Here is a 144,179-nt window from a genome sequence, read left to right on the forward strand (position 1 = left end):
TTTTACACACGTCCATGAATTGTACACATATTTGCTCCTCAATTTCTCGCTGACTATCTGGGGGTCTAATAATAAACACCTAGAATGTGGCTGCCTCTTTTTACGCCTAAACTCTACCCACATTCTACGCCCTCCCCCCTCCAAATATCATCTCTTCCCACTGCAGTAACAGACTCATTAATTAATAATGCAATGCCCCCTCCCCTGACGTGCCTGGAGATTCTATATCCCAGAATCTTGAGCTGCTAATCCTGTCCTTGCTTCCAACTACGTCTCTGTGATGGCTATTTCCACGTGTCAATCCTTGCCATTAAGGCGTCTGTAATGCTCCTGACATTAAAGGAAGGCCATCCAGCCTTGCCTTACTCCCCTGGAATTTAAACACCTGTCCTTCTTTGTGCAGTGTTTTCTTCTAGTCTAATTGTTTTTCATAAGTGTCAGTATGCTGGGGTTTTACAACCTGTTATTACTGCTTCTTACTTGGGGAAAGATTACAAACAGCTGCACAGAGCCTGCTATATACACACTGGATTGTTATCAGTGCTGTGATCCACCAGTTCTTCCCACATCCAGACACAGTAAAGAAAGTATGCAAAGTTTTCAAAATCAGTTCTAAGCTGCTAAATAACCTCAAGTGCAAACGGCAGAGAGTCAACCCACTTTTTTAAAAAAAGATAAATTATAATTTTAGAATAACTTTTAGCCAGAGGGGAGGATTAAATGGTCTGTCTGGCCACATTAGACGACCAGACACCAAGGACTAGATTTACACAATTGCACACAAATGTACAAACTAAATCTGTGCTGGGGTGCTGCAAAGTCTTGTTTTCGTTGTTAGTGACTACAATAAGCAATCGCTGCTCCACTTTAAATGAAGTCAGTACAAGACAAAAACCTGCCCCCAAGGGATATGCAGCTGGATGAGGTCCCTGAGGCCAAAAGAATCAGACTCAAAACATCAGCATCTAAGGCAAGAGAATAGTTTCTATTTAATTAGTCACAAGTAGGATTACATTAACACCACAATGAAGCTACTGTGAAATTCCCCTAGTTGTCACACTTGGGGTGCCTGTTTGGGTCAATGCACCTAACCAGCACGTCTTTTTGGACTGTGGGAGGAAACCGGAGCACCCGGAGGAAACCCACGCAGACATGGGGAGAATGTGCAGACTCCACTCAGGCAATGACCCAAACCAGGGATCGAACCCGGGTCCCTTGACGTTGCAAGGCAGCTATGCTAACCACTGTACCACCTCCAACATTACAGCCAATGTTTTGAGTCTGGATGATTCTTCATCAGAGCCCTGGGATCACAGAATCCTGCAGTACAGGAGGCTGCCATTCGGCCCATCAAATCTGCACTGACTCTGACAGAGCATCTTACCCACGCTCTCTCCGCTACCCCCATCCCTGTAACCCGGCACATTCACCACAGCCAAGCCATTGAACCTGCACATCTTTGGAGTGTGGGAGGAAACCAGAGCACCCTCACAGGGAGAATGTGCAAACTCCACACACAGTCACCCAAGGCTGGAATTGAACCTGGGTCCCTGGCACCGTGAGGCAGCAGTGCAAATCACTGTGCTGTCATTTATCTGTGAAATGAAGTTATTTTTGTTAAATCTACATACCGAAAACTAGCCACGGAGCTGGATGTATTAAAATGCAGCAAGGGATTAAAAGTTCAAACAGTGGGAGAGAATTTGCAGCTCACAGCCAGCTAACTCATCATGATTTAAGCTTTGGTGGTTAGAGACAAAGTTCTAATTAGTTGGACGGTATAAATTGACCAAAATGTCTAGACTAGAAATAATTGTTACTCTTGACAGCCAGCTGTTTCTAATCTGTTCTGCGGGGTAAAAGGTTAGATTGGACAGGTATAGAACTCGAAGTGTGCCCAGTTATTCAGATATACATATCTCAGGGTGGGAGTTGCAGATTTTCATTGCCTCTGGCTAAATGCAGCACAGAAACAGGCCATTCAGCCCAACAATTCTATCCCAGTGTTTGTACCACTCTGTATTTCACCTCATCAGTGTACAGAACACCATGAATGAGACGGCAATTGTCTATATCACGCTCAGGCTAATCTACACATGATGAGCATGCATTTAGCTACAGCTGGACTGAGCAGCACATGGTGTTTGCAATCAGACCAGAACTAACACTCCAGTCTCTCTCTCTGCCTGAAATATAGGAGTACCAATAAAGTATTTTTATTTGTGTCACAAGTAGGCTGACATTAACACTGCAATGAAGTTACTGTGTAAATCACCTAGTCGCCGCACTCCGGCACCTGTTTGGGTCAATGCCGCTAACCCACACATCTTTCAAACTGTGGGAGGGAACTGGAGCACACAGAGGAAACCCACGCAGACACAGGGAGAACATGCAGACTCCACACAGACAGTGACCCGAGCTGGGAATCGAATCCAGGCCCCTGGCGCTGTGAGGCAGGCGTGCTAACCCACTGTGCCATCACTGGCCATTCAGACCCGACTCCACCAGTCAATAAGCCCGTAGACAATCTCATGATGGCTTTAACTCCACTTTTTGGCCTCTGCTCTCTTGCTGATCAGAAACTCAACTTTGAAAAATCCACTACCCCACTGTTCCCGAGGGAAATAAATTCTGAGGACTTCTGCACTTGCAATTCTGAAGCAGACAGGGCTATGGGATAAGTGCTGGAAAGTGGGATTAGAATAATCAGGTGGTTTGTCGTTGCCCAGTACAGACAATGGGCCGAACAGCCTTTTTCTGTGCTCTACGATCCAGACAGGAAATCGTTCATTGCCATCTTGAAAAGGGAAACTCGTTTTAAGTGGTTAGCACAGCTGCCTCACAGCAGCAGGGACCCGGGTTTGATGTCTGTGTAGAGTCTGCACATTCTGTGTCTGCGTGGGTTCCCTCCCACAGTCCAAATATGCAGTTAGCTTGATTGGCCATGCTACGTTGTCCCTAAATTGTCCAGGGGGATTAGCAGGGTAAATATGTGGGGTTACTGGGATTGGGCCTGGGTTGGACTGTGGTCAGTGCAGACTCAATGGGCCAAATGGCCTCCATGTACTGCAGACATTCTATGGAACTGTGCCTAATTAAGATTCCCCCCCCCCCCTCAGCCATCTCAGTCTTATATATCTCAATAAGATCACCTCTCATTCTTCTAAACTCCAGTGAGTACAGATGGACCCAATCAGCTCAACCTCTCCGTCAGAGACAGCATGTTCATCCCAGATATCAGCTGAATGAATCGTCCCTGAACTGACTTCCAAAGCAGCCTCTGGACAGAGGCTAGAACCACGTGGTACTCCAGAGACGGCCTCACTAAGAGGCCTTGTACAGCTCGACCAACACCTTCCGATTATTATACTCCATTCACCTTGCAAGAAAGGCCAAACCAAAAGAAACAGGGTTGAGGGTATCCTGCAAAGATGAGATGAACGGGGATTAATTCACCCGAAGTTATTCAATCTAATTTACAAATCAGTAATGGGAGGCGGGGGGGGCAGTTGAAGCTCTATGTACCCAATTGTACTTTCCTCCTCCTCCTCCTCAATTTTTGTCTCTAGATGCAACCTTCCAGCTCCCAGCATTCCTTTAACTGGCCAAGACATCTTCTCTTTGCAACCACTGAGGGGGCCCAGATCTCTAAAGTTCCATCATCTTGCACCACGGCACTAAGAGCTGTTAAAACAGTTTGCCAATGGACGGGCCGTTTGGTACACTGGGAAGTTAAGAGACTGTTTCCGGTCAGTTGCAGCAAATAGTTTCACCACCACAAAGATGTGTGTGCACATGGGATCAGAAAGAGACAGCATTGCTGTGACTGGGATATGAAACATCAGTGTCACATGTAGGTTTACATTTACACTGCAATGAAGTTACTGTGAAAATCCTCCTAGTTGCCACATTCCTGTGCCTGTTTGGATACACCGAGGGAAAATTTAGCCCAGCCAATGCACCTAACCAGCACGTCTTTTGGATTGTGGGAGGAAACCAGATCATGGTTAAGATTCCATGCAGACTCCGTACAGTGACACAAGCTGGGAATCGAATCTGGGTCCCTGGTGCTGAGGCAGCTGTGCTAACCACCCTCGACAGTAATACCTCAAACCATCCTGCTGTTCAGACGTTACCTGTGACAAGTATCTTTCTCAAAAAGGATGAGTTAGTTCTCTGCCCTAATAAGTAACGGAGCCTTAACGATGTGTTAATAACCGGAAGTGTTTCTCAGGGTCTGCAAAGCGGGAATTAGAAATTGCTTCACTCAAACCATCAGCCAGCAATAAAGGGAATTCCTTTAGGTCGAGAAGTGATCAGGGAAAGTGGTGGAAATGTGCACATTTTCATTTATTTAGAAGAATTAATGTTACATCAGACATTACATTACTGCAAATAACAGAAACTCCTTCCCCTAGGCTGCCCGCCGATCAAAATGAGAAATGGCAGTGATTAGAATATGAACAGACACTGGGAATGGAATGGACACAGTCCAAAGTTACAACGCACTAAGAAATGAGCACACCCTTTATACTGACCAGGAGCTGATGAAGTTTCGCGATTTCAGACATTCCTGCGATTGCTGTAGTCCAATCCCTCCCCCCCTCAGTATCTTACATGTCTCAATAAGATCAGCTCTCATTCTTCTAAACTCCCAAGTACGGACGGACCCAGCCAACTCAACCTCTTCTTCAGAGACAGCACCTTCATAGGCATTGACACAAGCTGCTAAGAGATCCCAAAACAAACTGATGATTAAAAGCCCAAAGAACACTGACAATTTAATCTTCAAGCTCGATGCTTTTTAGTATTCACTGAGCATCTGACCCACAGTCAGCTCGATGCTCCAATCCCAAACAATTGGATGATGCTCAGTTGGAGAGCCAATGTAAACACAATGGGCCGAATGGCCTCCTGTAACAATTCGGATAGATCAGAAATAAGGTGTAGAGTTGATATATTAGCCTCTTTCTTTAGCTCCTGGTACCTCCCCACTTGATGGTCTAATTCCAAGGGGCAGCAATGGCGTAGTGGTGTTAGTATTCAACTATTAATCCAAAAATTCAGCTAAGGTTCTGGGGACCTGGGTTCGAATCCCACCACGGCAGATGGTGGAATTTGAATACAATAAAAAGAAATCTGGAATTGAGAATCTACTGATGACCATGAAACTATTGTTGATTGTCAGAAAAACCCATCTGGTTCACTAATCTCTTTTAGGGAAGGAAATCTAGTGTACATGTGACTCTGGTCAGTAACGTGGTCGACTCTCAACTGTTCTCTGAACAAGGGCAACTGGGGATGGGTAAGAAATGCTGGCCAGCCAGCGATGCCATCTCCCACAAATGAATTAAAAAAGTCACCCTGTTCAATGGAGATCATCTTGCAATGCTAGTCTTAAGACAACTCAAAGTAATCCCAGCCTAACACTCAAGGTCTCCCATCAGTCAAGCTCTCCCTGACCCAGAGGCCCCATCAACAAGGCTGCCATTGAGAAGCTGTTCAATCTCAAACTCTCATTGCTGAGTACTGTAGAGGTAACGAGGCCTTGGAAACGGTCCCAGCCAATTTCCCTTCCCCTCGGTCTTCTCCACCGCGGTCATCAGTTGGGAATGAGCCTGTTTTGGAACAGACACACCCAGTTTACTTGGTTTTCAACACGAAACAAGAATAATTTTTCTTCGCAAGGTCTGAAGGAGAAAGCCTCCCCTCCAGGCTCCTGCACTTGGCCCCCAAGAACCTCACAGAAGGAGTTACGATGCAGGAAGGCCCTTCAGCCCATCGTGTGTGTGCTGGGATCCCCGTTGAACATTATGGCTCATAGGTGCAATCTTATTGAACCCCAATTCTCCCCCATTTCTGAGGGGGGGGGGCAACAGAAGTAAAAGGACTCAATGACAATGACAGCCATTTTACACAAACCAGTCGCCACCTTTAATTATGTGTCTATAAATAATTACATTGCAGCTTTAACACTGATGCTTTCAAGAAATTACATGGTAATTTTGAGAAGACTAGGATTTCTTTTTACAAAAACAATTGCTTCCCCTCCACAGTCAGCCTCTGTTAAGTAGTGTGTCCTCCTTTTGCCTGTATGTAGGCTACACTGAACGCAATACAAAAACGCAGTCTCCCGGTTACCTGGAAAAGGACTTTCAGATCCCAGTGCAGACCTCGTTACGAGTCCCGCGCTCAGAGAGCCGACTTTCAAACTGACCCCTCAATTGAGGCTGACCCCCCACCCCCGTGCAAAGAGGATAAAGCTGAGTTCAAGTCACACCTTCAGTCTCTTCTAGCTTACACTGGCCTGGTTTGCTTTCCCCAACCCAGTTGGTGAACTTTGAGGAAGCCTCAATATACGGAGAAAGGTGGCCAGGGGACTGGTGAAAAACTACCCCAAAAAGGCTTTTTGCACGCTATACGATTTCAGCTAAATCCCCTGCTTCCTAAAGCACGAGATGAACTCTGTGTGGATCGACAACATTGCCAGCTGGGAAGACAAACCCCACGACGCCCACCGCTGACGACTGGTGACTAAGCTATGACAGAGAATAGCTGTGTTATTAAGCAGTAAGTCACAAGTCATGTAGCTGCTTATTTCAGAAACAGTGCACAACGTAAAGGGCATTGGAAATATTTTCCTAAGTAGTGTGTATATAGACCATTTTAACAGTCCGAGCGACTGGGGTCTGGACCAGTCCCCAAAGAACAGGGAAAAAAAAAATATTGTGAACTAACTCAAGAGTTAATGACAAATCTGGCCACCTACTGAACATTGAAGATTTCTCTGTGCCTCTTCAATTCATTTTACTGCCACAACGCACACGGGTGTCAAAAGTGGATATTTTCTATGCAGTTTTGGAGAGATCGATATCACAGAGTTACTGGGTGGTATAATACTTACCCCCTCAGCTAAAAAAAAATACACAAATGCAAGAGCCCCATATACTTCTAAATGTGTGTCTGTGCTGTCTTAACAGAGCACGATCACTCTCAATACAAAACATCTCTGCTAGTTTTCAATATCAAACAATGATAAGGGCTGTGTTTTGTAGGGTCCTTCAAGTCTCCTGTCCCCATTGTACATCCCAGAATTACAATACTGCACGTGTTACATGCAACGTTAGACTCGATACTACCTTGCGGTCAGAACAAAGGGAGAACATCCACTTGAATTTTCAGCTGCTGCTAAATTGTCAAAACAGAACTTGGATCCAAAAACGTGCTCCGTGCAATATCCAGTCTGCTTGGAGACCGCAACTCCCCAAGCAACGAGCAGGGATTCCTTAATACTCTGCAATTAGCTACGAGTGTGCACTGTCCGTCTAGTGCTCGCTCTCCCTCCCCCTGCCCTTCACCCACTGGCCCCAGGCTAACAATCCAGCAAGGGGCAGGCTCCATCCTCCTGCTCTGTCAGCCACAAGCTACAGCAGCTCCTTCTCCTGGTTAGGAAGGTTGTGTCCCAGCATCCTGCACTGTCCAATAAACACGTCATTCCTTGGTCATTCACAGAGGCGGCTACGAGTGGAAACATTACAACAGTGAAAGATGTGATGAAATGAGGAATGGGCTAATCGAAGACCGTTTGATGTCACAGCTACATTGAGGAAAAGTTTGGGCTGCTCCGTGCCTCTTCCATCCCCCCAATGTCAGAGGTCCAATTGCTTCAGTTTTCATGCTTAAGGTGCTGAGATGCTACAGAGAATGAGGTCTCCCCTCAGGACAGGGAGCCTCGAGGGTCTCCCCTCAGGACAGGGAGACTCGAGGGCCTCTGGCCGCTGCTGCCTGAAAAATATTCTGCAAGAGAGTTAAAAAAAACAAAAGGAGAATTCCTATTAATGGGGTGAATCAGAAACTCCAATACCCAGCATCACAGTGTTTGATTCTCTGCAGAATCGTTCAAGAATCAAGAACTCACGCAACACAACACAAAACAAACGAGGTCTTAAAAAGTCAACACTCAGCAACTCCTCCCCACACTCACCGCGGGAGAAGCCATCTCCTCGCGAGGGGCAGTTGGATGGGCAATGCGCCTCGAGGCGCCATGCCTGATAGGGAAGTTCCATTAGGCAGCCGGAACGGTCAAGTCATTTCACTGGAAGACGTTACAAACAAAACTGGATGTTTTGCAACCAATCCAAAAATCTGAACAACTCGCGTAACAGGAGGGAGATTGGGTTTGGATTAGTTGGTGCGTTCAAATCTGGACGGAACCGGGCGTTTTACCGATTGCAAAGCCTTCGACAAGCTAAACGCAGACCCTAAACCCAATCTCCTAAATGGAGACAATTACCGACTGAGTAATTTTCCAATGGCTGACAGGAGCACAGAGAAACGTCCCCTGTCGGATAGGGTGAAAAGATTTGATCCAGAGTGACCAGAATACTGATTAAATCAGTGTTAATGTTGGTGAGCAGTAGGGAGGAGTGACTGATCCAGCGACACCGAGGGTGATATTTGCTCTCCCGGAGAGCCTTAAGCAAGCCTGTTAAAGGACAAATCTGTAACTGGACAACTCTGGGACACACGCCAGCCTCACCAGCGATATCAAAGCATTTGTACGCGCTCCTCCATTCCCCATGTCCGTACCATGTGGCTGGTGCTATTCCTATTGCCTTCTTCATTGCCAACTTCTTCCATCTGTGGGAAGGACAGAAAGAGGGTGAGAGGCGAGGCAGGAAGACAGAGTGAGAGGTTGAACATCACATGTTGTTCAAAACCATCGAAAAGGAAAAACAACATCGTCAGTGATGGGGTAATTATACAACTCAGTCTGTTTAGAATCAGTTTACAGATGATACAAAGATATGTAAAGGGGCAGGTAGTATTGAGGAAGCAGGGAGGTGCATAAGGACTTGGACAGGTTAGGAGAGTGGGCAAAGTGGCAGATGGAATACAATGTGGAAAAGTGTGAGGTTATACATTTTGGAAGGAGGAATGGATGCATAGGCTATTTTCTAAATGGGGAAACGCTTAGGAAATCTGAAACACAAAGGGACTTGGAAGTCATTGTTCAAGATTCTCTTAAGGTCAATGTGCAGGTTAGGAAGGCAAATGCAGTGTTAGCGTTCATGTTGAGGGGGCTAGAATACAAGAGCAGGTATGCACTTCTGAAGCTGTACAAGGTCTGATCAGAGCCCATTTGGAGGATTGTGAACAATTTTGGGCCCCATATCTAAGGGGGGGACATGCTGGCCTTGGAAAAAGTCCAGAGGAGGCTCACAATAATGATCCCTGGAATGAGGAGCTTGTCTTATGAGGAACGGTTGAGGACTCTGGGCCTGTACTTTAAGTTTAGAAGGATGTGCAGGGATCTTATTGAAACTTACAGGATACTGCAAGGCCTGGATAGAGTGGACTTGAAGAGGATGTTTCCAATAGTAGGAAAAACTAGAACCAGAGGGCATAACCTCAGGCTAAAGGGATGATCCTTAAAAGAGAGATGAGGAAGAATTTTTTCAGCCAGAGAGTGGTGAATCTGTGAAACACTTTGCCGCAGAAGGCTGTGGAGGCCAGGTCATTGAGTGTCTTTGAGACAGAGACAGAGAGGTTCTTGATTAATAAGGGGATCAGGGGTTATGGGGAAAAAGCAGGAGAATGGGGCGAGAAAAATAGCAGCCATGATTGAATGGCAGAACAGACTCAGTGGGCCTAATTCTGCTCCCTATGTCTTGGGAAGGATATCGGTTGGAGAGGGGAGGGTCTGTCCCGAGCATGCAGGAGGGGACGGGAAGTTGGTCCCCCGGGTGGGAGGAGTTTAATGTCAGCAATGAGGAAGATTTTGACAATCAAACACCACCTGGGCAGAACAAGCGGGAGATTTGCGTTTCTTGATCGGAACAGGAGTAACAAACATGAGCAGGTGGGGAATGTGTAACATGGATTTTCCTAAAGGTATTTGTTAAGGTACCACATAACAGGCTGACAGCAAAGTGTCAGTGCCAGCATGGGTACAAAACTGGCAAAGGGGCAGGAATGAGTCTCCAGCTGTAGGTAGGTTTACAGTACTCTGTCCAGCTCAGTACCACAAACTCTGCTGCTTTTATTAACGCAATTTCAAATTGTACAGATGACACAAAACTTGCTGCTAACAGTGAGGAAGACAGTTACAGATTTAAACAGGACACAGGTGGCTGGAAAAGGAACATGACAGAAATTTCACAACGCAAAGCGTGATGTGATATATCGCGCAGAAGAGAATAAGGAGAGACAGTGCATAACGAACCGGGGTGGGGGGTGTGTGTCTATGTATATGTGTATATAGTGTGTGTGTGTGTGTGTGTGTGTGTATGTATATATATATAATATATATATATATATATATTGTGTGTGTGCGTATATATATTGTGTGTGTGTGTATATATATTGTGTGTGTGTATATATATATATATATAGTGTGTGTGTGTATGTATATATTGTGTGTGTGTGTGTATGTATATATTGTGTGTGTGTGTGTATATATTGTGTGTGTGTGTGTATATATATTGTGTGTGTGTGTGTATATATATTGTGTGTGTGTGTGTATATATATATTGTGTGTGTGTGTGTATATATATATTGTGTGTGTGTGTGTGTATATATATTGTGTGTGTGTATATATATTGTGTGTGTGTGTGTGTATATATATTGTGTGTGTGTGTATATATATTGTGTGTGTGTGTGTATATATATTGTGTGTGTGTGTGTATATATATTGTGTGTGTGTGTGTGTGTGTGTGTGTGTGTGTGTGTGTGTGTGTGTGTGTGTGTGTGTACTGGAGCAGTCTGTGCACGCAAATCATCACAGGTGTCTGACAGGTTAACACTGCAGGTAATCAGGAGGCTGGAATCCTGGGCCTGGCAAACAGACATGGCACAGAAGCCAGGAAGTTTGTCTAAAACTCTAGCTGAACCGTGGCTGCAGTCTGATTCTGGGCACTGCACTACAGGAAGGGCGGGACGGGTTTGGAGATGGAATGGACTGGATCAGCTCCAGGTTCCGAGGATTACATTTCACTCACCCGACTGGAGGAACTGTGCTGGTTTAGGAGCGAGTACAACCATAAGGAGTTGAGAGCAAATGAGGGGAAAATGTTTGCTGTAACTGAAATAGGGCTAGGGAGGAGAGAGGACAGGGCGGGGGGGGTGTGATTACAAAGGGTGCAGTAGAGATGGGGCAAAGTGGAGATAAGTTTGGTGGGAAGAGTCAAGCAGTATTTGTTAAGAGGGGTTGGACAAAGGGAGGCAGACAGACAGGACATCGATTGATGAACAAGTGACTGTTTGTTTCTAAAAAGTGCATCTCACTTTCCAGAGGAGTTTGTTAAACTGCACTTGTTATCACGCGCCAAATACAGATAGGATCAGGCAAAGAGATAGCCTTCTTTGTACTGGTGTCAAGTTAACGTTGACAGAGAGAGATCGCCTCCAAGAAAGCCCCATTACCAGGGGTGGTTCAGTGAGACAAAGGAATGGCACTCAGTACAAAGAATATCAAACTCGCAGCCAAGGCAGAAACAATATTTACTCTAGGACTTTGTCTCAGCCAGAATATCCAATCCCTCTGAGTGCAGATAAAGATCGTGGTTATACAGCTGTCTGCAGCCTGAGCGTCAACTGCTCTCCACAAGGCTGAGAAGTTTTCTTTCTGCGTTCTGACCACATGCTCAGAGAAGCCTCAGAGAGGAGGACATGCTGTTCAGACACACAGGTCCCCCCCACCCCGCTGATCCCCTTACCTCTTTCCTCCATCTCAGCTCACACAGAACACGCTCAAAACATTCATGCATGTAGTTAAACTGCAAGAGAAAAGAAAACACAACGCCACGTGAACAGCCCGTCCCAAAGCACTCGAGAAGCACTGACAGCTCTACATTGTTAATTGTGCGAATGCTGTGCCCTCAACGGGCAGTGAAGGGGATACATCCCAGGCCAGTCCCGAGCCACCCCTGGTCGCTGCCCTGAGGTCCACTGAAGTATAAGTGACTCCAATACTCCAACAGGTTAGCACCTGGGCTGCACGCCTGAGATTCCTGCTGGGATCCGGGTCTTTGTTGAGCAGCACTGCCTCAGCCGGTATCCTGCTGGAGCGTGGAGCACATCACCGGGACAGGGAAAACTATTTAATAGCAACCATCAAAAAGGGAAACATAACAATATAGAAAATAGGAGCAGGAGGCCAATTGGCCCTTCCAGCCTGCTCTGCCATTCTTTATGATCATGGCTGATCATCCAACTGAGCAGCCAGATCCCACCTTCCCTTCCATATCCTCCGTTTCCCCTTCGCTCCAAGAGCTCAACCTAACTCCTTTATTGGAAACATATAATGCTTTAGCTCCAACTACTTCCTGTGGTCACCACTCTGAGCTCCTCCCCTCACTCTTCTAAACTCCAGCAAATATGACCCTAACTGACTCAATCTCTCCTCATACGTCAGTCTCGCCATCCCCAGAATCAGTCTGGTAAACCTCCTCTACATTCCCTCTGACAGATAAGGAGACCAAAGAACATAAGAAATAGGAGCAGGAGTAGGCCATCTAGCCCTTCGAGCCTGCCCCGCCATTCAACAAGATCATGGCTGATCTGAAGTGGATCAGTTCCACTTTCCCGCTTTCTCCCCATAACCCTTAATTCCCTTGTCTATCAGAAACCTATCTACCCGTGACTTAAATATATTCAGCAAGGTAGCTTCCACCACTTCAACAGGCAGAGAATTCTAGAGATTCACCACCCTTTGAGTGAAGAAGTTCCTTCTCACCTCTGATCTAAACTGTGCCCCCCTTATTTTGAGGCTGTGCCCTCTAGTTCTGGTTTCCTTTCTAAGCAGGAAGAATCTCTCTACCTCTACCCTATCCATCCCCTTCATTACCTTATACGTCTCTATAAGATCCCCCCTCAGCCTTCTAAACTCCAACAAGTAGGCTGAGGGGGGGATCTTATAGAGACGTATAATGAAGGGTCTCTGCACACAATATTCCAGGTGTGGTCTGACCAAGGCCCTGTACAACTGCAGCAAGATATCCCTGCTCCTGTACTCAAATCCTCTCGTTATAAAGGCCAACATACCATTTACCTTCTTTGCCGCCTGCTGCACCTGCATACTTACCTTTAGCAACTGGTGTACAGGACACCCAGGTTTCATTGCACACTATACTCTCTCAAAATTTATGGCCAGATAACAATCTGCCTTCCTGTTTTTGCGATCAAAGTGGATAACCTCACATTTATCCACATTATATTGCATCTGCCACTCACTCAGCCTGTCCAAATCACACTGAAGCATCTCTGTATCACAGCTCACCCTCCCACCCAGCTTTGGGTCATCTGTAAATGTGGAGAAGTTACATTTAGTTCCCTCATCTAAATCATGAACATATTTTCTGAATAGCTGGTTCTAGCACCATTCCCTGCAGTACCCCACTAGTCACCGCCTGCCACTTGGAAAAAGATCCGCTTAGTCCAGTCTCCAACCAGTTTTCTAACCATCTCACCACACTAATCCCATGTGCTTTAATTTTACACTCTCATATGGAAGTCCAAATAAACCACACCCACTGGCTCCCCCTCATCAACTCGAGTTACATCCTGGGAGAATTCCAGTAGATTTGTATGGCATGGTTTCCTGTTTGTAAATCCATGCTGAGTCTATCTAGTTCAACAACTGTTTACCAGTTGAAGATCACTTGAAAAGGAAGAATTTCACAGAGCCACAGGGAAACTAACCGTGCGATGTAATGACCTGGCATTTATATAATTCTACACTTTAGAATCTGCCAGCGATAATAACCTATAGTTTTTTTGTGATGTCAGTCAAGGATAAATATTGGCCAGGACAAAGGGAGCTGCTTCTCTGAGAATAGTGTCACGGGATTTTTAATGGATATCTGAGAGGGTAGACAGGTTTGATATCACATCCAAACAGCTGTACCTCAGACAGTGCAGCACTCCCTCAGTACTGCAATGGAGCTTCAGCCTAGATTGTGTCCGAGCCTCCAAACTGGGGTTCAAACACATTCAGTCACTGAGCCGTGATGGACTCCGTGAGAACCATCCAGTGAGCAAACAGCTCTGTGTCTCACGAATGGCTAACGGGGCTGGCTTATCCCATTGGCAGGGAGACCCGAAGAAACGCAAGGCGCAGAGTTACTCACGTAAGGAGTGAAGATTTTCACCCAGCGCGGTTTTTTCTCCCCACGAACGTACTCGAAGCAGAACGCCATCCCCTCTTCATCCGTGTCCCACTGGTGCATCTCGTCCCACTCAAACATGATCACCTGGTTCTTTTGTTTTTGGACAGAAAAAGACAACAAATGGAGCAACTTTGACCACAATTTGAGAAAGGACATCGGGGGAAGCTCAGCAAGGTTCCAAACCATCTCTTTACAACCCAAATACCAACCGCTCATCAGCAGAACGGCCACTGGCACTCCCCAGTGACTGACAGCAAGAGGTTAGAGGTTGACCTAATGGAGGTTACTTAATGGATGGTGGTTTACAATAATGACGTGGAGATGGCAGCATTGGATTGGAGTGGGCACGATAAGAAGTCTCACAACACCAGATTAAAGTCATAGCGTAGAAATCATAGAAACCCTACAGTATAGAAAGAGGTCATTTGGCCCATCGGGTCCGCACCTACCACAATCCCACTCAGGCCCTACCTCCATATCCCTACATATTTACCCACTAATCCCTCTAACCTACCCATCTCAGGACACTAAGGGCAATTTTAGCATGGCCAATCAACCTAACCCGCACATCTTTGGACTGTGGGAGGAAACCAGAGCACCCGGAGGAAACCCACGCAGACACGAGGAGAATGTGCAAACTCCACACAGACAGTGACCCGAGCCGGGAATGGAACCCAGGTCCGTGGAGCTGGGAAGCAGCAGTACTAACCACCGTGCCGTCCAACAGATTTATCTGGAATCACAAGCTTTCGGAGCGAGCGGCACTCTGAAAGCTCGTGATTCCAAATAAACCTGTTGGGCTTGAACCTGGTGTTGTGAGAGTTCTCACTGGGTTACAATAAAGGCCAGTAATAAGCTGTTTCCCATAGTTAATGACTATCCTATGAAACAGCAGATCAGAAGAAGTTATTCAAAGAGAAGCCAAAAATCAAACTGGCTAATTGCACAGAGTGTGACTGGAATGCAGAATTCTGCACCACAAACCAGAGATCTCAAATAATTTCAAAAAGGATACAGGGAGCAAAATGATGGAATTAAGACTTAGTGGGGCTGCTGGGGAGAAGCATTTGTGCATACACTACGGTGGTGAGGAATGTTTGGTGCGATTTAGTTCCATGATAGTCAAGATCCGACCCATTCCTGATGCTTTGGGAACACAGAAACCAGTGAGATGCAACTCATATAGAAAGCAAATGTCAGTGCGTGTGCCAGAGAGGCGGGTTCAGTGCCCAATGCACTAGCAATCCAGAGGGCCAGGCTAACATTCTGGGGACGTGGGTTCAAATCCCACCACAGCTGCTGGTGGAATTCAAATTCAATTCATAAATCCTGAATTGAAAGCTAGTCTTGGTAACAGTGAAACCGCTGTCGACTGCTGTAAAAACCCAGCTGGTTCACTAACAGAAGGAAATCTGCCATCCTTACCCGTTCTGGCCTACATGCGGCTCCAGACCCACAGCAACATGGCTGACTCTTAACTACCCTCTGAAATAGCCTAGCAAGCCTTTCACTTCAAGGGTAATTAGGGATGGGCAACAAATGCTGGTGTTGCCAGCAATGCCAACATCCTTTTAATGAATAGTATGTTGACATTGCCGCATGGCAGCACAGTGGTTAGCACTGCTGCCTCACAGCGCCAGGGTCCCATGTGTAAGTCTGGCCATGGGTTACTGTCTGTGTGGAGTTTACACATTCCCCGTGTCTTGTCTGTTCCCTCCGGGTGCTCCAGTTTCCCCCCACGTTCCGAAGATGTGCAGGTTAGATGGATTGGCCATGCTAAATTGACCCTAGTGTCGGGCTGGGGGAGGAAAGAGGCGGGGTAAGAGTGTAAATGAGTGGAGTTACAATAATAAGACCTGGGTGGGATTGTGGTCAGTACATACTTGATGGGCCAAATGGCCTCCTTCTGCACTGTAGAGATTCGGTGAATAAAAAAGCAGGATGAGCTGAACTGTCTCCTCCTGTCCATTCTGCACTGGATCACAACCTAACTCCGGGGAACAGCAGGGTATTACTAAGCAGAACCAGCCCCAGTAGCGATGCCATTTGATCACACTTACCTCCAGCTGACCATCCTCTGTGCAAGCGTGGAGTTTAAAGTGCTGAATGCTAATGGCTGCCATCACATGCCCCTTCCTTCGAGAGTCGCACCGACAGTGTGGGAAAACTATCTGATTGTAACCTTCACAAGTCCGAATCATGTTGAGGTACTGCAATAACAGACAGCCAATTAGACAGAGAGAGAGAGAGAGAGAGAGAGAGAGAGAGAGAGCCTGTGAACTACCCAGAGAAATCCACCCCCCCCCGACCCCCACATCACTTACTGAAACTCAACAGTCCAAACATGTACCGGTTAGGTGGATTAAGGAAAATTTTAAACACTTATCTTTGAAATAAATAACTTTCACCAACTTTTACAGATGCACCATAGAAAGCATTCTTTCTGGTTGTATCACAGCTTGGTCTGGGCTCCTGCTCTGCCCAAGACCACAAGGAACTACAAAGAGTCGTGAATGAAGCCCAGTCCATCACACAAACCAGCCTCCCATCCATTGACTCTCTCTACGCTCCCCGCTGCCTCAGAAAAGCAGCCAGCATACCCACGCATCCCGGAGATTCTCGCTTCCGCCTCTTCTGTCGGGAAAAAATACAAAAGTCTGCAATCAAGTAACAACCAACTCAAGAGCAGTTTCTACCCTGCTGCTGTCAGACTTCTAAATGGAGCTACCTCGCATTAACTTAATCTTTCTCTACACCCTAGCTATGACTGTAACACTATATTCTGCACTCTCTCATTTCCTTCTCTATAAACGGTATGTTTTGTCTTTATAGCGCGCAAGAAACACAACTTTTCACTGCATCCTGTACACTTGACAATAATACATGAAATTAAAGATGAACCATAATAAATGCATTGGGTTACGGGGCTTGGGCAGAGGGGAGGGCCTGGATGGGATGGTCTTTCGGGGAGTCAATGCAGACTAAATGAGCTGGATGGCCTCTTTCTGCACTGTAGGGATTCTATGGTTCTGTGACCAGAACTAGCCAGTGTTAAATTCTGCTCTAATCTGTCAAGGACTTGCATTTATATGGCACCTTTCAGAACCTCAGGGCATCCCAAAATACATTACAGCCCAATTGAGAACTTTCAAAGCGTAGTGACTGTCACAACGCAGCACTGGCCATGTACTCAGCAAGCTCTCATCTTGTTTACTGACACTGGCTTGGAAATGTTTTAGGATCTGCAAAAATACAACATTGCTCATGCTTCACCCTGCACTCACTGCCCCACCACATCGGCCCCTGCCAACCCTCACTAGGTCTTCATCTATCAATGCATCAAATTCATATCCTGTCTACAAGATCCTCCATTGCCACACTCTTGCCAGCTCTCTAACCTCCTCCAACCATACTCTGCTATCCTTCTCTCCGTCCCATCTTCAGGCTCAACCCAACCTCTGGGCCAGATAACCCACCTTTGCCATCTTAAATCAGTGTTACTAAAAACAGGGTATCTGGTCACTTACCTCATCATGGTGGGAGCTTATCCTGCACAGCGTGACAGCTGTGACTCCCAAATTACAACACCACTAGATAGCCAATGTACTTCAGTGGCTGGAAAGCACTTTGGAGCACCTGAAACTCGCTCCTCTTTTACATACCCATCTCTGATTTGATTTATTGACACATGTATTAACATACAGTGGAAAGTATTGTTTCTTGCGTGCTATACAAAGCGTAACATACAACGAGAAGGAAAGAGAGGTGCAGAATGTAGTGTTACAGTCATAGCTAGGATGTAGAGAAAGATGAGCTTAACGCAAGGTAAACCCATTCAAAAGTCTGACAGCAGCAGGGAAGCAGCTGTTCTCAAGTTGGTTGATACGTGACCTCAAACTTTTGTATCTTTTTCTTGAAGGAAGAAGGTGGAAGAGAGAATGTCTGGGGTGTGTGGGGTCCTTGATTATGCTGGCTGCTTCCGAGGCAGCTGGAAGTGTAGACAGAGTCAATGGATGTGAGGCTTGTTTGCGTGATAGATTGGGCTACATTCATGACCTTTTGTAATTCATTGCAGTCTTGGGCACAGCAGGAGCCACACCAAGCTGTGATACATTGGGAAAGAATGCTTTCTATGGTACATCTGTAAAAGTTGCTGAGAGTCGTAGCTCTCTTTGATTAGACGTTCCACTAACTCTGCTACCACACCACTGTTCACCCATATACCTGCTATCTCAGCTGAGGAAGCTTGTCATGGGGAGCTATGTGCATCTGAGATAGCCGACACTTACTGTGAGCCAGCCAAAGGGTCGGAGGTGACCCCTGCCATGGCAAATACTGGTCAGCTGTCACTGGGCAGCCTGGTGCCCAGATGTTAATGCAACCATTGCAACTATTAAAACCAAGCGTACGATCCAATTAGCAGATTGGCGTCCAACTGTCTGAGACCGGTGTTATTTACCAGTCTACCGCTGTTGTCTCTGGAGGTGATCTGGCCCCACTCAGAGGCCTGTGTGTTTGCTGAGTAACATCATAGACACTGTTGTGCTTGGGCTCACCTGGACAAGTTTGACTTGATGCTCCCCTACCCATTGGGTATTATTGTGCCTCGAGGACTTTACAATGACCATGATTGCTTTCATTTGGTTCCATTCTCAGTTTTTGAGTATAGCTCGACGGGACGAATGGCCTCCTTGCTCGACTATTGTTAAACATTGGAATCAGATACTCTTGTACAATTTCTGCTAACTCGCGATCTCAGTGTGACCTAAAGCTGCAGGATATGACGCAGGTTAAGCTACTGTGGACACACCAATAAATAGGCAGAATCCTACCATGACTTTCTTGTGCTGCTCCGACAGTTTCTGAAGCTGGTACGACTTATCGCCAACTCGAATCCGCCCTTTCTTCACATCCTCCACAGCCTGCAATTTCAACACAGCTCGTGACTTGGGGCTGGGACACATTCCTTGCAGTTAACATCACAAACTCAGCTGGACTCACCACAGAAACACTGTGGCTAGAAGAGCAAGTCAGAGACTAGGAACACAACTGTGAGTAACTCACCTCTTGACTCCCCAGAGCCTGTCCACCATTGACAAGGCACAAGTCAGGAGTGTGATGGAATGCTCCCCACTAGATGGGTGCAGCTCTAACACTCAAGAAGCTCGACACCATCCAGGACAAAGCAACCGCTTGATTGGCACCACATCTACAAACATCTATTCCCTCTACCACCAACACTCAGTAGCAGCAGTGTATACTATCTACAAGATGTATTGCAGCAATTCAGCACTTTCCAAACTCACGGCTGCTTCTATCTGGAAGGACCAGGGCAGCAGATATATGGGAACACCACTACCTGCAAGTTCCCCTCCAAGCCACTCGCCATTCTGACTTGGAACTATATTGGCCTTCCTTCGCAGTCACTGGGTCAAAATCCTGGAATTCCCTCCCTAACGGCACTGTGGGTCTACCCACAGAACATGGACTGCAGCGATTCAACGCGGCAGCTCACCACCACCTTCTCAAGGGGCAACTAGGGATGGGCAATAGTGCTGGCCAGCCAATGATGCCCATATCCCACAAATGAATAAAAGAAACAAAGAGGACAGCACACCAATATTTTACAAGACTCTGCACCATTGTGGGATCACTCCATCACTACATCCCTCAGGAGGTACTGGCACTTGGCCACCTCTGGCCTCTCGAGCTTCTCCCACATGTTAAATTGCTCCATCACTGGCAGCCTTGCTTTCAGCTGCTGAAATGGGCAGAGGAAGGAGGGAGGTGGCTCAACCTTCCTTAAGGGGCAAGCATTGTTAAACTAATCTGCCCAAGAATAACATGTCCTGGGAGCCACAAGATGAGAATTTTGCGTTTTGAAACCAAATATTGGCCAAGTTGCCAAGTGTTTCGGGTGAAAGGACGTGCACAAATAACAAATCAGGTCAAAAGGAATCCCTGGGTCAATAAAAAATATTTAATTCAGATCCAACTCTGAATTGTTGCGTTTTAGACATTTGTACGTATGCTGTGATCAACTCTGAAACAAACTTCTACCCAAGGTGTGGAGAGTGAGGGGAGGTCCCTTCCGTTTCCATCTTTATGATTAAATGAAGTTTCTAAACAGGATGCAGCGTCTCAACCATGTTAGAAATAATATTGGGTGCAACTGCCCTCAAATCAGAAGCTTTTGGCAGAATGTTCCCATCCATGCCACAGGAATCATAGTGGGTGAGGGGCAGGTCATGCACAGGTATGTTGACCTTGGGTGGGATTTTTCGCTTTTGGGGCAAGCGTGTTTGGAACAACCCGTCCATTATTCGTAACCGCGGTGTCGCTATACCACTCACAGGTTTATTTACAGCATAAAATGATGATTATTGTTAAAATAAATCACTTGAATTTGCAAAGCGCAGCATAATGAAGTCTCTTAGCCTCACAACACAAACATGGCTCCGACTTTGAAACCAAAAGAGAAAATACTGGAAAATCTCAGCAGGTCTGACAACATCCGTAAGGAGAGGAAAGAGCTGACGTTGAGTCCAGATGACCTTGCTGGCCTTGAAACACGAACACACATTAACTGTGGTAACCGTGGACTTCACTTGTTCCGAGTCCAGATGACCCTTTGTCAAAGTCCAACTCTGACAAAGGGTCCATGGACTCCAAAGGTCAGCTCTTCTCTCTCCTTACAGATGCTGCCAGACCTGCTGAGATTTTCCAGCATTTTCGCTTTTGGTTTCAGATTCCAGCATCTGTAGTAATTTGCTTTTATTTTATGACTCCAACCGTCCTTGACTTTTTTCCCCCCCACATCATGCAACTGGGAAAAGTGGGGATGATAAGGTCCTCTTCAGTGTGCTCTCTACGTGACTCCTGTCCCGCTGTACCTACCTGATTCAACAGATGCTGCCCTACCAGACTCGCCAACCAAATTTCAAAAGTCATTGTAACAAGCGTGATTAACAAATATCCCTGTTCCAAAGTGCTTCGAATTCCCAGTTACCTCTACTGACTTTGTACTAATTTTTTGGTAAGGTGATTAATGTCACAAAACAATCCTTTGTTTCAGTTCTTTTACCACTGAACCTTTTTTTATAATCTTAACACTTGTCCAAAGCTAAAAACAGTAACAAAAGGGGCAGCACGGTAACATAGTGGTTAGCACTGCTGCTTCACAGCTCCAGGGTCCTGGGTTCGATTCCCAGCTTGGGTCACTGTCTGTGCGGAGTCTGCACATTCTCCCCATGTCTGCGTGGGTTTCCTCCGGGCGTTCCTGTTTCCTCCCACAGTCCAAAGATGTGCGGGTTAGGTTGATTGACCATGCTAAATTTGCCCTCAGTGTCCTGAGATGCGTAGGTTCGAGGGATTAGCGGGGAAAATAAGTAACAATATGGGAGTACAGCCTGGGTGGGATTGTGGTAGATGCAGACTCGATGGGCCAAAGGGCCTCTTTCTGCCGTGTGAGATTCTATAAAAGAACTGGCCTTGAGTGAGCACCACAGTTAACGGGCACATTCCTGCTTCAAGGCCAGATATCAAGAAGTCTAGGAATTGGTTTTGTTGCTGTTCTGCTGAGTTCTAATGCTCGGACCCATCTGTAACAATAACCTTCCTCTCTCTCACATGCTGACTGACCTGCATATTTACAGTGCTTCCTATTTTTATTACTGATTAGCACACAGTGACAAATGGGATCAATTTAGCTTCTAGCAGAATGCCCCAGTTTACAGATTGCAGCTGTAGCGAGCCAGGTGAAGCAATGATCATTGAAAGGAATGACTTTGCGCTTATTTGAATTGGGCAAACGCACACAATTTTACAGACACACAGGCATAGGTTCAAAGTTAGGATCTGGGAGGAAACAATGCAACAAGCAGGTGAGATGCTTCCCAACTACAATGGAAAAGCAGCCAGGCCAGTTCCGTACGCACCCCTTCGAATGAGTAATTACACAGCAAGGATTAGGATTTGGTAACTAGACACAGAGCTTTGCCTCAAGAAATTTAAGTAGGGTTAGAGTACGTTACAATTTCAGATCGCCAGTTAAGCGATGACATTGCTGAGCATTTGGTGCTTTTCTTCAATTCTCGTCTACATTCTGACACTGAGGCATTTGGCCACAAAGGCGACAAGTCTTAGACATACAAGGTGTAGCACTGTGGCGGACTATATTCTGTACCACAACAACTGTACAATGCACGGTCAACTGCTCACGTACCTGGTGGAAGAAGTAGGTTACTGCGAGGTCATTGTCATTCAGAAGTTCTTCCTGGGCCATGGTGAAGAGCCACTTCCTGATGACGAGACATGTCCCGGCTGCTGCTGACGTGTAGTTCTGTATGTACAGTTTGTGCGGGAACTCATTGGGGACCAGCTTCCGCTCTGTGAGTGCACAAATTGTTTTCTGCATCATTGAAGCATTTACCGATCGCTCAAATTGGCCATAAATTTCAAAAGCAGAAAAATGACTGGGAAATTCCTCTGACAAATCAATATTGCAGCTGAGGTCACAGCTAATGTGTAGTGCACAAGTGGCTACCCTCATTGTTGATTCATCGTATCCTGATGCTCAAATTATTTCATGGCCTCACTGCTCCTCACCTGTAACCAACCGCCGCTAGCCCTGCAGCCATCCGGGAACGCCCCATTTCTGTAATGGTCTTTAGCGGACTCTGTGTCTTTTGTCCACCAATTCTGTGCATTCAGCCTTCCACATCCAAAATTCCTGGATTTCTCTCTGTTCTACCCCTTCCTTTCCCCAACTCTCTCCGCCCGCCCCTTCCTTTCCCCAATTCTTTCCTTCTCTCCCCTTCCTTTCCCCAATTCTCTCAAACTCTCCCTTTCTCCTCATCCTTCAAGAAGACCCTTAATATCAACTTTTCTGACTGAGCAATCAGCAGTCTTACTATCTCAAGATCAAACAGAGGTGAGTGAGGCTAGACAATTCTAAATTAATCAAGAATGTAATTGATGAATCATGTCCAACTTTTAATCATTGGAAAAGCTTCCACAGAGTCAGGACAGTAACAAATGGCACCTAATTTTCAAGAAATGCCACAGAAGATCAACTGATTCTTCTAGGAAAGGAAAATGTCATCTGAGTCTTTTTAACTGATGAAGGATGCCTCCTGTATTAGTTTTTGGAAGATTCTACACAATGAATACCAACAGACAATACGGAAGAGCAGGAAAAGGCTAGATGGTCCACCAAGTCCGCCCCAAACATCATGGGGGCTCTAGCACTATCATGCTTGTAATCACCCTTATTTATTCTGCCATCAATTAGTCCTTCCGTGACATGTGTCCGAATGGGAGTTTATATTATTGTCCTGTTACCACAGCCTCCTGACATGCTTTGACACTATTATTCGTTCCCCCACCCCCAATAATTACAAAACAAATAAATCTCCCTTACCAAAGAAGTGATCCACGACCTCAAACAGTGTAAAGAAACTCGCTGTGATGCTATCCATTCGTAAGTGCTCTTGTACAGCCTGCAGGGGTAAAACAGTGTGACACTGGGGATCAGTCAAAAGATGGACATTATACAGGGCATGGACCGTAACATGGTAATCAGTGCCATCAAAGTTAACACCAGCTAATTTTCATTTATTGAACGTGGATTTAAATCTGGTCCAGAGAGTTGCCACTCCCAAGGGAATATAGTTGGTCAACACTGCTTTCTCATCTTATTTACCTTGGCTTCCTTCTGCACTATGAGATCACAGGATCCCTTGTGTCCATTACACCCAAAGGATTAACCTTTGAAGAGCAACAAAAGTATGGGTTTCTGACAGCCACTGAAACAATATAGTCAGGCTTTTGCTGAGCTGAGAGGGTGGGGAGAGCAGCAATGTATCAAACTAGCTGGAGACCAATTAATAGAATCAGAGAATCACTACAGCGCAGAGGCCATTCGGCCCATTGAGTCTGTACTGACACAATCCCATCCAGCCACTTTCTCTGTAAGCCCACATATTTACCCTGCTAATCCCCCTGACACGAGGGTCAATTTAGCATGGCCAATCAACCTAATGCACACATCTTTGGACACAGAGGGGAAACGGGAGGAAACTCACACAGACACTGGGGAGAACACGCAAACTCCACACAGACAGTGACCCAAGACCGGGATGGAATCTAGGGGTCCTTGGGCTGTGAAGTAACAGTTCTAACCACCGTGTCACCCATAATCAGAGTGCATCTTCGATGGGATATGGAATAATCCAGTCCGAGTGCCGACAGTAACAACAGAAAAATCAGACATTAACTTGAAACAGGACAGTGGAGCTCTTTAATCAACTGAGAAGCTGCTGCAGTTCAACTGTGCTCAATGCTTTCAGTCCAATAAGTCTCATCTTGATTGTAGTACTCAGGTTAAGGATAGTATAACACAGTGCTAGTCTTACTGAAATACTTATCCAGAGGTTACATGCTCAAACCCTACCAAGGAAAGAAACTTTAAAAATCCTGAAGTAACAAAGCTTGCAAAAGCAGCCATAGAAAGGCCATAGTGAATTCTCACCAAGACTTTTGCCTCGGAACACCATTATTCCCAGAATCATTTTACAAACAATAATTTCTTAAGAATGGTGTTGAACTTTAAAGTTTGGGTAAAGAAACTTCTGCACACATTCGTAGAACACAGATCTTTTAACAGTCCCCAAAGTATAACCACCACCAGTGCTTCTTAGTGTCTGAGTAAATCGTAGAACCCCAAAAGTGCAGAAGGTCATTCAGCCCATTGAACTTACACCGACAACAAGGCCCTATTCCCCCTAACTTCACGTATTTATCCTAGCTAGTCCCCATCATACTAAGGCAAATTAGCATGTCCAATCCACCTAACCTGCACATCTTTGGAGGGTGGGAGAAACCAGAGCACTTGGAGGAAATCCATACAGATACGGTGAGAATGTGCAAACTCCACAGCCAAGGCCTGAATTAATTCTGGGTTCCTCGTGCTGTGAGGCAGCAGTGCTAAACACTGTGCCACCCTAAGTTACACAACTGCCAACGAATCAATCTTATCCTGCAGTTCTCTTTACATTTAGTATTCTTGTGGGTTGCCCTGATGAGATGGAAAGCTTTGACACTGTGCCTCGTTCAGCAATTCTCAAGACCTGTGCTGCTAAACAGTTATTTGTTGGCTTCATTCTTATTGTGATTGGCCAGAATCTTAAGCGTTGACTCACTCACCCTGTAGACCTCCTCTGCAGTGCTGTTCTTTTTCACAGTGACTGTGATGATGTTTCTGTCAGGCAAGGCTATCCTCAAATCCACATCTGACAGCCCGTTTATGCTCTGCAAGCGTGCAACAGTAAACATACAGCTGTTAGAACATTCATTCACTGGAAACATCGAGTATAATTCCCTAGCCTGAGGAAAACGTGTGGGACCAGAACATTATTTCAACAACAACACTAAATATTACAAGATTGTTTGGATTCCCTTAGGCACACCATCAATTCTGGCTACACCTACTGGTATTTGTCCCCATTTTTGTAGCTTTTTAGGCCAGGTCAGGTAAGTGCATCGTAGCTATCATTCCAGGATATATGAACGGGTCCCTCTGCCCTCACCAGGTCCCATATCCAAAGGCAGCAGTGGTTTGTGAATTGATTATTACTGGCACTAATGCTTTGAATGCACGTTGACCTCCCCAGACTCGCTGCGCTATGGACTATCCAAACCATGGGGAGTTCTGTCATCAATAATACTGATTTAACCATCACCCTGGGACGGCACGGTGGCACAGTGGTTAGATGGTAACCCGGAGAGGACGCACAAGACGCTAACCCGGAGACAGCACACGAGATGGTACTGTCAGCCAGGCTGCCATTCAAACCCAATTTAATGTCCCATTATCTACACTGAACCATTAGGCACAAGGCTCGAAATAGTTTGACAGCCCTGAAATCAGGACAGCATCTCAGTTTTAAATGAGGATTTGATTTAGTTTTGGTCAGTTTTTGTGAGAGTACTGAGCACCAGGCTAAGAGAGCTTTGCTCCTGAAATATTTACAGGTGATTGGAAAATTGTACCCTTCACATGTCCCGAGTGAATAGACACACAACAGGTTTGCAGACTGAATGATAAAGCCATCTATTCAACGGAAAGGAAGGTAAACTAATGGAAGACTACCTACACTTGCTCTGTGGGTAATCTTAAGGCTCTCAGATAATCTTACTGTTGCCCTCCCCTACCTGTACCATGGAATTCAAGAGGTTAGGCCACCTGATCATGGGATTTCCTCACACCAGCCATCGGGATGAATGCAAACAACTGGGAATGATTCTCTCTTTGGTTGGATGCCACTCAATGCAGCACCACTCAGATTAGCACCATACCCAAGAGACAAAAGGGAAGACCACAAAACTGGCCTATTTACAAGGGACAACAGCAAACCTCTGCCAGACATACAATGGTCTATGGAGTTGGGTTCCAATCTGGATTGTGCACTCTGGATTAAAGAGCAACCAAACAAAGCACAGAATGTGCAAGACAGTCAGACAAATCAGAGCACTAAACACCCTGGAATCCTTAATAGAACCACACTGGTAGAGGGGTGGGAATAAATACAAGGTTGTAGAGGTTAAACAGACAGCAGGGAGCAGGACAGCAGAATAAGACCATGACGCAAAGTTACAAGGTTAGGGCCTTAACTGTGTATCAAAACGTCAAATCCATTGAAATATCCAGCTGAGAAGGTAATAATATTGTTAAATGCAAGTTACTACATTTGGAGCTCACCCACATCCATTCTAAATCAGCAGCAGAGGGAAGGTAAAAACACCTTCATTTTTAGACAATGTACAATTCTCCATTATACCTCCCAGCCCACCCCTCAAAACCTCCAAGTTTTCACTAAATGTCCAAAGTTCAAAGCACTTTCAAAATATTTGATTCAAAGTAAATCCAAACTTTCCCCGGGCAGAATTTAGTAAAACCATTCAGGGAGATATATTCTCTGTTCGACAGTACAATATACCTCGATGCCTTACAGGACCTTTACCCACATACTGTCAGCTGGTGAGATTTGACTTTTTGTATTATGCAAACATTTTCTTAGCCTCCACAAGTCTGAACCTCAACTTACCCACTCTGCCCCAGAAAGTCATACAGCACAGAAAGAGGCCCTTCGGCCCACCATGGTTATGCTGACCATCTATACTTTTCATCTGCTCGGCTTTCCCTTTCCTATTCTCTACCACCCCATTCCTCTTTTCTTGATGCCCTTGGTTGTATTTTGTTCCCAATCTCTCCTCTTCAAAGCCTATTGGTGTTTATCCATCTCCTTAGATGCTATTCAGTTCAGCTTCTCTCCCTTTGTCAGTCTCCAGCTTTGGTCAACTTGTGTCTCCCTCGTTGTCCAGCTCACTTAACTCGGTGCCTCAGTCCTTGTCATCTGAAGCAAACCTCTCACCAAATGGAGTCAATAAGACAACCTTTGACCCAGTACAGACTCCACACATTGAAGTGTAGTTTATTTATTAGTCACAAATCGGCTTACATTAACACTGCAATGAAGTTACTGTGAAAATCCCCTAGTCGCCACACTCCTGCACCTGTTTGGGTACACTGAGGGAGAACTTCACACAGCCAATGCACTTTACCAGTATGTCTTTTGGATTGAGGGGGGAAACCGGAGCATCCAAAGAAAACCCACACAGACACGGGGAAAATGTGCAAACTCCACAGAGACAGTGACCCAATCGAACCCGGGGCCCTGACGTCGTGAGGCAGTCGTGCTAACCACTGTGCCACCGGGATACGCAGATAGTCACTGGTAGCATTTATAATTCGAGGGGTCAGTGTTATACTGAAGCAGATTGCCCGTGACGTGGATTGTATTCAATAGTAATTGCAGTTTTATACCCAACGAATATCTGTATCAGGGAGCAAACACAAACAACAGCACGCTGCACACTGTACCGACAGATAGAGGCAGGGCATTACACCAGAGTGGCCAATCCCACTTTAAATAAAGAAGTGCCCTCAATTCCAATACCCTCTTTTCTTCAAAGTCACTGTCTGAGCAGTTATCCGCTAGTAAGAAAAATTCCTGTGGGCTTAAAATAGATTCCCACACTGTCCAAACCGAGAGCTCCAATACAATGCTGACATTTGCTCAACTAAGCAGTGCCAAACAAAGATGAGTACATCCCTTGGAGAGAAGGTTAATTAACCTGAAATATCTCCAGCACCACAGAGCTGATAGAAACGAACCCGCTATTCAGAGCTTCCAGTATTGCGAGGCCTGTATACAACTCAGTGCCAGCTAGTGCATGCTGATTAAACTCCAAACACAGTGAAGCAGAAAAACTCATTAAGCAAGGGACCAATTCACAGTGAAGGAGAGGCAATTAAGCAGTCATTCAGCATTCGGATGAAGCAGTCACACACTCGCTGTGTTACACAGGGAGCAGAGACATTAATGATTTGTATACCACACAGGGCAACAATAGGAGGAGAATATCACTGCTGGTCCAATTCATCAGGGCTGGCTCATTCCAGATCAGTGCTACAGGAGTACTGCACTGTCAGATGTACTGTCTTTCAGATAGGAATTTAACAGGTGGACGGAGATAGTGCCACGGAATCATAGAAACCTTACATTTGGCTCATCGAGTCTGCACCAACCACAATCCCACCCAGGCCTTATTCCTGTAACCCCATGTATTTACCCTGCTAGCCCCTGTCACTAAAGTGTCAATTTAGCACAGCCGATCAATCTAACCCACACATCTTTGGACTGAGGGGGGAAACTGGAGCACCCGGAGGAAACCCATGCAGACACAGGGAGAATGTGCAAACGCCACACAGACAGTGACCCGAGGCCGGAATTGAACCTGGGTACCTGGCGCTGTGAGGCAGCAGTGCTAACCAATGTGCCACCAAAGTTACACAATTGTCAACCTTCTAAAGAAGAGCATAAGCCATTAAATATTTATTATCACTTTGCTGTTTGAGAGATTTTGCTGTGTGCAATTTGGCTGCCGGGTTAACAACACTACTACAGAAACTGCATTCAGAAGTAATTCATTGGTTTCTGTGTTTTGTAAGAGATGGTAAACAGGCGAGCCTTCCTTCAAAAACAAAGTTAGACCATTTGCCTTGGGCACAGATATCTCCATCTTTTGATCACAGTTTACCTTTGCAAACAGGCTTATCTTTCCACAAACCCTTAACACGACGAATGTTTAAGGTATTTGAGGAGGTTCTGAAAGACTCACAAGGCTAGACCAATCAGATAAAACAGTGCTCAGATATCAGATGACTGAACACAATCGACCATTACATCCCACTGTATGGATGACAGATGAGCTTGTGTGAAACAATACTGCCTTGTGCTGAAGACACACCTTTTGGGCATTCGATACAATCTATATTCTAAAGGAATTTACTTAAGTTTATTTATTGTCACAAGTTGACTTACATTAACAATGCAATAAGTTGCTGTGAAAAATCCCCTAGTCGCCACACTCTGACACCTGTTCGGGTACACTGAGGGTGGCGAAGTGACACAGTGGATAGCACTGCTGCCTCACAGCTCCAGGGACCCGGGTTCAATTCCCGGCTTGGGTCACTATCTGTGTGGAGTTTGCACCTTTTCTCCACGTCTACGTGGGTTTTCCTCCACTATCCAAAGACGTGCAGGTTAGGTAATTGCACCTTAGTGTCCTGTATGTGTAGGTTAGAGGGATTAGTGGGTAAGTATATGAGGTTATGGCGATAGGGCCTAGGTGGGACTGTTGCAGACTCGATGGGCCAAATGGCCTCCTTCTGCACCGTAGGGCTTCTATGATTATACGAGGGAGAATTTAGCGTGGCCAATGCACCTAACCAGCACGTCTTTTGGACTGTGTAAGGAAACTGGCGCGTCTGGAAGAAATCCACGCAGAGAGGGAGAACGTGAAGAGTCCACACAGACAGTGACGCAAGCCAGGAATCGAACCCGAGTCTCTGGCACCAAGAGGCAGCAGTGCTGTCCTAGTACGATAGCGGGGATAAGGAGCTGGGATAGTTTTCTCTGGAACAATAACGGGAGATGTGGATACTCAGAATCATAAAGGATTTTGAAAACTATTGGCAGGAAGGACAGTAACTCGAGGACCCAGATGTAAAATAAGTGGCAAAGAGGGAGAAGTGAAAATTACGCAGCGTTTTACAGGCTGGAGCTCATCGACAGAAGAGCTCGTTGGAAGTAGATTGAGTAACTTTCAAAAACGGAACTGAATACGTGCAGGGCTAAAGGGAGGGGAAAGCGTAGAGAGTGACACTGATTCGATTAGTCTTTCCAATAGAATGATGCAGCAGTGAAGCTATGAATAAAAGAGATATCTTACAGCATGGGGAAGGCACATTTGTTGGCACAACAAGTAATCTATTACCCTTGACAAAAGTATTTTGTATTTCAGTCCCTGCTTCATATCTGAGAAAAGTGTTCAATGTTTCAGTGTTTAACAACAGTAATAGGTACATTTCCCGTTCCCAGGCACTGGCAGAGGTAATAATTCTGCACTTAGGTAATTGAGATGTTTATCTACCTATCAAACCCTTTAATCTTAGAGCGAAACCAATGGACCGTAACTTCCCTGGAATGGTCATCAGCATTAGATTGCCACTCTGCTCAATTACTGTGTAAAGTTTCTTCTATGCCCGTTTTACCTTTCGACTCAGGCTGGGCAGCCATCCTCGAGGCCCACTGCTGCAATCCAACAGTCAGATTGAAGGAGAACATGTCGCCTTCTTTACATCATGATCTGTTGTAAACCGGGTAAATTTAAATGTCCATTGAATTTGACAGGCCAAGAAGGTGGTAAGTGGATCCCTGAAGGTGCTGCAGTGTGGTGACTAAAGTTTTAAAGTTCATTTTAGTGTTACATTAACACTGCAGTGAAGTTACACCAGCATCTGTTCGGGTACACTGAGGGAGAATTTAGCATGGCCAATGCATCGAACCAGCACCCCTTTCAGACTGTGGGAGGAAACCCATGCAGACATGGGGAGAACGTGCAGTCTCCGCACAGACAGTGACCCAAGCCGGGAATCGAACCCAGTTTGCAGTATTAACCATTGTGCCACCTATGGGGATTTTCACAGTAACCTCGTTGCAGTGTTACTTGTGATACTATTAAACTTAAATGGATAGAATTTTGGGGGTGGGGTGGGGCTGCGACTTTGCAATGCAGAAGTTAGAAGCGGTTTCAATTCTAATACTTTCTGGGTAACTGGAACCCATCCAAGTTTGCAATTTAAAAGCCATTTTCGGATGGTCCCAGCGCACTGCAACTGCATAAATCTAACAGCGGGGAGCTCCAACTCATGGCCCAATATCTTTAGTGGGAGAGCACAAAACACGACAGCATTACAGCAAGGCTGTTCAGGAGTGATTATAGGAAGCATTCCTTTATACAAAGGGTATGGCAAACCAGGAACTCTTGCATGAAGCTTTAGTGACTGAGAGGTCAATAAATCACAAACCTGTGGTGTTTATATTTGCTCGGTAACAGAATTAATGGTAAAAGGAATTGCAGATCAGACACGATATGGGTGAGAGGAGCTGAGCGCGGGTTCGTTCCATTAAATATCCATCTCCGAATTTGGTGTAACACTAGTCCCTGCCAAGTCAGGCTTCCTTTTGGCTAGTCTTACCTCACTGGAATCAGCCAAGAACTCCTGCATCACATCGCTCTCTCCAAGGACACTAACCGAACACACTAGAAAAAAAAACAAAGCATGACATTACACAAAAAGCTCATTCAGTGCTGCCCCAAGGAGGCACTGTTAGAAATGCCCAACACTCCATTCCTTAGCTACTAAACGTCAGGCACCCTGACCCCAAACTTCTGGCTCCTGTAGGTCAGGAATCCTCCTTCCCTGCGAGTTCACTTCCCGCAAGAACATCTCCCTCCGACAGACACGAGATCAGATTACTCGGCACATTGGAATCATAGAATCCTACAGTACAGAAGGAGGCCATTCGGCCCATCGGGTCTGCACTGACCACAATCCCATCAGGCCCTATCTCTGTAACCCATACATTTACCCTAGCTAGTCCCCTTGTCACTGAGGGGCAATTTACCATGGCCAATCCACCTAACCTGCACATCTTTGGAGTGTGGGAGCAAAGCGGAGCACCTGGAGGAAACCCACGCAGACACATGGAGAACGTGCCAACTCTACACAGACGGTGGCTCAAGCCAGGAATCGAACCCAGGTCTCTGTTGCTGAGGCAACAGTGCTCACCACTGTGCTACCGTGCTGTCCCTAGGAGCTCAAGCTTTCTGACGACCGGGTACTCAAGTCGACCTGCTTTTGGGGAGAAGGGGAAGTGGAGCGTTTTCTAAAGCCTGTCTTTTCAGTATCAAGAAGTTGACTCAATCAAGCTCAGGGCTAACGTAAATGTGTAGCTACATACTTTACCCGCCAATCCCTCTAACTTACACATCCCGGGACACATGAAGGAGCTATTTTAGCATGGCCAATCAACCTAACCCGCACATCTTTGGACTGTGGGAGGAAACCTGAACACCTGGAGGAAACCCACGCAGACACGAGGAGAACGTGTAAACTTCACACAGACATTGACCCGAAGTGGAAATCGAACCCAGTCCCTGGAGCTGTGAAGCAGCAGTGCTAACCATTGTGTGACCATGCCGCCCCTGCTCTGGCAACCTCACTGAGATGGGAGAGGGGAATCAGCTACTTCACAGCACTCAACAGCAGGTCACCAACTCTGCCCAGCCTCAATACAGGAAGAAAAGTTGTATTTACGTAGCCCCTTTCACAACCTCAGGGTGTTCTGAAGCACTGGAAGGCCACTAAGGTATTTTACAGGTATAGTCACTGCTGTAGTTCAGGAAATGTAGTTGTGAAATTGGATAGGCCCCACAAACAGCAATGTGATATCAGAATAAGCCTCTTTAGCAATGCTATTTGAGACCAATATTGATCAGGGATAACTCCTTCGCTCCATTTTGAATAATACAATGCAATCTTTTCCATTCTTACAACAGGATGGAAAAATAAATCTCAGGCTGATGGGGCAATCTAGCATGGCCAGTGACAGGGAAACCAGCAGGGTTAACAGATTCTATCTGCCTCACCTCTGACACTGCTTTCTCCTGTTTTAGAATCCTAAAACTGCAGGAGGAGGCCATTTGGCCTATCAAGTCTGCACCGACCACAATTCCACCCAGGCCCTATCCCTTTAACCCCAGCGACTGACTTTGCTAATCCCTCTGTCACTAAGCGGCCACGCTAAATTGCCCATCAACCTCACCGGCTCATCTTTTGGACCGAGGGAGGAAACTGGAGCACCCGGAGGAAACCCACGCAGACACGGGCAGAACGTGCAAACTCTGCACAGACAGTGACCCAAGCCGGAATAAAACCGAGTCCCTGGCATCAGCATTCAGAGGCTGATTGTAAATAACTGGCAACATTGATCTGATCCGCGAGAGATGAGGAGAGAATGTTTCCACTCGGTTATCATTGAATAGATGAGAATAGAATTCCTACAGTGCAGAGGATGACATTCGGCCCATTGAGTATGCACTGACTCTGACAGAGTATCTTACACCAGGCTCTCTTCCACCACCCTACTTCTGTAATCCCATACATTTCCCATGGCTAATCCCTCTAATCTACGCATTTTGGGACTCTACGGGATAGACCAGCATGGCCAATCCACATTACCTGCATATTGTTGGAGTGTGGGAGGAAATTGGAGGGAAACCGAAACAGACATGGGGAGAAGGCGCAAACTCCACACAGACAGTGACCCAAGGCTGGAATTGAACCCAGGTCCCTGAGGCTGAGAGGCAACAGTGTTAACCAGTGTGCCATTCTCGAATGTGCTTCCTGATTGAATCTGCTCCCATTCAATGATAAATTTTCAAAGAGAGTTGAATAGTTGAACATGCACAATCTGAAGCACTGAGGAAAGGGAGAGTGGAGTAGGACTAACTGGACACTTCATTGTAAAGAGTCATAATAGTCATGATGGGCTGAATGGCCCCCTTCTGTGATGCACCTCTCTACAAGGCACTGGTCCAATATGTTATTGTGATGTTTCATTCAGGAAAAAAACTGTTTTTGAGCAGCAAGATCAGACAGACTCTCAGAGCAGCGAGAAGTGGAAGAGGCAAAGCCACTCTGTTCATTATAATATGCACCAGCAGTTATCTCCATTTCAAACAGAATAATCCTCTGCTTCTCCGGGGAGACAAAGCTTCTGAAGCTGCTTTTCCACTGGAGCTGGGTTGTGGGAGACCAACTGAACAGCCCTCCTATTTCAACAATGTGCAGTGTAGTTAGGCTGCTTCCAAACTGGCTGTATCATGGGGCTCTTTAATTCCTGAGTATAGACGGATAAGGAAACAGGAATAGGAGAAGGCCATTCAGCCCATCTGGCATTTAATACAATCAAGGCTGATTGGACACTTCAATGCCTTTGAGCCCCCCAGTATCCACACAACCCTTTATGTTATTGTTCAAGCAGCTATGCTTTAAACACACTCAGTGTCTGAACTTCCACAGCCCTCCAGGTCAGAAAGATTCACAACCCTCTTCCAATAAACATCTCCTCATCCCCGTCCTAAGTGGCATCCCTCTTTGAAACTGTGCCCCTAGTTCTAGATTCCCCAGCCAAGGGAAACCCACAGCTGCCCAGTGTATTTCTTTAAGTATTTTGTGGATTTCAACGAGATCACCTCTCATCCTTCCAAACTCTCGATAGAAAAATAGAGGCCCAGTTTGCTCAATCTCTCTTCATAAAATATTGCCAGAAAACACTAGCAAACTAGTGGTGCTCATGTCCCATAGATTAATAAAAACAAGGATGTTTTATTGCAGTGTGGTCAACAATAATGAGATTTACAAGGATGTTGCCTGGACTGGGAGGCATGCCTTATGAAGTTAGGTTGAGGGAACTGTGTCTCTTTTCCCTGGAGAGACGTAGGTTGAGAGGCGACCTGATAGAGGTTTATAAAATGTTGAGAGGAATAGATAGGGTGGATTCTCAGAGGCTATTTCCCCGGGTTGAAATGGTCGCTACGAGAGGACACAGGTTTAAGGTGCGGGGAGGAAAGTACAGAAGTGACGTTAGGGGTAAGTTTTTCACTCAGAGGGTGGTGAGTGAATGGAATCGGCTGCCGTCAGTGGTGGTGGAGGCAAACTCGCTGGGGTCTTTTAAAAGACTTCTGGATGAGTATATGGGGTTTTATGGGATTGGGGGTTATAGATAGGTGTTGATGTGATCGGCGCAACTCGTGGGCCGAAGGGCCTGTTTGTGCTGTAGTGTTCTACGTTCTATGTTATTAAGAAGGCATACGGTGTCTTGGCGTTTATTGGTAGGGGGATTGAATTTAGGAGTCGCAGCGTTATGTTGCAACTGTACACAACTCTGGTGCGGCCGCACTTGGGAGTACTGTGTGCAGTTCTGGTCCCCACATTACAGGAAGGATGTGGAGGCTTTGGAGAGGGTGCAGAGGAGGTTTACCAGGATGTTGCCTGGTATGGAGGGGAGGTCCTATGAGGAGAGGCTGAGGGATTTGGGGTTGTTTTCGCTGGAAAGAAGGCGGCTAAGAGGGGATCTTATTGAAACATATAAGATGATTAGAGGTTTAGATAGGGTGGATAGTGATAGCCTTTTTCCTCTGATGGAGAAATCTAGCACGAGGGGTCATGGCTTTAAATTAAGGGGGGGGTAGTTATAGGATGGATGTCAGGGGTAGGTTCTTTACCCAGAGAGTGGTGAGGGATTGGAATGCCCTGCCTGCTGCGGTTGTAAATGCGCCTAGTTTGGGGGCGTTTAAGAGATCCGTGGATAGGTTTATGGACGAAAAGGGATTGGTTTAGGTTAGTGGGTCATTGTTTTGTAACTGGTCGGCGCAACATCGTGGGCCGAAGGGCCTGTTCTGCGCTGTAACGTTCTATGTTCTAATGCCAAGAACGTCAGAATTGGTTGGAAAGTGGTAACATTAGTAATCGAGACACACAGGTTAATGTTCTAGGGTTCAAATCCCACCACAGAAGCTGGTGGAATTTAAATTCAATTAATTAAATCTGGAAGTGAAAGCTACTCTCAGTAACGGTGAATGTGAAACTATCATCGATTGTCGTGACAACCCATCTGGTTCACTAATGTCCTTTAGGGAAGGAAATCTGCCATCCTTACCTGGTCTGGCCTACACGTGACTCCAGAGCTACAGCAATGTGGTTGACTCTTAACTACCCCATTGAAATGGCCCAACATGCCCCTCAGCTCAAAGGTTTTAAACAAAAAGTTATTCATTTGTGTCACAAGTAGGCTTACATTAACACTACAGTGAAGTTACTGTGAAAATCCCCTAGTCACCACATTCCGGCACCTATTCAGGTATACTGAGGGAGAAATTAGCAAGGCCAATGCACCCAACTAGCACGTCTTCTCATACAGACTTATAAAATTCTAACCGAACTAGATAGGGTAGATGCAGGAAGGATATTCCTGATGATGCGGGAATCCAGAACCAGGGATCACAGTCTGAGGATTCAGGGTAGATCATTTAGGATGGAGATGAGGAGACATTTCTTCACCCAAAGAGTGGTGAGCCTGTGGAATTCATCACCACAGGAAGCAGCTGATGCCAAAACATTGAATGTCTTCAAGAGGCAGCCAGATATAGCACTTGGGGCAAATGGGATCAAAGGTTATGTGGAGTAAGCAGGATTAGACTACTGATTTGGACGATCAGTCATGATCGTAATGAATGGCAGAGCAGGCTTAAAGGGCCAAATGGCCTCCTCCTGCTCCTAGCCCCTTTGTTTCTGTGTCTTTTGGACTGTGGGAGGAAACTGGAGCACTCAGAGGAAATCCACACAGACAGTGACTCAAGCCAGGAATTCAACCCAGGTCTCAGGTGCCGTGAGGCAGCAGTGCTAACCAGCAATTAGGGATGAGCAATAAATGGTGGCTTTGCCAGCGATACCCACATCCCAAGAAAGAAAATAAAAGGAAATGGGAGGATTTGGTTCCATGTCCGCACAATCCTGTTTTGCCATTCAATAAGATAATGGCTACATTAACTTTACTGTCCTGCCCCATCCCCATATCTTGCCACTCCCTCAATGCTCACAAACCTCTCTCAGTCTTGGATATGTTCACAGCTCTCTAGGGAAGATAATTCCAAAAGGTTCACCACCCTCAGAGTGAACAGGTTTCTCAGCTCAGTCCCAAGTGTCTGACTCCTTATCCTGAGATCATCTTGGACTTAGAACTGCGGGTACACTGGCTCCCAGGAAAGGGGGAAAGAGATCAGGAAAACCCAAATGGAAAAAACAATGGCGCCTCAGACTCAGTGTTAAAAAAAACTGAACCATTTATCTTCATGTTACAGCTAACTGTGCAATATAAAAGGAGTGGTTAGCATTGCTTCCTCACAGCAGCAGCAAGCCGGGTTCGATTCCTGGTTTGGATCACAGTCTGTGCGGAGTCGGCACGTTCTCCCCGTGTCGGGTTTCCTCCCATATTCCCAAAGACGTGCTGGTTAGGTGCATTGGCCATGTTAAATTCTCTCTGTGTACCTGGACAGGTGTGGAGTGAGGCGCCTAGAGGGTTTTCACAGTTACTTCATTGCAGTGCCAATGTAAGCCTTATTTGTGACTAATAAATAAACTTTTCTTCAGCGGACATTCTGTGACTGAAAGATGCAGATGGTGACACAGAGAAGACTTGTATTTATGTAGTGTTTGTCACAACCCAAAGACATCCCAGTGTGCTTTAGAACAATTCAACTTCCTTTCAAGTGTAATCATATTGGAATGTAGATGTGGCAAACAAATTGCAACTAGCAAGATGCCCACAAACAGCAATGCCATAATGACTAGATAACGCGTAATGCTGGCTTAGGGATAAGTATGGGTTAGGATAATCTTCCCTCTCCACTGACAGCCCAGACAAGAAAACATTCTTAATCCATCCCTCAAAACCTCAATGCATAATGAGAGACTTCCCTCTCAGCAAAGGAAACTAATCATAGAAGGCCATTCAGCCCATCAAGTCTGCACTGTCTCTCTGATCTTAATGTGGAGATGCCGGCGTTGGACTGGGGTAAACACAGTAAGAAATCTCAACACCAGGTTAAAGTCCAACAGGTTTGTTTGGTAGCAAGCACCACGAGCTTTTGGAGCGCTGGTCCTTTGTCAGGTGAGTGAGGAGTTCTGATCACAGACAACTCACTGAGATCACAGATAGATCTTACCCAGGCCCTCTTCCTGCACTCTAACCCCCTAGTTTACCATGAAAACCTAGACATCGAATGACAAAGGGATAATTTAGCATGGCCAATCCCCCTAGCCCACTCATCTTTCAGTATGCGAGGAAACCAGAGCACCCAGAGGAAATCCACGCAGACACGGGGAGAACATGCCAACTACGCACAGTCACCAAGGTTGGAACTGAACCCGGGTCCTCGGTGCTGAGAGGCTAACCATTATGCCATCATGCCAGGTGACTGACACTGTGGACAGTAAGAAGTCTCACAACACCAGGTTAGAGTCCAACCTGGTGTTGTGAGACTTCTGTGTTTACCCCAGTCCAACGCCGGCATCTCTACACTGAGAACAGTAGCAGTGCTAGCTAATGGCACGTACTCCATTTCGCATTGACTATATAATCTAGTATATTTTTCAAAAGCAACCCTTTGCACAAAGGGTAACCCTCACTGCATTAACAGCTGTTCCGGCTGTAATTTTGAATTGTAACTATCTGATCCACAGTTTCACAAATGGTGGGGAGTGACAGGGGCCACTGCCTGTACGCTCCTTCCCTTTGCAGGCCAGACAATCTGGGAGCAGACTAATTACAGCTTTCTCCCGACTTGTCACACCGTTCATTCAGTTGTTCTGCACAAGCTTAGCCTTTCATTAACCGCGCAAGATCACTTTTTCCTCCCACCCCCAAGTGAAGAAAATGCCGACCTTTCGCACTTCCAGAAGAAGCTTCACAACTAATTAAAACAAAAATATATATCTCTTTTTCAGAGTTACAAAGTCAGTGTGCAGAGTGAATGGTACAAGCCCTCAATCCCATTTGCTTCACAAAAAAAATTCAAATTGAATCCAATTATCTTTGATCAACAGGGCGAGATGCAGAGCCATACTGCAGTTCAAGGTGCTGTACATTGCACAATGCCCCATCAGTGGTAATTACTGCCACTGCTACTTGCTTAGGAAACTAAAATACCTCATGAACATAGCAGCAATGACGCACTCCCAGCATTAACGCAGTGCATACCACAGATACCCAGAATAGAAGTGCAATTAGATAATGTACAGTTGCTGCTGAAATGTAGGAGGCACAGCAGTCACCTTTGCTATTGGCGGGAGCTTGCTGTGCCAATGTGATAAATTACCAGATAATCTGCTTAAGTGATGTTGAACGAGGGGTGCACACTGGCTGGCGGATCAATAAAAGCATGGCATAATTGGATCACTGACATCCTTGAATGGATTACATCAATGCAGCATTACATTCGCATCATCTCCACAGTCAGTGTGTGTAGTTAGTTTAGAAAACGGGCCCCAGAAAGCTGGGAGCCATTTGCAGACTTGACAATGCAAGCGAACGCTAATGCTAAGGAAATCACAAAGATAGAGAAAGTGAGGTTCTTTCATCAATAACCAAGCTCCAATAGGCTGAGATTTCCCCCCCTCTATCACAAATAATGGATCATCTGACAAGGTAATGTAATCCAGAGACAGGCGCACAAGTCTGCACAATATTTTGACTGGGAGGCCAAAGGCAGAAGAGATAATCCCCTTTGACTTGATTCAGATCCCACGGTCTGCTAAGCTGAAGCATTATTGCTTCAATTTGAATCTGCAGGCTAGTTTCCATTTATTTTGTCAATTTGTATTGTCAATGTCAACAAAACAAAGGAGATAGTCATCGATTTCAGGAAGTGTAGTATGGACATGCCCCTGTCTATATCAATGAGGACGAAGTAAAAACGGTCAACAGCTTCAAATTTTTAGATGTCCGGATCACCAACAACCTGTCCTGGCTCCCCCCAACATGCTGACGCTGTAGTTAAGAAAGCCCATCAATGCCTCTACTTTCTCAGAAGACTAAGGACTAGGAAATACTTCTCTGGTGGATTCTCCATGACAACACACCTTTCTCATGCAGTATAAACTTTTGCTCCCTTTGAAATTTGGTATTCCTGCTTCAGCCCTAATGAGTGCAGGAGCAGAAGCAGCTTTGGCACTTTTTTTAAAAAAAAGAGTGAACAGCTGTTCATGTTCACCAACTATACTGTAAATAGCTGATTATATAATTGACTAGGATAAGAGATGAACAAGGGTGACTGGTGAGCAATGCTGAAATGATAAAAATAAGTCCACGAAAAGCTACTGAAAAAGTCCTGCATGGTCAACAACTATTGGCAACCAGCAGGCTTGGGTTTGACTGACAGCTAGCACCTTGCTGAGATCGGATATGCAGGATATTAGGAGCTGTGGTGGAAGTTTGTGCCAGTGTCAGCTGAGAACGGAGCCTAAGCCCTCAAAGCTGAGTATTTAACCTCTATGGGCTGAGCACTTCTGTATGTTTCCAAATGTCCAGCCTGTCTTTTGCTGACCTTGCAAAATAAAGGAAGTGGGGCATCCATATCAACATGACAAAATGGAGTGCTCCAATCACGTGCAGCTTTAGTAACAGAAAGTTACAAATGATGGCCCACTGTAGGTGGACAGTAAGTTCAAACACTGAGAGGCAGCAGTGCCACCCTAGTATGGTAGCAGAGATAAGGAGCTGGGGTAGTTTTCTCTGGAGCAATAACGGGAGATGCGGATACTCAAAAGGATTTTGATAACTATTGGCAGGAAGGGAAAAAGAGGAGACAGTACGTGTACTAGAGGAGGACAGGCACACACTAGGCTGTGATACCCTTACTATCAAACAACCTCGCTACACCCTCATGGGCAGCACGGTGGCACAGGAGTTAGCACTGCTGCCTCAGTGCCAGGGACCCGGGTTTGATTCCTGGCTTGGGTCACTGTCTGTGCAGAATCTGCACGTTCTCCCCACGTCTGCTTGGTTCCCTCTAGGTGCTCTGGTTTTCTCCCACAGTCCGAAAGACACGTTTGCATTGGCCATGCCAAATTCTCCCTCAGTGCACCCAAACAGGCGCTGGAGGGGATTTTCACAGCAACTTCATTGCAGTGTTCATGTAAGCCTGCTTGTGACACTAATAAATAAAATTAAAAACTTTATGCCACCATTCTCTTCTGGGTCAAGAACAGGAGGATGAAAGAAGTCAGGAAAGTTGTATCATACCAAATAACGCATGGGAAGCAGAGAGTAGGAGCAGTGGAGGGAGAGATGAAAATTAGCAAGAAAAATGCCATATCCCATCACCAAAATTCTCAACTTCAATAGCTGCAAAGAGATCCCTCATTCCCCCAAAACATGGATAGAAAACACAAGGGTTTAACAAGATTTTACATTCAAAGTGGATGGCTTTTATCCTCCAAGGACACAAATGTCTTCTGTAAAAAGAAACAAAAATATATGGAAACTGTCTGACCTTGTAGTTGATTGTGTACATCTTTCAAGGTACATGAGAAAGTCCTCCAACCAATATTCAGAAACCTGCCAACTCAAGTCGTGCTCAACAACAACACATGGAAATTAACTTCAAATTTGCTTCGCCTCAGAGCTTCAACATGCTGGAGTCATTCCCTTCAAATAGATCTTTCAAGAAAAGCTGGGGAGAATAAAACAACTCTCCAGACCATCCAGATTAAATGGGAACAATAAAGAATCAGATCCAGCAACGTGGGGACTCTGTCACCCATGGACTGGAAGTCTTTATTTGCTTTTTATCCACCCACAAATCGGCAGCAACACAAAATTAAGGAAATAGAGGAAACAGTATTTTGGTCTGAAAATTAGAATGTGTGGCATTGATATGATGTTTGGGACCGTGGAGGAGTAGGAACCATGCAAATCCAGTGATTATGGAGTGAAAGGGGAGCAGGAAGAAATAGGAATGTAGGAATATGTGAAACAGGAGCCGTAGCCCACGTGGCCCCTTGAGCCTGCTCCACTATTGAACTGGATCATGGTCAGTCTACAGCCTTATCACCGTTCCTCCATATGACTCTATATTCCCTGATACCTTGAATAACTGGAAATCTATCCCCATGTTAAACATATTCATTGACCAAGTTCTCTGTGGGAGAGAATTCTAAAGATTCATCATCCTTGGAGTGAACAGATTTCTCCTCTTCTCTGTCCTAAATTGCCTGTCTCTTATTCAGGGACAAGGTCGCCTGGTTCTCACCCCCCCACCAACCAGGGGGAAGATTTTCCCTACATCCCAGCTGGGAGAAAGCTCCTCTCTACATCTCTGCCTATCAAGTTTACCAAGAGTTTTCTCTAAGTGAAGTCACCTCTTATTCTTTAGAGGTGTAGAGGAGCTAGGTTTAGGGAGGATCAAGGATACAAAACTGACCAGGTCAGCACTGGAACGAGGGAGACTGCAGTTGACAAAGGACACCAACAAGGGTTTCAGCAGCAGGTTCAGTATGGATACAGGTAGGGCGATGTTAGAGGTGTAATGTTGGCAGTTTTCCGATGAAACCACAAGGGGTAAGATGATCAGCTTAAATTCAAACAGAACAGCAAACCTGGGAACAATCCAATAGCAGTAAGCAGAGGAAGGGATTGTGTCAAGGGGCCAGAGTTTGACATGGAAGCCTAGGAGGAATATGGATTCTCTCTGTTCAGATGTTCAAGACTGGATGTTGGGACTGGCAGCGTGACAGCAGGGAACCAGTGAAGTTGGTAATTCAATGCGAGAGCTGGCTTGGCTGCAATAACAGATCATTTCATAGCGAGGGGGATTGAATATAAAAGTAGGGAGGTCTTGCTGCAGCTGTATAGGGCATTGGTGAGGCCGCAGCTGGAGTACTGTGTGCAGTTTTGGGCGCCGCACCTGCGCAAGGATATTTTGGCCTTGGAGGGAGTGCAGAGGAGGTTTACTAGGCTGATACCGGAGTTGAGGGGGTTGAGCTATGAGGAGAGGCTGAATAAACTAGGCTTGTACTCGTTGGAGTTTAGAAGAATGAGGGGAGATCTCATTGAGACGTATAAGATGATGAATGGGATGGATAGGATAGAGGTGGAAAGACTCTTCCCGCTCAAAAAAGACAGTAGGACTAGGGGGCACAGCCTCAAGATAAAGGGGGGGCAGTTCAGAACGGAGTTGAGGAGGAACTTCTTCACTCAAAGGGTGGTGAATCTCTGGAATTCTCTGCCCGTTGAAGTGGTGGAGGCTGCCTCGCTAAATATTTTTAAGAAGCGGGTTGATGGGTTTTTGATAAGAGAGGGGATTAAGGGTTATGGGGAGAGGGCGGGAAAGTGGAACTGAGCCACGACAGATCAGCCATGATCTTATTGAATGGCGGGGCAGGCTCGAAGGGCCAGATGGCCTACTCCTGCTCCTATTTCTTATGTTCTTATGTTCTTATTTCAGGTTCAGAGGGCAAAGCAATACAAACTTGGCAATACAAAGGCAGATTCCTGTGCAAGATGAGTCTTTTCTGCTGTTTCCTTATATTGGGGCGAATATTCTTTCAATACACATTTCAGCTGCTATACCAATTAGTTAGCCTGTTAGGTGCCATGCTCCTTACAATAATGACATTGGCAGATGTGTTCATGCGCAAACTTCCTATCACGTTGCATTTCCAGATCTAGGATAGTGGAGAATGAGGTTTTCCAAGCCAAGTGAATACACTTGAGCTCAGGGATAAATGGTCAAACTGCACAATCCCCAAGTCTCATTACCACTGGAGAAAGGCAACGTCAACAAAATTAAAAAGCCCCTTTACCCCAACCCATACAAATGCTGCCTTCACTGAATGATTGGTCAGCCTGGAGCAAGGCAAGCCACCCACCCCCTCTCAGGTGCAGAGACAAGTGTCTAAACCTCTATTCAGCATTGTCTGACAGAAACAATTCAACTGCTGAAAGCAACTTTCCCTGATGACTAAGGAAATTTGGTATGTCTTACAACTCTCACCAACTTATACAGTTGCACCATACAAAGCATTCGTTCTGGTTGTTGCACAGCTTGGTATGGCTCCTGCTCTGTCCAAGATCGCAAGAAACGACAAAAACGTGAACAAAGCCCAACTCCTCACACAAACCGGCCTTCCATCCATTGGTCAGATGCCATTTGGAGCAGTTTTGAGCCCCATATCTAAGGAAGGATGTTGCTGGCCTTGGAAAGGGTCCAGAGGAGGTTCACAAGAATGATCCCTGGAATGAAGAGGTTGTCGTATGAGGAACGGTTGAGGATTCTGGGTCTGTACTCGGATTTTAGAAGGAGGGGGGGGATTTTATTAAAAATTACAGGATATTGAAAGGCCTGGATAGCGTGGACATAGGGAGTTTCCACTAGTCGGAAAAACTAGAACCAAAGGGCACAACCTCAGGCTAAATGGACGATCCTTTGAAACAGAGATGAGGAGGAATTCCTTCAGCCAGAGAGTGATGAATCCGTGGAACTCTCTGCCACAGAGGGCTGTGGCGGCCAGGTCATTGAATGTCTTTAAGACAGAGATAGATAGGTTCTTGATTAATAAGGGGATCAGGGATTATGGGGAAAGGCAGGAGAATGGGGATGAGAAAAATATCAGCCATGATTGAATGGTGGAATAGACCTGCTGTGGCCTAATTCTGTGCCTATATTTTATGGACTTGTCTACACTTCTCACTGCCTTGCCAAAAGCAGCCAACATAATCAAAGACCCCACACATCCTGGACATACCCTCTTCCATTTTCTTCCATCGGGTAAAAGATACAAAAATCTGAGGGCATGTACCAACTGACTCAAGAACAGCTTCTTCCCTGCTGCTGTCAGACTTTTGAATAGACCTACCTCACATTAAGTTGATCTTTCTCTACACCCTAGCTATGACTGTAACACTACATTCTGCACTCGCTCCTTTTCTTCTCCATGAATGGTATGCTTGGTCCGTATAACAGGCAAGAAACAATGCTTTTCACTGGATACTAATACATGTGACAATAATAAATCAAATGATAAATCAAGATTGGAAGCTCTATTCGGAGCGATTACTTGCCAACGAGTTGGAGGCAGGACAGGCATGGTTTTCATTCAGCAAAGCGTCCTGATAAGACAATAGGATTCTAACTCCACCAAAACACATTAAATGGAAGACAGCTACAGAATAATGTAAAACAACTTCAATCACTTGCAGCAATGTGGTCCGCAAGCATGACTGACAGAGAGATTTACACAATCATCTCTAGTTTTGCTGAATCTAGACAGCATCAGTACAAACGTGTCACAATTCAAGTGAGTTAAAGAATAGTACTCTTCCCAACCCCTGTGTTGCGAGCAAGCCTTTGGTTCTGACAGCGTTATCACCTCTGAATCACAAGGTAAAGGTTCCAAATTCACTCCAGGCAGTCCCAGCAATGGTGGCACAGTGGTTAGCACTGCTGCCTCACAGTGCCAGGGACCCAGGTTCGAATCCTGGCTTGGGTCACTGTCTTTGTGGAGTTTGCACATTCTCCCTCTGGGCGCTGTGGTTTCTTCCCAGTCCAAAGATGTGCAGGACAGGTTGAATGGCTATGCTAAGTTGCCCATTAGTGTCAGGGGCACTAGCAGGTTTAATACATGGGGCTATGGGGATAGAGGCTGGGTGAGATTGAGATTGAAGAGACTTGACTGGCCAAATGGCCTTTTTCTACACTGTAGGGATTCTATAAAACTTTGGACTCAAAATTGTGATTCGCTCAGGTACGGCTATGTGTTCTCTCCCCCCACCTCCCTCCCCACCCCACATAGGAGCCCACAAAACCCTCCCCACTATATATGACTAGGTAGCATGGTGGCACAACCGTTAGCACTGCTGCCTCAGTGCCAGGGATCCAGGTTCAGTTCCAGGCTTGGGTGACAATGTGCTGTTTACACATCCTACGTGCCTGCATGGGTTTCCTCCAGGTGCTCCAGTTTCCTTCCACAGTCCAACAAGGCGAAAGTTAGATAGATTGCCTATGCTAAACTGCCCCTTAGGGACCCACGATGTGTAGGTTGGAGGGGATTAGCAAGGGAAATACAGGGATAAGGCTGAAGTGGGGTGTTCTACTGGAGAGTTAGTGCATATCCAATGAACTTTCTTCTGTACTGTAGTGAGTCTATGGTGATTACCACTCAGGTGAGCAAAAGCTGGTTACTGTTCTGAAGGAGTGTTCACCCTGTGACCTTGCCAGATGGTTCACTATTCTGTAGTGGAAATGTGTAAGATGAAAGAATGAGAGCAGCCTCCTAGTTTATTAAAAGGGTCATGACACAGAGTTTGAAATGGGGAGTTTTTGGGTTTATAGACTGCTGTTTTTGTAGGGCTACCAAAACTAATACAAATCAACCGAACAGATTAATTTTGATGACATCAGGGAATCCAAGTTGGAGGAAACAGCAATGGGCAAAGGTCATTTGATCCCAATGAGGCAATATACCGTCAGTGATTTATGGATTATTACAGATATGTCCATGACACGCCATTCTTGTGTTTAGCAGTATTAAAAAGCAAAAGCGTAGCACATGTGGCACAGTGGTCAGTGTCAGGGAGCTGGGTTCAATTCCAGCCTTGAGTAACTGTTTGAACATTCTCCCCAGGTCTGCATGGGTTTCCTCCTGGTGCTCCAGTTTCCTCCCACACTCCAAAGATGTGCAGGTTAGACTGACTGGCCATGCTAAATTGCCTCTTTGTGGCAGGGGGATTAGCAGGGTGAATACGTGATTACAGGGATAGGGTCTGGGTGGAATTGTTGTTGGAGCAGGCTCAATGGGCTGAATGGCCTTCTTCTATACTGTAGGGACTCTACAATTCTAATTCGAGATCCAGTCAGGTGCTTGTGTACGGTGACCTTTACTCCTCCAACCACTCCCACCCCACCCCTTCCTCACTCCACAGGAGCCCATAAAACCTTCCCCACTGTATATGACAAGGGTGGCACAGTGGTTAACACTGTTGCCTCACAGCGCCAGGAGCCCAGGTTCATTTCCAGCCTCAGGTGACTGTGTGGAGTTTGCACATTCGCTTTGGTCTGTGTGGGTTTCATAGAATTCGTACAATGCAGGAGGCCGTTCTGCACTGACAACAAACCCACTCAGCCCTAACGCTGTAACCCCACATATTTACCCTGCTAATCCCCCTAACCTATGCAACCTGGGGCAATTTAGCATGGCCAAGCAACCTAATTTGCATATCTTTGGACTGTGGGGAGGAATCGGAGCACCCGGAGGAAACCGACGTAGACAGGGGAGGAATGTGCAAACTTCACACAGACCGTGACCCAAGCCAGGTATCGAACCCAGTTTCCTGGAGCTATGAGGCAGCAGTGCTAACCACTGTGCTACCCAGTTCCTCTGGGTGCTCCAGTTTCCTCTCACTTCAAAAGACCTGCTGGTTAGCTGGATTGGCAATGTTAAATTATCCCTTAGTGACCAGATACGTGGGTTAGGGGGTTTAGCAGGGGTGGGGTTATAATGGGGTGCAAAGTATTGACATTTCTTTGATTTTCTCCAATTTATCTTGCATGTCTCAATCCCTTTTCTCTCTGGAAGGTCAGCCAACTAACCCTTGAGCTGGTTTATAATCTTAACCTCAATAATCATTTTGCCACATGACTATTTCTCTTTGTTGCAATCCTGCTCATTACTGTTAATGTTTAAAGAAGAAATCTCAACACCTGGCAATTAACCCACACAACTACGTCACAAGATTTCATGTTTTTAAACACAAATCACCTTATTTATACAAGACAAAATTAAACAAAGTAATCACTGTTAACTTAACACTATAGCTTGCAACAATAATGAACTCATTTTTACTCACCCCCCCCACCCCGTGTCCCTGGAGCTATGAGGCAGCAGCACTAACCACTGCCAAACTTCCTGCTGACTTGACCCCTCAGCTTCGATTTCAACACCATCTCAAGTGCAAAAATGTTTTAATGCTTTGAAGACCAGAATACTGCACTTGTCTCGTGATAGCATGTGACTAACATTTTATTTATTAGTGTCACAAGTAAGCTTCCATTAACACTGCAATGACGTTACTGTGAAAATCCCCTAGTCAGCACACTCCGGCGCCTGTTCAGGTAAATGGAGAATTTCACATGGCCAATGCACCCAATCAGCACATCTTTCGGACTATTTAGCTATGTCCACATATTATAAATACACTGTTTCTAACAAAATAATCCACGTAGGGAGTACATTATGGTCTTCACGTGACCATTTTGTTACTACACTTGCTCACAACATTATGTGAAACACTGTATGCAAAGGATAGACATACAATGAAGGGAAAAAACCAAAAGCTAGGATTTTACATAGACTGACAATAATACAGTAGTTCAGAGAAAGAACTGTACATGAACCTTTCATCACTCCGAGATGGTTCAAAGCATTTTAGTCAATGAAACACTAGAGTGTAGTCACTGATATAATGCAAGCTTGTTAGAATCATAAAATAGGATCACAGAATCCCTAGAGCGCAGGAGGCCATTAGGCCCATCGAGCCTGGACCAACCACAATCCTACCCAGGCCCTTCCCCATAACCCCACATATCTACCCTGTTAGCCCCCCTGACATTAAGGACAATTTAGCATGGCCAATCAACCTAACCCACACATCTTGGGCTGAGGGGGGAAAACCGGAGCATCTGGAGGAAACCCATGCAGACACATGCAAACTCTGCGCAGACAGTGACCCGAGCTCGTATCCAGGCCCCTTGGAGCTGTAACGCAGCAGTGCTCACCACTGTTAGACCTGATATAGAATCATAGAGCCCTACAGTGCTGTAACAGGCCCTTCGGCCCATCGAGTCTGAACCAACCACAATCCCACCCAGGCCCTATCCCCATATCCCTACACATTCACCCGCTAATCCCTCGAACCGACACGTAAGGGGCAACTTTAGCATGGCCAATCAACCCAACCAGCACATCTTTGGACTGTGGGAGGAAACCCACGCAGACACATGGAGAATGTGCAAACTCCACACAGACAGTGACCCGAGCAGGAATCGAACCCAGGCCCCTGGAGCTGTGAAGCAGCAGTGCTAACCACTGTGCTACCGTGCCACCCAAATATCAATGCAACTCAACTCTTAAGTTACACCTAAAGTCTTCACCCAACAGATTCTACAATAATTCTTTTGAAGATGATGCCTGGAATTAATTTGCTGGTCAACAGTTCCAGACATTTCGGACCTGATTTTTTTTTAATAACCGAGTTATACAGACCACTCTAATCCTGTGGATTCTGTTACAAGATTGCCAACTCAAAATATTTCTTGACTTCTTCTGGCACCTGCAGAACGTAAGCTCTGCAAGCAAATATTTATTTGATTTATTATCATCACATGCACTGGGATACAGAGAAAAGCGTTTCTTGTGCACTGTACAAAGCATACCATTCATAGAGTACAAAGGGGAGAAGGAAAGGTGAGGATGCAGAATATAATGTCGTTCAAGAGAATTAGGCTTCAGTTTTAAGAGCGAAGGACAAGAGCAAAAGATTGAATTTGAGGCTATGCTGGGGACAGCTCACAAGAAGTCGCCTCACTCCGGAAATCTGTTGCTATTACAACGAGATCCTTTCCTTAAATTAAACTCCATGTTATTTGGTGACACGAATGTTCGGAGCACTGCTCACCTGATGAAGTCGCGGCGCTCCAAAAGCTCGAGCTACCAAATAACCTGTTGGACTTTAACTTGGTGTTGCGAGACTGTGCCCATCCCTGTCCAACGCCAGCATCTCTGCATCTTAAATGAAACTGCAGTCATTTTAGCTGATCTATGGTTTAATTTGCTAACTATTCAACGAGACTATGACAATCAGGTGATCGCTGGGGTGAGGAGTAGAAACCACAGGAAGATGACGACTTAGCACATTTATTGGTCAGAGCATTGAATACAGGAGCTGGGACGTCTTGTTGAAGTTGTACAAGACATTGGTACAGCCACACTCAGAATACAATTGTGATCACCCTATTATAGAAAGGATATTACTAAACTAATAAGAGTGCAGAAAAGATTTACTCGGATGCTTCCAGGACTTGATGGTTTGAGTTATAAGGAGAGGGCAAATAGACCGGGACTTTTTTCCCTGGCGCATAGGAGGCTGAAGGGGTGACCTTATAGTGGTCTATAAAATAATGAGGGGCACAGATCAGCTGCAAAGTCAACATCTTTTCCCAAAGGTAGGGGAGTCTAAAACGAGAGGGCATAGGATTAAGGTGTGAGGGGAGAAATACAAAAGAGTCCAGAGGGGCAATTTTTTCACAGAGGGTCGTGAGTTTCTGGAACGAGCTGCCAGAGTAGTAGTAGAGATGGGCACAATTTTGTCTTTTGAAAAGTATTTAGACAGTTATGTGGGTAAGATGAGTATAGAGGGATATGGGCCAAATGTGGGCAATTGGGATTAGCTTTATGGTAAAAGCTGGGCAGCATGGACAAGTTGGGCCAAAAGGGTCTGTTTCTATGCTGTAAACCTCTGACTCCATTTCTTTCTGATAATGGTGACTTCCCTGACCAATGCTTCATTCCTTCCTCATCTTCCCTGGCCCAATGTAACAAGACTGTTCTCTCCCACAACTCAGCATTAGATTACCCATTACACATTTATAACCTCCCAGATCAGCTCCATTAAACTGCACACAATGGGAGGTCCCAATTTCCTACTATGCACATTGGTCTGAGCGGCACAGCAGGTTAGCACTGTTGCCTCACAGTGCCAGGGACCAGGGTTCAATTCCTGGCTTGGGTCACGGTCAATGCGGAGTCTGCACACTCTCTCCCGTGGGTTTCCTCTGGTCCCCCCTGGCCCCAGACTCAAAGATGTGCTGGTTAGGTGCACTGGCCATGGTAAATTCTCCCTTAGTGTGCCCAAGCAAACGTTGGAGTGTGGCGACAAGGGGACGTTCACAGTAACTTCATTGCAGTGTTGATGTAAGCCTACTTGAGACATAAAATAAGGCACGATGTGACAGTGACTGATACTTACACTGGGTTAAGTGAGAAGTGTTCAATTGCACAGAATGGAAATCTCAGTTCAACCTGTACAAGAAACAAGCCAACACAGCTTTCCCTGGGCTGCAGTAACACATGCACTTGCTCTGTTTTTCAAGCTTCCAACAATAATTAGCCAGACTAATGCCCTGGATAACTGCACCAGATTTCACAAGCACGAAACAGGGACACTGCCCTGAAGCAACATTCCATGGCACCCAAGCTCTTGACATGCTTCAAAAGGACAGCTTCAGCTTCAGACCACACTCAAAACTCAAACCAGGCTGTGGCTTGTCCTGACATCCTGTCAGTTTAGTCTCTAGTTGATGTGGTGATCATGGCCCCCAAGTGTTGCTCTGCTTTCTCCATCACGGTTCGGCATGGCTTAGGCAGTTTCCTCTTTATTAACCCTGTGTTTGATTCCTTTTCGACACCGACACCGACACCTTCAGAGATTTCAGCCGATAGCGACTCCTCGCTCAATTTTGAAAAATCTTCTTTGACGAACAACTGAGGTAATTTTCTTCCAAAAGCATTTGGACAACTTTTTCACAGATGAACCTATTAATTTCCCAACCATTGTAGATACAGGGTTTCTTGGTTTGTCTCTCCTCATCCCACTCACTCTTGAGACATAAATGGAGTTTGCACATTCCATGTGCGAAGTTTCTCCCGTGTCTGCATGGGTTTCCTCTGGGTGTTCCGTTTTCCTCCCACAGTCCAAAGATGTGTAGGTTAGGTGGATGGGTCAGCCTGAATTCCCTCTTTAGTATTCAAAGATGGGTAGGTTAGATGGATTAGCCATGGGAAATATGTGGGGTTATGGGGATACAATGGGAGGTTAGGCCCAGGTGAGATACTCTGACAAAAAGTCGGTATACACTCACTGGGCTGAATGGTCTCTTCTACACTGTTGCAATTCTATGAATGCAAAAACCTATACTGGGGTTCCAGGTAACACTTCCCAGGAGCAGTCATACCAAGCCACAGAGTTTTCTTATTACCTTCACACTAGACAAGTGACTTCAGATAATAGAGGCGCCTTATGAAGGTAACCTGCATAATGCTTGAGACAACTTATTCTCGGATGGTCAAGTGTTGCAATGTTGACTCCTTGCTTAATCCACGTCCTAGTGTGATGGGCATATGCAAAGATGTTTGCCAACGGGATTATTTGGGCATTTTACAAGTTCCCCTGCATAAATATGCCTGATCTGAATTCTTTTGGAGTATTTGGCTGTGTCCTTCTGTGCATTCAGAACATAAGAGCAGGAGGGAGCCATTTCGCCTCTCGAATCTTACGCCATTCATTTGCCAGTACATCATGGCAGCTGTCCTGCACCATAACACCAGCCATTAAATTTAACTTTATAACCTTCACTACTTTGATAGATTTTTTATAGACAATCTCAATTTTCAACCAATTCCACATCCACCTCCAATGCTTGTCCTCAACAGATTTTTTTGAGAAGATTCCAGAAGTAATCCTTGACATGGTAGAATCGTAGAATTCCAAACTGCAGAAGGAAGCCGGTTGGTCCATCAATACTGTACCGATAACCACTGTGTCACCCACATCATGCTTGAATACCTGAGTTCTGGTTTTAAGGTTATGCCTGGACACTTAAAGGAAACAGGTAGACATGGGAAGCTCTTTAAATCATCTTAAATCTCACGATGTTTGCTGCTCTATGATACTATTACTGCTGCAATTTGTTTTCTTTATTCTTTTATGGGACACGGGCAGCGTTAGCGAGGCAAATATTTACTGCCCTTAAACAAAGCACCTTGCTCGGCCAGTTCAGAGGGCAGTTACGTACGTAGGCCAGACCAGATTAGCACTGCTGCATCACAGCGGCAGGTACCTAGGTTTGAGTCCCGGTCTCAGGTCACTGTCTGCGTGGAGTTTGCACGTTCTCCTCATGACTGTGTGGTTTTCCTCCATGTGCTCTGGTTTCCTCCCAAAGATGGGAGGTTAGGTGGATTGGCCATGCTAAATTGCCCCTTAGTGTTGGGGGATTGGCAGGATAAATATGTGGGGTTACAGGGATAGGGCCTGGTTGGGATTGTGGTCAGTGCTGCTACACTGTAGGGATTCCATGATTTCCTTTCCTAAAGGACATTAGTGATCCAAAAAAAGGCTTCTACGATAATCAGTGATAGTTCCACGGTCACCGCAACTGAGACTAGCTTCCGATTCCAGATTTTATTAACTGGATTTAAACTCCACCAGCCACTGCGGTGGGCAACACCCTACAGATTCACTTGGGACAGGTCCTAACTTGCTCTCTGCAACTTTAAGAGGCCGGGTCTCATTGATCAGATAAATCTGCAACGTTGGTATGTGTGCAATGTGCCACAGGCTGGCAAGTTTAAAGCATCTCCAGGCAGCCAGCTTTCTGCACAGAGGGGAAAATAAAATAACCGGGTAGCTCACGATCGATTCCAGCAGGAGTTGGAGAAAACACCTACGGAGATGAGGTGCGAAATTAAAAAAAAAGGGAAAGGAAAGCAGCATTATAATCAGCTTATTGCACATCCTCCTGTTACACTGACCAGCTGGAGGTTGGATATAATCAGAGGAGTTCAAACCTCAATGAGAGAAAAACATGACAAAGAACAGCTTTGTCAATGTTAAATTTCTAAGATAAAAAGATATCCAACCATACTGTACCATGCCCTCTATTGCAGCATAGAATAGAGCACTTAAGAGCTGTGTATGGCACTAAGATGAAGAATGCTTGTGTAGTCATTGAAGAATACAGTCACTTCAAATCAAATCTCATCAAAATTCATCTTTGCATTTTCTTGCAGCCTGTAGCCTGATAGCATCAACACTCCCCACGTCCCTTGATAATCGACACAAACACGCATTCACAGCACGGAAACTCATGTCTTTCAGAACAAGTATTGCTGACTGAATCTTCACATACTCTCCTTGGCACAGCAACAAGGTTGATAGAAAGAGATCTTTCAATGGTCACTTTCCCCTGGCAGGACAGGGGTCAGTCCATTAACAGCTCGACAGAAGTTGTCCAAAGTCAAATATCATCTTAACAAAACTGACACAGTAACATCCTGTGACACCATTCACAAAGCTAACTCACAATGGATAACACATGGAAACATAGAAGATCGAAGCAGGAGGCGGCCATTTGGCCCTTCCAGCCTGCTCCGTCATTCATTACGATCATGGCTGGTCATCCAACTCAATAGCCTAATCCTGCTTTTTCCCCATAACCTTTGATCCCATTCGCCCCAAATGCTATATCCAGCCGCCTCTTGAATATATTCAATGTTTTGGCATCAACGACTCCTTGTGGTAATAAATTTCACAGGCTCACCACTCTTTGGGTGAAAAGACGTCTCCTCATCTCCGTCCTAAATGGTCTACCCTGAATCCTCAGACTCTGACCTCTGGTTCTGGACTCCCCCACCGTCAGAACATCCGCCCTGCGTCTACCCTATCTAGTCCTGCTAATGCCCCATGGCATCGGAAAGTCCAGAAATGATCTCTTGCAGTAACGGTCTTTCTGACCATTCCCGTTTATTAAATCCACTTTTTAATCTTCTGTCCTCTTTCACTGTGAAGTTATGGCACACTGCTCAATATAGCATGGTCATTTCTACCATCTGCAAGGACAACTCAGCCTTGTCCACTATCCACAAGGCACATGTCAGAAGCTGATGGAATACTCCCCACTCGCCTGGATGGGTGCAGCTCCAACAACACGCAAGAGGGTCAACACCATCCAGGACAAAGCAGCCCCGCTTGATTTTCACCCTATGCACTATCAACATGAAGCTGCAGCATTGTGTACCACATACAATATTATAGAATCCCTATAGTGCAGAAGGAGGCCATTTAGCCCATCGAGTCTCTACCAACCCCAATCCCATCCATCCCCATAACCCAATGCATTAACCCTGCTCGTCCCCCTAAGCGGCAATTTAGCATGGCCAATCCAGCTAACTTGCAAGACTTTCGACTGTGGGAGGAAACTGGAGCACCCGGAGGAAATCCACGCAGAGATGAGGAGAATGTGCAGACTCTGCAAAGGCAGTAACCCAAGGCCAGAATTGAACCCAGGTCCCTGGCGCTGAGAGTACAGCGCTAATTACTGTGTCACCATGCCATCCACAGCACTGCAGCAATTCACCAAGGTTCCTTCGAGAGCACCTTCAAAATCCATGACCTCTACCACCTAGGAGGAGGGCAGGAGATGCATGGGAATATTACCACCCTCAAGCTCCCCTCTAAGTTACACACCATCCAGAATTACATAACATGGCAACAGTGAAGTGAAAATCCTGGAACACACTGCCTAATAATGACATGGGTAAACCTACACCTCATGGACTCCAGCAGTTCAAGGAATCATCTTCGAGGGCAATTAAGGACAGCTGACCTCATTAGTGACACACACATCCAATGAATGAATGAAAAAAAACACAAGACCTCTGTCCCCTCAAGCCACCATTGCTGCAGTAAATCTCTGAAGATGCACTAAAGGAATACTGCCCGGTCAAAGGTTCAATCTATTGGATATAAAATGTTAAATGGCGAGGCTTTTGCTGCCCTGAGGTGAATGGTTCCCTTGTCATCGACTTATCTGCTAAAACCTGCTGATCCCTCTGCAATCTGGTCTTCCTCTACATAGCACTCATCCATTTTGTCCAGTTTGCACTGCTCCCAGTTTCACCATCCTCTCTCCTTTGGCCAAAGTCATCAACTTCTCCCAATCTTTGCAGTAATGTCCAAATGGTCATTGATCTGAAAGGTGACTGCTGGTTCCTCTCTCCACCCACGCTGCCTGGCCTCCTGAATATTGCCACATTTTCCATTTCTTTTTATTTCTGCTCCTGACAATCTACGGTCCCTCCCCAAGTGGAATATCAGCCAGCTTAATTACAGCCAAGAACCAACCCACAAGGTAACTTCACTAAGCCACCTCTCCATGGAACTGACACCCCCACAGCCACGCGTCGTATCATCTGACTCAACTACTGAAACCTCCATTGCCCTCCAGATCCCATACCTCTCCATTTTGCCATTTTCTATGTGGTAAGTAACGTATCAAACATGTGGTGCATGAAGTCTATTGAGGCCTGATCTTCTAACTCAATGACATCCTCAATGATCTGAATTTGCACAGCGTTATCTGTCATCTGTAAATACTTGCTGACAACCTCTCAAGTCAATCTACAATCCTCCCGCTGCTTCATTACTTATCTATATTGAATATGCCCAATTATTGATGCTGATCTTGCAGCTTCAGAGCCACAGAAACGTGGTTGACTCCTAAGCGCTCTCTGAAACGGCCTAATAAGCTGCACAGCCGTATTCAACCATTACAAAAAAAACATTAAGAACGAAACTGGATGGATCACCTAGTATCAGCCTAGACACCAGAAACAACAGCGACACCAGCGGCATAGTGGCACAATGGTTAGCACCACTGCCCCACAGCACTCGGGACCTGGGTTCAATTCCCGGCTTGGGTCACTGTCTGTGTGGAGCTTGCACTTCCCTTTCCATGCCCATGTGGATTTCCTCCAGATGATCCGGTTTCCTCCCACACTCCAAAAATGCTAAATGCTACAGGATGCGTAGGTTAGAGGAATTAACAGGTTATGGGGATAGGGCCTGGGTGGGATTGTTGTCGGTACAGGCTTGATGGGCCAAATTGCCTTCTTTTGCACTGTCGGGATTTATGATTCCCAGCCCTGTTGACCCTGCGAAATCCTCCTTACTAACAACTGGGGAATTTTGCCCAAACTGGGAGAGCTGTCCCTCAGACTGGTTCAGAACAGCCTGACAGTCATACTCATGGAATCATACTGTCAAGGTAACATCCCAGACACCACCATCACCATTCCTGGGTATATCCTCTCCCACCAGCAGGACAGGCCCAGCAGAGGTGGCAGCACAGTGGTATATAGTCAGAAGGAAGTTGCCCTGCGAGCCCTCAACATCAGCTCTGGGCCCCGTGAAGTCTCTCAGCACCGGGTCAAACATGAGCAAGGAAACCTCCTGCTGATTACCACATACCATCTGCCCCTCAGTGGATGAATCACTCCTCCATGTTCAATGTGACTTGGAGAAAGAATCATGATAGAATCCCTATAGTGCAGAGGGAGGCCATTTGGCCCATCGAGTCTGCACCAACCACAATCCCACCCAAGCCCGATTCCTGTAACCCCACATACTTACCCTGCTAATCCCCTGGCACTAAGGGGCAACTCAACATGGCCAATCAACATAATCTGCACATTTTTGGACTGTGGAAGGAAACCGGAGGAAAGCCACACAGACACTGGAAGAACATGCAAACTCCACGTAGACAGTGACCCAATCCGGGAATCGAATCCGGGTCCCTGGCGCTGTGAGACAACAGTGCTAACCACTGTGCCACCATGTCTCCCGAGTGTGGCAAGGGCATAGAATGCACTTTAGATGGTGGGACCTGAATATCCATCACAGAGTGAGAGGGCCAGGTCCTAAAGAACATCACTGCTAGACTGGGACTGTGGCAGATGGTGAGGGAGCCAACAAGAGGGTAAAACAATCTTGACCTCACCCTCACCAGCCACAGGCGCATCTGTCCATGACAGCATCGGTGGGAGTGAACACTGCATGTCCTTGTGGACAAAGTCCTGTCTTCGTGTTGAGGATATCTCCATCGTGTTGTGTGGCATTATCACCGTGCCAAATGGCATAGATTTCAAACAGCTAGCAACTCAATACTGGACATTCAATGAGGCACTGTGAGCCATCAGCAGCAGAACTATACTCAGCCACAATCTGTACACCATGGCATATCCCCCACTTTACCATTACCACCAAGCCAGGCGATCAATGAAGGGTGCGGGGGGCACACGAGAGCAACACCAGATACAGCCAAAAATGAGGCGTCAACCTGGTGAAGCTACAACACAGGACTACCTGGGTGCCAAACAGCATTAGCAACAACTATGACAGAGCTGAGCGATTCCACAAACATTAGTCTGATACTGGCCCAGAGGAGAATGTGCTACCCATTGAACCAGAGTCAATGCCCGATGAACAACCCAACGCAAACACAAACTTCAATGCTAGTATCAGTGACAGGCATTTGGCAGAGCAGGTAGGAAAACACAAAAGGAAAATACTGCAGATGCTGGATCTAAAATAATATCAGAAGGATGTTGGAAGATTTCAGGTCTGGCAACATCTGAGAGAAAGAAACAGAGTCCAATATACTTCCTCTTCAGAAAGTCACATTGGACTCCAAATATTAACTGTTTCTCTCTCAAGTTGCAGTCATATCTGAGATTTTCCAGCATCGTTTTTTTATTTCAGAAACACAGCACGGAGTCAGGTACGGAGTGAAGGCTTTCACCCAGCACGATTTCTTTCCACCATGGCACACTAAGAATTTATTTATTTGTGTCACAAGTAGGTTTACATTAACACTGCAATGAAGTTACTGTGAAAATCCCCTAGTTGCCACACTCCAGTGCCTGTTTGGGTATACTGAGGGAGAATTTAGCATGGCCAATGCACCCAACCAGCACATCTTTTGGACTGTGGGAGGAAACTGGAGCGCCCGGACAAAACCCAAGCAATAACAGGAACAATGTGCAAACTCCACACAGTGACCCAAGCCGTGAATCGAACCCAGGTCCCTGGTGCTGTGAGGCAGCAGTGCTAACCACTGTGCCATCATGCTGCCCTAATGGCAGAATGCCATTTTCTTTTCACCAGTGCCCCCAGTGGTGCATCTTCACCCCACACAACCACCTATTTGACACAACCACGAACATTCACCTGGGCCACACACACACCTTTTCCCAACTACAACTCCTGTGTGCTCATTATCTCCATAGCACAGGCAGCTTTCCCTGCGGTAAAGGTGCTTTACACAAATAGCAGTATAACCTGTAGTAGACAGAGTGCCAAGCTCACCTTTCTCAAGATACTCTTCCAGGCCTCGCCGCCTGGCATCCAGCTGCTGCTCCGAGAGTGAAAAGGGCCACTTCCGTGGGAGCTTGGGGAAATGGAAGTCGGAGAATTCCCTCTTCAGGTTCTGGTGAAGGATGGTGAATTCGCGGAAGCGTCGAGAGCAGAGCTGGCGTCCAGCCATGTAAATGTTGAACACCTAAACAGAAAGCAGCATTAGTGGCTGGAGGTTGTTGCAACACATTAAAAAAAATTGTTTAAATATATTGCATTTTTTTCATGTATGTAAGATGGCACGGCGGTACAGTGGTTAGCACTGTTGCTTCACAGCGCCACGCACCCGGGTTCAACTCCAGCCTGGGGGACTGCCTGTTCTCCCTGTGTCTTTGTGGATTTCCTCTGGGTGCTCTGGTTTCCTCCCTCAGTCCGAAAGATGAGCTGGTTGGGTGCACTGGCCGTGCTAAAATCTCCCTCGGTGTTGCCGAACAGGTGCCGGAGTGTGGCAACTGGGGGATTTTCACAGTAACTTCACTCCAGTGTTAATGTAATCCTACTTGTGACACCAATAAAATAAATGTATTTTAAATATCGAGAGCACATTGGTCCAAGTAGGTCATGGACTGAAATCCTGCACCCATTGCTCGGGCACAGAATCCAGGCTGACACCAGTGCAGCACTGAGGACAGGGCTGCAGAGAGAGGTGCAATCTTACAGATATAACACTAAACCGAGGCCATGTCTGTCCTTTCACAAATTACCTCCTGACACAATGAGTGCAGCAGGGTATCTCTCCTCAAGCATCATTAAAACAAATAGATGTCTAGCTACAAATCTCATGGCTGTTGCAGTGTGAACTGGCTGCCAGACTTACTACACTGCAATACCATTGAACTGCAGAGGCAGTTGTAACGTGTTGTGGAGTGATCATATATACAAGTACTTCCATCTTCAATCAGAAGTAAACTCATTTAATTCAACCCTCAACCTGCAATCTCCACCATCTAGAAGGACAAGGGCAGCGGATACATGGAAAAACCACCTGCAATGATACCCCCCCCCCACCCCCACCCCATCCTGACTTAAACTATATTCCTTCATTGTCACTGGGTCAACTTCCTGGAGCTCCCTCCCCAACAGCACTGTGGGTATGCCGACACGATGGAGATGTTGGACTGGGGTAAACACAGTAAGAAGTCTCCCTACACCGGTTAAAGTCCAACAGGTTTATTTGGTAGCAAATGGCAGATTAGCTGGAAAGACTTACATTCTAAATCAGTATTCAGTAAACTGTGTGTGTGCCTTTATATACTCTGTTTGTGAGCAGAGCTTTCCACTCACCTGACGAAGGAACAGCATTCCGAAAGCTTGTGGGTTTTACTACCAAATAAACCTGTTGGAATTTAACCTGGTGTTGTGAGACTTCTTACTGGGCATGCTTACACCACATGGACTGCAGCAGTTTGAGAAGACAGCTCACCATCACCTTTGAGGGAAATTACAGATGGACAACATCGGTTGGATTTGCCAGCGACGCTCACATCCCATAAACTAATTTTTAAAAGATGGTTTTCTAAACTCTTGCACGCTTCTGGAGTCAGTGAGTCTATTATTTCCATCCCAAAAATCTCTCCCTACTTTTAAAAATGTTTCTGAAAACCTTGACCCTTTCCCCCTACTGCTGCCAATCATTCTTGCACTCCACAAAGTGACCATGGTGTGTCTCCGGATGTGAGCGTGATGGAAATGCAGAGGCATCAGGTAGTAAGTGTTCAACAATCCCCAGTTGGATAAAAGCAAATTACTGCGGATGCTGGAATCTGAAACCCAAAGAGAAAATGCTGGAAAATCTCAGCAGGTCTGGCAGCATCTCTAAGGAGAGAAAAGAGCTGACATTGAGCTAAAAGGGCTTTGACAAATGGTCATCTGGACTTGAAACATCAGCTCTTCTCTTTCCTCACAGATGCTGCCAGATCTACTAATCAGTTGGATGCTGAGTAACAAAGGCTCATGAAAACTCCTTCAGCAGATGGTTAACAATCGCAGCATCCGTGAAGCCACAAGTTAGCTGATGCCACAATTTCAACTTCCGTCACAGTTCTATTGCAAAATTGGACAAAACAAATCTGGTAAAACAAAACCAACACAACCTGAGCATGAAAGCTGCTTGGGTTGTCACATAATTCTTCCTGTGCGCAAACTGGCTGTTTCCCATTCCATTGCAACATTTCAAAAAGTACTTTACTGGCAGTAATGCAGGTTGGGTAGTCCCCAGATTGCGGAAGTGCCTATTACAGCAATAAATGCTCTTTCCTTTTGACTGACTCACCAACATCATATCTGGTCAGACTTGCACTTGATTCCAGTCCCTGGTGCCTCTGAGGTTAACTAGGCATAGAATGTATAGAATCCCTACAGTTCAGGAGGTATTTGGCCCCTCGAGTCTATATGAACCACATTCCCACCCAGGCCCTATTCCTATAATCCCACACATTTACCCTGCTGAGCCCCCTGACACTAGGGTCAATTTTGCATGGCCAATCAACCTAACCAGCACATCTCTGAACCGTGGAAAGAGACCAGAGCACTCGGAAGAAACCTGCACAGACTTGGGGAGAACATGCAGACTCCACACAATGACCCAAGGCTGGAATTGAACCTGGTCCCTGGAGGCAGCAGTGCTAACTACTGTGCCGCCATATAGTGATGGGCAGTCTTGTCAGCACTGCACAACATCAAGGGGCCAAATCTAGTGCTGGACTTTTCCCCAAAAGCAATGGCAAACGAGGTCAAAGATCTGAATTACTCACCACAAATTTCTCCCCATTCCGCTCAACATGTTTGTAGCCCGGGATAGAGATTGGCACCGCCCGCTTCTCACTGTAGTCGTAGTAGATGTTCCCGGAGGAGTCATCACCAGGATCGAGCCGATCGGCTTCTTGTTGCGGGACGGATAGCACGGTCAGAATCAACTCCCGATCTCCAGCCCGAATCAGGTCCACAACTTGTTTGTGGGTCGCTCCCTCCACATTGACGCCATTCCTGGGGAGGCAACGGACAGCATCATTAGAAACTTATGCAAGACACTGAGGAACTGGGACACACTGTGGGTAACACACACAGCGGTCCAAAATCAGAATTTCAGCATATAAAATCGTGCTGCACTGTCAGAGGTGCTATCTTCTGAATGAGATACAAAACCCAAGCCTCTTTAAGTGGATGTAAGAGATCCCATTCTATTGTTCAAAGAGAGGTGGGGAATTCACCACATAGTTCTAAACTAACACCATTAAAATGAGAACCATTTGTTGCTCATGGTTCATTCTCTGTTGAAATTTGCTGCTGTACTTACCTATTCAAAGTAACAATAGCAAAGACAATTAAAAGGCTTTAAGTATATAAATGCATGTCATTTCTTTCTACAGGACTTGAAATTCATACAGGTTCGGCATGTTGTTTGCCAATTTGCATCAGCTAAACGTCAAATGTTGAGCCCAGTTAGCTATATTATTTATAGAAAGATGCTTGTTGGTCCTACTTGCTCAAAGATGCTTCTTCCAATTAATCTTGTCTCTCTAAACTGGCCATCTAAGTAATTAGCCATAGATCACAAAGGCCCAGAAGTATGCAGCAGGCAGGCTGACTCAGCAAATAACAGGAGCGACTTCTGTCTGCACAACTGTGCTTCCAAATAAACTTGTTGGACTTTAATCTGGTGTTGAGAGACCACAACATGTCTAACCCTGGAAAATATCCAGTCGGGGGGGTGAGGGGGGGGGGGGGGGGGGGGCACTGTGCTAAGCATACATCCCTTGATTCTGATGGGTTGAAAACCAGATTTGAGAATACACAGGTACAGTATGCTATGAAGGGCAAGCTCCTGACATATATTCAACAAGGCAGAGGTTACAAATATTCCAATAAACAGTAAAAGGAGAAATCCCCATACAAGGCAGCACAGTGGTTAAGCACTGCTGCCTCACATTGCCAGGGACCCCGGTTCAATTCCTGGTTTGGGTCATTCTACATGCGAAGTCTGCACGTTCTCCCCACGTCTGCGTGGGTTTCCTCCCGGCGCTCTGGTTTTCCTCCCACAGTCCCTAAGATGTGCCAGTTAGATGCATTGGCCATGCTAAATTGCTCCTTAATGTCAGGGGGACTGGCTAAATGGTAAATGGGACTGTGGGGAGAGGAATTGTGGTCAGTGTGGACGGTATAGGCCAAATGGCCTCTTTCTGTGCTGTAGGGATTCTATAACTCTAATCAGTATTCTGAACTGTCAAATGACTTCAGTTGACTGGTTACAATGGGACACTTGGAACTGGATTATGACATTCATCTCAATTTTAAAAAACACAATTGGAAAGCTCTGGGATTGTTTTTCTCAGTAGCTCCCTCTCCAGTTACCAAATCTATAAAAGAGCTAAAACCATGTTTGATTTAAGCTTGTGAAAGAAATCACTGCCCTCCACTTGTTTTAGTATCACTTCAGTACTGTTGAACACTTATTGTTTGGTAACTCTGCTTCAGTAATTTTAAATCCTTCACTACTGCTGTCACTCAGCCACAGCGCTCCCTTTAGCGAGAAACCAGGGCACTCAACGTAACTGGTGCCCGATTTGCAGTCAAGGGGAAGCACAAACGAAGGTGAACTTCGCTACCCAATTCTTTCTTTGCCCTCTCACCCTGCCTCAAGAGTAAAAAGTACATTGAAGCTTGAACTTCTATTCTAGTTTTAGGTGGCCTACTCAAAGTGAGGGGTTTAAGTGACCCAGTGAATGGCAAACAAAGATGCTTTTGGGATATATTTAGCTTTACAGCTAACTGCAAGGTGTCGTTTAACATACAAGTAAAGATACACAACTGTAATCAACGCACAACGCAGAACCGTCTTCAAAGCTTCTTGCAGCTAAGCTGTCAGATTCATCTGGGCTATGTTTCTCATTTGGTTGTTTTAAAGTATTTTTCTTTATATTAGGTGCTTTTAATCAGAGCTTTAACTCTATCCTCTTTGCTGCTCTCACTTACAAAGTGAGCTAGGATTCCACGTAGTTGAGGCAGAGTTTGTCACGGGCCGGCTGAGATCCGAGTGCAGCACCCACCGTGTGGGCAAAGATAGAGAGTCATAGAGGTTTACTGCATGGAAACAGGCCCTTCGGCCCAAATTGTCCATGCTGTCCAGTCTTTAACCATTTAGTCCCAATTGCCCGTGTTTGGTCCATATCCCTCCATACCCATCTTAACCATGTAACTGTCTAAATGCTTCTTAAAAGACAAAATTGTACCCGCCTCGACTACTACCTCTGACAGCTTGTTCCAGACACTCACCACCCTCTGTGAAAAAATTGCCCTTCTGGACACATTTGTATCTCTCCCTTCCCACCTTAAACCTACACCCTCTACTTTTCGACTCCCCTGCCTTTGGGATAAGATGTTGACCATCTAGCTGATCTATGCCTTGCATTATTTTATAGACCTCTATAAGATCACCCTCAAACCTCCTACTCTCTAGAGAAAAAAATCCCAGTCTATCCAGTCTCTCCTTGCGATTCAAATCATCAATGCCAGTATTGATCAGTTAGCACTCGGTCACCCTATTATAGGAAGCATATTATTACACTAGAAAGAGTGCACTCTTTCTAGTTTAATAATATCCTTTCTATAATAGGGTGACCAGAACTGTACACAGTATTCCAAGCGTGACCTTCTACAACTTCAACAAAGACATCCCAACTCCTGTATTCAACGTTCTGGTCAATGAAACCAAGCATGCCGAACGCCTTCTTCACCACCCTGTCCACCCATGACTCCACTTTCACGGAGTTATAAACCTGTCTAGAGGATATTGGGTACAAACACAAACTGCAGTCGACATGAGTACAAACAACACTTAAACCCGGAGTACTCAATTTCTAAGCTTTAATAGCTTGTGCGAGGAGAATGTGGGGCAAGCAAAGTATTACCGGGTGTTCTGTTGATTCATACAGAAAATTTAACACTGAAACTTAGTTACAGCAAATGAGAAACGAGCACTTTTTCTAATTCTTCATTTGCATACATACCCAATCATAGCACTGCCTTTTATCCTTTCTCACCCAATAAAAACTGTCTCCTGCCAATCCTTCATTAGCAGTGTCCTAATATCTTGTTATTTGGTAATTGTCATGGTAACTTGTTCTTTGTTTTTATCCTGTGTCCTAGTCTTGGAATGCTGTGTTTATGGAACAAGGTTTTCAGATTTCGTCGCTTATCTTGAGTACGTAAGCGTTGGCCCCACTGCAGACCCTGTTTGGCTATTAATCATTTTCCATGACTTGACAAGAGTTTTTTAGACATTTATGGAATTTTAATTTTCACAATTGTTTGCAAACTAACTTCCACAGCTGTACCCATAGATCCCTTTGTTTTGCAACTCTCCCCAGTGCCCTACCATTAACTAAGTCGTGCCCTGGTTCAAAGCGATGAGAAACAAGACTATTCAAGGCTCCTCCGAGCACTGCGACTACAACCCATTGTTGTGAAACTCTCGTGCAACTTGCCACTGTGAATCTGTAGTGCTGGCAACCGCTAGTCAAAAGCCTACCAGATCACTCTGCCCGATTTGAAGAGGCTTGCGGGATGACAAACCAGGCTGGATTTAGCCACTGACCAGCAGGCTGTGCGGCACCTCACTTTGTGTTTAATCTCAAGACTAGAGCTCAAAACCTGGCCTGTCACACAGTAAGCCACAAAGCAATCCAATTCTGTGGGGCAAAGTGAATGGAATGGAGAATTATTTCTAGTCTAATGCATCATTGCACGCTTGTAAATCAATAGTCTCAATGTTTAGCAACAATGTTAAGGACATCGAATGACTTGTTATTTATAAAATATTCCAGCACAAACAGGCCATGTTGCCAAATTCATCTCCACTGCTCTGAATTCCTCAGGAAACAAATCCTGGTCTCAGAGAGGATAAGAACATAAGAACATAAGAAATAGGAGCAGGAGTAGGCCATCTGGCCCTTCGAGCCTGCCCAGCCATTCAATAAGATCATGGCTGATCTGTCGTGGCTCAGTTCCACTTTCCGGCCCTCTCCCCATAACCCTTAATCCCCTCTCTTATCAAAAACCCATCAACCCGCTTCTTGAAAATATTTAGCGAGGCAGCCTCCACCACTTCAACGGGTAGAGAATTCCAGAGATTCACCACCCTTTGAGTGAAGAAGTTCCTCCTCAACTCCGTTCTAAAGCGCCCCCCCTTTATCTTGAGGCTGTGCCCCCTAGTCCTACTGTCTTTTTTGAGTGGGAAGAGTCTCTCCACCTCTATCCTATCCATCCCATTCATCATCTTATACGTCTCAATGAGATCTCCCCTCATTCTTCTAAACTCCAACGAGTACAAGCCTAGTTTATTCAGCCTCTCCTCATAGCTCAACCCCCTCAACTCCGGTAACTCCGGATGTGGTGTAGATTCACCTAAAGAATACCAGGCTTAAATTGTGAGGTCAGATTGCCTGGACTAGGCTTCCATTCCCTTGGGTATTGAAGATTAGGAGATAATCTAGTCCAAGAGTTTACAAGTGAAGTATTTGAGAGGGTGAAGTGGGGAAAAATGAGCTTCTCTGGTGGGGGAATTCAGAATGAGAACAGCCTTCAAATTCAAGCCCATCCTGTTTGAGATGAAGGCAGAGTCACTTCCCCATAGAGACAGATGCCCCATTTCCAAACAAAAACCACCCAGAATTTTAAATTCAATTATTAAGAAGTAATACAGCAATAAACTATAAAATATAAATTTTAAGAAAACATTTGTTAAAACAACAATTCAAAGATGTGCGGGGTTAGGTTGATTGGCCATACTAAATTGACCCTAGTGTCAGGGGGATTAGAAGGGCAAATGTGTGGGGTAATGGGAATAGAGCCTGGGTGGGATTGTGCTTAGTGCAGACTCGATGGGCCGAATGGCTTTCTTCTACACTGTTGGAGTTACATAGAACAGTACAGTACAGTACAGGCCCTTCGGTCCTCAATGCTGTACCGAGCTATGTCCAAACCCAAGATCAAGCTATCCCACTCCCTATCCTTCTAGTGTGCTCCATGTGCCTAACCAATAACTGCTTGAAAGTTCCTGAAGAGTCCGACTCCACTATCACAGCAGACAGCGTATTCGACACCCCAACCACTCAGTGAAAAATCTACCTCGGACATCCCTCCTATATCTCCCACCACGAACCTTAAAGTTACGCCCCCTAGTAACAGCTACATCCACCTGAGGAAATAGTCTCTGCACGTCCACTCTATCTAACCCCCTCACCTATGATTCACTAAGCAAAAACACACCAGAATATCAACTAATCATCTCGAGTCAGGGAGATGGGCAGCACAGAACACCGATGCGCAAATGTGAATGCTTGAACTGGTTTGCTGTTGTAAAGTCAAAACTAACACTGTAAAGTTGAAACTGGGCACCAATTTATAACCATCGTAACTCCAATGTCACAATGTTGAGGACTGTCTAATGATGTAGAGACAGTTAATGATTCTCTGGTTGTTCATTGCGGGATATGTAAATGCCAGGTTATCTGGAGAACTCCTTTACTCTTCTTCACGTAGATCTTTCACATCCAGCCGAAGACGGATTAAATGGCTTCAGTTTAAAATCCCAATCGAGAGTTGGCATTTGTGACCCAGCAGTAACTATCAGTATTGCACTGTGGGGGTGAGTCTGGATTATACACTCACATTTCTTCCATTTTCTTTCTTACTAGACTCTTCATAGCCACTGCTCTGCATCCAGAATGGTTCTGTCTACCCACTTAGAGGAAATTTGTTTTTACTTGGTTTGGTAGCACCCTTGTTTCTTGTAATGAGATTGTGGGTTCTCGTCTCATGCTTGAGACACTGAGGGAATGCCGCATTGTCAAAGGTGCTAACCTGTCAGATGACACAGCAATGAGTCTACCCCCTCGGGAGGTCGTACAGGGTTTAAGGAGAGCCCAGACCTGGAAAACACATTGTGCAGTTTTAGTCTCTATATTTAAGAAAGGACATACCTGCAGTGGAGATGACACAGTGAAGGTTCACTCAGTTTGTGTCTGGGATGAGGGGTTTGCTCTATGATGGGACAACATAAGAACATAAGAAATAGGAGCAGGAGTCGGCCATCTAGCCCTTGGAGCCTGCCCCACCATTCAATAAGATCATGGCTGATCTGTCGTGGCTCAGTTCCACTTTCCCGCCCTCTCCCCATAATCCTTAATCCCCTTGCCTATCAAAAGCCTATCAACCCGCGTCTTAAATATATTTAGCGAGGCAGCCTCCACCACTTCAACGGGTAGAGAATTCCAGAGATTCACCACCCTTTGAGTGAAGAAGTTCCTCCTCAACTCCGTTCCAAACCACCCCCCCTTTATCTTGAGGCTGTGCCCTCTAGTCCTACTGTCCTTTCTGAGCAGGAAGGGTCTCTCCACCTCTATCCTATCCATCCCATTCATCATCTTATATGTCTCAATGAGATCTCCCCTCATTCTTCTAAACTCTAACAAGTACAAGCCTAGTTTATTCAGCCTCTCCTCATAGTTCAACCCCCTCAACTCCGGTATCAGCCTAGTAAACCTCCTCTGCACTCCCTCCAAGGCCAAAATATCCTTGCGTAAGTGCGGTGACCAAAACTGCACACAGTACTCCAGCTGCGGCCTCACCAGTGCCCTGTACAGTTGCACCAAGACCTCCCTACTTTTATATTCAATCCCCCTCGCTATGAAGGCCAGCATCCCATTCGCCTTCCTGATCACCTGCTGCACCTGCAGGCTGGGTTTTTGCGACTCATGCACAAGAACCCCGAGGTCCCTCTGCACCGTCGCATGCTGCAGTTTTTCGCCAGGTAAGTAATAGTCCTTCCTACCATTATTCCTACCAAAGTGGACAACTTCACACTTGCCAACATTAAATTCCATTTGCCAGTTCCTGGCCCATTCGCCCAGCCTATCTAGATCCTTCTGCAGACTTTCCACACCCTCCGCACAATTTGCCGTTCCACCAATCTTGGTGTCATCAGCAAATTTCGACACCATACACTCGGTTCCCTCCTCCAGGCAGAGTGAAATGGGCCTATATTCTCTGCAGTTCAGAAGAATTAGGGGTGATCTCACTGAAATGGTCAATAGGATGGCATGATGGCACAGTGGTTAGCACTGCTGCCTTACAGCAGCAGGGACTCAGATTTGATTCCCGGCTTGTCTGTATGTTCTCTCATTCGGTGTGGGTTTCCTCCGGGTGCTCCAGTTTCTCCCCACCCTCCGTCTGAAAGACATGCAGGTTAGGGTGCACTGGCCATGCTAAATTCTCCCTCAGTGTACCCAAACAGGCATTGGAGTGTGGCATCTAGGGGATTTACACAGTAACTTCAGTGCAGCGTTAGCATAAGCCCACTTGTGATGCTAATAAATAAACTAAACTCTGCCATTGAGCAGATTACCTATGACCTGCGAAAGACAGAACAGATTGGACAGGCTGCACAGTCTACTCTTCTAACACGTCAGTACTGCATCTTCTTCCATCGGATACAATGCAGATTACATGAAAACTATCGCTCTCGGTAACAATGACCTCAGTGAGGAGCCTCAGTGTGACAGGACAGATGCAATGCCAAGCTCACACTCTTCAGTCCAAGGATGTGGGGGGTTCAGTGGATTGGCCATGCTAAATTGCCCCTTAGCGTCAGGGGGACTAGCTTGGCTCAATGCATGGGGTTATGAGGATAGGGCCTGGGTGGGATTGTGGTTGGTGCAGGCTCAATGGGCTGAATGGCCCCCTTCTGCATTGTAGGCTTTCTATGATTCTGTGTGACTCAGCTTGAGTCAAGGATACCTCCTGTACAAAGCTACTTGTGTGATCTGCGACTGACAAGACTACCCAAACCTACCAAAAGGTGAGATGAGACCACACAAAATTATTTCACATTCAGGACCACCACAATCAGAAAGACAGAGGCTCAAACCGCACTGGATTCAAAGCAAGATCTGAACAATGACAATGTCATTCTCCCCCCCCAAAAAAAAACACAAAAACAACCCAACTGTAAAAAGGGTTAAAAGATCACACGGGTTCCCTCTGAATGCTCAGCAGTCAATGGACAGGCAGTCTGAGCCAACACTGCACTGCTTTGCCAAGAAACATTCTGCTTGGCTCAGGAGTTCTTTGCACTGTCGAGAACAGACGCTCTTTTACTGCATTTGCACCATCGCCCAGTCTGGCAGCTCACTTGGTGCCACAGCCAACTTCCAGCCCTAAAGCGGAAACCCAGGAGAACATTACTGAACCAACATTCACAAAAACCTCACGCAAATCAGGCTGCATTCCATATAAAAGGATGTGTTGTACTTGATGGAGAGTTAAACAACAGAGAAACACACAGTGTACTGAGCGGCAAAAACATGGATTCAGGGGAATGGAGTATTTACACTGGGAAGCAGCGACCAATATCCCATTCACCAGCTGAAATATCTACTCCCGGAGCTGCAGTACATGCCATAGACAGCACATTGTCACCACCTCCCGAATTGGCGACCTCCACAAGCTACACAGAAAGGGGCACAGAACCCCACACTTTGAGTCACACAGCATCTAAACTCAATAAATCAGCGTTCCCTCGTGGTCACCGGATTTAACTCCTGGAATTCATTACCACACCTGTTGCAACAGTTCTCAAAGCCTGTCCTGCACCATAGCGCCAAGGAATGGGCAAAAAAACATCTGTCGTGCTGGCAACAGCCATAATCCAAGGATGAGTGTATAATTTCTCCCATCTCCAAGGGGATAAGTAATGGGGAAGTGCTACCTTTCCTTCCATTCATGCAATGGAGAGGAGTTATCAGTCTCCTCCCAAGGGGATAAATCATAGAGTCCCTACAGAGCAGGAGGCCATTCAGCCGATCAAGACTGCATCAATCACAGTCCCACCAGACCCAATCCCGTAACCCCATATATTTACCCCACTAATCCCTCTAACCTATGCATCCCGGGACATTAAGGGGCAATTTACTATGGCCAGTGCTTCTAACCTGCACACCTTTGCACTGTGGGAGAAAACCAGAGCACCCAAAGTAAACCCACACAGACACAGGGAGAACGTGCAAACTTCACACAGACAGTGACCCGGGTCCCTGGCGCTGAAAGGAATAGTACTAACCACTGTGCCCCCATGCCTGATGACCAGCTTCACATTCCACTACCATGGGAATAAGTGACTTAGAGATACCACAGCCAGTATGGTCTTTTGTCAGATTAATCCTGTAGTGTGGGTGAACTGCTATGGCAGATGGACTATAATGTTAGCAAGTGTGAGGTTATCCACTTTGGCAGAAATAATAGTAGGAGGGATGATTATTTAAAAGGCGAAAAGCTACAGCATGCTACGGTGCACAGGGACCTGAGGGTCCTTGTGCATAAGTCGCAAAAACCCAGTCTGCAGGTGCAGCAGGTGATCAAGAAGGCTAATGGAATGTTGGCCTTGAAAGCAAGGGGGATAGAATATAAAAGTAGGGAAGTCTTGTTGCAACTGTACAGGGTACCGGTGAGGCCACAGCTGGAGTACTGTGTGCAGTTTTGGTCACCGCACTTGCGGAAGGATACATTGGCCTTGGAGGGAGTGCAGAGGAGGTTCACTCGGCTGATACCAGAGATGAGGGGGTCGGACTAAGAACAGAGACTGAATAGACTGGGTCTGTACTCGTTGCAGTTTAGAAGGATGAGGGGGGGGATCTTACAGAGACGTATAAGATAATGAAGGGGATAGATAGGGTAGAGGTAGAGAGATTCTTCCCACTTAGAAAGGATAGCAGGACTAGAGGGCACAGCCTCAAGATGGCGAGGGGGGGGGTGGTGCAGCTTAGATCAGAGTTAAGGAGGAACTTCTTCACTCAAAGGGTGGTGAATCTCTGGAATTCTCTGCCCGTTGAAGTGGTGGAGGCTACCTCGCTAAATATATTTAAGTCACGGGTAGATAGGTTTTTGACAGACAAGGGAATTAAGGGTTATGGGGAGAGAGAGCGGGAAAGTGGAACTGATCCACTTCAGGTCAGCCATGATCTTATTGAATGGCGTGGCAGGCTCGAAGGGCTAGATGGCCTACTCCTGCTCCTATTTCTTATGTTCTTATGCTAGAACACAATTTCAGTGAAGTTTTATGCTGTTTCAATGTTACTTAGAAAAGCTTAGAAGTTGAAACTAATTCAAAAAAATCATAAATCTTCCAAAACATTTGCTAGAAATTGCAATTCAAGAAACATTGTGAATTAAAGGTCAACCACTTGCAGACCTTTCACTGGGACCCCAATCAACATAAGTCCTAAGGATCACTGACATGCCAATTCTTTTTTTACTTGCTAAGTAGTCCAATTGGAATTTTGTGGGCTTGAGGGTTTGTAAATCACAGAATCCCTACAATACTGAAGGAGGCCATTCGGCTCATCAAGTCTGCACCGACCACAATCCCACCCAGGTCCTATTCCTGTATCCCACACTTAGCCCACTAATCCCCCTGACAATAGGGTCAATTTATCATGGCCAATCAACCTAACCCATACATCTTTGGATGTGGGAAGAAACTGGAGGAAACCCACACAGACAATGAGTATGCGCTTTACCCCGCTCCTGCTGCTGGATAAATCCTAAACCAAGTTCAAATTACGCCAGCACTGAGCTTCCAGTAGATTACAGGGTGCAGGAACTTCAAAGTTATTCAAAGCTTTTTTAAGTTAATTAGCACAAAGGCAAAAAATAGTTGTGACACCTCAAACTAGAGAAAAGAGTATGGATAGTGTTGGTTGAGTTAATTATCTGACACTTGGAAATTAATTATAGAATGGTCCTCCCCTTCTCTCTACAGAAGAGCCTGTGTTGGAAGCGGGCTACCTTTGAAACTATGGCAACACCAGCATTGCAACCAGGATGCTTTTCACACATAGATGAGGTCATGATGGTTAGAGGAGTTACCAGAGAGAAGGCAGGACAATAGTTGCCAGGGAAGTGAACAAAATATTCCACAATACTGCCAAAAGATTTGATGTTCACTCAAGGGGGCAAACATGGCCTTAGCTTAAACACTTGTCCAAAGGATGGCACCTCTAACACTACAGCGGTGGAGGGTCAGCCTAGCTTTGTGTGCTGAAGTCTCTGGAATAGGCCTGGAGCCCACCACCTTCTGAACATGATTGTGACGCTGAAGCATATCAGTCAGTCACAGCACACATTTCTCTTTTGCCTGTGTCCCGGGGGGGGGGGGGGGGATTCTCCCAGAGTACAAGAGGGACACTGTTCAGACACAAAGCTCTTCAGCAAAGCATTTAACGAATCCCACGTTTGAATGAATTCAACTGGCAACTACAGCTAGCTCCTCCCTTGTGCAGCTTACAACTTCTTGTGGGCACTTCAAACATGCAGTCACAGCACAGGGCAAAATTGACAGCCCAGAACACCACCACTCAGTACCAGCGAGGACCCGAGGGGAACCTACCAACACCATTTTCTCCCTCACGCCCTGTCCGCAGAGCGGAAATATCATACGAGGCTAGAACATCGAGAACTGATGAAAAATACTTGTGTCAGCTGTGGTAGCTCACTTGCCTGAGTCAGAAGGATGTGGGTTCAAGACCTGCTACGGGATAGGGTAAGGCACCTTACGGTCATTGAAGCTTTTTTTTAATCCAAAATCACAGAATCCCTACAGCAGAAGGAGGCCATTCGGCCCACTGAGTCGGCACCAACCATAATCCCACCTCGGCCCTACCTCTGTAACCCCACATATTTTACCATTAATTCCCAACACTAAGGGTCAATTTAGCATGGCCAATCAACCTAACCCGCACATCTTTGGACAGTGGGAGGAAACAGGAGCACCCGAAGGAAGCCCATGGAGAGAATGTGCAAACTCCACAGAGAGAGAGAGTAATGAGGCTGGAATTGAACCCAGGTCCTTGGCAACAGTGCGGCCCTGAAGTGTAGCCATTGTTATAATGCGGGATATGAAGCAGTCCACAAACAGCAAAGTCAATAATGGCCTACGATCTGTTTTGAGTGATGTTGGTCAAATATTGACCAGGATATCCGCTGCCCTACAACACACGGCCAAAAGATATTATGTTCGCTTAAGAGGGCAAACACGGCCTCAGTTTAATGTCACATCCAAAAGATGGCACTTGTAACACTGCAGGGTCACTGGATTTGCCGATAGCCTAGTGGTATTATCGCTAGACTATTAATCCAGAAACTCAGCTAATGTGCTGGGGACCTGGGTTCTAATTCTGTCACGGCAGATGGTGGAATTTGAATTCAATAATTTTTAAAAATCCGGAATTAAAAATCTACTGATGACCATGAAACCATTGTTGGAAAAACCCATCTGGTTCACTAACGTCTTTTAGAGAACGAAATCTGCCATCTTTATCTGGTCTGGCCTACATGTAATTCCAGAGCCACAGACATGTGGGTTGACTCTTAACTGCCCTCGTGCAGCTGAGGATGGGCAATAAATGCTGGCCAGTCAGCGACACCCATGTCTCATGAAGGAATTAAAATCACTGGCAGAAAGCTTGTGGACACCAGTCTCCTAGTATCTCCCTCTGCCTATAGAAAAGCAGCTTAAATTAGAGAAATGCATTTAATTAGCACACTGAGAATATCCTTCTGCACAGGGTGATGTTCTGCATCCGCATCCAAATCGGCCTGGATACGGAGAAAATTGAATCTTCAACAACTGAATAAATAGGGTTCGGGCAGCACCGCCCCAGTAATGCGCCCACCCCCTCCCCTCACCCCGCCCCAACAAACACAGCAAGTCAGTACCTGCTAGCTGTTAGCATGGCCAAGTTTAAACTCCTTAAATTCCGCTCGAGACTTCAGCTTATAACCTAAACTGACAAAGCGTTTGCAATGAGCCAAGGTTGTAAAAGGCTCTTGTACGAAAGCAAGACCTTCTTTCTGTTATGTACTGTCATTTTAAATGTAACTTGTATTTATATAGCACCTTTCACAATTGCAGGATGTCCCAAATCATTTTGCAAAGCACTGTCCATATCAAGTGTTAAACATCAAAACGTCACAGCCAATTTGCTCACTGCAAGGTCACACAAACACTAATGGGATACCAATCAAATCATCTGTTTCATGGTGTTAGTTGAGGGACCAAGTAGGCAAACAGGGCACTGGGGAGAACCCGCTTAATAAGCTAGTGATAGGTTAATAAAAATTGTATTCCTGAATGAATGTGGATCAGACTTAATAAACAGAAAATAGGAGTGAACTAACGTGTACCCCTCTGCTGAACCTGACCAGACAATTAAAATAGTCACCTGAGCAAGCATCCATTCTGTAGCCTTAATACAACAGAACTTGAAGGGCCATTAGTATTAGGAATGTACAATTAATTAATGCATGCAAGTTAATATTTAAAATGGCATTGATCTTAGTAACACAAAGATGGCCCTGCTTTCGCACAAGGGCGTTTCACAACCCCAGCTCGCTGCATGTACAATCTGACTGAACTACACCAGAGACCATGAACCACTTAAACATGTGTACACGCGAGTCCCACGCTATAATGAGACATCCAGCACAGCTCACACAAAACCAACCAAAAATACATACATTGATAATTTTGAAAACCATTTTCAAGCCAATTAATTCACTTAAGTAAAACTTGATACACATTGGGTCACAACTTGTCTTGCTCACGCTTGTCTGTAGTTGTGATGAGTTCTTGCATGGTAAGTTGCCTCTGAGGGTAACTATCCTTACCAGATTACAGCATCTGCACTAGTTTGCTTTTACTCTCTAAGGATAGCAACCTAAGCAGACTGAAGAATCATTAATGGGCAGCGCAGTGTGTGAACCAGGAAACGCAATTTAGAATCAGAATTCCATGTCAAATGCAATACAGAAAGATTGGATTCCAAGAAACAAAAGAGAGAAAACACAGTTTAAAGTTGCTGATGCGTAAATAATTCTGAACGCAGTAGCCTCATCTTTACTTCAACCAAAAATATAGCAGAACACAACAGGACTACAAACACTGTCAATTTAAATTACAATCTTCCTCCTTCGCACATTACCAGATTATGCTGTGCAGTGTGGTATAACACAATGTTAATTCTTCTGCTTTATTATCTCTCCTGTTTTTAAACATTTTATCTCACACTGATGCACCGTAACAACTTCAATTAAAAACTACTGTTACAATAAATTACTTCAAATGAGATTTAAGCACATCTCAAAATTACTTTTCATACATTCACTGCTGACCATCTCTGATTGAACAATGTACTTCTAAATGCTCATTAAAATGGATCTAGAAATTATGGTTTCCAAAGGTTTGCCCATAGCTAATGTTGGTCGAACTACTCTGTAGTTAGCGGCTAACCTTTCCCTCCCTTTCTGAGCAGGCATTTTACGTTGGCTGCCCGCCAGTCCAACAACCCAAGGATAACTGAAAATGGCCAAAGCCTCTGCTGACTCCCCTCCAATCCTCCAGTGCTGTCAGCCTGGCCATTGTATCACTACAGTTCTCTCAAACAGTTCTTGATCATCCTCTATTAAACTGATGCACAACTCAAGCAATTATAGAAGTAAAAGACAAGATATCCATTCCAGTGCAGTTCCGGTCAACACACTACTGGAAGGATGTGGAAGCTTTGGAGAGAGTGCAAAGGTGGTTCACCAGGATGGTGCCTAGTCCCGAGGGTGTTGACTATGAGGAGAGATTGAATACACTAGGATTGATTGCTTTCACTGGAAGGACAGAGGCTGAGTGGAGATTAGATAGGGGTCTACAAAATTATTTGACTATCAAAGCGGATAGTCAGAGGTTTTTTCCCCAGTGTCAATTACAAGGAGGCACAGGAGGAGGGGGGGGGGGGGGGGGGGGTGGGGGGGGGGGGTGGGAATAGTTTAAAGGGAGATGTGGGGAGGAAATTTTACACAGAGTGGTGGGTGCCAGAGGTGATGATTTATTGACCCATCCATTGGCTACAGCTCAGCCTTTAACACCAATATTCCTGTGAAACTCATCTCCACAAGTCCATGGCCTGGGCCTCAGCTCCTCCCTCTGCAACTGGATTCTGAACTTTCTAACTCACAGACCACAATGAGTAAGAACAGGCAACACCACCTCCTCCACAATCATCCTCAACACCAGTGCCCCACAAAGCTGTGTTCTCAGCCCCCTCGTGTACTCCTTACACACCTATGACTGTTTGGCCAAGTTCCTTAACTCGATTTTCAAGTTTGCTGACAACACCACAGTAGTGGGTCAGATCTCAAACAATGACGAGACAGAGTACAGGAATGAGAGACAGAATCTGGTGAATTACTCCGAGACAATAATCTGTCTCTCAATGTCAACAAAAGAAAGGAGATTGTCATTGACTTCAGGAAACATTGAGGAGATCATTCCCCCTGTCTACATCAACGGGGATTAAGTACAAAGGGTTGACAGCTTCAAGTTTTTAGGTGACCAGATCACCAACAACCTGTCCTGGTCTCTCCCATACCGACATTATAGTTTAAAAAGTCCATCAACATCTCTACTTTCTCAGAAAACTAAGGAAATTTAACATATCAGCTACGACCCTCGCCAACTTTTACAGATGCATTCTTTCTGGCTGTATCACAGTTTGGTATAGCTCCTGCTCTGCCCAAGACTGCAAGAAACTACAGAAGATTGTGAATGTAGCCTAATCCATCACACAAACCAGCTTCCCATCCATGACTCTGTCTACACCCCGGCTGCCTCGGAAAAGCAGTCAGCATAACTAAGGACCTCATGCACCCTGGACATTGTCTTCCACCTTCTTCCATTGGGAAAAAGACATAGAAGTCTGAGGTGACGTACCAACTGACACAAGAACAGCTTCTTCTCTGCTGCCTTCAGACTTTTGAATGGCCCTACCTTGCATTAAGATCTTTTTCATGACCCCTTTTAGCTCTCCCTACTCCTTGCTCAAGTTTCTTTCTACTTTCCTTGTATTCTACACTTGCTTCACGTGTTCCCAGCCTCCTAACTTTGACAAATGCTTCCTTTTTCTCTTTGACTAGGCTCATATTTCTCGTTAGCCAAGGTTCCCAAAACTTGCCATACTTATCCTTCATCCTTACAGGAATGTGCCAGTCCTGAATCCCCATCAACTTGCACTTGAAAGCCTCCCATATGCCAGATATTGATTCGTCTCAAACATCTGTCCCCAATCCACACTCTTCAGTTCCTGCCTCATATTGTTGTAATTAGCCTTCCTCCAATTTAGCACCTTAACTTCAGGGCTACACTTATCTTTATCCATTAGTACCTTAAAGCTTATTGAATTGTGATCACTGTTCCCAAACTGCTCCGCTACTGAAACCTCGACCACTTGGTCAGGCTCATTCCCCAATACCGGGTCCAGTACAGCCCTTTCCCTAGTTGAGCTATCGACATGCTGTTTCAAGACCTCCTGGATGCCCTTTACAAACTCTGCCCCATCCACGCCTCTAGCACTAAATGAGTCCCAGACAATATAGGGGAAGTTAAAGTCTCCCACAACAACCCTGCTGCACCTTACAAAAATCTGCCTACATATCTGTTCCTCTATCTCCTGCTGGTGGTTGGGTGGCCTGTAGTAAACCCCCAACATTGTGACTACACCCTTCCTATTCCTGAAATCTACCCATACTGCCTCGCTGTATGAGCCCTCCACAGTGTCCTCCCACAGTCACAGCTGTTATATTCTCCTTAACCAGTAGTGCAACTCCCCCATCCCTTTTCCATCCCCCTCCATCCCGCCTGAAACATCTGTATCCTGGCGTATTAAGCTGCCAATCCTGTCCTTCCCTTAACCAAGTCACTGTAATAGCAACAACATCATAGTTCCCAGTACTAATCCAAGCTTTAGGTTCATCTGCCTTACCTGTTTACTTCTCACATTGAAGCAAATGCACTTCAGTCCACCAGACCCTCTTTGATTAGCAAGCTCACCCTGCTTGCTGTTTCTCTGAGTCTTACTGGCCTTACTCTCTGGTTCCCCTTCAGTTAACTCACCTTTGTTTTGGTTCTCCCCCACCAAACTAGTTTAAATCCTCCTGTGTGACACTAGCAAACCTCCCGCTAGAATACTTATGCTCTGCCAGTTTAGATGCAAACCATCCTTCTTGTAGTGGTCCACCTGCTCCAGAAGAGACCCCAATGGTCTAGGTGTCTGGAGCCCTCCCTCTTACACCAGCTGTTTAGCCACATGTTGAGCTGCACTATCTTCCTATTCCTAGCCTCACTAGCACGTGGCACAAGGAGTAATTGTGAGATTACAACCCTACAGGTCCTGCTTTTTAATTTTCTACCTAACTCCCTAAGATGCTGCTGCAGGATCTCATCACTCTTCCTACCTATATGTCATATGTATCATGACCTCTGGCTGTTCACCCTCTCCCTTCAGAATGCTTTCTGCCTGTTCAGAGACTTCCTGGGCCCTGGCACCAGGGAGGCAACATACCATCAAAGATTCTCTTTCACATCCACAGAAGCGCCTAAAATAAAAGAGAAATACAGACCGAGTAAGGGCAGAAAGTTTAGTAATTAGGGCATCATGCTCAGCGCAGGCTTGGAGGGCTGAAGGACCTGTTCCTGTGCTGTACTTTTTTGTTTGTCCATGTTATCCACAACATCCAACGATGTGCCGGTTAGGCTGATCGACCATACTAAATTGGCCATTAGTGTCAGGAGCATTAGCAGGATAAATACACAGGGTTACAAGGATGGGGTCTGGGTGGGATTGTTGTTAGCGCAGGCTCGATGGACCAAATCCTTCTGCACTGTAGGGATTCTATGATTCTAACTCAAATTTCCTAATTCTATCCTAACCCAACTTTCACGTGCATTTTAACCACTACCATTTCTTTTCAAAATACCTTCTAGTCTCTTATACTGTCCATTCTAACCTCCTTTTCACCTCCTCAATACATTTTATTCCTCAGGGTTTTCTTTAATATTGCTCACCATGAGTTTATCGTTATTTAAGGGCTTGTCGCTAAAACATAAGCCCTCTTTACTTCATTGTGGGAAAATCTAGAACTAGGGATCACCATTTAAAAGTAAGGGGTAACATTTAAAACGGAGGTGAGGAGAAATTTCTGAGGGTTGAGTGTCTTTGGAACTCTCTTCCTGAAAAGACAGTGGAAGCAGAGTCCTTGAATATTTTTAAAGAGAGAGGTGAATAGATTCTTGGTAAGCAAGGGGGTGATCAAACATCGTAGGATACTGATTTGAGGTGATTATCAGATAAGTCATGATCTTAGTAAATGGCAGAGTCAGGCTCAGGGGACTGAGTAGTGTAATCTTGTTCTTATATTCGTATACACGCTTGACAACGACACAATGTCCCATATTCCGCTGGCTGGAATTATCACCTTTCAATGAAAGAAACCTTTACATTTTGCAACTTGGAATGTTAGAACACTTTGGATAATTCCAAAAGTGACTGTACAGAATTAAGAACTGCAATTGTTATCACTTGAAATATTGAGATGATCCAGCGAGTAAAATATTTAGAAGATCACAAGTCAGGATCACAAATTTAGTGTTAAATCACATCACTTCTTTTAGTTTTGTGTCACATCCAATCCAATATTTAAATAATTTGGGGATAAAAAAAAACCTTCACAGTCAGGTTTTCAGAAAGTTTAAGTCTGAAGTTTTAAATTTATTTATGTCACAAGTAGGCTTACATTCACACTGCAATGAAGTTGGTGTGAAAATCCCCTAGTTGCCACAGTCAGGAGTCTGTTCAGGTACATGAGGGAGAATTTAGCATGGTCAATGCACCTTGCTGTGTGCGTAGCACGTCTTTCAGACTGTGGGAGGAAACCGGAGCACCCAGAGAAAACCCACGCAGACATGGGCAGCTTCATATGGCTCCTGCTCTGTCCAAGACTGCAAGAAACTACAAAAAAGGTTGTGAATGTAGCCCAATCCATTACACGAACCAGTCTCTCATCCATTGACTCTATCTACACTTCCTGCTCTCTTAGCCAAGCGATCAGCATAATTAAGAACTCCATGCACCACGGACGTTCTTGCTTCCACCAGGAAAAAGATACAAAAGTCTGAGATCATGTACCAACCGACTCAAGAATAGCTTCTTCCCTGCTGCCATCAGAATTTTGAATGGACTTACCTCACACTTGATTTTTTCTCTGCACCCTAGGTATGACTGTAAAACTACATTCTGCACCTCCTTTCTTTCTCTATGAACGGTATGCTTCATCTGTATAGCACACAAGAAACAATACTTTTCACTGTATACTAATATATATGACAATAACAAATCAAATCAGAGAACTTGCAGACTTCACACAGTGACTAAAGCCAGGAATCAAACCCAGGTCCCCTATGCTGTGAGGCAGGAGTGCTAACCACTGTGCTACCCTAAACCACAAAGACAAATTTGGAGATAGAAGGGGATTGGGTTGGCAGTTCCAGAGGACAGGAATGCGGGCACTGAGTAAATAACCAATGATGCAGTGGAGAGCAAAGAGTACTTCAGTAATAGGAGAGAAAGCAAAATGCTGGAATGCGCGGCCTCGACAAGGCCCGAAAGCAATTGTCTCGACTGATGCAGGATCCCTAAACCGTGTCCCTCAGTCCTGTTAATACAGCCTTTAGGCTAGTCACATTCATCAGTACTCGCATATTCCTATTCACTGGCTCATTCGGAGAGATGTGTCGGCACAGAAGTTTACAAGGCAGCGGTTCTTTCCACAATTTCTTCAGTGGTAAGTGAATCCAAAGTCAGAAACAATTAACAAATTTGCATTTATATTGCACTTTTCACAGCCTGAGGATGTTCCAAAGCTCTTTATAGCCAATTAAGTGATTTTGAAGTGTACTCAACTGTTGTAACGTCAGAATCAAGCCAGCTGTGAAATACGCTCGCAGCAAACTTCCAGAAGTAGCAATGAGGTAATGACCAGATCACAGAATCTTTACAGCCACCCTTCAGCCCATCTCTGCGCCAACTTGTTAAATGAGCAATTCACTTAGCGCCCTTCTCCACGTGAACTGAACAGTGCTTTTCAGATAATGGTCCTTTTGATTGAATCTGCCTGAACCACATTCTCAGGCAGTGCATTCCAGACCATAAACCGCTCTGTGAAAACAGGTGCTTTTGTATCGCTTTTCTCTCTTTTTAAAATTACCTTAAATCTGTGCCCTCTCACCCTTGACTTTTAACAAGTGGGAACAGTTTCTCCCCATGGAAGCCACAGAAAAGGTGCAGAGGAGATTTGCAAGGATGTTGCCTGGATTAGGTGGCATGCCTTATGAGGATAGGTTGAGAGAGCTTGGTCTTTTCTCCTTAGAGAAAAGGAGGATGAGAGATGACCTGATAGAAGTGTACAAGATGTTGAGAGGTATTGATTAAGTGTATTCTCAGGGGCTTTTTCCCAGGGCTGAAATGGCTGCCACAAGAGGACACAGGTTTAAAGGTGCTGGGGAGCAGGTACAGAGGAGATGTCAGGGCTAAGTTTTTCACTCAGACAGTGGTGGGTGTGTGGAATCGGCTGCCAGCAGTGGTAGCGGAGGCGGATTCAATAGAGTATTTTGAGAGACTTTTGGATAAGTACATGGGACTGAGTAAGACAGAGGGTTATAGGTAAGCTTAGTGGATAGGGATATGTTCGGCACAACTTGTAGGCCGAAAGGCCTGTTTGTGCTGTAGTTTTTCTATGTTCTATCTACTCTGTCCAGATCCTCCTTGATCAAATCTCTTTTCAGCCTTCTTTTCTCCAAAGAGGATTGCCTCCAGGTGCTCCAGTTTCCTCCCGCAGTCCAAAGATGTGCTAGTTAGGTGGATTGGCCATGACTAAGTTGCCCCTTAGTGTCAGGGGGACGAGCTAGGGTAAATACAAGGGGTTAAGGGATAGGACCAGGGTGGGCTTGTTGTCACTGTGGGCTCAATGGACCAAATGGCCTCCTCCTACATTGTGGGGATTCTATGAAAACATTGCTAACCTTTCCAATCTAACTCTATAACGCAAGTTCCTCATCCCTGGGACAATTCTCGTAAATCTTTTCTGCGCTCTCTCCAGTGCCTTCACATTCTTCCCAAACTGGATGCAAGATCCCAGCTGAGGCCAAACTCGTGCCTTCTACAAGTTCAACACAACCTCCATATTCATGTACTCTATGCCCTTATCAATGAAGCCTAGATACTGTGTCTTTATCAACCACTCTTTCAACCCTTCCTGCCACCTTCAAAATGATACAGCCAGGTTCCTCTGCTCCTGCAAGTCTGCTGGATGGGACTGTATCAAATGTTCTTTTGTCAAATCAACAGCACTGCCTTCATCAAACCTCTCATGTCTTCAAAAAACTCCAGCAAGTTCAATTTTCCCACAAGAAACCAAAAGATTGGCTTTTTTAATGAATTCAGATTTATTTATGTGGCTATTCATTTTTCCCGAATTATTGTTTCTAGACATTTCCCCAGCACCAAGATAAAATTGGCTGGCCTGTAGTTGTTGGGCTTATCTTTGCACACTTGCTTTGAGCAAAGGTGTAAAGTTTAGCAATCTCCATCCCTCTGGCAATACCCCATGTCTGAAAAAAATTGATAAATTATGGACAGTGCCTGTGCAATTACCAATCTCACTTCCCTCAGTTTCCTTGCATGCATTTGATTTGGTCCTGGTGCCTTAATAATAGACACCTATCCAAAGTTATGTATTAGTGTCACAAGTAGGCTTACCTTAACACCGCAATTAAGTTATTGTGAAAATCCTCTAGTCACCACACTCCTGCACCTGTTCGGGTACACTGTGGGAGAATTTAGCATGGCCAATTCACCTAGCCAGCATGTCTTTTGGACTGTGGGAGGAAACCAGAGCACCGGGAGCAAACCCACGCAGACACAGGGAGAATGTACAAACTCCACACAGACAGTGACACAAGCCAGGAATCAAACCCAGGACCCTGGTGCTGACCACCATGCCGTCTTCATATAACACCTCCTCATTAATTTTAAATCCATCTAGTGTCCGAATGACCTCCTGCTTCAATCGGTTTTCAATGTAATATGTTTTAAGGAAGTCAACCGGGAAAGATGAACACTGGCCAAGCACCTGGAATAAGTCCCTTGCTCTTCTCTGAATGAACTTGTGGGATCTTTGGTATCTACCCAAAAGCACAGAAAGGGCCTTAACATCTCACCTGGAAGTCAGCAGAATGTTACAGCACTGCACTGGGATGTCAGCCTAGATTCCTGTGCACAAGTCGCTGGAGTAGGACTTAAACCCACAACCAAGTCATGGCTAGTACACTCATCAGTTACCATCAACCATGTCCAACCATCAATGAGAGAGGGACTGCAATTTAACTTTACACAAGTGTAATAGAATAGAACCCTGTACTCAAAATTCCAAAATAAATCCACCTCAAACTCACTTAAAATTACAACGGTCCCTCTCTTCAAATACACAATTCTATTCCAGTTATTATATCGGATAGCAGCTGAGGTGTTCTGATTCGGTGTATATAGCTGGTTTCAATGTTGCGGATTATGGGCCCAGCACACTTCTGCTGTGCCACTCTGCTCCCTTGAACCAGCAATCCTCCAATTACAAGGCAACTCACACCCAAGACAGATAACTCATTCATTAGGCTATGTGGCCAGCACATTATTAGTGAACCAGATGGGATTTAACAATGTTGGTCATTTGTCATCATTAGACTTTAAATCCAGATATTTATTGAATTCCACTTTTACCATCTGCTGTGGTGGGATTCGAACTAGATCATTATCCTGGATTACTAATCCAGTTACAATGCCCCTCCACCACCGCCTCCCCTTAACAGGAGCCAGGATTGTATAAGCATACGTTATTGCATCTGGCCAACAGCAGAATTGAACCCACAATCTCAGTGCTATTAGCCCCATGCTCTAAACAACTGAGCTAACCGGCTAACAGCTTTTTGTGTTATTTGATCGCAGTCAAATGCTCTGTTTTGATACAAGCAGCAGAGAATGGTTTAGGATCCATCAACCTCTAGGTTACGGACTCAGCACGCTTCATCAAACATGATTTTACCCCATTAGGTAAACAACTCACTGAAAACAGGGCTGTAACACGTTATGAGTACTGAAAGGCCTCAATAGAGCGGGGAAGATGTCTCCATTAGTAGGTGAGATGAGGATCTGATGGCACAGTCTCAGAGTAAAGAACTGAGGAGGAGGAATTTCTTCAGCCGGAGGATGTTGAATCTATAGAACTTATTGTGGAGACCAGGTCATTGAGTGTCTTCAAGACAGAGTTAGGTAGCTTCCTGACTGGCAAGGGGATCAAAGGTTACGGGGTAAAGGCTGGAGAATGGGATTGAGAAACTTAGCAGCCATGATTGAATGGCGGAGCAGACTGGGCCAAATGAACTAATTCTGCTGCAACATCTTATGGTCTTATGTTAAACCTTTAGCAGTGCTCGCTGCAATTAGGGATAGATTACTGATTAGAAGCTTGACATTAGCAATCTAAGCCGTGGGACCAGGAACCTTCCAGAGGGAGAGGGAAGGGAAATTGCTTCAACTGCAGCTCAGTATCAGTAACTGCACACCTCAATATTCAAATACAACCTGGCCTGCTAGAGACCAAATGTTGATATAAATACACCAACTATGCCAATCTACTGCTCCCAACTGAATGGCACACTGTCATTCCATCGCATCTAACCTAATTCAGAACACAAAGCAACCTCCACCTGCTTTGTCTCAACTGTCTGAAGCAATGCTGAAACGGTTGGTAGTCTATTTGTTTCAGTGTCAGCAGTAGATTCACTTCCCAAGTGTTGAAATAGCCTCGGAATGCCTTCTTCAGGGTTAATAACCTAATGACCATCCAGCACAATGCCTATTGATTTTCAGTTGCAAGTGCAGAAGATTGTTAAGTGCACTGTCTGCATAAAAGACAGGACCACACCAAGTAAGAACAACAGGGAGATGGGTTAAATCAACTGGAGCAAATGTACAGCACAAGTGTTTTCTTTAAGATTGCCTTTAGACACAAAAGCATACGCGGGAGCAATGGAGGAAGTGTAACTGAAGCTGTACAACAGTACAGAAAGCTCAACCCCACAAAACACACATCTTTCATCTCATTTGACAATGCCACATGAGCTTGCATGCATGCTACGACTGAGAACAAGCTGTGGCACGCAGCCCATACCAACAGCACAGAGAGCCGAGAGGAGAAGGGAAATTAGCAGCATCTAACAATAAAACCAGAAATAGTTACATCCAATAATACGCTTTCCTGATGAAACAGGTAATTATGGTTAGGTTGAAAAGAAGCAATTCAACTCATGTTTTTCAATCAACAAAAGCAAATTAACAAGGATGCTGGAAATCTGAAATAAAAACTGGAAAGCTGTGAAGATTGGAAAGAAACAGTAATGTTTCGAGTTCTATATGACCCTTCTTCAGAACGAACTCTCTTCACAGGGGGGTGGCACGTGGTACAGTGGTTAGCACTGCTGCCTCTCAGCACCAGGGACCAGGTTCGATTCCCAGCCTGGGTGACCGTCTGTGCAGATTCTGCATGTTCTCCCCATGTCCGAGTGAGTTTCCTCCAGCTGCTCTGGTTTCCTCCCACAGTCCGAACGACATGCTGCCTTTCGGTCCAAAACAAAAGTGCTGGTTTGGTGCACTGGCCGTGCTAAATTCTCCCTCAGTGTACTCGAACAGGTGCCCAAGTGTGATGACTAGGGGATTTTCACAGTAACTTCGCTGCAACGTTAATGTAAGCCTACTTGTGACACTAATAAATAAACACAGATGCTGCCAGATCAGCACCTTTTTCTTTTCCAACACTTTCCGTTGATTAAGTGATTTGGTATCACTAATTTTCTCACCCCTAGGTATCTTTATATAAATCAGTGAAACTTGGGCAGCAAGTCACATCAAGAACTGACATTTAAATTGTGCCTTAAGATATTAAACAAGTCAACATAAGGAAAATAAGGCAACTGGGAAGAGAGATTGGAATGGGTGACAAGAACGGATCAAGAATTCAAAGATTTTCAACGAGGGAGAAACGTGTCGGAGGTATAAATGGCCAGAGTTCAAATAGTTACAATTTAAGGACCTGTCCCAATTGTGTAGCAAAAGTTAATGCATGAACTGCTTATGGTGTCAATTAGGTGATCAATTGCTTTTAAAAAGACTACATAATTATTCCCTCAACATGAGGGGGGTGATGGCCCAGTGGTATTATCACTCGACTATTAATCCAGAAACTCAACTAGTGCTCTGGGGACCCGAGTTCAAATCCCACCACGGCAGATGGTAGAATTTGAATTCAACGTTAAAAAAAAAATCTGGAATTAAGAATCTACTGGTGACCACAAAACCATTGTCGATTGTCGGAAAAACCCATCTGGTTCACTAATGTCCTTTAGGGAAGGAAATCTGCTGACCTTACCTGGTCTGGCCTACATGTGACACCAGAGACACAGCAATGTGGTTGACTCTCAATTGCCATCAGACAACTAGGAAGGGGCAATAAATGCTGGTCAGCTAACAATACCCACACCCATAAATGAATAAAAATCAAATGTAAATGAGTACGGTTACCAGGAACGATTTGGTGATGGAAGACTGCCCAAATCCCAAACTAGCCAGACGCAAAAAAAAAGGGGCAACTGAGGAACAGAAGGTTACTTTCAGACCGAGAATCTTCCCACCCAGCCCCAAAAGATCAGACAAGCCAATGCCCTAACAGATTCCAAAGTCTGAGCTGCATCAGGAGTGGGAACTCAATGCTGCGTTGTGTAGGCTCCATGTTTGTACCTGATTGAACTCCAGCCATACCTGGGCTCAGATCTGGAGGTGCCTCACATGAGGGTGCCCAGGACTTGCTTCTTGCTCATTATTTCTCGGAAGGTAATTTAATTGAAGTTCTATCCAGGGAACATGCACATGCCACATCAGCCGGACACAAACATGGATTTCTCAGCAGGGTGGCTTGGAGTGTCTTTTAAGTGAATGTCTCCAAGAGAGTCAGGCATAAAGAAACAATGAGCTTTGGAAAGTTAGTGCCAGAAGGAATTATACTGAATATATAGTGCAGAAATAGGTCATTCAGTTCTATTCATCCTCCTCCATCTTTGCTCATTTAACTCGGTAACCTTCCCGCTCATGCATTTATCTAGATTCCCACTAAAAGCATCCACAGCCGTTGACAAATATTCTTTGCAGTAGTGAGTTCCAAAAACCCGGTTAATAAAAAGTTTTTTTCTGAACTCCCTATTAAATTTCTTGCTATCTCATATTGACAACACTGAATATTACTCTCCTCCACATCGGGAAATTTTCCCCCTGTATCTACGCTGTCAAAACCTTTCATAACTTTAACAAACTTCTATCAGGTCACTACTCAGTCACCTTGCCTGCTCATCCTTTCCTGTATTCCTGCATTTCTGGAATTGCCCTTCTCATTTTTTTATGTGCCCTCCCCAGTGTCTGCATCTTTTTCATAATATCGCAAACAGAATCATGCACACTACTCCAAGTGTGGCCAAATCAAGGCTTTGACACAAATTTAGCATAAACTTAGCTACTTTTCAACTTTCTCTCTCCAGAAGTAAAACGAGTGTTTGATTTATTTTTGTCAAGTTCCTACTGACCTTTATCACTACTACTCTGTTTAGACTCTTATTTTCAACTGCTGCAATACGTGACCTTATTTTTCTTACCAAAATATAACATTTCACAGTGTTGAAATTCATTGGCCAATTATATTCCTATTCTGTTGATTTATTAATGTCTTGTAATTTGTTGCAAGTCCTCCTCCGCTCTGAGTATTTCCTGCCACTAACTTGGCGTCACTTGCAAATAAGAGGAATTGTATTAAAGGTTAGCAAAGGCTGGTGAACGCTCTCAAAATATTCTACTTAACCCATCTCATACAACTCTACAATGTGGCTCAATGAGGTAGTGGTATTGTCACTCGACTAGTAATTGAGAGACCCAGGCTAACACTCTGGGTTCAAATCCCACCGTGGCAGATGGTGAAATTTGAATTCAACACAAATCTGGAATTTAAAAGTCTGATCATGAAATCCATTGTTGCAAAGATCCATCAGGTTCACTTCTACAGGCTAAAGTCCAACAGGTTTATTTGGAATCACGAGCTTTCAGGGCACTGCTCCTTCACTCACCTGAAGGAGCAGTGCTCCGAATGCTCGTGATTCCAAATAAACCTGTTGGACTTTAGCCTGGTGTTGAGACTTCCTACTCTGCCCATTCCAGTCCAACACCAGCATCTCCACATCATGACTAATGTCTTCTGGCCTCTTAGCTGCAGGCAGGGTGACTGAGTAGTGACCTAGTAGAAGTTTGTTAAAGTTGTGGAAAGGTTTTGACAGTGGAGATAGAGGGGGAAAAGTTTCCAGATGTGGAGGAGAGTAATATTCAATGATGTCAATATGAGATGGCAATAAATTTAATAGGGAGTTCAGATAAAGCTTTTGGAACTCACTATTGCAAGGAATATTTATCAATGGCTATGGATGGCCCAGCTAGCAATGCACACATCCCATGAACGTATATAAAAAAAGGACATTGGAGTCTCAAGCAATAGCTGAGAGAAATCATGCTGCCAGTGTTACTATCAGGTGCTATACTGGAGTTGGGGTAATGATGTATAGCTCATGCTGCATCTAACCTGGGGAATGTATGTACAATGACAACATTAGAAAGGAGAAGTGATCCAAGGACTACAAACCTCGTGTCAGTGTGGTTTCTGATGACTTACCACTGTCAGCACAGACATTGTGCAATTCCTTCAGTGTTGGATTGAGGGGGAAGAAGCTGTTTCCACAACGCCGAGAATCTATTTTTCCAGAGCAACAGTGCATTAGTGATGAAAGACTAGTGTCTCTCAGTTCAAAGCAGGGCTAATTCAGACAATAGCTGTAATTAATTTGTAATCTGACATTCCCAAGCAAGGTGTATAATACTTGACATATTCATAGCTTTATGCTCATGGACTGTTCTGCATTTTTCATCTTTGCCAAGGCAGCCTTGACGTAAAGAACAGATTAACTGCCAGAATTTTGATGCATGTGAAAAGGGTAATTAATCTTTTTGGGAACCAATTTGTCAGACAACTCATTCATTTACAGATCATTATGACAATTAAATATCTAAAGGTATTTATAACTTATCACCAGCAGAGCTGAACGACCCCAGGATGCTAGTCCGATTGAACTAGTCACCAGCAACCAATGATCATTCAAATCAACAATAAAAACTAACGTCTGATATAATCCCATTACATAAATCTCACAGGACATGCATCTGACTGTGTAATAATTCCACAGCGTTTAGCTAATCCATTGACTACAAGACAAATATAGTCAACTATTCAGCCCAATCTAGCCTCTCTCGCTTGAATGAGTTCCCGAGCATTTTACTGTTGTAGTCGGTTTCATAGAATCACAGAGTCTCTACAGTACAGGAGGCCTTTTGCCCATCAAGTCTGTACTCACAACAATCCCCTCCAGGCTTTATTTCCATAACCCCACATATTTATCCTGCTAATCCCTGACACCAGGGTCAATTTAGCATGGCCAACCTAACCCGCACATCTTTGGAGTGTGGGAGGAAACTGGGGCACCCGGAAGAAACCCATGCAGACACGGGGAGAATGTGCAAAGTCCACACAGACAGTGGCACAGGACAAAATTGTACCCACCTCTACCAGCTTGGGGAGTTAATGTAGATGAGCAAGTGAGCATATAATACATAAAAATTTTCCACACCACCTTCAGGGTTTTAACATTCCCTCTGGATCTCAGTGAACAAAACTACACTTAAAACTCAATGCACCAAAGTCTGAGAGTTTCAGCTTGCCATCCCTGACTTACACTCCAATCCCAGTGTTCAATTTACTTTGATTGTTGCTTTACTGTGGGCAAAACTGTTCAGTTCATTACCTTTAGGTCAGCCCCTACCTCACTTTTACCTTTGACTAGTCTGACATCTTTCAAGCACATATAGCAATTTGTAACTTCACGATATACCTTACATTTACCCATGACCAATCTCGTGCATCATTCTGACAGTTGACATGCGTTACAGATCACTGGCTGCATTAGACTCAACTGCTACCTGTAGCTTACTGTCATCTTAGAACCTACGCAATTTAGAACGAAGCTTTGAACCAAAGTCTTCACTCAAAATTAGAAACACAGGTGGGGGGGAAGAAATGGGGGACAGAATTGCTGCAACTCACTTCACTCAGTCCTAACCCAACACAAACCCGCAATTAAGTACTGCTTCATCCACTCAGGTAACTTATCCGCTACCAGGTTTCTATCTCAACCCCTCACGGCTAGTAATGTAGCAGCCTCACAAATAATCAACTCATTAAATCTCATTGCTTGTGGAGCATTTTTGGGCTGTTGCATAACCATCAGTGATTACACAAGAGATTCCCCAGAAATACCAAGATCAATAGGAATGAGAAGGTGACACTGCCTAACAGCTCGAGTCACTCCCATTGCAAGGGCGATGGTTCAGGCTATTCACTGCAGCTCCAAGACATTGCTGTAGGACACAGAAACATAGAAGATCGGAGCAGGAGGCAGCCATTCGGCCCTTTGAGCCTGTTCCACCATTCATCACGATCATGGCTGACCATCCAACTCAACAGCCTAATCCTGCTTTTTCCCCATAACCTTTCATCCCATTCACCTGAAGTGCTATATCCAACCACCTCTTGAATATATCGAGATACCAAGGGCGCTGCCCCAAGGAAATCAAAAGGAGGAGGCCATGCAACCCATTCAGCCTGTTCCATTTCAGTATCGTAGAATTCTGACAGTGCAAAGGAGGCCATTCTGTCCATCAAGTCTGCACCAGCTACAATCCAACCCAGGGCCCATCTCCATAACCCTATCCATTTACCCTAGCTAGTCCCCCTGGCACTGAGGGGCAATTTTAGAACGGCCAATCAACCTAACCTGCACATCTTTGGACTGTGGGAGGAAACCCACGCAGACATGGAGAATGCGCAAACTCCACACAGACATTCACCCGAGGCCTGGATCGAACCCAGGTCCCCAGCACTGAGAGGCAGCGGTGCTAACCACCGTGCCACCCCCGCTTGTACATCAGCTCCACTTGACACTCTCCCCACATCCTTCAATTTCCTGAATGCCCCAAAACTTCGTAATTGCAGATACAATGGAAAGGGTTAATAATCACACAAGTTTAAAAATCACAGAAGTTGCTGTGAAGAAAAAAGGTCTTCTTATAAGAGCCTTCACAGATAAGCATCAAGGCTATTAGTCTGAGAAAACATCTGTACCTGGAAAAAGGGAGCAATATACAGACACAAGCTGGAACAATGTATTAAGTCATCATGCTGATTGGATATTATAATGAAGCAAGCACAAGGTGATGGTGATTGGTTTTAATAGCTAAATGATATAACCTTAATAGAGATAACTCCTAAAGCGTGATCGGTATATGATAATTACTTGTAATCAAATTTGAAACTTTAATTGCTCGTGCATTTCTGAATCCTGCACTCTGGCCACTTACAGACAGAGCTGTGACTTTACAGGGCCTGAGCTAGGATTAAAACACCTGTTTAAGAGAACTCCGTGACCTGGTTTGGTTACTTGAAGAGTAAAGCTGTGATTAATTGAAAGGCTAACATCAACGCCTAGAACATACTGATGTAGCATGAGTAAAGAATTTCAAAGATTCACAACCCTGGCTGTCAAGAGATTTCTGAACTCAGTCCTAAATGGCTGCCTCTTCAAATGCTGCATCATCCAAGATTTTCTGGCATAGTGTCAAGACTGGGTGGGGGTGCGTGCTTTTAATTCCAAGAGCTCAGTCTATTCGCAAATGCTCCAAGATTAAAAAAAGCCTCTGGTGTTTTACAGCAGAACTGGACATCATCCAAGTTTGGACAGAAATGGGGTAGAAAACATTTGTTCCCAGGGACGAGGGACTCGAGTTGTGTGAAGCGACTGCAGAGATTGTTCTCATAGCAGAGAAGATGACGGAAGCAAGAATAAAAGGTGCCCAAAATTATGAAAGGTTTTGATAACAGTAGGGAGAAGTTTCCCCTGATGGGAGGGCCAGAAACCAGATAGAAACTAATTGGCAAAAGAGCCATAGGAGAGATGATATTTTGTAAGCAGAACAAATGAGCATGATCTGTAGCCCACTGCCTGGATTGGTGGTGGAGGCAGATCCCATTGTGCTAACCACTGCTGCTGTGCTGATTCTGATTCCAATGTTGATATATATTCCTGTTGCCCTTGTATTGAAGCATTGTAGGCTATGAGCATTGCATGCTTTACTTGCTACTTGTTAAACATTGAAACATCTAAATCAAGTCACTGAGATAAACCATAACCTTTCCTTCAGCATCTTGAGATGCCGCTAGAAATTACAACATTAGTAACTCACATTCCAAGGACGATTTCAGGAAATAGGAGCAGGAGTAAACCATTCAGTCCTTCCAGCACGATGGTAAATGTGGGCGGTGGTAATTAATTTGAGCGCTCTTCCAAAGCACCGGCGTAGGTTTGATGGGCTGAGTAGCTACTTCTGTGCTGCATGATTCTGTTCTATGATTTGTGCAACCTGGCTGTCATGCTTGTTTTGAATGAGGGCCCAGCCATCACCGCAGTACCTTTGGTGGATGGCTCCACGATCACTGTACTCTCCACCACCAACGCCTTGGAGGACGGCACTGACCATTGCTTTCAGGTGGTTAAGCACATCAGTCAGATTTAATAACAAGATCATTGGGCAGAATCATTGGAGAGATTAACCAAACATAGTTAAAACACTGCATGATGTTAGAAGGATGTAATTAAACAGATAGCCTCTGGGACTATCTATCCAGTCTTGTTGAGTGAAATGTAAGCAGTCAACTAACATCTCAACCTACCAAAATATTCAAAAAGGAGGAGTTGATAAGGAAAAATATCAATGGTTATGGAACCAAGACAGGTGAATGGAGTTAAGACACAGATCAGCCATGATTTAATCAAATGCTGCATCACACTAGAAGAACTGAATGGTCTACTCTTGCTCCTATTTTTCTGAAATCGTCCTTGGAACGTGAGTTTCTAACGCTATAATTGCTAGCGACATCTCAAGATGCTGTAGGAAAGGTTAAGGTTTATCTCAGTGGCTTGATTTAGATGTTTCAATGTACAAGTAGCAAGTAAAGCACGCAATGGTCATACCCTACAATGCCTCAATACAAGGGCCACAGGAATATATATCAACATTCGAATCAAAATCAGCACAGCAGCAGTAGTTAGCACTACAGCCTCACAATGCCAAGGACCTGGGTTCAATTCCGGCCTTGGGTGACTGGCTGAGTGGAGTTTACACGCTCTCCCCATGTCAGCATGGGTTTCCTTCCACAGTCCACAAAGGTATGCAGGCTAGGGGATTGGCCATGCTAAATCACCCTTCAACTGTCCACAAATGTGTAGGTTAGAGGGATTAGCCATGGGGTTACAGGGATAGGGCAGGAGAGGGGCCCAGGGTAAGATGCTTTGTCAGATATTGGTGCAGACTTAAGTTGAATGACCTCCTTCTGCACTGCAGGGATTTGACGATGCCCCATAGAATAAGTATCCTATACGAACCCAACATACCAATGCAGATTACAAGGTTGCTGGTACCCAGGTAAGCGGACAGTCACATTATATGGACAGCATGTAAACATGACTAGATATTTAGAGTTGGGGTTGCACGTAAGTAAACAGAGATTCAAAGGGATAGTGTAGGGAACAGACACAGACTTACATAATGAATGGCCCACATGGAGCAAGTCCTTGGGACAGACATATGAAAATTGTCTCAAAACTCAACAACAGGAAACAAAATACAAGCAGACTTGGCACTTGGTGAAGGAAGAGTTCACCATGGAAACCAAGCATATAAATAAATGGTTGTTGAACTAGGGTAAAAATAAATGTCACTTTGGCAACTGGCTGGGCTTGCTTTCAGGACAGGAGGAGCTATTAAGGAGAGTCATGCTGAACCCAAGTGGAGTGAAACTTGCAAGGGAAGCACAGCTACTGAAAAATCACTGACACTAGAGGGGGAGGAGGAGGAAGAGGGCAATTTGCTTCCACAAATGGATTGGTGAGCTAACGCAGCTGAACATGAACACAGCAAGAACCTCATGACGCACATGCTCCTACTGCTACTGAGCTGTACAATGAATACACAATTCAATGCAATGAAACACTTCATCGCAGGGGAACAGTGCTTCAAGTGAACTACATAACGGCAAATTGGGAGGAAAAGAGAATCTGCCAGATAATAATAAATACATCTACATTGTCTCACCCCTGGTTTACAGCTGTTACAGGGTCACAGGTAATTCAATCGTTCACTACCTGTCTGCAAAAGAGTATGAATTCTAATGAGTATGCCTTAGGATATGAAGTGATGAGTTGTGTCTCTGGTGAACAAAACTGTCTGCTTTCAGAACACATTTCCCTAGAGGTGGGCTCATCGCTAGCACAACTCCCCAGCTTCAATCACCCTATCCTAATGTGCCATAGAAAAGTGACCACCTGGCAAACATTGAACTCTGAGCAGTAGAGATGCACATCACAATGGCTGAGAACACACCATTCAATAGTGCTGGATTACTTTTCTTTCAAATTTAAATAAGAGGACGTACAAGTAGTAAATGAAGCTCAGTGTAAACATGACTCATGTCCACATTATCCCAGGCTAGAAGAAAAAGATGGCAGGTGCTAAGTGAGATATGGGAATGGTTGTTTCTGGTAGGTGCCTAGTGGCAGCAAGGTGGCACAGTGTCAACACTGCTGCCTCACAGCACCAGGGACCTGCCTGTAATACCCAGCTTGGATCACCGTGAACATGCAGAGTCTGCACGAGTTTCCTCCCACAATCTGAAAGACATGCTGGTTAGGTGCATTGGTCATGCTAAATTCTCCCTCAGTGTACCCAAACTGCTGCCAGAGTGTGGCGACTGGGGGATTTTCACAGTATCTTCACTGCAGGGTTAATATAAGCCTACTTGTGACACTAATAAACTTAAATTTTACTTTACGGTTTCAAAATTGGTAAACATATTCTTAGTTGCAATGGCACAATCCCAAGTTTGTGTCCACCACAGCATGCAGGGCTGTGGGCCGGTTGCTGGAGGGTGGGATTGGAGTGGAAGGGTGCTTGGTGATCAGTACAGGCACGATGGGTCAAAGGGCCTCTTTCTCTATTGAAAAAGTCTACGACTACGCTGGATCACGAGCTCAAGACTGCTGGGCAGGGCTTTGACACGAAATTGTTGAAATCCCAAGTCCAACATCACAAGGCTTTCAAAGAGTGTGATGCAAGGATGTGTTGTCTAATAGTTCAATATAAAAACTGCCACACTTGTATTTATTTATAATATAATTCTGAAGAGTCATGATAGGCTTGGAACATTCACTTGGTTTCTCTCTCCACAGACGCGACAATCGTAAAAGAGAGACAGAATCCCAACAGTGCAAGAGGCCATTCAGCTCACCGAGCCGGGCCAGGCATTTGTCCTGCTATTGTTGTTTATGATATTTAACTAAATAATAATTCATAAGTACATTAGAATTTACTGTGCTTACTAAATGCTAGCACCATCCACAAGTCATGCTTCTCTTAATTACACAGGTATGTGCTTTATAATTATTTTACATTTTAGTTCTTTTATTTACAGATGTACTTCAATTCCAGTGCCCTGGGCTAGCTACTAACATACTGTCCCTTATACGTCTCCTGGAGCTCTGTAATCCTGTCTCCACTCTGCTGGCACTCTTATCTTCTGTCTCCGCCATTATTTCATGCTTTCTGATACCATGTCTCTGCCACTCTCCTCCTGCTCATTTATTCTGTCTAATTACTGGAAATACTCAACAGTTTCTAGCTGTATCTTTGATGGGACAAACATTTCAGGTCAGTAACCTCTCATCAGAATTTGATCAGGTCACATCTCGAATAGTGTCCACATGACAGACTCGACAGGCCTCCTCCTAAAGTTTATTTGTTAGTCACAAGTAAAGCTTACATTAACACTGCAGTGAAGCTGCTATGAAATTCCCCTAGTCGCCACACTCCAGTGCCTGTTCAGGTTAATGCACCGAACCAGCACGTCCTTCAGACTATGGGAAGAAACTGGAGCACCCAGAGGAAACCCATGCAGTCATGGGGAGAATGTGCAGACTACACACACACACACACACACACACACACACACACACACACACACACAGTAACCCAAGCTGGGAATTTAACCCAGGTCCCTGGTGCTGTGAGGTAACAGTGCTGATCACTGTGCCACCGTGTCACGTATGGGCAGCACGGTAGCAGTGGCTCGCACTGCTGCTTCACAGCTCCAGGGACCTGGGTTCGATTCCTGACACGGGTCACTGTCAGAGTTTGCACATTCTCCTCATGTCTGCGTGGGTTTCCTCCGGTTTCCTCCCACAGTCCAAAGATGTGGGGGGTCAGGTTAATTGGCCATGCTAAAATTGCCCTTAGTGTCCCGAGATGTGTAGGTTAGAGGGATTAGCAGGTAAAACATGTAGGGATATGGGGGTAGGGCCTGGGTGGGATTGTGTTTGGTGCAAACTCGATGATCCGAAGGGCCTGTTTCTGCACTGTAGTGTTCTACGATTCTATGTTGGATCTTGTAGATACACTGAAAACAGTTCAGAAGAGGACACAAGATCGAGGGAGCAAGACCAGATCCTGTAAGTGATTAACAATCTTATATAGTAGGCTTGTGTGTTACTGGGGGTATGTGAGGTCAGAGAGATATATTCCCAGTTTCAACCTTAAATTGACCCAAGTTTTCTTCTTCGTGTGTTTCTGCAGCTAATCCAAGGGATTGGCTGATTGTGCATACCCATGTGCAGCAGACGGCGAGGTGCATTGGAATTGGGATGATACAATGTTGAACACACACCCTGCCAGCATAGGGACAGGATCAGTGAACTAAGTTAGTCTTCACTTACCATCTTTCAGTGTATTCCATTGAGCCCGTGCGTTAAATGCCATTAGCATAGATAAGGGTAATGGGTGGAGGGGGGAACTCAATGTTAAAATGGCAGCGCAGGCTCATTGGGCCGAAGGGCCTGTTTCCCAGGCTGTTTCGTTCTTTCTTCTTTGTTAGTGCCGTAGTTACTAAGCTGTTTCAGAAGACTTGACCATAATTCTACAGCTGTCAATATCGTGCTGGATGAATTCACATTAAGTATTACAATATTTCTGGAAAGCATTACAACTCAATTCATAGATGCACGAGATCCACTATGTTTTACAGATGACAGGAAAGTGATTTCTTTATCAGTTTAAGTGCATCAACTCGAGCTGAAGTCACTGACACCACATTCCAGCTGTGCGCATATCAAAAGGCCCTTTTCTTTTTCCGTCAATTCCCAACGGTTGCGGAATTTGGAAATTAATGGCCAAGATGTGAAAATGACGGCCAGGGAAAAGGTCACCAAGCTGTCCGATATGGTGCCCGTGAGCATTTTCATTAAACATTTCAAACAGAACTCGCTTTACTGCCAACTAAGTACTGTCGAAGTGTAGTCAACTGTTGCAATGTAAGAAACACAGCAAGCTGCACACAGCAAACTCCCACAAACAGCAATGCTGGAGTGGCGATGGCCCAGTGAGATTCTCACTAGACTAGTAATCCAGAAACTCAGCTAATGTTCTGGGGAGCCAGATACAAATCCCATCACAGCAGATGGTGGAATTCGAATTCAATAAAATATATCTGGAATTAAGAACCTACTGATGACCATGAAAACATTGTCAATTATTGGAAAAACCCATCTGGTTCACGAATGTCCTTTAGGGAAGGAAATCTGCCACCCTTACCTGGTCTGGCCTACATGTAACACCAGACCCCAGCAATGTGGTTGACTCAACTGCCCTCAGGCAACTAGTGATGGGCAATAAATGCTGGCCAACCAGTGACGTACCAACAAATGAATTTAAAAAAACAGACAAAGCTGTTTCTGTGTGATAATGATTGAGGATTAAAATTGGCCGGGACACTGGAGATAACTCCCCTGCTCCTCATTAATCTAATACTGCTCTGGACAGCATTCTAATCCTTCATATTAGTCTTCATGACCCAAAATAGCAGGAGCCCAAAAGCATGCCAGAGGGAAAGAAACCTGAAGATGACCCCTCTCTCTCGTTTCCTCGTCTCTTACATACTTGCACTTTATCAGAGCAACTAACGGATTCCTCATAATCCCAGACTGATAAAGAGCTCCTCGAGTTTCACTGCAGATCAATAATATACAGACCTGAGCCTCCAGCCATTTTCTCCCTCCAGGACAAAGTGCAGTTTAATAAATACAAATCTCAGATTTGCAAATCTTGACTTTAAGCCAAAGCTTCAAACTCCAGAAAACAACAAACTCTCACAAAGAAAATAAAGAACTTAATTGCTGAACCTAGCATTAAATTGTTCCAAATTACAGCAGCAGCATTATATACCGTTTGGCCTTCTGTTTCCAATTAAGAAAAAGACCCAATTTCCATCTCTGGCCCCTGCGACACTTCCTCGGCATCACATGGAAAGACAATCAGCGATGAGGTAGCTCTTGGACAGGTATACCAAGGATATTGATGCTAATCCAACAGAGAAGCTTTGCTATCTTGGGCATGTGAACAGGATAGGAAGTGATTTGATTTATCGTCACATGTATTAGAATACAATGAAAAGTATTGTTTCTTACACACCATACAGAGCACACCATACATAGAAAAAGAAAGGAGAGGGTGCAGAGTCTAGTGTTACCGTCATAGCTAGGGTGTAGAGAAAGATCAACTTCGTGCAAGGTAGGCCCATTCAAAAGTGACGGCAGCAGGGAAGAACTCTTCTCAAGTCCGTTCGCACGTGACCTCAGAATTTTGTATCTTTTTCCCAACAGAAGACAATGGAAGAGAACATGTCCAGGGTGCATGTGGTCCCCGATTATGCTGGCTGCTTTTGAGGCAGCGGGAAGTGTAGACAGCGTCAGTGGGTAGGAGGCTGGTTTGAGTGATGAACTGGGCTTCATTGACAATCTTTTGTAGTTTCTTGCAGTCTTAGGCAGAGCAGGAGCCATACCAAGCTGTGATACAAGCAGGATGCTTTCTATGGTGCATCTGTAAAAGTTGGTATGAGTCATGGTGGACATACCAAATTTCCTTAGTCTTCTGAGAAAGTAGACATGTCGGTGGGCTAACTATAACATCTCCAAGGATATTCTATATGCGGGAGGTGACCCATTCTAAGAAGCCAGCAGGACACGCAAAGCTCCAATTCAAGGATTCCCTCAAGAGAGGCACAAAAGCCCTCAACATCAATCACAACAAGCGGGAAACTCAAGCTGACAATTGATGCAAATGGTGACACCAGCTGCGGGCAGGAATTTGCCACCGTAATAACATGTAGTTTCTGAAGTTCTGAACAAACCAGACAGAAATCATCCCCTATCACAGGCAGAGGATAACCTCGCATGTGACACTTGTGGCAGATTGAATAAGTCGATTCTGGAAAGGTACAACCATCGAGAGTAGGTGATCTGATCTGACCTCACCATCGCTCTGAGATCACATCCCTAACCTCTCCCACAGATGGAAAGATGCCCATCATACCATCAGATCATAACCTATTCCTCTGAAAACAGGAACGGTGTTCAAACTGGCCACTGACTTCCTGCATAACTTGCACTCCATAATTTACTGCATGCAAACAACTGAGACTTTTGAGGTATCATGAAGCTCAGGAAATTTGCCATGTCCGCTACGACTCTCACCAACTTTTACAGATACACCACAGAAAGCACTCTTTCTGGTTGTATCACAAGACCACAAGAAACTACAAAGGGTTATGAACGAAGTTCAGTCCATCACACAAACCAGCTCACATCCATGGACTCTGTCTACACTTCCTGCTGCCTCAGCAAAGCAGCCAGCAGAATTAAGGACACCACGCACCCCGGACATTCTCTCTTCCACCTTCTCCTGTCAGGAAAAAGATACCAAAGTCTGAGATTATGTACCAATCGACTCAAGAACAGCTTCTTCCCTGCTGCCACCAGACTTCTGAAAGGACCTACCTTGCACTAAGTTGATCTTTCTCTACACCCCAGCTATGACTGTAACATTACATTCTGCACTCTCTCCTGTCCTTCTCTACGTATGGGTATGCTTTGTCTGTATAGCACAGAAGAAACAATGCTTTTCACTCTATAATAATAGATGTGATAATAATAAATCAAACTACAACGAAATCGTCAACTGTGATTCAGTTGATAACATTTTCACTCCCTACCCAGAGTAAGAGGCTTGTGCATTCAAGTCACACATGAAGTCTCATGCAATTCATCTCGGCAAATGCTCCCAGTGCAATACTGAGAGAGCCCTGCATTGTCAGAGGTGCAGATGAGACATTAAAGCAATGTCCCATCAGCCTTCTCAGGAAGATGCAACAGATTCCATGGCACTATTTAAAGAAAAGTAGGAGAGTTATTTCCCCACACTGCCTTGCTCAATATCTATCTCCTAACAAAGAGCACTAAAACAGATTATCTGATCATTTTAACAATGCTGGGAGCTGACTGAGTGCAAATTCATTTCCTACACTACAACACTGACTACACTTCAAAAGTACATCATTGGTTGTAAAGTACTTTAGGACAATGCAAGGTCATGAAAGGTGCTGCAGAAATGCAACTTTCCCTTGCTGTTATATGGTGATTCAAGGTTGTAAATGACAGACGGCTGCTCAAGCAGACTCTTGGACACAATTGTGTTCCACAGTCTTTTAGAAACGCAAATGTTTTAGACACCAAAATATCATTGTTGATTTTCTTCAAAAAATAAGATAGAATCAGAGTTCCTATATGCAGGAGGCGGCCATTTGGCCCATCAGCCTTTGCCAGTAATCCCACATATTTAGCATGGCCAATGCATCTAACCCGTACATTTTTGGACGCGAAGTGGCTATTTAGAATGGCTAATCTAGTTAATTTGCACATCTTTGGATACAAGGGGCAATTTAGCACAGCCAATGCACCCTAACCTGCACATCTTTTGGACTATGGGAGGAAACCGGAGCACCGGGAGGAAACCCATGCACACACGGGAGAATATGCAAACTCCACCGGACAGACCCCAAGGCTGGAATTGAAAGCTGATCCCTCAGACAGCAATGTTAACCACTGTACTCTAAGAGAGGAGGAAGTTCCTCCTCAGAGGGGAGTGAATCTGTGGAATTCTGTACTGCAGAGCGCTGGGTCATTGAGTACATACAAGGCAGAGATAGACAGATATTTGGAGGCGATGACCTAGTGGTACTATCACTAGACTATTAATCCAGGAACTCAGCTGTGGTGTTCCACAGTGGCCAGTGTTGGGACCACAACTTTTCACTACAAAACATGAACGATGGAACTGAGGGTGTGGTTACTAAATTTGCAGATGATACAAAGACAGACAGGTAATGGGAAGGCTACAGAAGGACTTGGACAGGCTAAGAGAGTGGGCAAAGTGGCAGATGGAATACAACGTGGGGAAAAGTGTGAGGTTACGTACTTTGGTAGGAAGAAGAGGAGTAGACTATTTTCTAAATGGGGAAAGGCTTTGGAAATCTGAGGCACAAAAGGACTTGGGAGTCCTGGGTCAGGACTCTCAAGGTTAATGTCGAGGTTCAGTCAGCAGTTAGGAAGGCAAATTCAGTGTTAGCATTCACGTTGAGAGGATACAAGAGCAGGATGCACTGCTGAGGCTGTATAAGGCTCTGGTCTGACCCCATTTGGAGTATTGTGAGCCGTTCTGGGCCCCACATCGAAGGAAGGATGTGCTGGCCTTGGAAAGGGTTCAGAGGAGGCTCACAAGAATGATCCCTGGAATGAAGAGCTTGTCGTATGAGGAACAGTTGAGGACTCTGGGTCTGTACTCGGAGTTTAAAAGAACGTGGGGCCCATTATTGAAACTTATGGGACACTGCAAGGCCTGGAGAGAGTTGACGGGAAGAGGATGCCTCCATTAATAGGAAAAATTAGAACCAGAGGGCACAACCTCAGGCTAAAGGGATGATCCTTTAAAAACAGAGATGAGGAGGAATTTCTTCAGCCAGAGGGTGGTGAATCTGTAGAATTCATGGCTGCAGAGAAGGTCGGTCAGCGAGTGTCTTTCAGATGGAGAAAGATAGGGTCTTGATTAATAAGGGGATCAAGGGTTATGGGGAGAAGGCAGGAGAATGGGGATGAGGATCTCAGGATGCTAAGGGAATTTGGCATGTCTGCCACAACTCTCAACAACTTTTACAGATGGCCATAGAAAGCATTCTTTCTGATTGTATCACAGCTTGGTACGGCTCCTACGCTGACCAAGACCATAAGCAACTACAAAGGGTCGTGAACGAAACCCAGGTTATCACACAAACCAGCCTCCCATCCACTGACTCCGTCTACACTTTCTGCTGCCTCGGGAAGAGAAGTCAACATAATCAAGGACCCCACACAGCTCAAACACTGTCTCTTCCATCGGGAAAAAGATATAAAAGTCTGAGGTCAGGTATGCTTGAAGTTAAATAATCTGTGTTTTGTAAAGCAATTTATTCACAATCTAACACATCTCTCTGATTCACTACAAAATCCCCAAAAACTATTTACAATGAAAATTTTTTTGGGAATATCGTGACATGGAATTTTTCATCCAAATAAAAATGATTGGAAACACAGAATGGTTCAGTCCCTGGGGCTTTATGGTGTTACAGTGAGGGAAGTTCCCACAGCCTGTGGCAGCATCAAAATACCAATAAATAGTGAGTAAAGTTTCCCTTGCACTGCCCCGCTACAGATTTTGGAAGGGAACCTTGTTTTCTCAAAATCCCCTTCTTGCAGCCTCTTCAAATGTTATCAGTGCCAAATTTTTTGAGCTGTAGATCTGTAGAGTGTCTATTAATACTATGATGTCAGTCAATGACTTGGGGGAGGGGGGGTGGGGTGGGGTTGGGTTGGGTTGAGGAGTCATAGAAACCAGGGAATTTTACAGCAAAGTCAATATACTCAGCAAAGAGTTTAAACAACCCGCTACAGAAAACAGCCTTTGGAATCTATTAATATTCTCCATGGACTACTGCAAACTAAATTCAGGACCAAACCTGCAGCAATGTCAAAGAGCAGGGCAATTTTTCGACAAAACTGCTCCTAATGGAAAATAGTTATATAATCACACCTGAGTTTAAGAGCAATTAAATCCAGTTCTATGATAAAACCAATCCTCACCTCTTATAGCAGTGATTGATGGGAAGGATTAAGCCCACCAACGCCTCTACTCTCTCAGAAGACTATGGAAATTCGACATGTCCACTACAGCTCTCACCAACTTTTATAGATGCACCATAGAAAGCATTCCTTCCGGATGTATCACAGCTTGGTATGGCTCCTGCTTTGCCCAAGACCGTAAGAATCCACAAAACATCGTGAACACAGCCCAATCCATCACGCTAACCAGCCTCCCATCCATTGACTCCATCTACACTTCCCGCTGCCTCACGAAGCAACCAGCATAATTAAGGATCCTACGCACCCCAGATGTTCTCTCTTGCACCTTCTTCTGTCAGGAAAAAGGTACAAAAGTCTGAGGTCACGTACCAACCAACTCAAGAACAGCTTCTTCCCTGCTGCCATCAGACTTTTGAATGGAACTACCTCGCATTAAGTTGATCTTTCTCTACATCCAAGCTATGACTGTACCACAACATGCTGCATTCTCTCTCCTTTCCTTCTCTCTGAATGGTATGCTTTGTATAACGCACTAGAAACAATATCTTTCACGTTATACTAATACATGTGACAATAATAAATAGGAGCAGGAGTAGGCCATTCGGCTCTTCGAGCCTGCTCTGCCATTAATTATGATCGCAGCTGATTATCCAAATCGATAGCCTGATCCTAGTTTTCCCACATATCCTTTGATCTCCTTTGCCCCAACAGCAATATCAAAATGCTTCTTGAAAACAAAATGTTTTGGCCTCAATTCAATTCCTTTCTGTGATAGCAAATTCTTACAGAAATCATAGAAGCCTACAGTGCAGGAAGAGGTCCTTCAGCCCATCGAGTCTGCACCGAACACAATCCCACTCAGGTCCTACCCCCATATCCCTACATATTATACCACAATCCCGTGAACCTACGCATCCCTAGACACTAAGGGGCAATTTTCTTAGCATGGTCAATCAACCTAACCCGCACATCTTTGGACTGTGGGAGGAAACCAGAGTACCCGGAGGAAACCCACGCAGACACGAGGAGAATGTGCAAACTCCACACAGACAGCGACCTGAGCCGGGAATCGAACCCAGGACCTTGGAGCTGTGAAGCATCAGTGCTAACCACTGTGCTAGCGTGTCGCCCCGGGCGGCACCCCGGGGTGCCACCCAGGGCGGCAGTAGTCTAGCAGTAGTTGTAGTGTCACTCTCTGGGTGAAGAAGTTTCTCATTTCTGAAAGGTTTACCCCTCAAACTGTGAGCTCTGGTGGGGGTGGGTACATCCTTCCTGCATCAATCCTGTTTCATCCTGCTAGAATTTTATAGATTTCTATGAGATTCACTGCCCCCCCCGCATTCTTCTGAACTCCAGCAAATATAATCCTTAATCTCTCAACTCAATCTCTCCCCATATGTCAGTCCTGCCATCCCAGGAATCAGTCTGGTCAACCTTCGTTGCACTCCCTCTATAGCAAGAACACCCCTCCTCAGATAAAGAGGCCAAAACTGTGCACAATATTCCAGCTGTGGCCTCGCCCAGTACGACTGCATCAAGACATCCCTGAATTCCACTCAAAGGGTGGTGGGAGCCTGGAATTCACTGCCCGAAAATACAGTGGAGGCAGAGACCCTCATAACCTTTTAGTGGTATTTAGATGTGCATTTGAGATGCCAGGGCATACAGGGCTATGGACCAAGGGCTGGCAAATGGGATTAGACTAGCTAGGTCGTTTGTCTTTGACCAGCACAGACATGATGGGCTGAATGGCCTTTTTTCTATACTGTATACTTCAATGACTCTAACAAGGTTAGTAACCAAAGGGACAGTCACAGTAATCTAGGTGGAAGCAGACTTTCAAAAGGGAACTGGGTGAGTTTATAAGAGAACAGTGGTTGAGCTGATTTTGGATTCTTTCTAAGTCAGCATGAGGGGCCACCACATGGCTTCCATCTGTGCTGGAAGTTTCTACGAACTGAGTTTCCTTTTATTTTGACAATAAAAACTGAGTCACACTTATACACTTCTTTTCACATAAAAATAAAGAACACAAGATTTCAACAAATGGAATTAGGCGCTGAAGCCTTCGATAAGATGGCCTATCCTCAACTCCCTGCCCTCTGCTTTGATCTCCTGATCCAAAAATCGATCAATGAATACAAAGAACAAAAGAACAACACAGCACGGGAAACAGGCCCTTTGGCCCAACGAGCCACGCCGCCATCTTAACAATGTGTTTTTCCTCCTCCACCCTTGACCCATGTCTATGCTTATGGTACCCCCATTGGAAACCAGATTAAGGGGGAAAATATTTTGGGACAATTTGTTACACCAATCAGCCTAAGAGCACATCTTTGGGGTGTGGGAGGAAACCGGAGCACCCGGAGGAAACCCACGCAACCACAGGGAGAATGCGCAAACTCCCACAGACACTGGCCCAAATCCACGTATCTGCACAGCAAACAATGATAGTCACTGAGCTGTCGTGGTGCCCATCTGCTGGTCCAGTTTTAAGCATACCCAAACAACGCAAAGTACTAGGCTACTCTCGAAACATCCAAGAGCAGTCCACGCATGACCCACTGTGTGTATGCCCCTCGTTAGACAACAAGGTGGACCGAGGACAAGGTACACTGAAGGACTGAGCAGTCACAGGTCCTTGTGGTAGAGAATTCCAAAGATTCACAACCAAGAAAACAAATTTCTCATCTCAGCCCAAAATAGTCAAACCTTTACTGAGATTACAGCCCTCCCTTTTACCACTCTCCAGGCATGGCGAACAGCCCTTCAGCATCTGTCCCATCAAACCTCTTCAGCATCATGTTACAATGTGATTGCCTTTCACTTCAGAAAGTTATACAGCCAATCTCCCCACCAGGAATTATTCTAGTGGGCCTTTGTTGCGCTGCTTCAGAGGCAAGGCTATTCTTCCTGATTACAGAGAGCAAAGCTGCACACGATACTTCAAGGTGCGGTCTAGCCAAAAACACCTCTACAACTGCAGTAAAACTTCCTTACCATGGAACTCCTGCCCATTTGCAATGAGGGCCAAAATACAATTGGCCATCCAAACTGCATGCTGGACAGACAGATTAATTTTGTTTCATGTACAGGTGACACAGCGGTTAGCTCTGCTGCCTCACAGGACCAGGGATGCGGGTTCGATTCCCAGTTTGGGTCACTGTGTGGAGTCTGCACAGGTTTCCTCCCACAGCCTGAAAGACGTGCTGGTTAGGGTGCACTGGCCGTGCTAAATTCTCCCCTCAGTGTCCCCAAACAGGTGCCAGAGTGTGGAGACGAGGGGATTTTCACAGTAACTTCAATGCAGTGTAGAACTTACTTGTGACACAAATAAATAAATTTTAAACATCAGAAAAATCTTTTTACTGACATCAAAATAATGCAAACATTACATGAAATGGAGACAAAGCCTGGAAGTTAGATGAAGAGCAGGAGTGGGAAATAAGTACGCCAAGCCACGCAGATATAATTCCCTTCATATTCTTGCATCTCTATTTCATTGAAATAAATAATTAAATTAAATGCTCCGGTTTCCTCCCACAGTCTGAAAGTCGTGCTGGTTAGGTGCATTGACCCGACAGGTGCCGCAGTGTGGCAATTCGGGGAATTTCACGCTAACTTCACTGCAGTGTTAATGTCAGCTTTACTTGTAACCAATAAATAAACTTTTACTTTGTAAATTTGGGAGGCAGAGATTTTGTTGCTTGGAGCTGAGGGGCTTGAACATGACAGTGCCCCACCCCCGACCAAATTGTGAGAAAATAATGCCACAATGTGACAAGTTCACACAGATTATTTCCCATTTTATCAACACTAAACATGGGGAAAAAAACAGGGAAAAATGTCAGAAAACAAGGTTTTCTATACCAATAGCTGTGTGCTTCTCTGGTCCTTTAGACATGGCAAGCTATTTTTTAACTACTTTAAAAAAAAGCACAGTTCAACAGGTTAGCTATGCAAAATATAAACAACCTCATGACAATCTGAAACAATAAAATCAGAAGACAGTCTACTTCCGATGATTCAAAGGCAGTTTTGTGTCAACAACAAATTAAATTATGCAGGAATTCGAATTAAGCAATCGAATTACAGCAGCACAGAAGCACATTTGTGCACAATTGGAATTGACCGGAAAATGAATTTGTTTAACTGGAATTACTCAAAGTGCGAATCATAAGTATTGACAAACAGCATGCAAAGATACGGCAGTGACAGACTTGTGGGTTAGGATAATTCATAGGATCCTTACAATGCAGATGGAAGTCAGTCTACTGAGTCTGCACCAACAGCAATCCCATCCTATCCCCATAACCCCACATTTATCGCAGCCAGTCCTCCTGATACTAGGGCAATTTAGCATGGCCAATCCACCTAACCCACACATCGTTGGAGTGTGGGAGGAAACCGGGGTACCCAGCGGCACAGTGGTTAGTACTGCTACCTCACAGCACCAGGGACCCAGGTTCAATTCCTGGCTTGGGTCACTGTCTGTGTGGAGTCTGCACATTCTCCTTGTGTCTGCATGGGTTTCCTCCGGGTGCACCGGTTTCCTCCCACAGTCTGAAAGATGTGCGGGTTCGGTTTATTTGGCCATGCTAAATTGCCCCTTAGTGTCAGCAGGTTAGTAGGGTAAATAAGCAGGGTTATGGGGCATAGAGCTAGGTGGGATTGTGGTCGGTGCAGACTCGATGGGCCAAAATGCTCTTTCTGAACTCTAGAGATTCTATGAAACTCACGCAGGCATGGGGAAAACATGCAAACTCCATCAGACAGTGACCCAAGCAGGGAATCAAACTTGGTCCCTGGCATTGAGGGAATTCAGTGGGATCACTTTCATTTGAACTGAATAGCTATGAAGCTACAATAGAATGAACACTGACTACATCGAGATGGTAAGTGGAGGCTACACTGAACAGAACCAACAGAGATCATAACCTTGCAGTTAATGTGACAAGACACTTCAGCTCAATTTTATTCCAAGACGACAATTTCATCCATATCTCAACTCACAGCATGTCATGTCTCCCTCACACACCCCACCCATGCTCTTATTCTCTCCGTGTCTGTGTGTCTTCCCTTTGGGTGCTCCAGTTTCCTCCCACACTCCAAAGATGTGCAGGCTAGGTGGATTGGCCCCTTAGTGTCCCAAGATATATAGGTTAGAGGATTAGTGAGGTAAATGTGTGGGGTTATAGCTAAGAGCCTGGATGGAATCCTCTGTCAGAGACGCAATGGGCCAAATGGCCTCCTCGTGCACAGTAAGAATTCTATGAACCGCGATTGGCTCCAAGTCATGCAACACCTTGATCTTAAAATTCGCTCATCTTTTGTGGTTTTAATTTCTCAATGGCCTCACTTCTTCCTATCTCTGTAATATCCTCCAGTCTCCCAACACTCTCAATCATAGAAGCCCTAATGCAGGAGGCCATTTGGCCCATTAAGCCTGTACAGACAGCAATCCCACTGAGGTCCTAACCCTGTAATCCCATGTATTTACCCTGCCAATTCCCTTTGACAATAGGAGCTAATTCACCTAACCCACACATCTTCTAATTCTTTGCCTTTGATTTCAATTGCTGCTCTATTGGGGGCCATGTCCTGCAGCTGCCTCAGCTCCAAGCTCTGGATACACTCCCTACACCTCTCCTTTCTACCAAAAATCTATCGCCTTGGGCAAACTTTTGCTCATCTGATCTAAGTTTGTGTGTCAGAAGTAGGCTTGCATTATTGCTGCAATGAAGTTACTGTGAAAATCCCCTAGTCGCCACACTCCGGTGCCTGTTCGGGGGGACCGAGGGAGAATTTAGCATGGACAATGTACCTAACCAGCACGTCTTCAGGACTGTGGGAGCACTTGAAAGAAATCCACCAGATACGGGGAAAATGTGCAGACTCTGCACAGACTGTGATCCAAGTTGGGAACCGAACTCGGGTCCATGGCGCTGTGAGACAGCAATGTGCCACCGTGATCTAATGTCTCATGTGACCCAATGCCATACATTGTTTTATGACGATCCTGTGAACCACACTGGGACATATTAACCTGTTAAAAGTGCTATAAAAGTTGACACTATTGTAGGACTTGCTACCTATTCCAGTATAAGGCACCAACTGCCATATGTTTTGCAGATTTAAACTGGATAATTATGCATTTATTCAATATGGCTGCAGTTAATGTGTACACAATAGCAGTACTGTCATTTATTTATCTTCAATTAATAAAAAGGCAGGCAAGCACTGAAAATGAAACTCTCTCTTAATTGGCAAAAAGCAGTTACCAATCAGGATAGACCGATGTTTTAAGTAAATGCTGAATATTTATTTTTGCTTGATTCCTCAGTGAAGCAGGGCTGGGTAAAAGCAGAACCATCGAACGCCTGTCTTTGTCGCCTAGAGGAAAGAGCCATATGGAGTCTGGGAAAGGCTGCTGAAAGGCAGAAATCATTCCGCAAGGTACAGCTCGATCTTTCCACCGAGCGCAGCCCTCTACCCAAACGTACACAATACACCGGCCACAGTCCCTTCAGGTTCATTCAACTCAGGGGCACAGAAATTGATCTGCATTGCTACGATTAAATACTTGCGGAGGTAAGGAATATTCCTAAAGCAAAGGCAGGGCTGCCGTTTAGAAACACGCTTAATTCAGTGCAAGAATTTCCTCACTATGAAATGGCTTGAAGCGGTTTCCAGGGCAACAGGCAATCCAGTAACCACTCAGCAGTCAACAATCAGGCCGCTTTGGAGAAATCAGGACCTCGTCACCTTTAGACCTCACTGCATCCTGACAACTAAACCGGAGAGCATTGCAGAGGATCAGTCTATACCTGTCACTAGGCTTTAGAACAGGTAGCAGTCACTGCCGCAAGCACAGGAAGAGACAGGGTTAGGTAAACTGTACAGCATGGAGGAAAAATTAAAATAACAACATAACCTCAAGCGCTGTACATCAACATGTACTAACTGATAGCGCAATTCATCTCTCGTGACAGACCATGCTGATAAATATCTCTGGCCTCAGTTGCACTTACTGCGTCCAAACCCAACCTTCTCCAGTCAAACATGGTAATAACTTCCCCGGAGATCGGAGCACGGCCAGTTCAGGCAGAGAAATATAGAAAATGGGAGGCCGTTCAGCCTTTCAAGCCTGCTCCACCATTTATCATGGCTGGTCATCAAATTCAATGTCCTGATTCCCCTCCCCCCTTCCCTCAATATCCCTTCAACTCCAAGAACTATATCTAATTTATTCTTGAAATCACACAACATTTTGGCCTCAAATGCTTTCTGTGGTAGTGAATTCCACACATTCACCACCCCCTGGGTGAAGAAATTTCTCCTCACCCCTCAAACCAAAAAAGGTTTGCCTGTTGTCCTCAAACTATGACCCCTAGTTTTGGACTCCCCCACCATCGGGAACATTCTTTTGGAATCCATCTTGTCTAACTCTGTCAGAATTTTCTAAGTTTCAATAAGATCCCCTCTCGCTCTTCTAAACTCCAGCGAATACAATCCTAACCGACTTAATCTCTCCTCATATGACAGACCTGCAATCCCAGAAATCAGCCTGGTAAACCTTACCTACACACCCTCTACAGCAATATAGGTAGGCATTCTCACAGGGTGGTTGAGATGAGCAACAGAGTCACTGCGGGTTGATGGGAGAGTGGTCACAGAAACGGTGAATTATTTTCTCTAAACCACTCTATACTTTCTAACATGCTGCCCACCCCAGGAGCAGTGGCCTGATCATGAAGAAAATATTCAATGCAGAAAGTCAGTATTCAGGTGCAGCATGTAATAAAAAAACAAATAGGATGTAGGCATTTATTATAAAAGGGCTGGAGTATAAAAGTGGAGAATCATCGTTGCAGTTGTATAGACTGTTGGTAGGAACACATCTGAAATAGTGTACAGTTTTGGTCTCCTTATTTGAGGAAGGATGTGATGGCATTGCAGGCAGTTCACAGGAAGTTCAACAGATTGATTCTAGGGATAAAAAGATTGACATATGGGGAGAGATTAAACACTTTGGGCTTGTACTCGCTTGAGTTTAGGAGGACGAGAGGGCATCTGATCGAGTCATAGAAAGTTTTAAAAAGGGATTGATAAACTAAATGTAGATCATAAGTTTCCCCTTGTGGGGCAATCTAGAACAAGAGGTCACAGTTTTAAATCTAACGCCTCTCAACCTATACCCGAGGTGAGGAAGAACTACTTCTCGCAGAGGGGGGGTGAATTTGTGGAACTCGCTGCCCCAGAGTGGAGTCTGAATCATTGAATGGTTTCAAGAAGAAAATGGATATATTTCTGATAAAAAATTGATATGGGAAAGAGGTGGGGAGGTGGATTTGAGACCAGGGAGAGATCAGCTATGGTCTGTTTGAATGGCGGAGCAGGCTCGAAGGGCTGAGTTTGCCAACTTCTGCACCTAATTCCTATGTCCCTATTCAAATCTATCTCCCCGTGATTCAAAATGGATGTCCATGTTCCACACATTGGACTGCATCTGTGCCATCATTCTGCCTTCTTACTTGGACTCTGCCCCTTTGCAACTTCCTGCTCCAATTTACTAAGCCTCAAGCTATATGCTTTCATCCAAGCTATTACTGTATATGTGGTGTGAAGCTAAAGTCCGAGTATCTGGATACCCACTTTTCCAGCCAATTGAAGAACATGCATTTTATTCCATGGAGCCAGAAAGTTCTCCTCTCTTAAAAAAAACCCTTCCTGTAAATCAAAGTTCAGATTTGAACAACTGAGCGAATGTCTATTAACATGCAAGGAACGCTATTTCTCATTCCAAATTACTTTTCTACTTTGAACCTTGCTACTAACCTTGTGACAGCAACTATGCAATACAGTATGACTATCTCCTGACTAGTATCATACAGTGCAGATGTGATATGCAGTAACTATAGGTACAGAATTACTCAATACTGTAACTTCAAACTAGTGGCAAGAAGTGGGGAAATTGAACAAATAGCGGCAAGAAGTGGGGAAATTGAACAAATATGCAGATTCAATGCAAGAGGCTAATTTGCACTCATGGGTGGGGGTCGACAGGACAGTCTGAGAACATCTTACGGTTATGAAGGCAGCAATGTCAGGAAGGTGACAGGGTTCAGATCAGCAGACTTTTTGCGCATTTCAAGCAGGTTAGTCCTAAAACTGAAAGGCGGGGGAGGAAATGCAGTCTGCGGACTGCAAGCATGCCCTGCCCTGCCCTGTGGTCATAAGCTGTACATTTTTTGTGGGTCACTACAACATGTATGTGCTGCTATACTTTTTTGGAAACACCTTTTAATAGACATCACCTACGGTGCTTGTACTTCTTACAACAGTGTAATCTCAGCCAACTGCTGGACTTGAACGCACAGAAATCCTGATCTCAGCCTCTTTGCTGTGGTCAGCTGAAAGGGAGAACTGGCTCATTATAGATCAGCAAGGTTAGCGGTGGAGTTGCAAATCTCTCACTCACCCCAGTCAGGTTATGAATTCAAGCCCCCACCACCCCCTTCAGAGACCAGAGCACAATCTAGGTTAATACCCTAGTGCAGCAATGAGGGGAGTGCTGCACCGTCACAGGCACGGTCTCTGCTGCCTTCTCAGCTTGGTAGAAGATTCCACAGTGCTATGTTGAAGAGCAGGGGAGTTCTCCCCAGTGTCCTGGCTAACGGTGAACCTTCAATTACCATCACCAAAAAGAGATCATCTTGCAACTGTAACACTCTTGTTTGTGGAACTCTGCAATCAAAGAATCTTTACAGTGCAGAAGGGAGGTCATTCGGCCCATCAGGCCTGGACGAACAACAACCCCACCCAGGCCCGATCCCCATAACCCCACGTAATTGCTAATCCCTGTGACAGTAAGTGTCAATTTACCATGGCCAGTCAGCCTAACCCGCACATCTTTGGACTATGGGAGGGAACCGGAGCACCCAGAGGAAACCCACGCAGACACTGGAAGAATGTGCAAACTCCACACAGACAATGATCCAAATGGGGAATTGAACCCTGGACCTCGGCGCCCAAAAAAAAATTTTTTTAAATTGATGCAACTCCCCCCCCCCACCCCCAGAGTTAATTTTTTTTTAAATAGTTGGACTGTAACACCTCTCTGTTCTTCAGGACTGCTCTAAGTCTAGTGGCCCCCACCGGTACATGAAAACTGATAAGGTCACTCAGCCCGAACAATCCCGTTAGGTATTTCATTCCACATGGACAAACAGGAGGGAAAATCCCAACATTTGGTCCATTTGTTGATTCTTTGCCACTCCCATTTCCTTAGATTCCAACATCACAATTAACCAATGATATCCAAATGAGAGGGGATTAAGGGTTATGGGGAGAAAGCGGGAATGTGGAACTGAGCCACGACAGATCAGCCATGATCTTATTGAATGGCGGGGCAGGCTCGAAGGGCTAGATGGCCTACTGCTGCTCCTATCTCTTATGTTCCTATGCAAAACATATCATAAAAGAGGGCCCCAAATTCAATTATTCCACTGATCTTATCCCGATGGTTATGACGACGAACAGAATGAGACCATGTGAACCACAACAGAGCAACACTGTGCTTGTCTGCTGACAAGCACAGTGGGTGGGGAGAAGCAGAGATCTATTTTGACACTGAGAAAGATGGCAGAGCATGGAACGTCCCGTCAGCCGCTGGGACAGGAGCAGAATCCACGATACCCGAGAGAAGTGAAGTGAAAGGATTTTTGAAAACAGGGTGGCATGGCAGCACAATGCTGCCTCACAGCGCCAGGGAGCCAGGTTCGATTCCCAGCTTGGGTCTGTGCGGAATCTGCATATTCTCCCCGTGTCTGCGTGGGTTTCCTCCGGATGCCCTAGTTTCCTCCCACAGTCCAAAAGACGTGCCGGTTAGGTGCAGTGACCATGTTAAATTCTCCCTCAATGTACCCAAACAGGCGCTGGAGTGTGATGACTAGGGGATTTTCACATAACTTTACTGCAGTGTTAATGTGAGCCTACTTATGACACTAACAAATAAACTTTTTTCTACTTTACTTTTAAGAATCTCGATATGTGAAGGGGATGCCATTCTTTTTGACAATCAAATAAACTAAAACAAGCAAAGTAAAAGGGGCTGCTCCTTAAAGGGTGGTGGGGGAAACCACCTAAAACAAAACTTGAAGGAAACTTAAAACATTAACCAACATGCAATTAAAGGGGTCAATAATATACCCCAGTCCCTGCGGTGCCCAACGGGTGTGGCAGGCTTCAACAGCACCCACGGACATTGCATGTTCCTTCGCCAAGGCTACCTGGCCATGCATGCAGTCATGGCAGAAGGGCAATCAGGTCAGACAACCACCGTCGCCCCCCTCCCCCTGACCAGACATGTTCAGATGGCTCATTCAGAAGATGATTAACCAAACAGACACTCCGAGGCAGCAACATTCTATTATTTCATGATAGCTTTTCATAAATTAGTAATGTGATGATCAGTAGAGAAGCCTAATATCGGAGCGTAGATTAAATTCTTACCATCTAATCAATCTTTGTGGTTTCACAACCATCGTATAATTACTATGCGAGGTACATTTATATATATAATAGCTTAACAGGTGAAATTGCAACTAATTTGGTTTCCAATAGCGATCTGTTCAGGTCATTTACATCAGATAAAGTTATTTACCAACATCGCATCATCAATTTCAGTTAGGCAATATTAATTTTACCAGCTAAAGCAGGGGTTAGATATCAAGATCAGAATTATTTTCTCTTTCGATGCACTGTGACTTTCACAAGCTGTGAGGGGGTATTGTGTCAAAATCAAGCTCAATTCAAACAAACACTTAGCGAGTGGTTAAAATCAGGAAAACTGCAGCAGCAAGAAATGTTCAAGAACAAGCTCCCATCGGAGCGCAACGTGCCGGGGACACGAGTAAAGCATGGATACCTGGAGGGGAAGTTTCCAGAATAAAAGAAACAGAGCCTTGTGCATCAGATTAGAGAAATAAAGTTACAGACTGACTGCTTGCTGTCACTGTTCAGTTTATCACATTCAATAACAACTGGGTTAAAAGAGGACAGCACACTGTCCCACTCTGTCAAAGCTCCCAAGAGGACGAAAATATGGCAAGGATATTTGGGGGTCGGGGGGGGGGGGGGAGAGGGAGGGAAATGTCTCTGAAAACACCGAGTTAACAAAAGAAAAGACTTCCTTAGTGCAGAGGATGGACAGGACGTGCTAGGATAGTTGGGTAGGGAGGTGAGAGAAGGGTGAAAGGGTCATCAGGAGGGTACAGGTGGGAGAAGAATGGTGACAGGGCCTGTCTAATGGGGGAAGGGGCAGTTGGGGTGCAGGGGTTGAGAGAAGGGAAAGCAGGGTGAAGGGGAGGGGCCCAAGAGTAAAGCAACAATCACTGGGGTGGGGGTTCGGTTGGTCAGTCAGGGGAGAGGTGTGGGTCGGTGGGGGGGGGGGGGGGGGGGGAAGAGGGAGGAGGGGGTCGGTGGGGGGGGGGGAAGGGGAGGAGGGGGTTGGGGGGGGAGCAGGGGGTCGGTGGGGGGGGGGAGAGAGGGAGGAGGGGGTCGGTGGGGGGGGGAGGAGAGGGGGTCGGTGGGGGGGGGGGAAGAGGGGGTCGGTGGGGGGGGGGGAAGAGGGGGTCGGTGGGGGGGGGGGAAGAGGGGGTCGGTGGGGGGGGGGAAGAGGGGGTCGGTGGGGGGGGGGAAGAGGGGGTCGGTGGGGGGGGGGAAGAGGGGGTCGGTGGGGGGGGGGGAAGAGGGGGTCGGTGGGGGGGGGGGAAGAGGGGGTCGGTGGGGGGGGGGGAGAGGGGGTCGGTGGGGGGGGGGGGAGAGGGGGTCGGTGGGGGGGGGGGGGGGAGAGGGGGTCGGTGGGGGGGAGAGGGGGTCGGTGGGGGGGGAGAGGGGGTCGGTGGGGGGGGAGAGGGGGTCGGTGGGGGGGGAGAGGGGGTCGGTGGGGGGGGGAGGAGGGAGGAGGGGGGGAGGAGGGGGGGGGAGGAGGGAGGAGGGAGGGAGAGAGGGAGGAGGGGGGGGGAGACATCGGTCAGGGGTAGCGGGTGTGGGGGGGCTCTGTCAGGAGGGGCCGCGGGGGTGGGGGGGGGGGGGGCTCTGTCAGGAGGGGCCGGGGGGGGGGGGGGCTCTGTCAGGAGGGGTGCTCTGTCAGGAGGGGAGGGGTCGGTCGGGAGGGGAGGGGTCGGTCGGGAGGGGAGGGGTCGGTCGGGAGGGGAGGGTCGGTCAGTCAGAGGGGTGTGGTCAGGGGGGCGGTTTGGTGAAGGATTGGTAAGGGGGGGGGGGGAATGCCGCCCATTCTCGCTCTGAGAGGATCCGCCGGCCCGGCCCCGCTCCGTTAACCGGCCCAGTCAGTGTTTGCCCCGCCGCCCGGGTACTTACACTTCCAGAATGCGGTCTCCTTTGCGGACTCCGGCCCGCTCGGCCGCTCCGCCCGCCAGCACGGCGCTGACATGCTGCAGCGGCGCGTACAGCTCCCCGTTGATGCTCCTCAGCTGCCCGCCTTCGCTCACCTGGCCCCGCACGTTGAAGCCGTAGCCCGTCTCCGACTTGATGATCTTGACCAGCCGCGGGCCCCGGCTCGGGTTAGTGGGCGTCGGCCCCTCCGAGTCAGAGCCGGAGCCCGGCTGCCTGCCGCCCACCTCGTCCGCCATCTTCCAGCACGGACATCACACACTGCTGCACATCGCTCCGGCCCTTCGCCCCAACTCATTCACAAATGGGCGGAACCCTCGAACGGGCCGTCATCTCCGGCCGGACAGCTTCCGGGGATGCGCAATCGTCACACATCGTTACCGTGCGGCCATCTTTCATCAAGGCAAACCAGACACTGCTTCATTTGGTGAGTTGTCACCAGTTAATTGTAACCTTAGGGAAAAAAACACATCTTTAAGTTTAAATTTATTTATTAGTATCGCAAGTAGGCGTACAGTAGCTGATGTGGAGATGCTGGTGTTGGATTGGGGTGGGCACAGTAAGAAGTCTCACAACACCAGGTTGAAGTCCAACAGGTTCATTTGGAATCACGAGCTTTCGGAGCACTGCTCCTTCATCATTACAGCTTATTTATTAGTGCCATAAGGGGGCTTACATAAGAACATAACATAAGAACATAAGAAATTAGGAGCAGGAGTAGGCCATCTAGCCCTTCGAGCCTGCCCCGCCATTCAATAAGATCACGGCTGATCTGTCGTGGCTCAGTTCCACATTCCCGCCCTCTCCCCATAACCCTTAATCCCCTCGCTTTTCAAAAAGTTACTGTGACAGTCCCCCAGTCACCACACTCCGGTGCCTGTTTGGGTACGCTGAGGGAGTATTTAGCACGGCCAATGCATCTAACCCGCACATCTTTAGGAAACCGGAGCACCTGGAGGAAACCCATGCAGAGACGGGGAGGTCATGCAGACTCCGCACAGGCAGTTTCCCAAGCCAGGAATCGAACCCGGGTTCTTGGCGCTGTGAGGCAGCAGTGCTAACCCACTGTGCCACCCTTTAATGAGCATATTTTAAAAAGTTGGCACTTACTTAATCTGTAAGAATTGATGAGAGTTATAATGATGGAGGAGCCCAGCACATCAGTACAAAAGATAAGGCACTCGCTGCAATCCTCAGCCAGCAGCAGATGATCCATCTCAGCCTCCTCCTGTAGTCCCCAGCATCTCAGATGCCAGTCTCCAGCCAATTCAATTCACTCGACATTACATCAAGAAACAGTGGAAGGCACTGGATATTACAAGAGCAGTGGGCCCTGATGACATTTTGGAAATAGTACTGAAGACTTGTGCTCTAGAACTTGCCCGCTCCCCAAGCCAAGCTCTTCCAGTACAGTTACAACACTGGCACCTACCCCACAATGTGGAAAATTGCCCCAGGTATGTCCTGTACAAAAAAAAGACAAATCCAACCCAGCCAATTACTGCCCAATCAGTCTACTCTCGATCATCAGTAAAGTGGTGGAAGGGGGTCATTGCTGAGCAGCGCCTGCTCAGCAATAACCTGCTCAGTGACGCCCAGTTTGCTTTCTGCCAGGGTCACTCAGCTCCTGACCTCATTACAGCCTTGGTTCAAACATGGACAAAAGAGCTGAATTCCAGAGATGATGCGAGAGTGACAGCCCTTGACATCAAGGCACTGAGTGTGGCATCAAGGAGCCCTAGTGGGTATCAGGGGGCAGACCCTCCGCTGGTTGGAGTCATGCCTGGTACATAGGAAGATGGTTGTGTTTGTGGAGGGTCAGTCACCTCAGCTCCAGGACATCTCTGCAGGAGTCCCTCGGGATTAGTGTCCGAGGCCCTCAGCTGCTTCATCAATGACCTTCCCTTTTTTATAAAGTCAGAAGTGGGGATGTTCGCTGATAATTGCATAATGTTCACCATTCACGACTCCTGAGATACTGAAGCAGTCCATGTTCAAATGTAACAAGACCTGGACAATATCCAGGTTTGGGCTGACAAGTAGCAAGTGACATTTTTCACCACACAAATGCCAGGCAATGACCATCTCCAATAAGAGACAAGCTAAACACCACCCCCTGACATTCAATAGTGTAACCATCACTGAATCCCTCACTGTCAACATCCTTGGGGTTACTATTGACCAGAAACTCAACTGGACTCACTGCATAAACACAGTGGCTACAAGAGCAGATCAGAGGCTGGGAATACTGCGGTGAGTAACTCACCCCCTGACTCCCCAAAGCCTGTCCACCATCTACAAGGCACAAGTCAGGAGTGTGATGGAATACTCCCCACTTGCCTGGATGGGTGCAGCTCCAACAACACTCAAGAAGCTCAACACCATCCAGGACAAACAGCCCACTTGATTGGCACCACATCTACAAACATTCAACCTCTCCAGTACCGATGCTCAGTAGCTGCAGTGTGTACTATCTACAAGATGCACTGCAGCAATTCACCAAAGATCCTTAGACAGCACCTTCCAAAACCACGACCACTTCCATCTGGAAGGACAAGGGAGCAGGTACACGGGAACACCACCACCTGCAAGTCCCCCTCCAAGCCACTCACTATCCTGACTTGGAAATATATCGTGATGTGGAGATGCCGGCGTTGGACTGGGGTAAACACAGTAAGAAGTCTGACAACACCAGGTTTAAGTCCAATTGGGTTGGACTTAAATTGGTTGGACTTAAACCTGGTGTCGTCAGACTTCTTACTTGGAAATATATCACCATTCCTTCACAGTCGCTGGCTCCAAATCCTGGAATTCCCCACCCTAACAGCACTGTTCTGTAGGCACTGTTACAAACACAGAGTGGTGTCTTTATTGAACTGAATGTAACGTGGCTGCCCTCCCTCCCAGTCATTCCCACGTAGGACTTTGGCAACCCACAGAACGTGGGCTGCAGCGATTCAAGAAGGGACTCACCACCACCTTCTCAAGGGCAAGTAGAGATGGGCAATAAATGCTGGCCAGCCGGCGACAAACCATATCCCACAAACGAATAAAGAAAAGTTTTAAAAAAGTTGCCCCTTAGTGTCCCAAGATGTGTAGGTTAGGAGGATTAACCATGGCAGATGTTTGGGGTTTTTCTGATTTATTATTGTGCATGGAGTCTTTGGTTATGCTGGCGCTTTGTCGAGGCAATGGGAAGTGTAGACACAGTCAATGGATGGGAGGCTGGTTTGTGTGATGGATTGGGCTACATTCACGATTCCTGTGTAGTTTCTTGCTGTCTTGGACAGGGCAGGAGCCAAACCAAACAGGGATACAACCAGAACAGATGCTTTCTGTGGTGCATCTGTCTCGATGAGAGTCATGCCAAAATCCTTAGCCTCCTGAGAAAGTGGAGGCATTGGTGGGTTACAGGGATAAGGCAGGGGGAGAAGGCCTGGATAAGATACTCTGTCAGAGAGTCAGTGCAGACGCGATGGGCCGAATGTCCTCTTCTGCGCTGTCGAGATTCTACGATAGTAGCAAAGAAGGAATATGTTCACTGGCTAGTGCGTGACGTGGAGAGGGATTGCACGGGGTGGTGTTCCTCCGCATCTTCTGGGTGGTGGAGATTGTGGGTACGGCAGGCAGTATCGCAGTAGCTTTGGCAGGTTGTTACACTGCGCGTAATGCTCTGTTTGATGTGCTTTATTCCAAACTAGATACTTATTTTAAATCCGGTTTGTATTCCATTAAATCCGTCACAAAGCTAACAGGATAATGTCAAATAACAAAGACAACAACCTATGGAGCACATGACAATCAATTAGATACTTCTGAAGTGTTGTTACTGTTGGGGAGGGAAGTGGAAGGCCAATTGTACACAACCAACTCCTGCAGAAATCACATTAGATGAAAACGATCGTCTGTTTTACTCACATCACTTTGCGATAAATATTGCCCAGGGCATCAGCATTTGAAGAGCTGCTCTGATCCTCATATATGATGGCGTGGGATTTTCTGTGTACATTTTGATTTGATTTGACTTATTACTGCCACATGTATTAGCACACTGAGAAAAGTACTATTTGTTGTGCGCGAAACTGACAGAGCATACCGTTCACAGAGAAGGAAAGGAGAGAGTGCAGAATGTAGTGTTACAGTCATAGCCAGGGTGTAGGGCAAGAAATGTCCAAAGAATTAAGAGTTAAAACAACAAACTAGAATGTTCCAGCCTCCATTAACCAATAAAGAATTGCCACGTGGCTCAGATATTAGGGATTGACAATCACTCTCAAATTAAAAGTTGACCAAGAGAGATTGGGAAGCGGACTTGATGAGAATTTTGTACAAACTGCCGCTCTTCAAAATGGATATGCCCTTTTTGAAGGGGTGGCACAGTGGTTAGCACTGCTGCCTTACAGTACCAGGGACCCGGGTTCGATTCCTGTCTGTGGGGAGTCTGCGCGTTCTCCCCGTGTCTGCCTGGGTTTCCTCCCACTGTCTGAAAATGTACAGGTTAGGCGGATTGGCCATGCTACATTGCATCCAGGGCTGCGTGCGTTGAGTGGCCATGGTAAATGCACGGGGTTATGGGGGATAGAGCTAGGGAGTGGGCCTGGGTAAGATGCTCTTTCCGGGAGTTGGTGCAGACTCGATGGGCTGAATGACCTCCTTCTGCACTGTTGGAATTCTATAAAATGCCAACCATGACTATGTGTCCTACCTGGATTAGTAAGGAGTCTCTCAACACCAGATTAAAGTCCAACAGGTTTATTTGGTAACAAAAGCTTTCGGGAATACTAAGTTTTGCAATATTTAATGACAAAAGCTGGTGGTTTTTGCTACCAAATAAACCTGTTGGACTTTAACCTGGTGTTGTGAGACTTCTTACTGTGTTTACCCCAGTCCAATGCCGGCATCTCCACATCCTATCTGGTCTTCTATCATCATGTGTGGGAGTGTCTGGGAGAAGGGGCATTCATGTTACGTTCAGTTCAATGCAGACACCACACTGTGTTTGTAACAGTGCGTACAGAAGACTTTGAAATATGTGTCATGATCACATCGTCAATTCCCAGTGTAGGAGAGTTGGGTTATTTGCGAAAGGATATATTGGCCTCGGAGGGAGTACAGAGAAGGTTCACCAGGCTGATACCGGAGATGAGGGGGTTAGCTTATGAGGAGAGATTAAATAGACTGGGTCTGTACCTGTTCGCGTTTAGAAGGCTGAGGGGGGGAATCTTATAGAGACGTATAAGATAACGAAGGGGATGGATAGAGTAGAGGTAGAGAGATTCTTCCCGCTCAGAAAGGATAGCAGGACTAGGGGGCACAGCCTCAAGAAAAGGGTGGGAGCAGTTTAGAACAGAGTTGAGGAGGAACTTTGTCACTCAAAGGGTGGTGAATCTCTGGAATTCTCTGCCCGTTGGAGTGGTGGAGGCTGCCTCGCTAAATATATTTAAGTCATGGTTAGATAGATTTCTGATAGACAGGGGAATTAAGGGTTATGGGGAGAGGGCGGGAAAGTGGAACTGATCCACTTCAGATCAGCCATGATCTTATTGAATGGCGGGGCAGGCTCGAAGGGCTAGATGGCCGACTCCTGCTCCTATTTCTTATGTTCTTCTTATGTTCTTCTGACCCTTAAATGCTGTCAGGGTTGGGCAATGAGTGATGTCATATGCCCAAGTCCTATGAACGAAGTATAAAACAGAGCCAGTCCTGACAGGAAATAGTAAATGTTGCAATATTTAATGACATGAGTTCTATTAAATAGCCTTAGGTCAAATGTACATTTACGAAAAAAAGGCAAACACTTCATTTCAACATTTCCCACAGGACATCCCCACTGACTCACCCTCAATGAAGTAAGGTGGAATTTTCCATTCTAGAGACCAGGCCTGAAAATCTCCCGCTGTGCCCGTTGCGGGAATCGTGGTGGGCAGGGTAGCAAATTTGGCAGACCATTTAAAGGTCCATTGAGCTCAGGCGGCAATTTCAGTCCTGGGGCGTGTGGCCTGGAAGATCCTATCCCGAGTGGCGGGAGCAGAGGTTGGGGTAGCTTCCGTTGGAGGGTGGGGCACAAGATCTTGCGCTGTTCATCAGCTCACCAGTTAGCCAATCATAGAATCCTACAGTGCAGAAGGAGGCCATTCGGCCCATTGAGTCAGCACCAACCACAATCCCACCTAGGCCCTATCTCCATAACCCCTTGCATTTACCCGACCTAGTTCCCCCGATACTAAGGGGCAATTTGGCATGGCCAATCCACCTAACCTGCACATCTTTGGACTGTGGGAGGAAGCTGGAGCACCGGAGGAAACCCACGCAGACACGGGGAGAATGTGCAAACTCCACACAGACGGTGACCCGAGCCGGGAATCGAACCCAGGTCCCTGGTGCCATGAGCCAGCAGTGCTAACCACCGTGCTTTGGTTGTGGAATCGGTCAGGTTTGTGATTTCTTGGTTTATTTTGTAAATTCTACCTCTATTCCATTTTTTTTTGATTTTTCTTCCTGTTCTTCCGCTTCCCATATAGTTCTCATCCCTGTTCCTTCAATTAAAAATAACATTCGGTTTCAATGCCCTTGTTTTTTCACACGCTCTGCCGCATTTTATGCGCTGTGCCGAATTTCCTGGGCCAGGGTTTTCCAGTTTCCCCAGCCGGGAGTTACCTACTGCCCAAAATCGTCAGACCCGCGGCCAGTCCATCAAACGTTCCGTCCCGCCGGTGAGAATTCCCGCTGCGGAAGGGGCTGGAAAATCTCAGCCTTGCCATCTAATGTGGGGCCGGCGGCACAGCGGTTGGCACTGCTGCCTCAGGGCGCCAGGGACGCGGGTTCGATTCCCCAGCTTGGGTCACTGTCTATATAGAGTCTGCACATTCTCCCCGTGTCTGCGTGGGTTTCCTCCGGGTGCTCCGGCTCCTTCCTACGGTTTGAAAGACGTGCGGGGTTAGGGTGCAACTGACCGTGCTAAATTCTCCCTCGGTGTACCCGAACAGTGTGGCGACTGGGGGATTTTCACAGTAACCTCATCGCAGTGTTAATGTAATCCTGCTTGTGACACTAATAAATAAACTTTCAAAAAAATGTAAACTTTTTTAGGACTGCGATAACGAGAAGTAAAACGTCCGTTGAAAGTTCCATCTGAGAAACGATGGGGAGTTCTTGAGAACTCCAGAACAGAAGCTGTGAGTATTTTGCCGTCAGAGCAGGGAAGTGGAGGGTCACAGGATGGGGGGTTGACCTGGGTGTATGGTGGGATGATGGACGTCGCGGGGTAGCTGCAGACAAGCTCCAGTGGATGGCGAAAGATACGCAAAAGTGACCGACCATTGACAACTGATTCCCAAACAGGACAAATAGAAATTTCTTCACGGAGAGGGTTGTGAATCTTGGGAATTCTCAATGCTAAAGAGTCACTGAGCATCTTCAAGAGGGTGCCAGTAGATTGGGGGTGGGGTGGAATTAAGGGGTGTGTGAGGACAGTGTGAGTTGGCGAGGTTGAGGTAGAGGGTCATCCATGATCTTGTTGAAAGGCAGAACAGGTTTGAAGGGCCAAATGGCCTACTCCAGCTCCCTTTACTTTGGGGTGGCACGGTGGTTGGCACCGTTGCCTCACAGGGACCTGGGTTCGATTCCTGGCTTGGATCACTGTCAACGTGGAGTCTGCACATTCTCCCCGTGTCTGTGTGGGTTTCCTCCTGGTGCTCCAGTTTCCTCCCACAGTCCGAAAGGTGTGCTGGTTAGGGTGCATTGGCCGTGCTAAATTCTCCCTAATTACCCGCACAGTGTGGCGACCAGGGGATTTTCACAGTAACTTCATTGCAGTGTTAATGTCAGCCCACTTGTGACGAATAAATAAGTGTTAAAACGTGAGCCTGTGTTTAGCACAGGAGTCCAACCTTGATGAGGGAAGTGAAATTGTTTTCCCGGGATGTGGCATTTCTGCTTATCCCTAACCGACCTTGAGAAGGGAAATTAGGGATGAGCAGAATTAGTCAGGTTTATCAGCAACACCCGCATCCTATAAATTACCATTTAAAAAAAAATCCCTGAAATTCCCACCCAGATTCCGAGGCTGGGTAACCTGATGATGTAAGTTCACAAAAAATTCACAGAGAGACCAAAGAACAAAGCAAAGTAGAGCACAGGTCAGGCCCTTCAGCCCCTCCAAGCCTGTGCTGGTCATGATGTCCCAACTATACTTAAAAAAATACCTGCCCTTCCTCGGTCCATATCCCTCTGTTCCTTCCCCATTCATGTACCCATCCAGCTGCCTCTGTGCCTGTGTCCACCACTCCCTCTGTCCCAGACACTCATCAGCTTTTCAGCTTATTTATTAGTGTCTCACGTCGGCTTACATTAACACCACAATGAAGTTTAAATCCCCTAGTCGCCTGTTCGGGTACACCGAGGGAGAATTTAACACGGACAATGCTTCTTCTAACCAGCACGTCTTTCGGAGCACCCGGAGGAAACCCACGCAGACACGGGGAGAACGTGCAGACTCCACACAGACAGTGACCCGAGCCGGGAATCGAACCTGGATCCCTGGCGCTGTGAGGCGGCAGTGCTAACCACCCTGGCGCAGTGCTGCCCTCTCTCTGCCGCACCACTCTCTGCATGTCAAACTCTCCCTGAAACGTTCCCCCCTCTCACCTTGAACCTGTGCCCCCTCGTCATTGACACTTTCACCCTGGGGGAAAAAGCTTCTCTCCCACCCTGTCTGTGCCTCTGATAATTTTGTAGACCTCCCCTCAGCCTCCGGGTGGGATTTCCCACCACGCTTGCCCCAAGACTGGAAAATCCTGCCCGAGATCAATGGAACTTTGCAGGGCCCCGTATCCCGCCCGCTACAATCCCCATGGCGATCGGAATGGGAATATTCTGTCCCCTGTCTTTCCCGTGAAAATAATCCAAGTTGATTCAACTTCTCAAAGGACAAACAAAGAACAGCGCAGCATAGGAAACAGGCCCTTTGGCCCGCCAAGCCCGCACTGCCCATTTTAACACTCAGTGAGTGCCTTAACAATCATTGACGTTCTTGTCTACCTCCAGTGGACTCCACAATAAAGGGGTGTAAATTTAGGGACTTATATGTGCACCAGATTAAGGGAGATCCAATTCAGGGACAATTTATTGACACCAATCAGCCTAAAAAGCACGTTTTTGGGGTGTGTGGGAGGAAACCGGAGCACCCGGAGAAAACCCACGCAAGCACGGGGAGAATGTGCAAACTCCCACAGACACCGACCCAAGCCGGAGATCTGACCCAGGCCCGTGTAACTGTACAGCAAACAGTGGTAGTCACTGAGCTGGCGTGTTGTCAGATGGTCTAGCTTAAGCGTACACTAACGACGTGAAGCACTAGACAACTCTCGAAGCAACATCCAAGAGCAGCCCTCGCACGACCCACCGTGTGTATGCCCCTTGTTGGTCTTATCTCCTGATAGCCAATGCCCCTTGGCACCACCTTCTGGAATTGTCAGACCATCCGATTAGCTTCTACTTCGAAAATTATTTAATTGGCGTTAAAATGTTTTCGGCCATTGTGAGGGTTGACTAAATGTTTCTTCCTAGCAGCTGAGGTAGCTAAAATAGCTTTTAATTTTTAAGTTTGTTCATTAGTGTCACAAGTAGGCTTACATTAACACTGCAGTGAAGTTATTGTGAAAATCCCCTAGTCGCCACACTCCTGTTCGGGTTACACTGAGGGAGAATTTACCACGGCCAATGCACCCTAAGCAGCACGGACTGTGGGAGGAAACCGGACCACCCGGAGGAAACCCACGCAGACATGGGGAGAATGTGCAAACTCCACACAGACAGTGACCCCAAGCCGGGAATCGTGGTTCCTTCTGCCCACGGAAAGCGTCTAAGGTGAGAAAAGAGATTAGAGGGAGAAAAGAAAGTAAGAACTGCACATTTTGAAAGATAATGGATCACTTTGATCGACCAGACTACACAGCGGCAAGTCACCAAGCTACGGAGAGAGGATGGGTGGGAGATTAGCAGACACGCAGTCCGGACAAAAGAGTAGGAAAAGCAGGAAATAACAAGTTAAGCAGCACTGTGCCAGGAACGCCATCCTCTTAAAGTTCCTCACACCATCCTAACAACCATCGTCATTGGCTCAGGAATCCCCTCCCCTCCTGGAATGCACTGGCTGAACATCACTGTGCGAGTGCAGTCCACTCTCACATCCCCTTCTCAGACCAACAAACCAGGCCTCGTCCAAACCTCCCACATCCTGACGATAACTAAAAATAAAATGTCTGTGCGATTCAGAAGGAAAAAAAGCTGGAATTTCTGCAGTGGGATTGCGGGAAAAGTAATCTGGGCGGCACGGTAGCACAGTGGGTTAGCACTGCTGCTCCTCAGCTCCAGGGACCCGGGTTCGATCCCTGGCTCGGGTCACTGTCTGTGTGGAGTCTGCACATTCTCCCTGTATCTGCATGGGTTTCCTCCGGGTGCTCCAGTTTCCTCCCACACTCCGAGGATGTTCTGCTTAGGTGGATTGGCCATGCTACATTGCTCCTTAATGTTAGGGGGACTAGGATAAATGCATGGGGTTGGGGGGATAGGGCCTGGGTGGGATAGTGGTCAGTGCAGACTTAATGGGCTGAATGGCCTCCTTCTGCAGTTTAGGGATTCTATGATTCTACCTTGGGGCAATTTTAGCGCGGCCAATCCACCTAACCTGCACATCTTTGGACTGTGGGAGGAAACCGGAGCACCCAGAGAAAACCCACGGGGATACGGGGAGAATGTACAAACTCCACACAGACAGTGACCCGAGCCGGGAATCGAACCCGGGCCCCTGGAGCTGTGAGGCAGCAGTGCTAACCGCTGTGCCACCGTGCCGCCCAAAGGGGAACAATTTGCCGTTTTTCAAGCAGGAAATAAAACATTAATGACGTGAAAAACTACGAGTTATTCTTTGTTGAGAGTTTGCCGACCTTGGAAAGAAGCTGGAACTCAGGCTTCTGATTCCTGCCTCTCTGCTTCCCCCTGCTGCCTGGGACTGGGAACGGAGGGATACAAACAAATGGTCTAGTTGGGCCAATGAACGGCACAGGCTTGGAGGGCCGAAGGGCCTGTTTCCTGTGCTGTACTGTTCTCCGTTCTTTTTTGCCAGCATCAGGATTCAGCACCTACGGGCGACCAGATTCAGTCGAGACGTACCACGGGAACCTCAGGTGTGAAGATTGGTTGCTGTTGGTGCAGGCTTGATGGGCCAAATGGCCTCCTGCACTGTGGGGATTCTACGACTGAAGCGGGGTTTGGGGAAGGGGTTTATCTTACGAGGGGCACACGTCAGAAGGTTGTGAGGTGATCTTCCTCTTGAAGAAGCTTGACAGGTCGGAAGCTGAAAGAAAGTTTCCCCTTGTGGGAAGAGTTAGGGTTTAAACAATATGGAATCTCACAGGGAAGAGTGGAACCTCTTTCTCTCAGAGACTCGTGAATCTTTGGGACTCGCTACCCCAGGCAATAGCGGAGGCTGAGGTCATGGAGTATTTTTAAGTCAGTGGTTGATAGATTCTTGACTGATTCTAATCACCCTGACCCTGATCCCTTACACGTCCGTCCTTGCCCACTGCCCGCCTCTCCCACGTCAATACTCCTACTCCCTCTGTCATGAGATCCTCATTACCTCTCCTCTTGCAAGGTGCTCCAAGGCTGGAACACTGTTGTTCTGTCCCTGTTATGTGACAATTGTCCCGTTAGATAGTCAGATAAACCTCCCCCCACCTTGCCAAAAATCCAGCCCATAATAATCAAACCAATCCAGGCAGACACAGTGGCACAGTGGGTGAGCATTGCTGCCTCACAGCACCAGGGACCCGGGTTCGATTCTCGGCTTGGGTCACTGTCTGTGCAGAGTCTGCACGTTCTCCCCGTATCCGCGTGGGTTTCCTCCGGGTGCTCCGGTTTCCTCCCACAGTCCAAAGATGCACAGTTTAGGTGGATTGGCCAAGCTAAATTGCCACTTAGTGTCCCAAGATGTGTAGGTTAGATGGTAAATGTTTGGGAGTTTAACAGGGACAGGGCAATGAAGCGAGCCTGGGTAACATAGTCTGGGCGGATGAAAAAGAATTGGGGTGGCACAGTGGTTAGCACTGCTGCCTCACAGCGCCATGGACCTGGGTTCAATTCCCGGCTTGGGTGACTGTCTGTATGGAGTTTGCACATCCTCCCCATGTCTGCGTGGGTTTCCTCTGGGTGCTCCAAGGATGTGCGGGTTAGGAGGATTGGCCGTGCTAAAGTGCCCCTTAGTGTCAGCGGAACCAGCGGGGTAAATACACAGGGTTATCGGGGTAGAGCCTGGGTGGGATTGTGGTCGGTGCAGGGTCAATGGGCCAAACAGCCGCCTTCTGCACTGTCAGGTTCTTTGATTTCAACAGTTTAGCGATAATATCGTGAGGCCGTTACCTCCTCCCTTTCCGTCTCTTCGAGAAATAGCCCACACTGTCCTGGTTCCCACGAGAAAGCTGAACTTGTGGGAGGTACAGCTTAATGTTGCCTTTGAGAAGGGAAATATTCCAGCAGAGGCAGATAGTTTTGAGCGGTCAGGTGCGGGTTATTTTATTTCGTTGAATTTGGAGTTTCTTCTCCAGTTGCACAGAACGTGTTTTTGCAAAGGTTGCAGACGCTGAGAATAATTCAACTCTTTGTGGGGAGTGGCTGCAGAGTGTGAAACCACCAGATATCGCTGTGTTACTGCGACGCGCTTCGGAGTGGTTTACTGTCGATGTTTTGGAGCTGAGGACCATGATTACAGGGTGGTGGGACAGCAGCGGAGGACACACAGACCTTCACAGGTTGTAAAAGGTCAGAACTGTCTCTGCACAGGCATTGGGTACTTGTCTGAGTGACATTTCTCACTCAGTCCCTTCTGACCACAACTTTCTTCTGCAGCCTTCCTCCACTCTTCAGACAGAAGGTGTGATATCCTCTCCCTCTGATAGATTGATTTTGTGTGATTTCCCTCCAAGGTCATTTTCAGAGCATCGCAGTCGTTGTATAGAATCATAGTATCTCTACAGCACAGAAGGAGGCCATTCAGCCCATTGAGCCTGTACTGACAACAATCCCACTCAAGCCCTATCTCCGTAACCTCATTTAGCGTGGCCAATCCACCTAACCCGCACATCTTTTGGAGTGTCGGGGGAAACCCATGCAGACACGGGGACAATGTTCACACAGACAGTCACCCAAACCGGGAATCGAACCCTGGCACTGTGAGGCAGCAGTGTTAACTACCCCGTCGCCCCAGTATCCCTCGCATTGTGACGCCGAGCGCGCTTTAAACATCAACGATTGAGGGGAAGGAGAACGGTTGGGGAAGGGGACAAGAGAGAGAGGGAGAAATGGAGGGCGGGGAGAGCTAGACAGAGAGGGGGTGGGGGTGTGACTGTCACGGGAAGGGGAGGGGGAAAGAGACATAGAGTCTGGGTACGTCCTCCTCCATTGTGAGACTGCCAATGGGATCCTGCTGTGCAGAAACGCCTTCATTCTAACTTTCACCGTTCAGTCATTGGCTCTGGGGTGGGATCTGATTCTGGAATTAGAAATATTAAACATGATCGGTGTGGGGGGGGCTTTTATTTTGAACATCGAAACATCGAACAGTACAGCACAGTACAGACACTTCAGCCCTTGATGTTGTGCTGAGCTGTGTCCGAACCCAAGATCAAGCTATCCCATTCCCTATCCTTCTAGTGTGCTCCATGTGCCTATCCAATAACCGCTTGAAAGTTCCTCAAGTGTCCGACTCCACTATCACAGCAGGCAGTGTATTCCACACCCGACTCTCTGAGTGAAGAATCTACCTCGGACATCCCTCCTATATCTCCCACCATCAACCTTCTAGTTACGCCCCCTAGTAACAGCTACATCCACCCGAGGAAATAGAGTGGCCATGCAGAGACTATCAACCCCCCCTCATCATCTTATAAACCTCTATTAAGTTGCCTCTCATCCTCCTTCGCTCTAAAGAGAAAAGCCCCAGCTCCCTCAACCTTTCCTCATAAGACCTACCCTCCAAACCAGGCAGCCTCCTGGTAAATCTCCTCTGCACTCTCTCCAATGCTTCCACATCCTTCTTATAGTGAGGTGACCAGAACTGCACACAATACTGCAAATCTGGTCTCACCAGGGTCCTGTACAGTTGCAGCATAACCCCACGGCTCTTAAACTCAAACCCCTTGTCAATAAGTGCTAACTCACTATAGAATGTGGTAACTGGGGGATTTTCACAGTAACTTCATTGCAGTGTTAATGTCAGCCTACTTGTGACACTAATAAATAAACTTTAAACTTTTTTAGGACTGCGATAACGAGAAGTAAAACGTCCGTTGAAAGTTCCATCTGAGAAATGATGGGGGGTTCTTGAGAACTCCAGAACAGAAGCTGTGGGTATTTTGCCGTCAGAGCAGGGAAGTGGAGGGTCACAGGAACGGGGGTTGACCTGGGTGTATGGTGAGATGATGGACGTCGTGGGGCAGTTGCAGACAAGCTCCAGTGGAGGGAGAAAAAGAATAAGAAGTAAAAGGGAGCTGGAGTCGGCCATTTGGCCCTTCAAACCTGTTCTGCCTTTCAACAAGAACTTGGATGATCCTCTACCTCAACCTCGCCAACTCGTACTGCCCTCACACACCCCTTAATTCCACCCCACCCCCCCAAATCTCCTGGCACCCTCTTGAAGATGCTCAGTGACTCTTTAGCATTGAGAATTCCCAAGATTCACAACCCTCTCCGTGAAGAAATTTCTATTTGTCCTGTTTGGGAATCAGTTGTCAATGGTCGGTCACTTATCCCAGCCGCGGGCGAGCTCGGAGAATTCCGGCCACAGTGTTTTGCTGAATAACTTTCTGCCCATTTTGAAACACGGAATGGAAAGTGTGCAAGTTTTGCGACCTTCATCCCTGGGGCAATTCGGAAATGGAATTCAAATGATGGTGGGTTTTGTTTTAAAATTAATAATGAGTTAAATACTCATCGATCAAGAAACCACTGGAAAGCCAAAACTCTGGGCTTACAACACCTTGCCGGAGCTTGCTGGGGTAAAATATGATGCGTGATAAACCCTTCCAGTCCCTTCCGCGGGGACCAAAGTTCCACAAATTGGAGTCGGACACTTTAGGAACTTTCAAGTTGTTATTGGATAGGCACATGGAGCACTCCAGAATGATAGGGAGTGGGATAGCTTGATCTTGGGCTTGGACACAGCTCGGCACAACATTGAGGGCCGAAGGGCCTGTGCTGTGCTGTACTGTTCTATGTTTTTCTATCTTCTAATTATCGACATACAACAACAATGATCCGCATTGATCTGGCACCTTTGGCATAATCCCAAGGCGCTGCACAATTTGGCTAACCTGACACTCAGTCTCCTATGATAGTTGGCAAGACAAAGTGACATTCTCGGCAGGACGCTCCTTTGCGTGCTCTCGAATAGGCATCAGAGCAGAAGGAGGCCATTCAGCCCATCGAGTCTGCTCCACCATTCAATGAGACCATGGCTGATCTGAACCCTCAACTCCACTTTCCTGCCTTGTCCCCATAACTCCCTGATTCCCTTACTGATTAAAAATCTGTCTCAATCTTGAACATATTTAACGATCCAGCCTCTACAGCCCTCTGCGGGAAAGAATTCCATAGATTCACTCCCCTCTGAGAGAAGAAATTCCTCCTCACCTCTGTGACCTCCTCACTCTGATGCCCTCCGGTCCGAGATTCTCCCAAAGGGGAAGCAACCTCTCAGCATCGACCCTGTAAAAACCCCCCTGAGAATCCAATCTGTCTTAATCAGGTCACCCCTCATTCTTCTAAACTCCAGTGAGTGCTGTGTTACCGGGTTGGGTGGAACAGTGGTTAGCACTGCTGCCTCAAGCGCCGGGGACCCGGGTTCAATTCCCAGCCTCGGATCACTGTCTGTGTGCACATTCTCCCCGTGTCTGCGTGGGTTTCCTCCAGGTGCTCCAGTTTCCTCCCACAGTCCAAAGTGTGGGTTAAATTGACTGGCCGTGCTAAATTACCCCTGAGTGTCAGGGGGATTAACAGGGTAAATAGGGTTACGGGGATAGGGCCTGGGTGGGATTGTTGTCAGGACTCCAGTTTCCTCCCACAGTCTGAAAGACGTGCTGGTTAGGTGCATTGGCCGTGCTAAATCCTTAGGGAGATTGGGGCTGGTGGGCAGGGTGTGATATCGGGGCAAGCCCGGAGATGTCCGGGAGTCCGGCAATCAGGGTGGGGGAGGGGAGAGGGGCAGTGATGTGGGGCCCCGAAGCTGGTCAGTGATCGGGAGGGGAGAGGATGGGGTGGGGCAGTGATGTGGGGGTCACGGGGCTGGTCAGTGATCGGGGGGGGGGGGGGAGAGGATGGGGGGGCAGTGATGTGGGGGTCACGGGGCTGGTCGGTGATCGGGGGGGGAGAGGATGGGGGGGGCAGTGATGTGGGGGTCACGGGGCCGGTCGGTGATCGGGGGGGGAGAGGATGGGGGGGGCAGTGATGTGGGGCCCCGAAGCTGGTCAGTGATCGGGGGGGGGGGAGAGGATGGGGGGGGCAGTGATGTGGGGGTCGTGGGGCTGGTCAGCGATCGGGGGGGGAGAGGATAGGGGGGGGCAGTGATGTGGGGGTCGTGGGGCTGGTCAGCGATCGGGGGGGGAGAGGATGGGGGGGGCAGTGATGTGGGGGTCACGGGGCTGGTCAGTGATCGGGGGGGGAGAGGATGGGGGGGCAGTGATGTGGGGGTCACGGGGCTGGTTAGCGATCGGAGGGGGAGAGGATGGGGGGGGCAGTGATGTGGGGGTCACGGGGCTGGTCAGCGATCGGGGGGGAGAGGATGGGGGGGGCAGTGATGTGGGGGTCACGGGGCTGGTTGGTGATCGGGGGGGGGAGAGGATGGGGGGGCAGTGATGTGGGGGTCACGGGGCTGGTCAGCGTTCGGGGGGAGAGGATTGGGGGGCAGTGATGTGGGGGTCACGGGGCTGGTTGGTGATCGGGGGGGGAGAGGATGGGGGGGCAGTGATGTGGGGGTCACGGGGCTGGTCAGCGTTCGGGGGGGAGAGGATTGGGGGGGGCAGTGATGTGGGGGTCACGGGGCTGGTCAGCGATCGGGGGGGAGAGGATGGGGGGGGCAGTGATGTGGGGGTCACGGGGCTGGTCAGTGATCGGGGGGGGAGAGGATGGGGGGGCAGTGATGTGGGGGTCACGGGGCTGGTTGGTGATCGGGGGGGGAGAGGATGGGGGGGCAGTGATGTGGGGGTCACGGGGCTGGTCAGCGTTCGGGGGGGAGAGGATTGGGGGGCAGTGATGTGGGGGTCACGGGGCTGGTCAGGGATGGGGGGGAGAGGATGGGGGGGCAGTGATGTGGGGGCCGTGGGGCTGGTCAGTGATCGGGGGGGGGGAGAGGATGGGGGGGCAGTGATGTGGGGGCCGTGGGGCTGGTCAGTGATCGGGGGGAGGGGTCGGCAGTGCGGTGCTACAGCACATGTACCCCCTCCCCTGACAGACGGGGGTCTGTCTGGCTCATGGTTCTTTCTCAGATGGGTTGGTCTTCAGTGACGCTGAGCAATCAACTTCCAGGAGAATGGCTCACCACCCCCCACCGCCCCCCCCACCACCCCCAGCCCCAACCCCCCCCCGAAGAGGAACCCTCCGTCTATGGTGGTGTCGTGGTAATGTTACTGGACTGGTAAACCTGGGGTCCCTGATCTGGGGGTTCAAATCCCACTCCGGCAGCCAGTGGAATTAAGGCAATTAATTAATGTTGTCTCAATAATGGTGATGAGCATTGTAAAAAACTCGAATTGTAAAATCCCGTCGGGCCCAAAGCTGAGTCTGAACTGCCCCCTGTCAGGGCTGATCAAACTATTCAGTTAAAGGGGCAATTAGGGATGGGCAGTAAATGCTGGAGCTGTCGGAGAGGCCCACATCCCGTGGAAGAATAGAGGAGGGAAAAATAAACTCCTTGGATTGAGGGTGGGGTTAAATAGTATAGAAAGAGGCCATTTGGCCCATCGAGTCTGCGCCAGCAACAATCCCACCCAGGCCCTATCCCCATAACTCCACATATTTACCCTGCTAATCCCCCTGATACTACGGGGCAATTTTAGCACGGCCAATCCATCTAACCCACACATCTTTGGACTGTGGGAGGAAACCGGAGCACCCGGAGGAAACCCAAGCAGACACGGGGAGAATGTGCAGACTCCGCACATACAGTGACCCTAACCGGGAATCGAACCCGGGTCCTTGGTGCTGTGAGGCAGCAGTGCTAACCCACTGTGCGGGTCTCAGCACTGATTTGTATTGAACTGTTTGAGCGCACTCTCGGTGTGTACAGTGGGTGATTACAGAGTCCATGGGACCCACCCTGTGTTGGTCAATTACTGCCCACCAGGCATCGCCCCAGACTGCGGATCCATGGATTGAGGAACACAGAAAGAAGTTACATTTCTTTTGTAACTTGCGCACACAACCCCTGGACAGTGACGAGCACTGGCCAGCTGAGAAGATGCACGTTTAGACGTAGAGTCACTGTCGTAATATCGGAAATGACAAGCCACACACAGCGAGATTCCACCAACGGCAGTGAAATAAAGGGAAGTAATCTTCCCTTCACTTCCTGGAACGGCTTAGCTTCAGAGCAGCACGGCGACACAGTGGTTAGCACTGCTGCCTCACTGCTGCCAGGGACCCGGGTTCGATTCCCGGCTTGGGAGACTATGTGTGGAGTCTGCACATTCTCCCCGTGTCTGCGTGGGTTTCCTCCAGGTGCTCTGGTTTCCTCCCACAGTCCAAAGGTATGCAGGCTGATTGGCTGTGCTAAATTGCCCCTTAGCATCAGGGGGATTAGCAAATTTGTGGTGTTGAGGGGATAGGGCCTGGGTGGGATTGTGGTCGGTGTAGACTCGATGGGCTGAATGGCCTAGTTTGGTGCTGTAGAGGTTCTTTACCATCCTGCTGGAGATACGTTTACTGCTGAATTTAGCTGCAGTGTTGAAGGTAATCAATATTTTAGCAAAATTAACCCTGGCCCTTCCAGTACATGACAACTTTAGTTTTAATGAGGTGATTAGATTTGGCCAATACAGTTGGTTCTGTTGTCTCCGCGCTTAGTACGTCTCCTGGGTCGAGAGCTCGGTGATGTCCTCAGTGTTCATTCAACATGCTCGAGATGTCAGACACAATCACTCACATCGCTCAGGCTGAGATCACCCGATTCATCCCACCGCAGCGCTCCCCCACCCAACCATCACCATCAGGGGGTAAAAAACATAGAAACCCCACAGTACAGGAAGAGGCCCTTCAGCCCATCGAGTCTGCGCCGACCACAAACCCAGCCAGGCCCTACCCCCAAACTGTACATATTCTACCCACTAATCCTCTCTAACCTATGCATCTACGGTCAATTTTAGCGCGGCCAATCAACCCGCACATCTTCGGAGTGTGGGAGGAAACCGGAGCACCCGGAGGAAACCCACGCAGACACGAGGAGAATGTGCAAACTCCACACAGACAGTGACCCGAGCCAGGAATCGAACCCAGGTCCCTGGAGCTGTGAAGCAACAGTGCTAACCACTGTGCCACCGTGCTGCCCAAGTTCCAAAGGGAGAGCTGCCTTTATATAGCACCTTTCATAACCATGTGACAACCCAAAACTCTGGACAGCAAAGCAACGACAATCTCTGTTATAATACCAGAAACACAGCTGCCAATTTGTGCATAGCAAACTCCCACAAACATCATTTCATATCAGCACTGACTCTCTGACACTGTGGCACTCCCTCAGCACTGACCCTCTGATGGGGCGGCACTCCCTCAGCACTGACCCTCTGACGGTGCGGCACTCCCTCAGCACTGACCCTCTGACAGTGCGGCACTCCCTCAGCACTGACCCTCTGACAGTGCGGCACTCCCTCAGCACTGACCCTCTGACAGTGCGGCACTCCCTCAGCACTGACCCTCTGACAGTGCAGCACTCCCTCAGTACTGACCCTCTGACAGTGCGGCACTCCCTCAGCACTGACCCTCTGACAGTGCGGCGCTCCCTCAGCACTGACCCTCTGACGGTGTGGCACTCCCTCAACACCGACCTTCCAACGATGCAGCACTCCCTCAGCACCGACCCTCCGACGGTGTGGCACTCCCTCAGCACCAACCTTCCAACGGTGCGGCACTCCCTCAGCGCCGACCCTCCGACGGTGTGGCACTCCCTCAGCACCAACCCTCTGACAGTGCAGCACTCCGTCAGTACTGACCCTCTGACAGTGCGGCACTCCCTCAGCACTGACCCTCTGACGGTGCGGCACTCCCTCAGCACTGACCCTCTGACAGTGCGGCACTCCGTCAGTACTGACCCTCTGACAGTGCGGCACTCCCTCAGCACTGACCCTCTGACAGTGCGGCACTCCCTCAGCACTGACCCTCTGACAGTGCGGCACTCCCTCAGCACTGACCCTCTGACGGTGCGGCACTCCCTCAGCACTGACCCTCTGACAGTGCGGCACTCCCTCAGCACTGACCCTCTGACAGTGCGGCACTCCCTCAGCACTGACCCTCTGACAGTGCGGCACTCCCTCAGCACTGACCCTCTGACAGTGCGGCACTCCCTCAGCACTGACCCTCTGACAGTGCGGCACTCCCTCAGCACTGACCCTCTGACAGTGCGGCACTCCCTCAGCACTGACCCTCTGACAGTGCAGCACTCCCTCAGCACTGACCCTCTGACAGTGCGGCACTCCCTCAGCACTGACCCTCTGACAGTGCAGCACTCCCTCAGTACTGACCCTCTGACAGTGCGGCACTCCCTCAGCACTGACCCTCTGACAGTGCGGCACTCCCTCAGCACTGACCCTCTGACAGTGCGGCGCTCCCTCAGCACTGACCCTCTGACGGTGCGGCGCTCCCTCAGCACTGACCCTCTGACGGTGTGGCACTCCCTCAACACCGACCTTCCAACGATGCAGCACTCCCTCAGCACCGACCCTCCGACGGTGTGGCACTCCCTCAGCACCAACCTTCCAACGGTGCGGCACTCCCTCAGCGCCGACCCTCCGACGGTGTGGCACTCCCTCAGCACCAACCCTCTGACAGTGCAGCACTCCGTCAGTACTGACCCTCTGACAGTGCGGCACTCCCTCAGCACTGACCCTCTGACGGTGCGGCACTCCCTCAGCACTGACCCTCTGACGGTGCGGCACTCCCTCAGCACTGACCCTCTGACGGTGCGGCACTCCCTCAGCACTGACCCTCTGACGGTGCAGCACTGACCCTCTGACGGTGCGGCACTCCCTCAGCACTGACCCTCTGACGGTGCGGCACTCCCTCAGCACCGACCCTCTGACGGTGCGGCGCTCCCTCAGCGCCGACCCTCTGACAGTGTCCTACTATTCATTGAATACTTCCTTGTCAAATTACTCCTTCCAAAGTGTATCACCTCACACTTTTTGGGGTTAAATTCCGTCTGCCACTTATCTGCCCACTTGACCATCCCGCCTATATCTTCTTGTAGCCAAGACACTCCGTCCCATTGTTAACCATCTGACCAATCTTTGTGTCATCCACAAACTGACTAATCCTACCCCCAACATAGTCATCTATGTCATTTATATAAATGAATAATAAGGTGCCCAGCACAGATCCCTATGGTACACCACTGGACACTGGCTTCCAGTCACTAAAGCAGCATTCTCTCACCGCCCTCTGTCTCCTACAACGGAACCAATTCTGAATCCTCTTTATCAAATTACCCCCATATCCCACATGAATATACTTCTTTACAAGTCTCCCATGTGGAACCTTGTCAAAAGCTTTGCTGAACTCCATATAAACAACATCGACTGCACTACCCTTGTCTATACACCTGGTCACCTCATAAAATTCTAATTTGTTAAGCATGATCTCTCTCTCAGACAAGGCCATGCTGACTATCTCTGATCAAACTTTGCTTCTCTAAGAGGAGGTAGATGCTCTCCTTCAGAAGTTTCTCGAATAGTTTCCTGATCACTGACATAAGACTCACAGGTCTGTAGTTCCCTGGTTTATCTCTACAATCCTTCTTAAATAGCAGAACCACATTTAGCTGTTCTCCAGTTGTCTGACACCTCTCCTGTGATGTGGAGATGCCGGCGTTGGACTGGGGTAAACACACTAAGAAATCTCCCAGGTTAAAGTCCAGCAGATTTATTCTGACCCAAATTTTCAATTCCTGTCTGGCCCCAGGGAGTCCGGCAGGTTTATTTGATAACACAAGTCACTAGCTTTCAGAGCACTGCTCCTTCATCGGGTAAGTCAGGTATCTGATGAAGGGGCAGCGCTCCGAAAGCTAGTGGCTTGTGCTACCAAATAAACCTGCTGGACTCCCCCCGTAAGAAGTCTCACAACACCAGGTCAAAGTCCAACCGATCGATTACTATCAAATAAACTGGTTGGACTTTAACCTGGTGTTGTGAGATTTCTTACTGTGTTTACCTCAGTCCAACGCCAGCACCTCCACATCAGGACTCCCCCATGGCCAGACAGGAATTGAAAATTTGGGTCAGAATCTCTGCAATCTCCTGTCTTGCCCCCCACAGAGCCGAAGGCGCAATTCATCTGGACCTGGAGATTTATCCACCTTTACAGCTGCCAACACCTCCAATCCCTTGTCCTTCTCTCTGTCAATTTGCTCAAGAACCTCACAGTCTCCGTCCCTGAGTTCCAGACCATCGTCCTCATTCACTCGGGTGAAGACAGTTGTGAAGTATTCATCCAACACTCTCCCAATGTCCGTGGCTCCATCCACAGATTGTCCCCTTGGTCCCAAATGGATCCTACTCTCTCCCTGGTTATCCTCTTCCCATTCTTATAGAATATCTTGGGATTGTCCCTCCGTTAACCAGCCAGAGCTTTCTCATATCCCCTCCTTGCATTCCTTTCTTAAGCACCACCCTGCACTTTCTATATCTCCCTAATGCCTCCCCTAATTTGCACCCCTTGTACTTTTTTAAAAGCCTTTCTTTTCCTTCTCATTGCATCCTGACTATCTCTGGTCATCCATGCCTGTCTGGGCTTGTATTCTTACCTATTCACCTTCGAGGGAGTATGTTGGGCTTGAACACTTCCCATTTCCTTTCTGAATGCCTCCACACTGCTCTTCTGAGGATTTTCCCGTTAGTAGCTGTTCCCAATCTACCCTGCCCAGATCATAGAATCATAGAACCCTACAGTGCAGAAAGAGGCCCTTCAGCCCATCGAGTCTGCACCGACCACAATCCCACCCAGGCCCTACCCCCATATCCCTACACATTTACCCACTAATCCCTCTAACCTACCCATCCTAGGACCCTAAGGGACAATTTTAGCATGGCCAATCAGCCTAACCCTCACACCTTCGGACTGTGGGAGGAAACCGGAGTACCCGGAGGAAACCCACGCAGACACGAGGAGAATGTGCAAACTCCACCCAGACAGTGACCCGAGCCGGGAATCGAACCCAGGTCCCTGGAGCTGTGAAGCAGCGGTGCTAACTACTGTGCCACCGTGCCACCCAGATCTTGTCCTATTTTACTCATATCCGCTCTCCCCACAATCCAAAATATTGTTTGCAGTTTGTCTATTTCCTTGTCCATAACTGAAATTGTACCAGGATGGAGGAATTAATACTTGTGAACATGTTGAATCATTTTCACTTCTAAGGATATCATAGAATTAGAAGCCCACAGTGCAGAAGGAGGCCATTTGGCCCATCGAGCCTGCACAGACCACACCCTATCCCTGTAACTCCATGTATTTGCCTTGCTAATCTCCCTGTCACTAAGGGGCAATTTAGCATGGCCAATCCACCTAACCCACACATTTTGGTACACTAAAGGGCACTTTAGTGTGGCCAATCCATCGAACCTCTGCATGAGCGATTCAAGAAGGCAGCTCACCACCACCTTCTCAAGGGCAACTGGGGATAAATGCTGGCCTAACTAGAGACACCCATGTCCCACAAATGAATTAAAAAAAGAAAATTTGGTCCACTAAAGGGCAATTTTGTGTGGCAATCCATCTAACCAGAACATCTTTGGAGTGTGGGAGGAAACTGGAGCACCCGGAGGAAACCCACGCAGACACGGGGGGAATGTGCAGACTCCACACAGACAGTGACCCAAGCTGGGAATTGAACCCGGGTCCCTGGCACCGTGAGGCAGCAGTGCTAACCACTGTGCCACCCCACAGTATGAGGAATGCCGAGTTCTACTGCACAATCTCCAATGTCTTGCCCTGTGTTTCTTCAAGCATTTGGAAAATTTTTGCTGTCAAAGTGAGACCCGTAAGTTGTCCTGTTCAACATATTTCCAAGGTCCGGAAAACTCTGTTTCACGGATTTTTCCCCAGGAATGTACCCGATGAAGATGAAAGAATTGGGTTTTGTGTAGATTAAAATCTGATTGTGTGCCGTCTTTCGCTCAGGAAGAGAACTCAGTGTGTCTCTGCGGATCCAACACTCTCCTCGGACCAGCAAGGTTGTGGGTTCAAGTCCCACTCTGAAAACTGAAGCATGTTGCCAGGGCTGACACCACAGGGTAGTACTGAGGGAGCACTGCACTGTCACTATCCCTTGAATAAAGCTCTATCTACCGTCTCAGGTGGTTATTTCAACAGAAAAGGTTCATGTCTGTGACCGAACCAATTCTCTCTTTTGTGGGTGTCGCTGGCTAGCCCGGCATTTATTGCCCATCCTGAGTTGCCCTTGACAAGGTGGTGGTGAGCTGCCTTCTTGAACCATTGCCGTCCATGTGGTGTAGGTACACCTAGAGTGCTGGTAGGGAGGGAGTTTCAGGATTTTGACCCAACAACTGTGAAGGAACGGCCGATATATTTCCAAGTCAGGATGGTGAATGGTTTGGAGGGGAACTTGCAGATGGTGGTGTTCCCATATATCTGCTGCCCTTGTCCCTCTAGATGGAAGTGGTCGTGGGTTTGGAAGGTGCTGTCTAAGGATCTTTGATGAATTGCTGCAGTGCGTCTTGTAGATAGTACACACTGCTGCTACTGAGCGTTGGTGGTGGAGGGAATGGATATTTGTAGATATGGTGCCAATCAAGTAGGGCTGCTTTGTCCTGGATGGTGTCAATCTTCTTGAGAAGGTGGTGGTGAGCTGAATGGCTTCCATCCATCCATGTAGGTACACCCATAGTGCTGGTAGGGAGGGACTTCCAGGATTTTGACCCAGCGACTGTGAAGGAACGGCCGATATATTTCCAAGTCAGGATGGTGAGTGGTTTGGAGGGGAACTTGCAGATGGTGGTGTTCCCATATATCTGCTGCCCTTGTCCCTCTAGATGGAAGTGGTCGTAGGTTTGGAAGGTGCTGCCTAAGGTGAGTTCCTGCACTGCAGTTGGTGCTGTTTTGTGGGAGCTTGCTGTGTACAAATTGGCAACTATTTTTCCTACAGCATTTTGAATGTTCTTCATTGACTGTTGAGAGCTTTGGGATGTTCTGAGTTTGTGATACAAATGTTTTCTTTGTCTTTATTGAATCTGTTTTTGACCTTTCTGAGTTTCCTGGGCTGTTATCTCCATGCTCCGTCCTCTTGAAACCTCTCACCAGTTGACAATGCATCTCATCACAGCACTCCCCTCAAACCACTCATTCACCAGCTCCCCAAATCATCACACAATCTTCACATCCTCTCTCTTTGACCCAGTCCATTTCCGTCTACAACACCGTGACTGAGGCTACACAGTGAGAAAGCTTTCGATTGACCAGCAACCCTGATCAAATACAACATTCCTCATTTTAACATTGGATTCCAAGCCCCACTCCAGAGATTGGAGAACCCCAGATAGATGGGGAGAAGTTGGCGTGATGGTATTGCCACTGGACTAGTAGTCCAGAGGCCCAGGCTAACAGGTGACACGGTAGCACAGTGGTTAGCACTGCTGCTTCACAGCTCCAGGGACCTGGGTTCAATTCCTGGCTCGAGTCACTGTCTGTGTGGAGTTTGCACATTCTCCTCACGTCTGCGTGGGTTTCCTCCGGGTGCTCCGGTTTCCTCCCAAAGATATGCGGGTTAGGTTATTGGCGATGCTAAATTTGCCCCTTAGTGTCCTAAGATGCATAGGTTAGAGGGATTAGCGAGTAAATATGTCGGGATATGGGGGTAGGGCCCGGGTGGGATTGTGGTCGGTACAGACTCGACAGGTCGAATGGCCTCTTTCTGTA

General features: G+C 46.6%; 1 protein-coding gene across 2 annotated transcripts; it reads right to left on the reverse strand.

Moving 5' to 3' along the window:
• Positions 1-4,331: 4,331 nt before the first annotated feature.
• Positions 4,332-118,305, reverse strand: LOC145339079 (sorting nexin-27-like). 2 transcript variants are annotated; one of them, XM_080183510.1, is made up of 13 exons: positions 117,957-118,305; positions 62,038-62,269; positions 59,237-59,429; positions 31,834-31,898; positions 25,374-25,478; positions 23,590-23,668; positions 22,393-22,556; positions 19,001-19,090; positions 16,229-16,378; positions 14,130-14,258; positions 11,718-11,777; positions 8,590-8,640; positions 4,332-7,797 (listed from the first exon to the last, which is right to left on the reverse strand). In XM_080183510.1, the coding sequence occupies exons 1-13, from the start codon at positions 118,226-118,228 to the stop codon at positions 7,747-7,749; spliced, it is 1,641 nt and encodes a 546-aa protein (XP_080039636.1). In that variant the 5' UTR covers positions 118,229-118,305; the 3' UTR covers positions 4,332-7,746. The 2 variants fall into 2 exon arrangements, with proteins under 2 accessions (XP_080039636.1, XP_080039637.1); XM_080183511.1 differs by having other exon boundaries at positions 8,540-8,640; positions 117,957-118,304.
• Positions 118,306-144,179: the final 25,874 nt, after the last annotated feature.

This window comes from Carcharhinus amblyrhynchos, unplaced genomic scaffold (assembly GCF_965287045.1).
Source record: "Carcharhinus amblyrhynchos unplaced genomic scaffold, sCarAmb.v2.hapA chromosome_317, whole genome shotgun sequence".
NCBI classification, from domain to species: Eukaryota; Metazoa; Chordata; class Chondrichthyes; order Carcharhiniformes; family Carcharhinidae; genus Carcharhinus; species Carcharhinus amblyrhynchos.

Bases quoted from the DNA above. Each gene is read 5' to 3' on its own strand.
- LOC145339079 (XM_080183510.1), bottom strand. From the start codon at position 118,228: ATGGCGGACGAGGTGGGCGGCAGGCAGCCGGGCTCCGGCTCTGACTCG. The intron at 25,479-31,833 runs GTAAGACTAGCC...GCACGCTTGCAG, and splicing joins TCTTGGCTGATTCCAGTGAG to AGCATAAACGGGCTGTCAGA. The intron at 14,259-16,228 runs GTAAGTGTGATC...CAAAAACAAAAG, and splicing joins CAGAGGATGGTCAGCTGGAG to AACCAGGTGATCATGTTTGA.